Below are 144,179 nucleotides of genomic sequence, written 5' to 3'. Positions count from 1 at the left end.
CCCCATATGCCCCACTGTGCTTCTCTTGCCCCTGGCCCCTGCCTCGCTCCAGCTGAGGACCAATCCTTCCCCCCGTCCCCACCATGCCCAGCTGTTAGGGTGGATAAAAATCAAGGACTTAAAAAAAAAAATCAGATATTTTTGATTTATTTTTATTTAAATTGGATTTTTGAGGACAAAACATATCTAAAGGTAGTTTTAATTAAGATACATTATATCTCATCATGGAATAGGGATTATAAATTCTAATTCTATAGTATGAGACAATATATTAACGTAATGTTTAAGAAAAGTTTTGTAAATGAGTTCTAATAGTTCATGGATTTGGGACCCAGTTTTATGGGGTTCCACAGGCTTCTGTATAGATTACTTAGGTTAATCTTTCTATCTACCCACTGGGACTCAGTGCTCAGTCTAGAGGACACCATCAGAAATGCTTAGTTTTGCAGTTTTATTATGTTGTATTATGCAATAAGCGCCCAATTGCGTAATTTAGATGTTGTAGAAATGTATAAAAAGCCCGCGTTCGCTCACAGCATGCGTCCTCATTACTGAGGCGCCGCATTACCATTGGTCCTCTCCTGCCTCTCAGACTACTATTCTAGAAAATTCTTTGACCTATATAAGCGGCCATGCCAGGTGTGCCCAGCACAGTGTCTACAGTGTTTGTAATCTTTGTCGCGTGTACTCTACTGAAATAGCATAACAAGCCCGTGGTTTTATGTTTTAATTCAATCGTATGATACCCCCTTTTAATTTTAAGGGGTATCGGTTTGTTGTTAATATAAGAAAAGGAGCAGACAAACTGAATTATAATGAATGCAAATACCTCGGACTCCTCAGTTAAGAACTTACATGAAGATAATGCCGCCACCAGTTCCAGTGCATGCAATAAACTGAGTAATGACCAACAGAAACAGACTGTCTCTTAATTCAGGTCAACGTAGTTTCTATTCAAAGCCATCAAACATTCCATCTGATGACCTGGTCTGTGATATTCCAAAAAATAGATTAGAATGCCAGTCTCAATTATCTAGAGGTCCTTATCAGCCTAGATTGAGTATGTTTCCTAGAAGTAAAATAGGGAATAAACAAAAGTTTTCAGTCCAATTGGTATAAAAAGTGGTTAGGTGGTTAGAAGATAGCCCATCAAAGGACGCAGCATTTTGCTTTTACTGCCGTTTCGTCTCCTCTAATGATGCAGCAAACAAAGGTCACACTGATCCAGCATTTATTGATAAGGGATTCAGAAACTGGCATAGGGCTAATGAATGTTTTAAAAAACCACCAACTGTCAAAATCTCATGTGTTGAGGTGTTCTTCATGGTCAAGTTTTAATGAAGGGAAACCTATTGATGTATTGTTGGATGAAGGCAAGCAGGCTTATCTGTCTAAACAAGAAGAACGGTGCCATAACCGAAGTGTAATGGAGCGACTGATTGACATTGTTCTGTGTTTGGCGAAAGATGGGAGACCATTCAGGGGTCACAATGAAAAAGCTGACAGTTTTGAGAGAGGTTTATTTCTAAATCTTGTCAATATGCTCCAAAAATATGATCCTGTAATGGCAAAGCATATGCAACAATCTCCTCGAAACGCTACCTCTCTGAGTAACCGCATCCAAAATGAGTGAATTGTGGCCTTGCACAACGTTGTGCAACAAAAGATTGTGTCTTTACTAAATAGAAAAATGGTCTCAATAATTGCCAACGACACTACTGACTGTGGACACCATGAACGGACGTCCATTGTGGTGCGGTATTTTGACAATGAAAAACATAGTCCAGTTGAATATTTTGTGTCTGTTCAGAGACTATTAACAATTGAGGCTCAGTCTATTTTTGACCAGTTAAATGATGTCCTTGGCATTCTTAAAATTGACTGGACATCAGTGATGTCTGTCTGTTTTGATGGCGCGTCTACTATGTCTGGATGTACTGTGGGAGTTCAAATGAAATGTAAAGAAAGAAACAGTGAAATACTCTACGTACACAGCTATGCGCATTGTTTGAACCTCGTCCTAGAAGATGCATGCACTGCAAGTAAACAAAACAGAACTGTCTGATTTTTTTCATGTTATTCAGACTCTTTATGCCTTCATGGAGGGGAATCCTGTGCGACATGCAGTAATGGAGAAGATTTCACAAGAAGTAGGATGTCAGTTGAAGACTTTGAAGTCTCTGTCAAACACAAGATGGGCATGCAGAGCAGAAGTAGTGGCTGCTGTAAAACAAAACTACTCCATCATTTTACAAGCTTTACACGAGATTATCGAAACAACTCACTTTGCTGATTCTAAAATAAAAGCCGGGGCCTTATCCATGAACTAAATTCATTCAAGTTCATCTTTGCCTTTCACATGATGCACCCTATTCTCCAGATGGTGGTAAAAGTGAGTAAGGCTCTTCAAGCTCCAGATCTCAACTTACTTACTGCAATGACAGGGGTGAAAAGCTAGTGTAACTCTGGCTGCAATGAGAAGTGGCCCAGAATATTTTCAATCTATTTTCAATGACAGTGTGAAAACGTGTGTAGAGAATGATATCGATTCCTCCAGTTAAGAAGAGAAAAACATCCACTTGTATTGACGATGTGTTTGAGTCCCAGCATCACTTTGATACAAAAGAGGAGCAAGAGAGAATAACTTCATTTTACCCACTTCTAGACTCAATGATTACCAGCATTGACCAGCGATTTGAACAGGAGACTTGTAAAATTGTGACTGCAGTGGGAAAACCGCAGAGCTTAGACATTGGCAGGGATGATATGAGAATCATTGCCAACAAATTTGAAGTGTCCTTGGATGAGTTGGAAGCTGAAATCAGATTGCTTCGGGGTTATGACGGACCCGTTCCTAAAGGTAGCACTACGAACACCACCAGAGAGTGGCTTGATTGGCTAAAGAAATCGAATCGGTCTTCCATGTTCGAGGCCTTTTACAAATCTATTCAATGTTTTGCAGTCTTACCTGTTACAAGCTGTTCATGTGAAAGAGCCTTTTCAAAACTAGCACATGTGAAAAACAAACTAAGAAGTACAATGTCCCAACAGTGCCTCGACTCACTCGTGATTTTGTACATTGAACAAGAATTGGCTTCGTCAGTTAATTACAATGATGTGATTGAGGAATTTAAGTCCATAACACCTGGTGAGTGATGTCTCATTCTCTAGGACAGGATGATGAAGAAACCTTAATCTGTTTTGGTCAGTTTGGGTTAGCTCATTATCTGGTTAAAGATACAGTCAATTTTCATGATCTTTATATACGCCTGGTTATCACTACAGCAAAAATTTGCTATTTTGTCTCATTTTTTAAGTTTGTATTTTTTAAGTAAAGTTTAGTTGTTAATTTAAAAAACATTAAGTTTAGTTAAGTTTTAGTTTCTTTAGTTTGTTTGATGAATAAAAATAATGTCCTTTATGATTGAGTATTCAATAAATGTTCGCCTTTAAAAATAAATAAATAAAATTCCCTGGGTGCACACCCTAATGAAATGTGCTGCGCATGCCTATGTGTCTATTCAAGAGTCACAATACTCATACCACAAGGCATTCATCACAGTTCCATTTGTGGTCAAAGTTAGATGAAACTGGATTAGCTCTTTTCATTAGAGGGACAAAAAGGGCGAGGTTATAACTTATTCTCACCAACTTCTGTTAGTGAAAGAAACAAGCTTTTAAGCTTACGCAGGTTTTTCATGTTTTCCCTCATGGTGTCACTAGAGAGCAGACTAGGGCCTTTAAATGTAACTTTCACACAAATAATGTAATACCATCAGCTACTGTTTAATGACCAATACACAAATTCAGAGCTTGAAACCTTTAACAGAGTGAATAAGATCTTATCAAATTTGATAACAGACAATACATCTTATCTCCCACCCCTAGCCTCTCCACCCCCAAATATTAGAGTGAAATGTTTCTCACTTTGGAAATGGAAAGTTATGAAGACTAAGCACTGGAAAAAATATCCATTGTTTTAGTTTGCTGAGAACTCAGTGAAATCCCAAGCCCAGACTAGGGTCTAGTGGTGTATGAGTTACAGCACACACACTGAAGTGTTGTACAGTAATCACTCTGTGTATACTTTGCTAGGGCTAACTAAAAGGACCCTACAAAAAGAAAAGGAGTACTTGTGGCACCTTTAGAGACTAACAAATTTATTTGAGTATAAGCTTTTGTGAGCTACAGCTCACTTCATCGGATGCATTCAGTGATTTTGCGGATACAGACTAACACGGCTGCTACTCTAAAAGGTACCTAGTTTGCATTAGTGTGGTCTGTACAGGGCCACGTAGACAAGCCTTAAATCTCTCAGTGTGTTCAGAGACCAGAATGGATATGAAATGGATGCAACCTAAAAGAATCTTCTGGGTACTGACATACTAAGGAATTTACACCCCACTTCATTTCAGAGTTGTTGTGCCTACAGTGGCTTATCACTGCATGTGGGCACAACTGTGCCCCAGAGCCAGAGTTCCTTGTGACAGCTTGCAAGGGTTGACTCACCACTAAAATACCTCCTTCTGGTCAGGCACTTCATAAGGACAGTCTCCCTACCTGGCATCCCTTGCTGACAGTCACTCCAGCAGTCTCTCTTCCTGGGACTCAGCCCTCCAGTCAGAGCACACTTTAGTTTACCCCTTTCAGGATAACAGGAAGTCCAACATAAATCAGTCTAATGTCCTCACAAGAGAGTCTTCAGCCCAATCTCTGAGCTCTATGGTCCTCATAACCTTCTCTTAGAGTTTTCCACTATCCTTATCCCCCTCTCAGGGACCAGGGCTCTGAGGGCTCCACCCTAAGAGGAATCACAAAATGAAAAGCATACAAAGAAGGCCATTACTGCCTTCCTCAGGCTCAGGCTTGACCTCATATACCTCTGTGTTCCTCTGTTCCTTCACTGAGCACCTCCCCAAGGAACCTCAGTGTTCCCTCCCTGGTAGTCCAAATCCTGCCCTTCTATCAGGGCTCACTAGTAAGACAACCTTCACTCCCAGTAGCTGCTGTCTTGCTTTCCCAGCCTCTTACCAGACTTCTCCCCTCAGGAATGGATTGAAGGGTCAACTCTGTCCCCTAGACTTTCTCCTCACAACATCTGATGTCTCAAAGACTAACTGTAAAATTCCTCAAACTCTACCTGCAGCCCCCTTTTTGAAATTCCTTTCTTTATAATCACTACCCATCTGGGCTTAATCTCTAATTAAACCCGGAGAACTCTCCCTACATCCCAGGTGCTATGAGGTAACCTAATTGGTTTGGGGAGGGATAGCTTAGTGATTTGAGCATTGACCTGCTAAACCCAGGGTTGTGAGTTCAATCCTTGAGGGAGCCATTTAGGGATCTGGGGCAAAAATTGGGAATCAGTCCTGCTTTGAGCAGGGGGTTGGACTAGATGACCTCCTGAGGTCCCTTCCAACCCTATGATTTTATGAAATATGCTACTGTCTACACTAGCAGCCAGTGGGTGGGAAATGCTCCCACCACAATTTTTCTCCAGAACAAAGTCAGACATTTCTCTTAAGTGGAGGTTGCTGAGGGTGTTTCCATGTGAGCGGAAAGGCAGCCTGCTCTTTTCCTAAACTGGTTCCATTTCACCCCACCAGAGTCCCCCACTCCTACTCTGAAGAGCAGGAAAGTGAAAAGGAGGCTGATGGTGAAGTGAGATGTGGGCAGAGCCTGTATAACAGAATTCTACAAAAGTCCCCACATGAGAGAGGGAAGGAGGCCTTTTTTAGTGATACATTTATGCTTTTCAGAATAAAAATGTGCCTCTCTCCATGTAATATCGCACTGACAGAACTCAGAGGGCTCCCAGCAAATGAAAACTGTTCCATTTGTTCCCAGACATCAGCACCACCATAACATTGCTGTGCATTGGAAGAAGATGCTGCTTACTGATTCACAAATGATCATGCTAAGCAGGTAAGGTTTCCATCTCTGAAATACGCCCCCGCCTCCCCCGGCACCTCCCCACCGCAACCTCTACCCACAACCACAAGGCAACACCACAAACCCTCCATCCCCCGCATCTTCAACAGCCACTTCTAGTATCTGGAAAGATAACACATATAGACAAGATTGATAACATTGCACATCTCCTCACTTTCGTGTTACTCAAACCCTCTCTCACACACACACACCCGCGGTTCACTTGCGTGTTGGTGGGCAGACAGCTCCTGCATTTTCAACAGTTTTGATCTCTTATCCCTTAAACTGTGGAAGTGGGAACCCTGCAGCATCTTTAGCTGGACACAGAAACTTTTAACATTAGATAGCCCAGTGTATTGTGATAATAATGCAAATCTTTAGATCCACATAATTTAATCTGCCAGGGTTTTTTATTTTTTTTTATTTTTCTGGCAACTGGCAAATCCATTTAAAAAGAAAATGGCCAGACCAGTCAAATACCAGCCAGGTGGAAACCCTATAAGGTTATATATAACAATCCCTCTCTCTTAGGCAGTATAAGCCTTGTGTTTAAACATGGGTACAATACCAAGTGTACACATAAGGCTCTGGGAAAAGAGAACTGAAGAACAGTGACAACTGAAAGTTCACTCTTCTTTGTCTGGGGTGAAAACTGTGAGAGCTTGTCTACATGGGGATGCCCAGGAAAATTAACTCAAGGTGTGAAGTTTTAAAGCTCTTTAAACCCCTGTGTGGACTCCTTTGCTCAGAAGTAAAATGGCCTTAGATTGCTATAGTGAACTATTCACTTCCCACTGTTTGCTCAGGCACCTCCTGAGATCAAAGCCCTGCCTGCGAAAAATGAGAACATAGTGGAGAATTTAATAAGTACATGAGCTTATTCACTTATCCTGGGAAATCCTTGGCCAAATACAAACAACCGTGGTTCTCTTCTCACTTACATAGCTAGAATCAAGAGCAGCTCCACGGAAGTCAATGGTGTTGCCCCAGTGGAGTAACCCAGGAGAACCTGACCCTACAGTAAAGTTGATCGAAAAACAGGACTCATTTTTTAAAGAGGAGCTTCTCCGCTCATATAATAAGTAATATACATTTACCATTTTCATCCATATTATTCCCATTTACACATGGGAAAACTGATGCACAAAGCCCTATGTTACCCAGGGAGCGAAGAAAACACAGATCTCCTAACACCCAGTCTGATGCCTTATCCATTGGTGCACATTGCTCTTGATGCCAACGCAGAAAGCATGACTGATCAACGTACAGTAGTCTGACACACCTTTAGTTCAAACTTGATTTGCTTGTAATTATGGTCAAATTCTCAAGTCCCTAATTTCAGGGCACAGTCTGACAACTTACTGCACTGCTGTAGTGAGATATTTTTAGATGTCTTTAGCCAAATCCTGTACCACTTACTCTGCTGCAGGATCAGGCCTGTGTTGTGCAGACTGGATATAACTAATCCAAAGCAGTTTCTGGGCAGCTAATATTTGCTTGTTAAATTCTGCTCACTTATGTTTGATGAACTATCAAAGGCAACCACTCATCTATCCTAGATAACGCTCAATACCACTGTAAAGTCCAGTTGTTTAACCTTGACCATTGTTCAGATGTTGACTCATTTTCTTTTAGATTGTCCTCTACAAATAAACCTTGCTGTCAGCTGTGTTTGTCTGTTGTTTTAGGGCCACCCCGGGAAAAATTTACAGGCATATAAAACACTTCTCTTGTTGAAGAAAGTATGTTGGCCTCAGATGAATTATAAGGGTTTTATCTCTGATGTGTAATAGTATATTTTATCATCAATAAAATAAAAAAATACAGCTGCTAAAAACACAATATTTCGTTGATGGGCCAGATTCTCCATTGATATAAGCAAGCACTTTACTATAGAGTTAGCATTGCACCTGCTTACATTGGCAGTGAATTAGCCAATATACAGATTGAACAGGGGAAATCAGTTACTGTTACTATATAAAAGGGTATATAGTTTACATGAGGAAAGCTGTACAATTGTGATTCCTTTTATATAGTTTAAGGGTGCTAGGATCCTGGATATCCACCTAGTCTGTAGTCGGCCTGTCTACCAAGAAAGATAGAATGAGCTCTTCCCTGGAAGGCCAAGTGTGCATGCTGCTACTATGTACTGTACACTGGGACCTAAAATAGCCAAAGAGATTTAGGAGCCTAAGTCATTCAGGCAATTTTGAACATTTTGCCCACAATATGAAATGGGAGACCATTAGAGCAAAACTCCCATCAACTTCAGTGAGAGCAAGGGAACTCCCTAAGGCCCAGATTCAGCAAACCATCTCTATTCAGCTAAGCTCTTAAGCATGTGCTCAATTTCCATTAACATCAATGAGACTTAAGCATGTGCTTCAGTGTTTTGCCAGAATGAGGCTTTCATTTGTGATATACTGAAGCCAGAGCCACTGCAATTTGATACTGTGCTGAAAACACTGTCCCCGTGGTTGCCAGTACAAAGTCAGTGTTTGCCAACAGTACCCACAGTGGAATCTGAGATACCCAGGGTTTCCCCAGTGTTTAGACTAGGATACAGCTTCTGTAAATGAAACCCAGAAAGGGGCATTAGAGTAGTTTCTGTTTCTAAAGGAAATTAGTGATAAAATCAGCCCTGTTTAATAAAAGTAGCAAACAAAACACCTATACTTGGAACAATTTTTTTTATAATAATGATCCACCAGTGCCAGGTATGATGACAGGCTTCACTCTGAAACATCCACCACTGTATTTCACTAAGGAGGAGATGGGTGAAAGTGAGGCAATTTGTCAATAGCCCACACAAGTGAGATGAAACCTGCTACTGTTGAAATCAATGGCAAAATTCCCATTGACTGTAATGGGGCCAGGATGCCACTCATTGTCTTTTGGGATCTCTTGGTTGACATATTTAATTTTTCAAAGTTTTCCCTTTTCCTTTTGGATGCAAGAGTGCTGAATCATAGAATCTCAGGGTTCAAGGGACCTCAGGAGATCAGCTAGTCCAACCCCCTGCTCAAAGCAGGACCCAACCCCAACTAAATCATCCCAGCTAGGGCTTTGTCAAGCCTGACCTTAAAAACTTCTAAGGAAGGAGATTCCACCACCTCCCTAGGTAACGCATTCCAGTGTTTCACCACCCTCCTAGTGAAAAAGGATATCCAACCTAAACCTTCCCCACTGCAGCTTGAGACCATTACTCCTTGTTCTGTCATCTGGTACCACTGAGAACAGTCTAGAGCCATCCTCTTTGGAACCCTCTTTCAGGTAGCTGAAAGCAGCTATCAAATCCCCCCTCATTCTTCTCTTCTACAGACTAAATAATCTCAGTTCTCTCAGTCTCTCCTCATAAGTCATGTGCTCCAGCCCCCTAATAATTTTTGTTGTCCTCTGCTGGGCTCTTTCAATTCTTCCACATCCTTCTTGTAGTGTGGGGCCCAAAACTGGACACACTACTCCAGATGCCTCACCAATGCCTAATAGAGGGGAATGATCACATCCCTCGATCTGCTGGCTAATGCCTCTATATACACAGCCCAAAATCTGGACACACTACTCCAGATGCCTCACCAATCTGGACACAAAAATCTGGACACACTACTCCAGATGCCTCACCAATGCCTAATAGAGGGGAATGATCACATCCCTCGATCTGCTGGCTAATGCCTCTATATACACAGCCCAAAATGCTGTTAGCCTTCTTGGCAACAAGGGCACAACGTTGACTCATATCCAGGTTCTTGTCCACTGTAACCCCTAGGTCCTTTTCTGCAAAACTGCTGCCTAACCACTCAGTCCCTAGTCTGTAGTGGTGCATGGGATTCTTCTGTCCTAAGTGGAGGACTCTGCACTTGTCCTTGTTGAACCTCATCAGATTTTTTTTGGCCCAATCCTCTAATTTGTCTAGGTCCCTCTGTATCGTATCCCTACCCTCCATCATATCTATCACTCCTCCCAGTTTAGTGTCATCTGCAAACTTGCTGAGGGTGCAATCCACACCATCCTCCAGATCATTAATGAATGGTCACCCTGAATTTTTCTGGGAGGGAGGAGCTGTGATTAGTGTTAATCTATACCCAAGTTTGCTTAAGAATATTTACTAAAATATTTACACAACATACTTATAGAATACTAAAATATTTACACACATATTTACACAATAGCCAAGAGGCAGGCTGGCCCTGCTAGCTAATTTATAATCTGCTGGTAAATGCATTAAAAAGCTTACAGAATGCTTTTAACATAAATTATATATTTCTACCATAATTTTTTTTCTAATAAGTGCTAATATTCAAACACATCTAACACATAGTGAAACTTACCTTAAAACACCATGTAAAGTTCCAGCTTTTCTCATGCATTCATGTCCTAAGTAGCACTTTTGGGGCCAGCTAAGTCAGATACGTTAAGCTGTTTCTTAAAGCATGGTCAGGAATAATTTACTAACAGACAGGAGTCTGTAGAACTTAGAAAACTGTCTGCTAGGGCACAGCTTCAAAGTATTACAGATTCTCCACTTGAGCAGAAAGAGATCCACAGTTTGGTAACATTTATTCCTTATTTGGAGGGTCTTTATTCCTCCTGTATATCATGCCAAGGGGCAAGGGCTGAAGCTCGAGACCCGCCACTCAAGCGAAAGCTTCAGCCCCACCACCCAAGGTGCAGTGACTTCACCGCTAGCTCGCCCCCCCTGCATGATCCTCCGTGCTCCGCTTGGAAGGCACGCCCCACAGTTTGTAAACCTCTGCTTTACTCTGGTTTAGATAATATTTTGGCCCTGAACCTGATGCTTTCTCATTTTGATTCTTCTGTCTTCATTTTATTAATTTAATGCCTGTAAAGGATACTGCAATGACAATACACTAAAGCAGTGATCCCCAAACTTTTCAGCGTCACCCCCCGCTCGCCCCTGTCCAGGACTCCGGGGGGGAGGGGCAGAGTGCCATGGACAAGGGTAAGAGGGCTGAGGCTGGGGTGGGGCCGGGGCTGTGGCCAGGAGCCGAGGCCGGGAGCTGGTCCGTGGCCGGACTGGAGCAGAGCTGGAATCAGAGCAGAGCTCGGTGGTTCTCCCTCCGTGCACCCCATGGGGGCTGGCTCAGGCCCCACAGTGGCCCCCAGAACATTCCTCCATGCCCGCCTCAGAGGGGCATGCCCCATAGTTTGGGGACCTCTACTCTAAAGTGACGTTGTCCATGGACAGAGCAAGTATAACATAAGAAGCAGGTCTGCAAACTTCCCCACACGGCCTTGCCAATGTGTTCAAATCCTGACCTGAAGGAACTACTACTGTGGATGAAAATTGACCCATAGGTAAGACACCATGCCTATGTTTGCATTAACTAACTGAGCCTTTATCTTTTGCTCTTGGAAAAGAACATGAGGCAGCCATGACCACCATCCTGTCTTTCCCTGATTGCTGAATGCAAGGGACATTTCTGTTAGATTGAGAGGAGCCATGCAAAGGAAGGTTGCTTCAGTATGAAAAGGCTGAGAATTGCTGCAATCGAATATAAGCAGGGAAAGTTGTGAATAAATAATTGCTGTACTTTCATGGTGAATAGTTCCAGTTTGCCAAAACTAAGATCCTTTCCCTTTTTTTCTAATTTGTCAATGTATCCCTTCCAAATATCAACACGAAGAAAGGTTACAAAAGGGAAATAGTCCAACCTAACTTCTTTCCATGCTATCCCCCAGCCTGGAAGCCAGACCCAGGAATAAAACACTCTCTCTGAGATGAACGCAGACGTTCTCTGCTGATGTAAATGGGAGCAACTCCCTTCGGTGGTACTGCATCCATTTACATCAGCAGAGAATTAGCCCCAAATATCTGAAGAACCAGGGGGATGGAACTGGTGACTCAAAAGTGATGGAAAAATGATCCTCGGGTACAATTTGTGCAGCCAGTTGAGATCCTTCAAGCTGACAGTGCTAGAAAAATGTAACAATCGTTCTGTAACAGCTATTGTGAATAAGATCTGACAAAATAGATAGCATGCCTCTTTGTACTGTACCAAAACAGATCAGTTGTGCTATTTAGGCTAAAACCGGTGCTGTCTTGACCTGGTCAATGTGATGTGCTTTGACATGACCCAGAATGGATAAATGACAAAGAAATCAGAGCTAATATTCTTGTTCTCTTGTTGTTCAAATTGTTCTTTTCTATCATTCTATCCAGGTCAAAGCAGAAATCATAGGAACATAATTAAGCTTAGCATGCTATCCTGGTACCAGCTAAGATCAATTATCTAACAGGTTATCATGCTGGAGTAGGTTTTACAAGATCTTTATAGGTTTCCTTAGTTTGTAGATGCTTTCTGAGTACTTAATTTACCTATGTCACAAAACAAACTGCAGAAAATGACAGACTAAGATTAAATCAGACATATGCGTACTCCACTAGCCCCCTTTCCATTTCCTCCTCGGAGTACCCTTTAGCTGTGAAACATTAGACATGAAAACCCACGTCACTTATTTAAAAATGCTAATTATACTAATCATGGGCATGCTCTACTCTGATAAGGGGAATTAGACAATAGCAGCAAATCTCCCTGGCTACTAGTTCTTTAAGCACTTGTGTGGGTGGACTCTGAGTTTGCTGCTTACATTTTCTATTGCAGATTGCAGCTCAGCTGTTTTATGATTACCATTGTCATTTCTGAAGGTAATTTTATTGGCCAGATGCAGGAAGGAAGCTGCATTAAGCCAGTCTCTAAGAGTAGCATGAAAATAAATACTGTTAACTGATAAACGTTTGAATATCTGGATTGTGGGCAGAAAACCCTTGGACATGCTTTAAAACGGGAGCTTTTTAAAGCACCCACTTTTTTCCCCCGAACAAAAGACCTCTTCTTTGCCCCTGAAAACACGTTTGACTTGACATTCGCTCCTTTAGTATGGTTATTTTTCAACCTGTTTTGTATGGTTAAGCTGCCAAGTGTTTTCTTTACATTTTTTAAATGGTTGTCAGGGTGCTGAAGCAGTAGAAAGTTATTTTAGGTTATTAAGAGTAACATTTGTGGTGCGTTTTCACGAAGTCTGAAACTCTGCTTTGCTTTCTGTCCTCAGAAATCTGCCAGGCACACTTGGTGCTTTCCTTTCACCATATCATATATGAGGGAGAGAATACACCCTCCCATGCTGCAGTGACTTGATGCCAGTGCCACCAGTGTAAGTGGCAGCAAAGCAATTGAAGGTCCCCACATTGAGTTCTCCTTGGTGGGGGTGGGAGTGGTGGAATGGCATGTCTGAGGAATAGCCCAGGTATTTCTTCAACCTGCTGCACTCCCCAAAGGAGCTGTGGCAGCAATAGATTCGAGCTGGGCAGCCCTCAAGGTACTCTAACCTGCTCCAACAGCTGATCTGGCCTCCCCCAGTTCTAGCTTCCTCTGTCAGAGCATGACTGGCCTATGGAAGGTTGTGCAGAGCGGTCGCCTGCATCCCACATAGAGACAGCTACACTGCATCAGTGCTAGCTTCTCTTATGCTTCTTCGTTTGCTGTTAACCAGATTTTGGGAGGAGGCTCCAAGTTTCACTACAGTTATGCCACAGACTGGAGTAACACCAGCAGGAGAGTGGGGTGGGGGAGAGAAAACCTTTTGTAGTGATAAACACCCACTTTTTCATGGTCTGTGTGTATAAAAACATCTTCTCTATTTTCCACAGTATGCATCCGATGAAGTGAGCTGTAGCTCACGAAAGCTTATGCTCAAATAAACTGGTTAGTCTCTAAGGTGCCACAAGTACTCCTTTTCTTTTTTGAAATTATAATTCTCCTCCATGACAGGAATGGTGCTTTGACCAGAGCTGCTGTGGCTCCTATCCTCATTCCGAGTGTTGCAGCCACTCTCCTCAGCTAGCTGCTCGTTTGGATGGAAATAGATGAACAGCATAATAATGGATGACACCAACCAGCACCAAGTTCCTTTCCCTGATGGCACTGCAGAAACTAGCAGACATGGGAGCTGGGTTGTAACTCCGGCTCTGCTAAGAGCTGCATGAGCTTGGGCATGCCACTTGACTGATGGGGTTTACATCAGTAAACCATGGGGTTGGTCCTGCTTTGAGCAGGGGGGTTGGACTAGATGACCTCCTGAGGTCTCTTCCAACCCTAATCTTCTATTATTCTATGTGTGTGTGTGTGTGTGGGGATAATATTTATCTTGCTCACAGGGGTGTTGAGAAACATAGAAGAGGTTGGGTAAGTGTATGCTGCGATTTTATTGACTGGAATGCCTCAGTGAGGCTGCCTTCAACCAGCCATTACCACAAATGTTACTTGAGCCAGTATATTCAGCTACACCTGGAAAATATAGTTGAATGTGCTCACCTCTTGGTCCTGGAAAGAAGTGTTGTGGACAAGTAAATAGCAGATCCCCAACCTGTCATATCTTCTTCCCTAACCCCATCTCCCCACAGTATGAGTTTTGGGACAGGCTGGGCAAACACTTAAGAAAGTGCATCAACTTGAGAAACAACAAATGCCATTGTTGTCAGCTTGTAAGAATGAAGAGAAGTGACACAGCATAGGCAGAGAGTGCACGTTTTAGAAAAGTGTGGGAATTAATAGAACATATAAATATCTCCACAGAGAATGTGTCACTGTTACCTCACAAAGACCATCTGCTTCCGACAGCCCTAATGCACCACTGACATTCTAGGAGCCAGGAACACACGAATCTAGCATGCAGGGAGATGCAAAGCTGACTGAAATATCTCAATATTTTGAGAAAAGGCAAAGATTCTTTGCAACAATTCTTTGACCAACTCTGTTGACCTGTAATCATAATTTAAAATCACAATTCAGCAAAATACTTAAGTACTAACTTCAAGCATGTGAACTGAGTCCCCAGTACATTGTAGGGTACTTTACTGATTTTTAAAAGCATAGCTATTTGGGACAGCACTTAAGTATATGCTTAAGTCTCTTGCTTAACTGTTGTCCTGCATAGGGATAGACTCACATTATGTGTCTTAGCACCTTCCTGGATGTGTGCATCTAAAACAAGTATTATTACTGGGGGGGAGGGATAGCTCAATGGTTTGAGCATTCGCCTGCTAAACCCAGGGTTGTGAGTTCAATCCTTGAGGGGGCCATTTAGGGATCTGGGGCAAACACTGGGGACTTGTCCTGCTTTGAGCAGGGGGTTGGACTAGATGACCTCTTGAGGTCCCTTCCAACTGATATTCTATGGTTCTATTCAAACTATGGTCTTAATAAAGCATTTGACAATCAGTCCAACAACATTGGACTAGATGACCTCCTGAGGTCCCTTCCAACCCTGACATTCTATGATCTACCTTAAAGTGTCTTCTGAAAGGCAGCCAAAGTTTGTCTACACAGGGAAATTTACTGGCATAATTATACCCCTGCAGTTATACTTGTGTAACCCTCCACATGGAGTTATTCTCTTATTCCAGAATTATGCCAGTAAATTTCCCTGTGCAGAGTGTGATTCTGAGAAGGGCAGAATTAAATAGGGGGCTGAAGGTGCTCAAGAAGCCTTTTAATAATGGTATTAGCACTTGTCACAAAGCAATACAGCAATTACACCAACAATTCTTTAGATAGTAGTAGCTGTAATAATGCTTAGTAGATATCTTGTAGTTTATATTTGTAACCAAGTATTAATAGCCACAATCTTAACAAAAACCAGTTCCATAAAAGTGACCCTTCATAAGGGGGGGGGGAGGGTGTCTTTATAATTATTTGCAGTGTTTGTTGTAGCCTTGTTGGTCCCAGGATATTAGAGAGACAAGGTGGGTAAGATAATATCTTGTGTTGGACCAACTTTTGTTGGCAAAAGAGAAGCTTTCAAGCCACACAGAGCTCCTTTTCAGGTCTAATAAGCTTTATAATTGGGTTATTACATCCCCCATGTATATCTTTTTATGAGACTGTCACCAAGCAGACTGTCTCTCCAGCGCCAAAATATACACTGCCACGGTCAGTTTCTTTCATGGAGGCTTATTTTCTTAATGGAAGCAAGTAAACAAACAGAAAAACTGTATTTTAATTCAGTCCTTACTTTCAGGTTTCAGTTCCACCCCTCTTCAAGGCCTTGGCAGCTTCCCAGTTCTGTTCCCTCTCTGGGTCAGTAGCCTCAGGGCTGTTTACCTGAGCACCTAGCCCCCTTGCTCTGGCAGGCCCACAACAGCGTCAGGGCCAACCTGTCTCAATCAAACCCAATTTCTTCCTGCCTACTAGCAGTTCTTTATAGGCCCAGGTATAGCCCAGCCCCCTTGAATGGGCTAGATTAGACTTGCCTGCTCTGATCTAGGGTAGCTGGGCCTAAACTAGTTACAGAGACCAGCTACCCTGAGGCAGATAATTTGGCAGTATAATACGTCTCTGGTACTTATTCTCACGACTGAAAAATCAGCTTGTAATAGGACTATAAAAATATATAGTTTCAAGACTCTGCTGATGGAGGAGAATGTCCCTGCTGTTATGATTGAAACAGCACATATACATTTAAACAGGGAAGCTTTGGATGCTGGAATTACTGCTGTTCTGTATAGGTTCTTATACCATCCTCATCACTGCAAGATCTGAGCACTTCCGGGCCATGCATCTCTCACTTGTGATCCTGCCTCCGCTGAAGTCAATACGAGTTTTGCCCTGGACTTCAGAGGGTGCAGGATGGCTTGAGCCCTTTTACCATAAATAGTACTTGTACCTTGTACACTGCCCAACCCCTGGTTTAGTTATCATTGCCATTTGATAAGCAGGAAAAATAGTGATAACACATTCCAGAATCGTAAATGTGAATAAATAACTCCACTCTTGGATATGCACGGACATTTCCGTAAGTCAGAGGGCATTGTGGTTATGGAGACATTTTTAGGCTGTATGTCTATTTTTCTAAAGGTTTACATGTAAAACGTCGTATCAGGATTTCACAGACTGGAATACAGCAGGTTCAGATGGCATTTAAATGTGGTCCCTGGCAACATTACCGCCAAACGCTCCATGAGAGCATTGTGGAAGCACTGTGTAACTGTTCAGAAATGCTGAAGAAAGAGATCAAAGTCCTGGATGTAAAGGAAGGTTATTTACAAACACAACCACTACTAGTTCTTCCAAGATCAAATGTAAGTCTGACCATTTAGGGTCATAGATTTGCAACATGCACTCCCTGTTACCTCCCAGACCTATACAGATTTAACAAATAACGAATTTGGCAGGTAGCTTTCAGTGTTTAGTAAGCACTCTGGAGACAGACTGGATAGAGAGAGAAGATTCAGCACATTTATTAACTGCATGCTCAGTGCTGACTAAGTCTGCTCAGATTTCTGGAAGACATCTAGGGAGACATCCTCATACCTGCTCCAGCCACTTTATACTGGGTAAAAGGGCATAAAGAGGACTTAATAATCCTAGTTCTGGCTGGGAATGAAGGCAAAGACAAATGAAAGGCAGCCTTCCAAGGACCCCTTATAAGCCCTGATGTAGGGGGTGTGTCAGGGCCCGGAGGGGCATAACAGACAGTGCTTCCGAGATTCCAGGCAGCACTGCAGTCCATAGAGCAGCCTATGGGCCTGTCGAAATTATGCTGGGCGCTGCTTCAGAGCAGGCAAGGATCAGAATGTTGCAAAAGAGGACGTAGCCTGGACTGTGAATTCTGTACTGTGCCTTGGCTAGCTGGAGCACACACCTGACCTGTACTTTGCATTGAGCCTGCACAGAGAATTAACAGAGCATTGTAGCTACACACATTAATAGCACGATAGCTATCCTTACATTCAATATACTGCTTCGTGTTAGCGTCTAACTACAAGTTGTTAAAATGTGAGACTTTGCTTTAAAGTGGGGAAATATATTGTAAGCTTCGTTGAATTCCATTTTTTTTACAGTAATACATACAAAAGCCCTATTTTATATTAATAGGTAGATCAGTACAAATCAAACAAAATGTTGATCAGCGAAAATGTTGTGCTTGTGTAACACTGACAGACCCCAGTTGGTAGCAGGCAGGATCAAACCTGGGACCTGTGGAGCCAAATGAATGAGCCTCTAGGAACGTGGACCTTAGAGATTAATGAGTCTGCTACCGCCTTAGCTAAGTGGTCTCGCTGCCACTAGAGGGTACAGACATCCAGGAGGTGCGTGGGTAACATTTGTCCCCTCTGTGTTTACAGGGACACTGTCAATATAAAGCAGACATACTGCTGGAAACAAGAGAGGCAGGGATGATGTTAAAATACAAATTAAAAAAAAAATTTTTAAATGAAACGTTCTTGGCAGTATTTATATTGTTTTCTTTTTGTACTGCACTCAGCTTGGACAATGAAATTAGACTGGTGGATTTTCCCTTCATTTGATAGCCCTTTTCTAGTCAGTTTTGCTCACTGTAATATTGTCATGCCCTAACAATATGTTGTTGATTAAATTCAAAGCTTCAGTGGAGTTTTTAAATCCTCACTCTTTCCCTGTTAGTTATAACAACTTTTGTAGAAATTGTACAAATTCTGGACACTTCACAAAACATAAAACAAGAGGTCATTTTATGCAGAAATTTAGGATCTCATCCAATGTGACATAAAAGCCAACAGAAAGACTGCCACTAACTTCAACTGGCTTTGCGTCAGGCTCTTAACCTCTAACACCAACAGCTTACCGATAGAGCCATTACAAACCAGAATGAAATAACTTGCCAATTTATCAACAACACAGTATCTCAGCCCAGATGCTCCACAAATGCATTAGGAAAAAATAGTAGGGTTTGCCATGGGACCAGAAGATTACAGCTGTTAATTACTATTTCCCCCCAAACTCATGAAGACACTTCAAATCATATTAAGCTGTCCATTCATGAATTTGGGACGTTAAAACTAGTACAACCAAAAAGTAACATGTTGATATCTATACTATATGCTAGTAATGGACACAACAGGATTTAGCCTCATTCTCATTAAAATATCTTTACTGATTTGCAGACAGCAGATCAAGGTTGTATATGCAGAAGGAAACAGAGCCAGGGCACAATTACAAACACTTGCCAGAGACAGAAAAAAGGAGAGGGATGGCATATAAATTGACTGGGACTCTTGTTCCAGTTCAGAAAGAAAAAAAAAAAATCAATCCGAAATCAGGATGTTCCTGTAAACGTTTATCCAAGAATAACTTGTCATGGGCTTCAACCAAAGCCAGGCAATTTAGAAGAGACAGCAGGAAAATCTTTATAACAACTATTAAAAAAAAAAAGCAGCATCACCAGGAGTATACAAAGCTGGATTTGCAGCTCAAAAGAGTAGGTTGGGTAGACAAAATAATTGGCCTCACTGCAGCCAATAATATACCTGTGCTTGGAGTTACCTGAAGTTCTCTCTAAGAACTCAGGCCATCTCTCTTTAGGGTGATGAAAGGGACAGGCCATGGGCCTAGAAGTCAGACAGACTGAAATCTGTTACCTCAGATACAGTGATAATGTGGCCCATATCACACATATGAGGCAGACTTAAGCAAGTCACTTCACCTCTGTGCTTCAGTTTTCCCAGCAGTTCCACAGAGATTGTAAAGCTTGTTCACTTTTGTGATGTGCTATGAGATCTATGGCTGAAGAATGCTATATACAGTGCCAAGAATTATTTCCGTTGTTGGTGCTCAGCTATGCAATAAGAGGCAAGTTAGCAGACAATTTCTGTTAGTAACAGAAGATAAGTGCCTGATCTTCTGGGGTTATGAGCTCCCTCCTCTCCAGCTGAAGCCAAGGTACTGAGGATGCGTCCCACTTTACAGGATTGGGCCCCTAGGCACAACGCAGTGAGAAAGACATAGGGAATTAACCAAGTTACAGGGTGCAGTAGAAATGAGTATTGTTGGCAAGAAAAAAGCCCAGCAAACAAACTAATTACATGCAGGAATAGCTTTAATAAGTCACATAGCTGTAAAATATTAGTAGCTGCATAACAATACACAAAATTTAATTTTTATTATGAAACAACAAGCATGTCTTTGGTAAGCCAGTCAGTCTCTCCCCAAATACGTACATCTCTGAAAAATCATGTGTTTGTTCCTTAGTAATAAGACACCCTAACTTTGTGAAAGATTTGCTGTGGTCACTATATTTCTGAAAACATTTTTCCTTGAAGTATATACACACTGTAGGCAAAAACAGGATTTTTGTTTCAGGCTAATACATAATCTGAGACTATTTAAAAACCAATATATATTCAGGGATAACAAAGATGATTTCTGCCTCTATTAACACATTCCGGTATTTTGATCTCGTTTGTAAACGTTTTTGTTCAAAACCTGGACTACTGTGTAATGGCTAACACTGGACATTCCATTTGCTTAAAAAGACACATTCAAAAAAATCTCTCTCTTCCAAGTCAATGATTAAAATGACCCAACTGAGTTATCAGAGAGAAACTATGGGCCTTAAATAAACCCTTCAGGACATTTATTCTTCTTGGATTTCTAGCGAATGCCTATGAGCAGACTGTTTTCACTTTACATGAGAATATTCTTTGAGAGAAAGTCCATGCTCTTATTACATCATGCAGTGATGCAAGTCCAGCCATTCAAGGTACACTCACATAACAGAACACTTGCCTTTCAGTTTATCCTTCTTTTTCTGCTGCTTGGATTTCTTCCCATCCACCTGGAGACTGACAGTTCTTCTCTTCTCCAGATTCAAGAGTTCTTGGAAGAGTTCCTGTACATTGTAGTTCATTTTAGCCGATGTCTCCATGAAGGAACACTTCCACTTGCTAGCTAAGGCTTCCCCTTCACTGGCATCCAGTTCCCTCTGGGTCTCATCACTCTTGTTACCAACCAACATTATTGGAATCTTTTGGATATCCCCTTTGATCTGACAAATCTGATCATAGATTGGCTGTAGTTCTTCCATTGACTGCCTGCTGGTGACAGAGTACACCAAGATGAAAGCATGACCTTTGGAGATAGACAACCTCTGCATAGCAGGGAACTGATGGCTGCCAGTGGTGTCTGTAATCTGAAGGGTGCAGATGTTCTTATCACAGCTGATCACCTGTCTGTAAGTGTCCTCAATGGTAGGGATGTAGGTTTCCCTGAAAGTTCCCCTTACAAACCGAAGGACCAAGGAGCTTTTACCAACCCCTGCAGCTCCAAACACAACCACCCTGTAATCATTGCTTTGTTCTGGCATGTTCACTCTGATGTGACCGAACAAGTGAGGAAGGTCTGAATTGCAAATGCCCAGGTTTCTTGAGTTTACATGCCCTTATGCAGAGATGGCCTGCAGAGAGGAAAAACAAAGGAAAAAAAACAGCCCTCATCATTCACAGTACACAAGAGGTTTTGCTATGCTGATAAATACACCCCCTCCTCCCATCCTTCATCTCTCTGCTGCATTACAAAGCCAAACCAAATCCCCTGGGCACACGTCCCATACACAGCATCATATTGAAAGCGAAAACTGTAATTCACCTGTGGCCCCCAGCTCCAACATCTAGAGAAACGAGATTAAAATCAGCCATCAGAGCTGAGATCAGGCAGCTTCTCTCATTAAAGTTCTTCTGTGCCCACGCAACAGAGTCCCGCAGCACTTAACTCCCCTGCAGCTGGTACAGAGGTTCTGCTCAGCAAATGCCTTGGAATCACCTCCTGCTGCTTACACCAATCCCAGCGACAGGCTCCCTCACTTCCCACCTTTTGTCAGATGCTAATCCCGGGGGGGGGGGGGTTGTTTTTCTCTCTCTAGTTTTTGTGCACTCTCCCAAACTGGCTTTTGCAGAGCAACAGGGAGCACAACCTGGCCACCACTAAAGCTGCATCACCTCGAATGATCGATCTAAGCTAATGCAATATTTCAGCTGCTGGTACAAACAGTGAGGCATGCAGGCATGACAGTCACACACTAGGGCCATCTATAACCAGGAGTGGCTGCACCATCAGTCCCCTTCAGAAAAAAGGGGTAAGGTGGATCTTCCTGGATCCTGCTGATTTTTGCATCCAAGCCCCCCTCAATTGGACCATCAGGATTAAAAAAAAAAAATCTGCCCCAGAAAGCCTGGACCCCCATACATCCTGACACAACAGACTCCCAAAGCCCAAATCCAGCACCTGGACTCTGCTGGATCCTGCCACATTTTGGCTCCTACCTTCAAATTCTACTGAATAAATAGAGAACGAGTACAGAGGTACCTTTTACACCAAAAAGAAATTCCAAACTCTGATACACCACAGAGAAACAGTCGGACAGATACCGAGAGGTGGCACCTGGTTCCTGTTAGATCTAGCCAATTTTTGTCCCCAACCATGATAATTCCACTGGTCAAGTATATCAGCAGAACTTCTGTGTGGGTTTTATTCTGGTGGAATCATTTAAAGCTACAGAGGTGAACTGTGATATTAAAAGGGAAAAAATACAGCCTTCACCCCCACCCAGTACCCAGTCAAGCCACCAAGCCTTCATATTTTCCAGTTTAGGCTCTGGTGCTTTGATTTTGTTGCTGTTAAGGAAATAATGCCCTATTTAGTTAGGGGGCGGGGCTGGGTGGAGATGTATATTTCACAACTTGCACCTCTGATCATTTATGGGACATCACCGACTGGAGGATGTTTCTAGCAGTCTGTTTATTTAGAATACATAGACCTAATTTTGTTGCTGTTTCAATGGTATGTTTACAGTGTTCTACAGAGTTGTGTTTTTCCACTGAATGCATCCGATGAAGTGAGCTGTAGCTCACGAAAGCTTATGCTCAAATAAATTGGTTAGTCTCTAAGGTGCCACAAGTCCTCCTTTTCTTTTTGCAGATACAGACTAACACGGCTGCTACTCTGAAACCTGAGAGCTGTGAAATGTGCATCTCCACCACCTTTTTGGCAATGCTGTTGCACTAGGATAGGTAAGGATCCAGATTATGATGGTGATGTAGGGGAAGGTGCATATATACAGTAAGTGTAAGTAGAAAGACTGGAGAGTATGCAGCCAAAAATTATCCAGATTTACAAAGACACTAGTGCCAAAGTGGAGGATTGCAGTTTTCTTGAAGGAGGATATCTTGGGAGGAATAGTAAAAGCTACACGAGCTCTCTGTTTTGATGGTACAATTTCTGCGTATGAAGCCAAAAGTTGTCAGGATGTGGCTGGATCCCCAGATCCAAGTTTCTGCATCAAGGTCTGGACTTCTTAAAGGTACAGAAGAAGCAGTGATATGTTCTCTACTTACATGGTAGATTTGGGGGGATTGGGGCCCAAATTGGCAGGATCCAGGTGGGTTTTGCACCCAGAGCAGTTGCACCAGGATGTGTCCTGGTCTGGGTGTTTTGGTGGCAGGAAAGTAGCTATTTTGGTAATACATTTGGGGGTGTGGCTGCAAATATCAGCAGGACCTAGCCAGCTCCATCTTTCACCCACTTACCTGCCACATTCGAGCCCCAAACATGCACCACTCTCACCCCCTCCACTCCCCAACAGTAAAGCAGACACAACAAGTGCTCCCAGCTCCAGACAGGCAGCTTCCTCTCATGCAAGTCACGCCAGTACTGTTCAGCTATCAAGCTCCATATGCAGGAGAAAGTGGAAGCCCCAGGCCCTCCCAAAGCCAGGAGGCAGCAAGCAACAGCACCACTGCTGGCTTTTTGATGAGTAATAAGATTATTGCAGCACAGCTGAAGACAGCGCAGGGCTTTAGCAACAGCCAATGAAAGCACCCCACTCTCTGCATCCAAGCCTCAACAAAGAATAAAGGTGTATATGAATCTTTACCTCATTCTTTTGCTCTTCCAAAAAGCTGGCTAGTGCAGGGGCAGCTCACACCCACAGGCAGGCTGGTGTAGGGCTGGCACTCAATGGAAATACAAATTCCACTGTTGTACTTGTGCCCGATGGAGAGCAGAGGCTGGGAAGCACCACTGCACCGAGGGAGAGGGCAAGCTTGGCTCCCCCTGTGTAGCAGCCCTAAAGCCAGCCTCCAAATCTGTCCTTGCTGGGAGACCTGCCCTGCCCTGGCAGCTGGGCCACTCTGGCACACCTGCCCCAGCAGCTGCCTGGCTGTATTTCCAAGGTGATGGAGCCGCACAGACTCGCCCCTGCTTGCAGTCACCCTGTATTTCATTCAGTTTTTCTAGGAGTGGAACATCCCATTCATGCTGCTGGAGTGGAATAATAATAGTTAAAGGAGACGAGTCTTCCACTGGAGGGTTATTATCTTGTCTGAGGAAAACAGCCTGGGTTTATTAGAGCACTTTTCCAAAGCCAAACACAGAGTTTAGTGCTAGAAGAAGCAGCTCTGTATAATGCAAATGCTAGCAGGGCTTTCTCTGAGGCAGGCTATTGTCTCTGCTAGGCTCAAGTTGGGTGTTTTGACATTAAAGTGTTTCTCGGCCAGATCCAAAACCAATATTGTTATTCATTTCTTATTTGCACCAAAGTACTTATCCCAGTGGTGGCTAGATCTTTCCCAAATTCTCTTTACACCTTTTACCGTCCCGTGGGTGAAAAAATCAGTTTACTCCCAAGTAAAAATCATTTTAAAAAATGAAGCCAACACTGGAATTGAAGGTATAAGTACTACACTGCTGACTGTGAGTGCTACTGTCCCTTCTATTCCATCCCCTCAAACTGAAATCACCTGCTATTAAGATTGGAGATGCCCTCCTCCTTTAGGGGCAGCGTAAGTAACATTCAGCCAGAAACTTCCTGACATTCTGCACAGATATCTTGTTCAGGACAAGCAGTCCAAGACTATCTCTAGTAGATCAGCAGTTCAAGGAAGCTATGCTGCCTCATTAGAGAGCTCAGGTGTTCTTTCTCCTTATAGTCCCAGCCTCATTGCCTGAGACAGGGTGATTTAACCTTCTGTTATCCAGCAGGACAAGTTTTCCAACCCATCACATGCAGCTGTGCTGATCTTCATTATAAAAAGGCTTTTCTGAGCACTTCTTTATACTAACAAATAACAGTGGGAGAAGATTTTTCTATATTTAGTTGTGCAGTGTGGCACTGCTTCTTTTTTCTTACATCCTGACCTATCGTTATTTATTTGTATTTAAAAAGCAGACAAATTAATTGCCTGTCTTCTTCTTGGCTATTTGCTAAAATCTCTGAGTATGTATTGGATAGGGCTGGTGTACATTTGCTTTAGCTAAAAATAGGATTCCTATGTTAGCATCTATTGTATTGTCCCCAGTGAATGGAGGTTGTTTCCATAGAACTATTCCAATTCAATTTCGTCTTCTTTCCTCATATGTGTAAGAGACAGGAAATTCCTAATTTTGTTTCAGGATAAATTTTCATATGGAGTTTTTCTTATTTAGATTAGCAAAAGGGCCTATCAAAGCGCTAGGTCACAGGTGCCTTGTTACAAGTTCTAAAAAGCCAAGACTACACGTTCTCATTGTTAGTGGAGACAGTTTTTGTCGGAACAATGGAAACTACATCTGTGTAGCTGAGTGTCTGTGCTCCCTGTGACAGTTTGGATGATAGGTCTGTGGCCAATTACCTCTCTTTTATAACTGGCATAGAACATTTGCTTTTAACAACTCTCTGCCAGCAATCCCACATGGGGCTGCAGCAGGGAAAATCCCAAGGGAAGGACAGGAACAAAGAAGAGGTGTCGCTTATTTAAAAAGTGACATGTTCTCTAGCAAGGGCAGCCATTTCATTACCAGAACCAGAGGAGTCAACAGGAGGAGTGGAGGCAGGAGGGACCTGGCCTCCCTGAAGGACCTGGACCAAGCCCCAAGATTCACAAAATGGGGACACAAGATTCCCAAGACTAAGTGGGGATTGTGTTCAGGAGTCTGTTGTTTTGCCTAAGTCTATAACTGGTGCTTTCTAAGAGTAAAGCATGAGCGTGTTTAAGAAGTTCCTTCGCAAAGCCTGTGTTCCTCACTTTAATGGTCATGTGGTTCCCAAAGAGTTAGACTATACACCGGAGTGTACTCGAGGGTAGAATGCTGAAGGGAGCATGCATAAACTATTGCGGGGACTCAGAAGGGCTGAGACACTACTTCAAGGGCAGTTGGCTGCATGGCAGGGGCCTACCACCAAAACATGAGGCCTAGAGAGTATGCTGAGTAACTCAGAGTTAGGAGCAGCAATCAGGGGCCATCCAGGCCTGGGGAGTTTAGGAGGACATGGTTCCAACGGTTAGATCTGACACAACAGACTGGTGACCACCCACAAGGGGAGACCCACCCAGCCTATTACACCCACATTTTCAACCCATTTCTGATCAGAAGTCTGTGGTTTCCATCCTTGTATGAGTAACATTACTAGACTCCAACTTTGGCTGATTCAGTGCCTGCTGCCACCTATTCCAGGGTGTATGCGTACATCTAACCTACCATGGCGCTTGAATGTCCTAAACCTGTCGAGCTGCAGTTTGTTTTTGGAGGGGTTTCCCGGCCGATTAAAGCAGATTGAAGGGAATGCGGGTGATGACAGTGCAGTGGGCACTGCCAAAGCCCATTGTTAATACTTGACTTTTAATTTAGCAGCTTTTCATCCACGCATTTCAAAGCACTTCACAAAGGAAAGCAAGGACCGTACTCCCTGCTACAGTTGGGGAAATTGAGGCACCAGGAGGGGAAGTGACTTGCCTAAAGTCACATAGCAGATCAGTGGCAGAGCCGGGAATGGAACCTAAGTCTCCTCAGTCTCCTCTTCATCCACAGGAGGGTGAAGACCCTTCACTAGGGAAAAAGGGAGCCTAGAATGTCGGTCACAAGAGTCTGAGTACATTACTGTTATGCACGGCAGGGTTGGGATCTGCTGCCATCGAGACAATATATATGCAGCATACACATGGAACTGATTGACTATAATGTCTCCCAAACTGACCCTTGAACTGCCAATGGAAAGCTTTTCTTAACAAATGTCATAACCAGGTATTTATAGGATAGAGTCTGAGGTGTCACTTTAGAGATCAACCAACCAATGTGTTTCCAAAACTCTGCAAGGACATTATTATCGTGCTCCATAAACAACTGTTCATGGCCTGACTTTCCATTTCTCACCTCCCCCAAACTACACAAATGGCCCTTACTTCTCTTAGACATCACACCAGTAGGCATCTGGATTTTTTCCACTTTAAAATATACTAAGTATATATATATATATATATATATATATATATATATATGACACTCCTCTGTCTGCACCTCCAAGCACATCTTGTCTATGTCTAACATCAGCTCTCCAAGGAAGGGACTGTCTTAATATGTGTCTTGTACATACGTGCTTAACAGATGATGGATCCTCTATCAGCAAATGGTGTACAGGATATCAAATAACCTGTGGTTTAAAAAGGGCTAGTTATTACTTATTTACACTCTAGTCTTATCAGTGAGACATTACTGAGCACTGATGAAGTGTGACTAACACAGCTGGTACAAGTACACCTCTTGATGACTTGGGAGAAGGAAACATACTTTGGTTTACCTGATACAGCTGCTCCTTGCAGGCCACAAGGTTCCTAGTTGCAGAAAATGTTGGATATACTCACAAGTCCCTCCACCAGCTGCAGGACTCTGCTAATTAGTTAAGTCTGCAGAATGAGGGTCATTAATGCTGCTCCAGTCCCTTTAAACTGGTGGTGAAATGTTGTAGAGTAGGATGGGCTGCCCTTTTAAAGGCATGAGGAGAGCCTGGGAGCAGTAAACCCTGGCCTAAGGAGAAGCCTAGAAGGCACGTGTTGGGAATCAGTGGGTCCAGCTAAGCAGCAGCAAATGATTGGCTTGGATTCCCAGCTGGAAGACATCAGTGAGCACCCAGCCCCATAAGAAAGAAATACCTCTGTAAGTGTTAGAAGGTTGTAACAGGGCAGGCAGGTTCAGTGACACCCTTGAGATTAAGGAGGGTTATGAGCCATGGGCTACTGAGGTGTAGAGGACCCAGCAGTATCATTCCAGGTCAGGACACTCACTTTTTGGGGAGGGAGGCTTTTATGTAGCAGAAGAATAAAGAGCTTGTATTGAAGGCTAAATGGAGTTAGGTGTGGCTAACTGTTGTGTCCCCCACAGACCTGCCAGCCTATGGGTACCATCCATAGCAGCATAAAGCCCCAGTTCTAGGGAGGCAGGATTCCCCCAATGCAAGACCTGCTAATGATAAGTGTAAGGCTATTCTCTGAGGACTACCTTTCAAGCTCTGACATGAGAGGTGCTGTAATAATTGGGCCTATAAATTTACCCTAATTGTGAGCTCCATTATGAAAAGCAAGTGAAGTTCATAAAATGCCAAAATACCCTAAAAAGATATCTTCTGGTGGGAAAAACTGCAAAAAGAAAACAAAAAAGTAGGTCAGTGCAAACAAAAAGACTATTGATCTAATGGCCAGTTCACCTTGAGTGGTCCCTTGAAATATGTCAGGGGTGGCCAACCTGAGCCTGAGAAGGAGCCAGAATTTACCAATGTACGTTGCCAAAGAGCCACAGTAAGACATCAGCAGCCCCTCATCAGCTCTACCCCTCCGCTCCCAGCACCTCCTACCAGCTGGCAGCCCTGCCAATTGGCGCCTCCCCCTCCCTCCCACACAGCTGTTTCGTGGCATGCAGGAGGCTCTGTGTGGGGAGGGGGAGGAGTGTGGGCATAGCAGGCTCAGAGGAGGGGGTGAAGTGGGGGCAGGGCCTGTGGCAGAGCCAGGGTTTGAGCAGTGAGCACCTCCTGGCACATTGGAAAGTTGGCCCCTGTAGCTCCAGCCCAGAGTCTGTACCTATGCCTTCTACATGCATTTGGAGAATAAAGCCTTAAATATTGCATTTCACAAAATGTTAAATGAAAAATTAATTCACCTTGGCTTTGATCGGAACAAGGGCATAGATCCATAGATTTTAAGGCCAAAAGGGACCATTAGATCATCCAGTCTGACCTCCTATGTATCACAGGCCATAGAATTACATCCACTTACACCAGTATTGGGCTTGGCTGAAGCATATCTTCTAGGAAGGATCCAGTCTTGATCTGATGACTTCAGGAGATGGAGAATCTACCATTTCATTTCCCTTGACTGGAAGTGGATTAGAAACTATATTCTGGACCTCCAAAAAGCATAATGGAAAATGACAAAGTGTCAGTGTGGCAAGAGGCGTCTGGCGGAGCCTTACCAGGATCAATTTTAGGTGTAGGTTAAAAATTTTCTAAAGTGCCTCAGGAACTTATGCACCTAAGGGTATATCGACACTACAAATGCTACAGCTGTAGCATAGACACTTGTTATTGTGTCGAAAGAGGTTTTTCAGTCCTATAGTAAATCCGTCCCCTCGAGAGGCTGTAGCGAGGTTGACAGAAAAATTCTTTTGTCGAGCTAGCAATGTCTACACTGGGGCATAAGTTGGTTTACCTACATCTCTCAGGGTGTGAATTTTTACACCCCAGAGCAACGTACCTAGGCCAACCTACGTGTTAGGTTTAGACCAACCTAAGTCTCATTCTCAGAAGTGACATCGACACTGGCAGGTACTGGCCAGTGATGCCAACACATTTAAAAGTGGTTGATGTTTCCTCAAGGCAACCCCTCCTCTAACGTACAGAGATGCAATTGTTACCAGCACTCACATCAGCCCACTGCAGAATTAGTGCACATTAAGAAACAGTTTTATTGTGTGCTCCCCTTCAGTAAAAAAGCTGATTCTCCCCCCCCGCCCCCCCCGCCGCACAGTTCTGCATGGATCTGTTCCAGCTGCTTGATAGTTTGTCTACCAGTGAACTTGACTAAAAATGTGAGTGTTTCAAAACTCATTAGAGGATTTAGCCATGCAGCTCCCATTCATTCAAGGGATGGTGTATGGCTAAATTCCCTCAGCAGCTTTGGAACATCTCACCCTGAAGTCTTCCTTTATCCCATGTCACAGGCTTTTGGAGGCTGCATTTCTATTCAGGCTCAGTAAATAAAATGGCTAGAATATTTATTACAACAGTGCCTGGGGGCCAATGCAGAATGGCCGTTGTGTTAGATGCTGTACAACCACAGAGTAAGATGTGGTTTCCTGCCCCAGGAGCTTACAATCTAACCAGATATTGGCTAAAGGCTAGGGTTATAACAGTGGGATGGTCTGCAAGTGATATGTTAGTGCCACAACTTTGGTTGTTCCTGTCATTTTAGACATTTAAATCTTTCAGGGGAGCTTTGTTAGGAGGGGATTAGCTAATTGGAAAGACAAAAGGAGGGAGAAGTTTGGAGCCAACAGCACAGGGGAGAGAATATTCAGAGTGAAAGCTGCAGAAAAGCAGGGTGACCAGATGTCCCATTTTTAAAGGGACAGTCCAGTTTTTTAGGACTTTTTCTTATATAGGTGCCTATTACCTACCCCCCGCCCCCGGGTCCCATTTTTTCACAGTTGCTATCTGGTAACCCTACAGAAGAGGGTCTGACAACACCACTAGTGTCCATCAGTCTCTGCTTAAACTGCTTCTACAGCTGCTCTGCTAGCTTTAGTCTCTGGCTGGTTCCACCCTGCAGATTCTTTCCCATAGGTCACAGGCTGGAGGGAGAGAGGTAGGTGCCACACTAGTGGCCCCAGATATTGTAAATAGGTTTCATTTTGGTACAAAGTCACACCCACTGACTCTCACTGATTTAAATGAGAGCAGAATGGGACACATATTTATGCTTTCCACACCAGGGTTCCTTGATGGGCCCAGCATGGTTGCCTATTACACAGAGACTCCCAAACAGCACCTGTTCCCATTTTGTCTAGGAGCTCTTGAAAAAGAGTTCATTTCTAGCCACTGTGGAGGAGGAGGAGGTTTTGCCACCAGCTGTGCCTGACTAATTCAAACAAAAACCAATCCTCTTTGCAGTTGTGGCAAACAGAGCTGACTCAGCCAATGACTCAGAGATGGGAGGAGTGGATACAGCAGACTGCTAGCAGATGTGCCTCAGGTCTCATTATCTGAGCTAGTTATGTAGGAGGAGGGTTATTAGTTATTCTCATTCCTTCCTGCAGCTACTGTTGGGGTTCCCCTCACCATGCAGGTGCTGTTGACTAACTAGCATAACCCTTCTGCCAAGTGGGGTAGGCAGAAAAACAGGACTGGCTCAAACCCCCACAAGTAACTGGGGAAACCTGAACCCTCGGGCATCTTTAAGAGGGACTGCTTCACCACTCACAGGAAGAGTCTGTGTCTAACAAATACACTTCTATTAAAAGAAAACAGCGTTAATTTGGGGAAACACTGTAACAAGGACTTGAAAGTACACAACCTATCAGTAAAATACCTGCACCATAGTATCTTGGGCATTGCAAAGAAGGGTTCCACTTAAGACAGGGAGAGTTCCATGAAGCTGTATCTTGTGGAAGCAACAATGGAGTGCATTGCTGTTGAGGTGCGTGGGCCTTTGCCTAAGACAAAGGTTGCCAATCAATATTGGCTAATAGCTAGGGACTAAATTACAAAATGGCTGAGGCTTACTCAGTAAGGAACTAAGAGGCCATGGCAGCAGTTCTTCACTAGATTTGGGGGAGGTGAGTTACACACAGCTCAGATGAGAAACTTTGAAATCAAAGTGTTTCAGCAGGTTTGTGAGATTCTAGGGATCCACACCACCCTACACACCCACAGTCTGATGTGGTGATGGAAAGATTTAATCAGACTCCAGGGATTCAGCCGGCTACCTTTTTAGAACAGCACCAAAGGGAATGGGACTGACATATCCCAGTCCTTTTGATGATTTATAGAACATTAGTCAGAGTACAAAGTCTACTACAGCAGTCCTCTGGTTTGGACATCAGTTTTGTGTGGGATGGGTTGTTTATGGTGTCACCATTTTAGGCTCCAGAAAGGTCATGAGTGAAGCTGAGATGGTAGGGAAGGGGGGTTATGAATTGGCCTAAATGTCATTGAAACTGGGGGGTGTAACCACCTCCCTTCATTTAAAATAGTTGTAAGAAACCGTTAAGCTCTTTTATCTAACCAGGTAGTTAAAACAATAGCAGCCTCCACCCCGAAGATGGGCACATGTAAATCACCCAAAACAAAGGCATGTGCCAGGCAGAGGGGCTTCACTAGCTCTTGTGAAGGTGTGTCAGTGAGAGAGAGGCAGAAAAAACAGAGAAGCAGCAGAAAACCAAGAACCCAGTCAGCACAAGTGCTGGGAATGTGGCCCTGAAAATGCCTGGAGAGTGAGCTTCTGGGCAAAGTAGTGGCTGGAAAGGGTCTTGGAACTATGACCAACAAAACGGTCTTCTTGTTTGATGCCTGCTGTGTTCAGAGTAACAGGCCTTTACATATATTTGTTGTAATAAACAGGATAGCATCAAAGAAATACCTGACTCAGTCACCAATATCTCCACAAGACCCTACATTTTTGGCTAACCACTTGGGTCAAAAGGGCAACATTTTAGGGCCACATCACCACAGCCATGGTAGGTAGGTGATTAGTCAAACAGCTGGTAGCACAGCCGTCTTGTCCCATCAGACAATTGTGACAGAATTAGCTTCAGCACTTGTATCTTCAGGACAGGTTCTGGGCTTTTTGAATGATCAAAATTCTGTAGTTAGCCTTCCACAGGAGTGGCAGCACCCACCAGAAACAGATGTTTCGCTTCATAGCCAAGCTTTCATTTTATTGTATCAGATAATACTGTATGTACAGGTGTCTATTTATGACTCTTCTACAGATGTGTGATTCATGGTGCACAATGATTTCCTATAAACAGAGTACCAACACTGACAATAGGGGTCCAATTGTGCCTTACTTATATCAGGAACTGCATCTGATACAGAAGTTAGCCATAGAAGGTTGTTTATCTAAGCAGAGATCAGCAGCTGATTTCCACCTGAGACAGTATTCAAGATGTAATATAAGAGTAGCTCTGAGGATTGAAAGCAGTTATTTAGGGTCATACAAGGGTATATAACTAGGAGAAATGGGATGATACTAAGCATGGAACACTCTGCTCTGCATCCAGCATGAATTAGATGACCTAATGAGTCTTTTCTAAAACTGAGTGAAAAATGAGATTTCTATCCCCTGGGAAATTCCAACATTTCCGTATTTATTTTCACCCCAAATTGGGATAGAAAGTTGAAATTTTGAATTATATGGAAATTCTGAAAAAAAGAATAGATTCAGAAATTTGTTTAGACATTTTCAATTGAAACTGAACATTTTGACATTCCCAACATCAAAATGTTTAGTTCTGGTTTATTAACCTGACTTGAAATGCTTTGTTTTGAGACAGTTCAACACTAAACTGCATTCCACATAGTGTGCATTGCCTTGTGGGAGTTGTAGTTTGGGAGCCTGATGCCCCCATTACCCACAATAGGCCAGATTATTTGGCTAGTCTACAATGTAATGCACCCTGAGTCATGTAACTCCCATGATGCACTATTCATTTTAGCCTGAGAAAAATCTACAGTGTGTTGCCGGCACCCAGTGCCAAGAGGCTGAACAACAGCTTGAGTTGGTTCGTTACCCGGTGTGCTGCACCCAATAATCACAACGGGGTGGAGAAGCAGAAAAGTTTATTTGCAGCTGCAAAAAGGTACAGGGAGAATAAAATCTCAAATCCTGCACAACAGAGCAGGAAGTTACACAGGCTTTTATACATCCTTTTTCCCAGCATACTTATCCAATAGCAAGCTGCCCCAAGTATCCATATAGCTAGCCAATCCAGTTCCCAGCTAGTTCCCTGATTCTCTGTATCATTTGTTAAACTATACATAAAGCTGCTTTATTCAGCATTGTTCTTCCATATCTCCCCTGTTTGGCCTTGTTTAGTTTCAGGCAGTCTGACTCTGCAACATACTGTTGCAGATTCTCAGCATAACTGCTGTGTGTGCCTCCAGGCGGGGGGGCCAAGGACACTTGGGCCTAGTACGCAGAGCTGCTGCGAGTGCCTCCAGGCAGGAGGGGAGGCCAAGGACACCTGGGCCTAGTGCGAGGGGGCTTCATCGACACTCGTGGTCTTCCATCCCCTCGAGTTACCTAGTGGCCATGCCCCAGTGTCCCCAACAACTCCCCCCTTTGAGAACACTCAACAGCCTTGGCTCTGAGTTTTCTCACTTGGGCTACTTATTTCTTTACAATATGACTTTGCATAAGCACTTTGTGACAGCCTGAAGAGAAGGATTTATTAACTTCTGCAAAAGGGCCCTGACACATGAGACTGCACAGCATAATACCAGTAATACAAGCAATACAGGAAAGAGAATTTTCAATAGCAGGCTAAATAAACCACCAAGCCAAGACGACAAACCCCAGCCTGAAAACAAGGTTTGCAACCAATTGTTCTCTGGGGCAGTATAGGCAACCTGTGCTCCGGCTTGGGCATGGGCTTCAGCCTGTACCACCTTTTCATAGATTTCATAACTGCTATCATTTACATATACACAACATCGGGGCCCGACGAGGGCACAAACCCCTGCTTGGGATGCCAAGAGATAGTCCAAAGCCAGCCTGTTTTGGAGGGAAAACGTCCTGAGCTGCTGTACCTCTTTATTTAAAGTTTTTACTGCTGACCCTAAATCACTAACCAAGTTTTTTAACTTTAAGGCCACCTTCTTAAGTACCATCTGCAGCCTTACAGTATAGCAGCCTATGCATGCCATGGCTGGCCCAGTAAACAGTGGTGCTATTCCCAGTACAGAGCACCCTACCAGCTTCTCGGTTGTGAGGGGATTCTTCATATTGCCCTCTAATGCCGTAGTCAGTCGCCGCAGGGTCTTTTCTCGTGACTCAACAGAGGTGTCTCGGGCATTTCTAATCTTTCCTTTGGGCAGTGTGGCAGTTATGGAAAGATGAGGAACTCCATGAGCTATATAACAGCTACCTGTCCAGTTGGCTGGCAGCACCTTGTAAGCCTTTCGGCCACATACAAAATAGTGACCCTGTAGGGCCCAATAAGGACTGTTTCTTAAGGGGATTTCTGGGATATTTAAGGCTGCTTTGGCTGCTTTTTTAAACAATTTATATGCCCCTAAGGGGGCATCCCATCCTCCTGATTGGGTACAAGTGGGGGCATTTCTAATTGTGCTGTTCAAATTACACTCGCCATAGGGACCACTACAAACCCACCATTGGCTTGCTACATTGGAGATATTAACTGGACGGCAAGTTACATTTCCAACCCCCTTTTTTGTGGTAAGATTATTTGTAAGTGTTTCCCTAAAAGGGGAGGAACCATTACACCCACACTGTTGGCCTCCCCTGTTGGTTTTTATTTAATACCCATCAGCCCACTGTGTAATAACACAGGAGCTCTTTCCCACAGGATGCCCATAGTGATCAGATTGGTTTCGGGTAAAACATAACACTCCCTTAGTGAGTACTGCAACTGAATACTCCTGGTCCTGATAGGTGGCTTGCTGTAAAGAGGTCTTGTTCCAGAACGGTGAGTCCGTTCTTTCCTGCTCTTTGGTGGTGGCTAATTCTGCTAGGGTCAAGGGGCATTCCCGTTTTCGGGGATAGTGGAGTTGGAGCACATACCCAGCAATCAGTCTGGTTTGTTAAATTAGCAACATGGTGCACAAGCAAAACAAAGGAGTTATGCTCCCGATATGCACAGTTTGGAAATACCAATACAGAGAATAACAATTTTACCCAATTAATTATTACCAGAGTCTTCCCAACCCAGGGTCTCCAGTACCTGGGTGGGCCCATTTTAGCATTAAGGTGCCCGCTATTTGTGACTCTTAAACAGTAGCTTTAGCCCGAGATCGTCACTAGATGAGGAGTCAGCAGGTTGGATGGTCCACTGTTCTGCTGACGAGGGGGCAGGTACTGCCTTCAGATGAGAGTGATGGATCCAGTTCTTGTGTCCCTCGATCTTTGCCGCTGCATGGGAGATCAGCAGGACGGTATAGGATCCTTTCCACTTTTCCTGGAGAGGCTCGTCTTTCCAGGTACGAACAAGCACAGAGTCACCGGGCTGTAAGGAGTGGACGGGAGAGTCCAAGGGGAGAGGCTGGGAATCCTTGGTATACCTGTGAAGAGACAAGAGAACAGCAGACAGGGAACACATATACTGAGACAAAAAGCCATTACCCAACTCCCATTCCCCTGACAGAACCGGGGTGCCATTCATAGGCCATGCCTTTCTGAACATAATTTCAAAGGGACTGAGCCCTAATCTACCCTTTGGGAGAACGCGGATACGGAGTAGGACGAGGGGCAAAGCATCAGGCCATCGCAGTGAGGCTTCTTGGCACTTTTGAGAGATGCCGTTTAAGGGTCTGATTGGTACGCTCCACTACCCCACTGGCTTGCGGTCTCCAGGGCGTATGGAGTTTCCAGGGGATTTGTAAGGCCTGTGAGATGCTTTGAATGATTTTTGACGTGAAGTGTGTCCCATTGTTAGATTCCATCCACAGGGGGAGTCCAAAGCGAGGAATGATCTTCTTAACAAACTTGAGGGCCACTGTTCTGGCAGTGCAGTTCCAGCATGGGAAGGCTTCTGGCCATCCGCTGAACCGATCCACTATGACAAGGAGATATTTGAACCCTTGGGTCCGGGGAAACTCAGTAAAGTCTATTTGCCACACTTGTCCGGGGCCCGGAGTGGGTTCTAGGGCAGCTGGTGGCACAGGATGTCCCGGTCGGGGGTTATTCTTTTGGCAGACTAAGCAGTTCACTTGTACCTGGGCAGCCAGGGGTCGGAGTCCGGAAGTGATAAAGTATTTTCCCATTAGCTGGATAAGTGCTTCCCTGCCAGCATGAGTGGTTTGATGTAGTTTCTGAAGCACTGGCCGGATTAGGCCCTTTGGTAAGAGGACCTTCCCTTCTGGGGAATGGAGCCATCCCTCCTTTCACAACAGCATAACCCGCCCTCTTTTGCCCATTTATTACAGTACTGCTACCATCAGTGTACCACTTATAATCTGCATTTGCGAGGGGTACATCCTTTAAATCCAGACGGCTGGAGTACTGGACATCTATGATCTCTAAACAGTCATGTTTCTGTTCCTCTGTTTCTGGCAAGAGGGTGGCTGGGTTAAGGGAGGGGCAAGGCTGTAGGGTGACTTCAGAGTTCTCTAACAGCTTAGCCTGGTACCGAGCAATCCGAGCCTGGATGAGCCAAAGCCCTCCCTTTGCATCCAATAAGGCTCGGACCATATGGGGAGTATAGATTTGCATAACCCCTCCCAATGTTAGCTTCTCAGCTTCCTCAAGCAATAGGGCAGTAGCTGCGACCGCCCATAAACATGCCGGTCAACCCTTTGCAACCTGATCCAATTGCTTAGAAAAATAAGCCACAGGACGCTTCCATGCTCCTAACAGCAGTGTGAGCACTCCTAGGACCACCCCCCTTCGTTCATGTACATACAACTGAAATGGCTTAGAGAGATCCGGCAGGTCCAGAGCTGGGGCTTCCATTAATTTTCTTTTCAGGATTTTAAATGCCCTATCAGCCTCTGGGGTCCAATAGAAGGGGTCATGATCTGCTCCTTTTACACAGTCGTACAGGGGTTTAGCCCACAGTCCAAACTCTGGGATCCATATCCTGCAAAAGCCTGCCATACCCGGAAATGCCCTGAGCCGCTTACAATTATTTGGAGAGGAACTTGACAGATAGATTCCTTTTTTTTTTTTTTTTTTCGCTTGAACGCTGACGCTCCCCTTGCCTTAGCTGTATCCTGATCCCTCTCCACCTCAGACAACAGGGTTCTCAGGAGGATATTACAGTCGTCTCAATCGGCTTGTGACTACTGAGGCACCCCTTAAAGACTGAAATAAACCTGCTTGCGTTCGTTGAGAATTCCCCAGCCTATGTTTTAAAAGCTGCTAAGTCTATTGGATTGAATGGCACATGGGTGTAAACTTGCATAGTGGTAGCCTGACGTCCATCTGCCCCTGGGCAAGCCACAACCGTCTCGGTAAGCAAAGCATAGAGTACCACCGAGGGGGCAATCTCTGTAACCCGAGGCATCCTACCCTTATAAGGTGGGGGTGTGGGGGCCGAAGGGGACACCGGCTCTGCCATTACAGTGGGGGTGGGGGTCTGGGGACTAACATTAGCTACTACCGAACCAGTCGGAGTCAGATTACAGTGCTGTAAAATATCTGGTCGAGTACATAAAGTCAGAAACAAATGCGCATACATATGTTCATTCCATTTACCATTCACTGACAAAACAAAACTAATTGGAGGATCGTGTTGTAATTAATTGACCCTCCTGGTGGCCACCACTCCTGGTCCTCTAGTTGATATTGAGGCCAGTCAACTGTACAGAATCGTTTTAATTGGCTCTTAGTCATCGGATCCGCACCAAATACCTTCCAGTTTGCTAGAATGCACTCTAGGGGCGTACACCGTGCCCTAACCTCTGAGCTCTGTCCCTGTCCCATACCTACAGGGTAACTCTGGGCGTCCCCAGGTTCCAACAGAGCATATAATCTGGATTTTAAAAGGTTCCTACCTTATCCAAGGGACCGGTTCTTCACCGTGGCCTGCAGCTGCTCCTCCCCCATGTCTAAGGGACCGGTTCTTCACCGCCATCCACAACAGCTTCTCCACTATATGAGTGCGTTGCACCGTTGTGCCCTCTGGGGTCGATCAAATCGCGTCTCCTCTGAGGCCCCCAATGAACTCACCGGTGCGCGCTGGGCGTCGGTTCTCGCCGCAATCCTTGACCTCCAGGAGGGGTCCGGGCAAGGCTAACTTGCAGCCTCGTCGCCCACCCAGGGACGCCAAAAGCTGTTGCCGGCACCCAGTGCCGAGAGGCTGAACAACAGCTTGAGTTGGTTCGTTACCCGGTGTGCTGCACCCAATAATCACAACGGGGTGGAGAAGCAGAAAAGTTTATTTGCAGCTGCAAAAAGGTACAGGGAGAATAAAATCTCAAATCCTGCACAACAGAGCAGGAAGTTACACAGGCTTTTATACATCCTTTTTCTCAGCATACTTATCCAATAGCAAGCTGCCCCAAGTATCCATATAGCTAGCCAATCCAGTTCCCAGCTAGTTCCCTGATTCTCTGTATCATTTGTTAAACTATACATAAAGCTGCTTTATTCAGCATTGTTCTTCCATATCTCCCCTGTTTGGCCTTGTTTAGTTTCAGGCAGTCTGACTCTGCAACATACTGTTGCAGATTCTCAGCATAACTGCTGTGTGTGCCTCCAGGCGGGGGGGCCAAGGACACTTGGGCCTAGTACGCAGAGCTGCTGCGAGTGCCTCCAGGCAGGAGGGGGGGCCAAGGACACCTGGGCCTAGTGCGAGGGGGCTTCATCGACACTCGTGGTCTTCCATCCCCTCGAGTTACCTAGTGGCCATGCCCCAGTGTCCCCAACAACATGCAACTCCCATGATGCACTATTCATTTTAGCCTGAGAAAAATCTACAGTGCATTAGGGGAGATGTAGTGCTCCAGGGAGTCCAATCCATAGGAGAGAATGGGGGCCCAAATTACAGCTCTCTTAAGGCAATGCGTTGATAGTGGAATACAGTTTGATGTTTTGTTGAACTGATTAAAAATAAAATCTTTTGGCTAGTTCAAAAAAATTCCAATTTGGGTTGAACAGACCTGAAATTAAATATTTTCTGACAATTTTCGAGACAGAAAAATGGAAAATCATCAGCAAAAAAGTCAAAAATTTCCTGTGCAAAACTTTGATGTTGTGGAATATGTTGTGCATTTTCATTTGGAACACATTCATATGGAAAATTCCCAACTGGCTCTCATCGTTTCTGCTCTAATTTCTAAAATTCCAGGGCAGGAAATTTAAAATGAGCATATGGAGGGAACAGATTTGGGAGGAATGCTCTGCCTCACAGGAGAAAGCCAGCCAAGAGAGAGCAGACCAAGCTGTGACCAAGCAGTATCAGGGGGCAGTTAGCAAAAGATATCGGGTTTATGAAACTTGGGCTTGCAGATCAAAAGTTATATATCTAGCACTTAAACAAGGCAAAATGGCCCACAGGTGGTACATAAGAAAAGGTTACTGAAGAGGGGAATTATTTACCGATAACCAGGTGAAAGCCTCCTTTTCCCACCCACATTCCTCAGAGATTACAGGCAACCCAGCAGTGGGCTGGCTTTCCTGTCAGATGAAAAAAAGTGTAATTTACAGCTGAGACAGGCCTGGCACTTGTGTACCTGGAGGGGGGGCGCTGCTGCCCAGAGGCAGGGTGCTGGCACAATTTTTATAGTGCGGGGGCTGATGAGGGAAATCACATATTTGGCGTCTGTTATAACTACTTCAAGATGGGGGGGGGTACAGCAGCACCCCAGGAACCCTTAGTTCCAGCCCCACTTCCCAGAGGCACAAGGGGCCTTCCCAGAGGCACAAGGGACCCACCCACTAGGAGCCTGACCACCAGAGAAGAGGACGGGGTGCTGGAACAATGTGTATAGTAGGGGTGCTGAGAGCCACTGAACAAACTGTACCCCCTATATATGATGGAAACCACTTCAAGCCACGGGGTGCGGCAGGCCCCCCAGCACTGCTAGTTCGAGCACCTATGGAAGATTATTCTTTAAACACCTGGCAACCCCTTTACAGCTGGTTTGGGCAAGGGTTAAGCATGCAGCACAGAACTGGAAAAGAGACTTGTGCAGGAAAGAGGGAGGAACCAGGGTATTCCAGAACTTGGATAATGGTCGCTGCCTGTCTCTGAGGGGGAAAATAACCTGTTGGGGGAAGGGCTCCTCCTCTTAGAAACAGCCAAAAGGAGGTAAAATATTGCTATAGCCACCAACTCAGTTCCTGTAAAAATATACAGAAATAGAAGGCATTCATGCTGAACATCAAACTTCTAGAGGGATTTGGCCATGGTCGGCTCTTACTCCAAACAGCCAGGGGTCACTACTGCTGGAAAATATAAACCAAGGCTCTCCCTTTTTGCACTGGGTTGATGGGTGAAATTTGGCAGCCATCTTGTACATAGCCTTTTCCTACAGGCACCTCGGCATTTCCAGCTAAGCTCCCTCTGTTCCTTGTAATGTCTTCTCCAATACTTTACCCATGCAAGCTTCAATGGCCCCTCCCACCCCAAACCCACTTCCTAGTTTCTCCAGCAATGACCTACAACCTCATCAAATCTACGTTAATACAAATAAAAGCAAGCCCAAGATCAAAGGGAATCAAGAGGATGCTTAAGGGGTAACCTTCTTTTGTCCTGTGTCTAGCAGTGTCATGGCTAACCTAAGTTGTAAGCTCCCTTAGGGGAGACCTGATTCTGTGCTCTCACCAGGGGAGAATTTGAGTAACTCCATTAAGGGCAATGGGAACTGCATATTTCTGAAATACTAGCCTCTTACATAGACTGGGGCGGGGGGGGGGGGGCTGTCATGTGCAGTGCCTGTGCTAGAGGAATCCTTCCCCAGCTTGAACCAGAGCTTTTGTGGCCCCTTTATGCAGCTCTGGCCCTCTTCTCCAGCATAAAAAGGCCAGACCAGGGGTGATAATCTTACCTATGTGTGGAGAACAAGAGAGCTGTGGAGTATTTTTTTTTTTTTAAATAAATAGCATATGCCCCTCAGGTTACCTGTGCGATATTTTCTGCTGGCTGAATAGCTAGAGTTAAATCAAAGGTTTCAGAGTAGCAGCTATGTTAGTCTGTATTCGCAAAAAGAATAGGAGTACTTGTGGCATCTTAGAGACAAATAAATTTATTAGCGCATAAGCTTTCGTGAGCTACAGCTCACTTCATCGATGAAGCGAGCTATAGCTCACGAAAGCTTATGCTCTAATAAATTTGTTAGTTTCTAAGATGTCACAAGTACTCCTTTTCTTTTTAGTTAAATCAAAGGGGCTGTTAAAGGAACCAAGCAGGAAAGGCAAAACAATGATGCAGATAAGAGTCCTTAAGGAAACAATAGGGAAGCGGTTTATTGGGGAATACCCCCTACCTGACTCTATCCAGGTTGAGAACAGTTTACTCTTCCCAAGGCTAACCCTAATGCCAAAAGGAATCTGAAACCGTGGACATACTGGCCCCAGGAATGAGCAGGGACAGCCTGGGAGTGTCCGTTTCAGGCAGTGCAAGGTGACACAGAGACAGAGGTATGCTGAGAGCATGCTAGCCTGCAAGAGATGAAATGTACCAAAGCGTGACTAAGTAGAAAAATATGTATATAGATTGCTCTTGTTTTTACCCTTGGTTGGCTATGCTATGTACCTGGGGGTGAAAGAACGTTTGTTTTTAAGACACTTTGTTTTGTTGCAAACTTATGGTCACAGGCTCCTGAAGGGAACCCCTTAGGGTTGCCAAACCCAGTTGGGCCTCTCAGGTTGCCACAATTTTTTTTAAAGGGGGGCCTATGGGCCAGAGATTGAGACTTAGAGTTTCTGAACCTTGTAGCCCCACCCAGAGTAAGGTGCTAGCAGCCAGGCCTGTAACCTGAGGGATGCACTCAAGAGGGACAAACGGGGGCTTGGGGGGTTGTCTAGGGCGCAGCTTGTGTGGTAACCATGGCACAATGGATTTCCAGTCCTAACTTTAGGCTCCTACTTAGTAAACTCCTGGTCTCTGTTAAGCACATAGACACCCACTACATTATTTATGCTGCTGCTAATAAAAGGGTACTAAAACTTTAAAGCCAGCTCTGTCACATTCTGGAAGCAGAAGTACTGTAATATGGTACAGTCTCAGACACTGATAAAGACTAGGGCTGATTCTGAGTTCAGCTGTGCAGCTTGTCTCCAGTCCACCTGATTAGATCCTTGGCAACACACACAGGTGGGACTAAGATCAGAATCTAGCCAAAAGTCTGAGGAACCACAACAGGAATTTTCAGAGGGGCCTTAGATAGTTAGATGCCTAATTCCCTTGGGCTACCTTGAAAATCCCAGCCCCCCAACATAATTAATAAATAAAAATCAGAGAGGAAAAGAGTATGTTATATCAAGTCAACAATCAATAATAAAACCCAGGTTATTGTTCTGTGTGGAAAAAAAAAGGATGGGAATTAGTTCTGGCAAACTGTACCTCTTTTACAATAGCAAAACTTACATACTACAATCATGCTGAATGAATCACAGCTATCTGGAGATTGTGTATTGTTCAGGACATTTTCCTCCTATTATTAGTCATCTCTCAAAAAGAAATTGTTCTCAGCTCACTGGGAGTTAACGTGACAGTATTACACGCAGCATAACCACACAATCCGTAGGAGGATTAGACTGTGAACAAATAAAATACCTCACGCATTGGAAATGTCGGGGTGGGGGCACTGCTTTTGTAACAAGGTTCCCTGCAGAGTTGCACAATGAAATGTAAGTGGAGTTAATAGCATTAGAGAGAGGCTGGCTCCCTATTTATTCCATTCAGATCTGTGCTGGAACATCAGCTGAGATCCTTTTTCGTTTCCCAGGGTGCAGCTCACAGCATTAACAAAGGTGTATTTCAAACTAGAAGCTCACTGAGGCTGGGATAGTCTGGTGCTTTAGTCAAACACAAGTTACTGGGATCAATACAGGGGTGACTGGATGAAATTCTATGGCTTGGGTTAGGCAGGAGGTCTGACAAGATGACCATAAAATAGGAAATCCATCCCCAATTCAGTTCCAGCCCATAGTTCAGAGTGACTGGAAGCAGTAACCATCTCTATTGGCTATTCAGTATCCTAAGTGAAGGGAGCTAGTTGCCTCAGCAAATCTCATTATGACTATCACTAACTAGCACTTTGGCTAGCATCTGCACAGAGAAACCAAGGATTAAGTAGAGCTGGAGAATGAACTCTTCTCTCATCCTGCCAGAAGATCCTTTCAGCTCAGGGGGAGAGAGGCATGCTGGCAGGAGAGAGTAGGGAAGCTTGCGTGGATACTGCACACACAATAATTATTCTGCAAATAAACAGCATCTTTCACTATGGAAAAGTGGAAGGGAATGAGCATGTCATTTCATGGTAGTGATTAATTGTTTCTTCCCCATGCTGAGACCCTGTGTTAACTCACATTAAGCAGCAGCAATTTTCCCTTCTAGTTAAGAGAAAACAAATTGCCAGCCTGACCTTGTTCACATACAAAAGATGAGTCTGTATGGAGTAGACTGCATGTCAACTTGTACATCATGCTTGGGGCTCTATGGGAGGTTCAGCAGGCACATTTGCATCCAACCACGGAAAAGAGCACTTTGTTCTCTCATAGGAGCTATGCATTCACATACATCCGACGAAGTGGGTTTTAGCCCACAAAAGCTTATGCCCAAATAAATGTGTTAGTCTCTAAGGTTCCACAAGGACTCCTAGTTTTTTATACATTCACCTGACATTCATTCCGTGGGAGTAGACATTACCTCTCATTCCAGGAAGCTTAGAAACCAAACCACCAAATAGCTAGTAGTGTGTGATCTTAGAGCCTGAAGAGGAGGGGAAATCTGGCTAGAGTGCCCAAGTTCAGACTGGTTTCAGAGTAGCAGCCGTGTTATAAAATTTGTTAGTCTCTAAGGTGCCACAAATACTCCTTTACTTTTTGCAAGTTCAGAAATAAGGCACAATTTTATTTATTTATTTTTAAAACAGTGATAGTAATTAACCACTGAAACAACTTACCAAGAGTCCAGTGGATTCTCCTTCCCTAGCGATTTTTAAATAAATAAAGATTGGATTTTTTTAAAAAAATGCACGGTCTAATTCAAACAGGAATTCAGGGAAGTCTTATGACCTGCATTATACAAAGAGAGGAGACTAGATGATCACAGTAGTCCCTTTTTAGCCTTATAATCTATACTCCACAAGGCCTACTGGCCATATTGACATCATGAGGAACAGGCAGGGAAAGGCCCTAGCTCTATTCTTGATCTGAACACTAAAAGGGAAGAGACGCGCTCTCTCTCTCACACACACACAGTTACAAAATAAACTGATCTGCACATGGATCTCCAGACATTTGTAAATTATAGAGGTAAACAAAGATTTATGGGAGAAACTTACCTCCATATTCCAGCAGATGGCAGCAAATAACTGCCACAAATTGGTGAATCACTCAAACTACAGTTGGGAGGGTGGGCAGGGGGGAGAGGGAGGGAGAGAGATGTGTGCAACTAGCTCCAGGCTGTGAATTTTAAGAACCCAATGTTTTTGAAGTATAAACACCCCTGGAAGCTCGGCTTTAGGGAACACAGTCCATGTTAAAGGGGACTCAAATCAAGTTGGAAGCTAACAAACCCAATCCTACAAACACTTTCACATGCACAGAGGCCTACAGACGTCAATGGAGCTACTCACATACCTAAAGTTAAGCAGGTGCATAAGTGTTTGCAAGATCAAGGCAGACAATACAAATTACCAAAGGCATGATGGTCCCTTTGGTTCCCTGTCTAGCCTACTGTAGCCCGGCAGTGTATCTCTGAGGCAGACTCACACAGGCACAGTGTCCTGGACACTTTACTGACATAAGCAAGTCTTATTTTTTCTAGGTGGATTATAGTATGAATATATTCTAAACAAAAAAGGATAAAAACTTTCACAACACCCAAAAGACTATTGTTGATTCTGTAATTCTTACTTAGTTTGACACAAAAGTTATGCTTTAAAATGGCAATATGTAATAAAGGTGTAGATTATTTTTTTAAAAAATCAGAGAAGCATTTATATTCTGACGTACCTAAATATAGAATAAGCTATTTGTAATGTAAACGAAAAAACAGAAATGGTCCTGAACTAGGCATTAGGACTAAGGAATCAATCTGAATTTTGGATTTAATGCCAAGAACACCTACAGCAGAGGAAAAAGAGTTCTAGGCTCACAGTTCATTTAATAAGATTTTCATATGGTTAAGATATTTGCGAATCTATAGATTCCTAAACATGTGGGGTTCACTAGCTGAGCAAATTCCTGACAGTCATAATGAGATTTGCTGAGGCAACTAGCTCCCTTCACTTAGGATACTGAATAGCAAATAGAGATTATATTATAGAATATTCAACACCTATCCCAGAAAATAAGTAGTAAAAAAGGATCCACGTACCTAACACTCCTGCTCTGCCCACCCACAAAAAAATAAAGCTACCACATTAAAGAAAGTTAACAAATGTTAGCCAACTTGTCTTCTCCTGCAATAAAACCAGCAGGAAGAGGCTTTGGGCTGGAAATCTCTGCAGAAGTCCCCTCAAAGATCCTTCCATGGTTAGGGGTTTGTCCACCATCATGGAAAAATCTGCAGGGCCCCCACCCCGAAAGCTGGCTGTTTCCACCGAGTATCTCGAGGCACCAACAGCTGATGTCCAAATCCCTGAGTATGTGGGGGGACCCTAAGATGTAGTATCTTTGGCAGGTGTTTCTATGGGCCGAGGGGTGGAATAATGGACAAGGGACTATCCAATGCCCCTGCTCAGAGAAGACCAATTATAAACACTGATCATTTATAAAGTGAGCTGTTTAAGATGTAGCTCCTCATGGAAATTGTTGAGGAGCCCTGTATCTTGTATTTCAGTTCAGGTTTGTCTTAAAGATGATGGCATAGCAGTTACTCCTAGGCCTCCTTGCGAGCAGGTTACAAACTTCTGTTGGCCGGCCAGCCTAGTGGTTTGAGCTGAACTGAAGTTTCTCCCCACTTCTCATCCTAAATCACGCGCACACACACAAAAAAAAGTTTGGAGACTTTTACTTTGATTTAGAAAGGAAAGAGGAAGACTTGGTGATTGATGAGACACTACCAGGTCAAATTTGGCTCAAAATTTTAAAAGTGGTGTAAAGATCTTTTTTCAAACCCCAAAACCAATCTGAAGGTCACATTTTCTTTACAATGGATGCTTTAAAAAAATAATAATAATCATAATTCCCCATTAATGTTGTAAACCTGAGCACTGTTACGCTAGTGTGGAAGAGACATGGGTCTAGTGCAGTAGTTTTCAACCTGTGGTCCGCTGACCCCTGGGGATCCGCAGACTGTGTCTAAGATCTCCAATGGGGTCCACACTTCCATTAGGAATTTTTTAGAGGTCTGCAAATGAACAAAAGGTCGAAAACCATTGGTCTAGTGCATGAAAAACAAAGTGAAACTGACTACATAAAAAAACGGGTAATAAAACTTTGCCATCCCATAGTTGTTGTTTTTCTGCTGACCATTTCAAAGCAATCCACAAAGCTGGGTAAATTTACTTCCCTGTGCCTCAATTTCTAACCCAATAAAACAGAGCTAAGTGACATGCCCAGGGTCACAGAACAAGTCAGTAGTACAGTCAGGAAAAAAACCCCAGGCTTCTTAGTTGTTCTGTCCATTAGAGACCTTGCTTTCCCAGTTAATGAATCCAACTAGTTTATTTTCATTGTCCATGCTGGGAGAAATGCAGAAACTAAACAAACAGAATTAGATTTTTAAAGGCCTTCCCATTTTAATAATCCAAAGTGTTATTTGTAATGTAGGTTGGGACATTTACTTTAAAAAAAAAATAAAAAGAGTAACTTTACAGTGTTCCTTTAAAAGAAAAATATCTTTATATAGAATCAGAGAAGTTAGAGAAGTAAAATACCTATTGGATGATCCAGTCAGTCATTCCCTAAAGCATATTTTTTAGTGGTTTATTACCCGTATCTAAAAATGTCAGTAGCACCTAAATCCCATTGAAAGCCAAGGGGCATTTGCAATTTTTACTTTTCAGATCTGTTTTTTCATTTGCTGCTGTGTGCTGAGAGCTCTAAATCCAGCCAATAGCAATATGAATTTCCCTTGGAGAAACAGATGGTTGCTAGACATTTCACCAGCTCTAGGATTCTCTCAAAGGGCCCGCTACTGGTACAGTTCTGCTGGATATGCAAAAGGCAGTAACCACCACTTTACTTCAATATGCAACAGATTAAGAACAGCTCCACAGCCCAGTTTACTGTTAGTTGCTGATCTTTGCCAAATTTCTCATGTGAAGGCGTATACAGGAACAGAAGAGCGAAGACGTAAAGGTTCCACATCCCATAGATGCCTGTGAAGAAGGCACCATTCATGTACCCTGTGAAGTCCCCCCATTTCCAGTGCCCTTCAGCCACCTGTCAGTGAGAAAGCAGAGATTCAATAGGCCAGGAAGGTAAGGAAGAGTCTCAAATATGTTGAATGAGCACCTAGATATAATCAAAGTATCTCAATGGGAGTGTGTGCGCGTGCATGCGTCTGTCTGTCTGAAATGAAAAGCCCACAAGTTGCTCTGTGGATGGATAATGGACCGAATGTTTGGCTTACCAGCCAGAACCGAACACACACACACACACACACACACAGAATGAGATGGTAATAAAATACAGGACAATGGACAGAGCAGGTGGCGGAATTGCTCAAGTAAATTCCTGTAAAATCTATTAGGTAAACAGAAACCCACTGTCACATTTTTAGAATTAAAATATAACCAGGCAGCTCACACTGGTGCATTGTTTTCTTTAAACATTTCAAAGGGCTCTATATTAAGACATCACATATCTCTACATCAACACTGCAGCCCATGAGAAGGCACTTCTACACACAAAACCAGAACATAGGGCTTATAGTTAACCAAGAATCATAACCATTTCTTCCTGAAGGTGTGTCCCCTTTTCTACTCACTGACCCAATGTGCTGCCTTATAATTTCTAGAGCAGAAATCCCTCCAACACTGGAAGATTTAGTTTTTCAAGGGCATTGTTCAGCAGAGAAAAGGGGATTAGTCCCAGAGGAAGAATCTGGGATAAGCCTCAAGAGGCTGTGTAGTGTTTGAGACACTGATGAAAATCCATGGCACTGAATGGCCTTTCTGACTATGGCCCTTCTCACTCCAGACTGAGCTTAGATGAACCTGAGATGTCACAACACAACGCAGGAATGCTTTCATGCAAGATTACCTTTCAGCACACTCACCTGCCGGACAATGAAGAAGATGATAGTCATGGCAGCACAGATCAAGGTGATGACCATCAAGTACTTGAACCTGATATTCAACTCCTGGGTACACAGGCAGCATTAACACACACACACACACAAATAAGACTTGTACACGTCCTCCAGGAGTGACAGCCAATGTTCTTCATTCCCTTACACATCTGAATTCCGCCCAGATGCATGGAGAAGGGGTTTCAGTGTTTGTGATTGTCACTGCTTTCCATTACATTCCTTTTGTGAAATGGTACGGGATAGAGTGAGGCTGATTTACTAAGTGAACGTGCGGGAGGCAGCACTTCAACTTAAATCAAAAGGTTTCGTTAAAACGGCAGCAAATTTGACAGCCCCAAGCTTCCATGCTCAGCTGGTTACACTCTCACCATGCTTACAGTGTGAGACTGGACAAAATTTTGACTTACATAGTCAGGGACAAACGAGGCACTTTAGGAATAAGAGTGAAATTTTCAAGTGTGCCTAAGTGACTTAGGAACCAGACTTAAGACACCTAAATCACTGAGTTGCTTTTGAAAATTGTAGCTCAAATTATGATGTATTTCTAAATGGGGAATTAGACTTACCCAACATTTGCCCCCTTTTTTAATAAAGACTTTCCACCATATCTTCCTATAACCAAAGAATGGCAAGATGCAGAATCCTCTATGACATCCACTATGGACCTTGCTATAGTCATTGACTTTCCCTGCACAGCACTGAGATACCCCAGAGAGGGGCAACAGAGAAAACCTAGCACTAGATTACAATTGGACAGAAGGTAGTATTTGGCTCGTTGTCCATACACTGTACCCTGGCTCCGTTAATTCTTCCTCTTTAGTTAACAAAGAGCTTGGTCAGACCTTCTGTACCTGTGCTAGGCGTGCTCTTAACACAATCTTTCAGTTAAATCAGTAGGCCTTTTCGTTTGGACTAATTCAGATTTTTTGGCTCACTTTTGCATCAACATTTGTTGTTATAGGTTATTGTGACATTTTATAAACTTTCATTCAGTTGAGCTCCCAATCCGGGTAAATTTGGAGCCCAATTACCACATGTGCTGCATATGATTTTTATTGACGTAAATATTCCAGGTGAGAGAATCACCTAAGATCAAGATTCCACCTGTGATAATATCTACTAGGAAATGTTCAATAAGGGCTTAAATATTTTTGGAAAATAATCCATCATTAATAATACCACAATGGACATTTTGAGCATGTTCAGAAATCTAGAGGGGAGATTCCTTTTCCCCCCTGCAGCAGGAACCAATTGGGAGCAGACCTGCAATCAAGTCAGTGGAGCTATATTGATGTATACCAGCTTAGGATCTGGTCCAGACTTCAGTCTCCCTAGTAAAAGTTATTATCAGAACCGAACCCAACCACGCACCCACCCACCATCTACAGGTAGTTGACAGTATCGATTTGACAAGGGTTTTCCAACCTGATACTGAATCCTGCAAGTCATCTTCATGGGTGGGAGACTTAATTGCTTTCCATGGAAGTTCTGAAACACTTTAAACACCAGGAAGCACAGAAACAAGAAGTAGAGGCAGAGACAGATGCCTGCTACTGCAATGAATGCCATTAGCTGAGCATACCAGGTAAAGGAAATGACTACTTGACAGAGTGGTATTTACAGAAACAATCATCCAGGTAATTAGTCTGCTTTCAGCTATCCTAATTCAGGCTTCTAGTGTGTATTCAATGGAAGCTTCACACTGCAGCTTCCGTCTGAGTGAGGGTGTACGCTTCACGGTTCCTTCCCCAGATCAGTCCCAGAGCTGATGCTTTGTTGTTCCCCCTAAGCACTTGACATGGTGTTAACGAGGGATAAAATATTAAAACTTCTGCAGGCTAAAAAGGCTAAGCTGGAATTGTCACTTCTGCTTCACTGGCATGAAAAGACAGGGCTTAGCTGAGAAGTAATCACCAACCAATCTTAGGCGACTCGTGCAAGAGGACTGGGATGCTGGAGAAGTGGAACTAATCATGTTACCTTATCTCAGACTGGAATAAAAATTAAGGCAGCTGAAAGAACTTCCAGCATGACCAGGCAACTTTAAACAGAAAAATCATATAAATGCTGTAGGATCATGCTCTGGATCAGCAATGAAATGAACTGCCCTGGAGGAAAAAACAAAACAAACAAACAAAAAACCTTACAGTCAGATCAGGAGAGGGAACAGCATAACCGGTGCAATTTAGACAGGATTTGCTCTAGAATCACTGTAATACCCAAACCCTAATTCCAGATGTGCCATTTTTCAGACTTCCTACAGCTTGAAGCAGGTGCTAATTTTTCTAGTTACTTCCCTTATATTACATCAGTCTCAGAATTCATCCTTACAGCAAAATCTACATGCTGCACTAATATTTGACAGAGTGTCACCCTACAGAACCATAACACTGTTCACTCAGGAGGACACTCTAGGTCATCCACAATATTAAAATAATTAGAAACCAACTATCAGTCCCATTTTATCCAAGATAGGATGCTTTTCACCAGTTAAATAAGAACTTGGAGAAAAATAAATTGTTACTTAAATATTTCTAGTTTCTGCCACAAGAAACACTTGGTACTAATAGATGGAAGGATACAGCCAGCTTCATGCCAACATCTGTAGTCCAGATACCATAGAATGGATTTTTCAGTTGTACCCCTCTGAAAACAGGAGAGAATCCACGATAGTCATAGATCACATCAGTATAAAGTTGAAAATAGAGCAAGATGCAAGTTCTTAAGCATTATTCTTTGCAGCGTGGAAAAACCTGAGTAATGTTATTTTCAACTAAGTGGGGAGAGAGATAGAAAGTGGGAAGGAGGGACATACTTGTCCATGTTTCCAAATATTATCCATTTTCGGAACAGCAGAGTATTTTAAATCAGAGCATGATCACGTTAGCACTACAGAGGCCAGTTGGAAGATAGTGTCTCATTTACCTCTTATAAATGACAAAGATGAAGAGGCAGAAGGAGCCAACAGCTATTGGTCCAACCCACTTCCAGTACCCAGAGAGCCACGTTTGGTCATTTTGATCCTAAGCAAACAAGGATGGGGAAAAAATAATCAAAGTTATTTAAAAGTTATCAAAGTTATCAAAGTCCATGCCAGGTAGAGCCAAGAAGCAAAGTTAGAGGCATAAACTTCATTACAAAAACATGGAGAAATTGCACAGGGCAGACTATTCTGTGGGTTTTTTTTATTATTATTATTTGAAACAAACAGAATAATGACTCTGAAATGACATGTAGCACAATGGCAGGTTCTAGGATACTGCACAACACGCAGGAACAGGCCTGGTTAAACTCACCCTGCTGTGCGTTGCTGTGTTTGGATCCAAGTGCTGGATCCAATCCCACATGCTTCTAAACCCATTGAGACTGAGCAGTGACCACATGCTGTCTCTAACCTCTCAGGTCAATCAAATCAGAAGATTCGGATTCCCTGACAGGTGCCCCTTCTTGGAAGCGGGACCCTCAGTCCAGCTGCCATAGGCCCCAGAGGTCCACCCTCATGGGTACTCTGATTTAGTTTAACCCTTCAGGAAAATGTGAGAGTTACAGCAAGGAACGGAGGCTTTGCACAGTAACTCCTTCACACACGCACACACACTCCTACCTTATTCACAGAGAAAGCATAAGAGATTTACAGATCCATGAAAAAATAATAAGCCTTTGCAAAAATCCCTCTCTTCAGTACCGTCACCAGACAGAGGCCTTTGGGTTTTGGCCAGTCCTTTCTAGGGATCCCTTTTGCTGCTTAGCCTTCAGGTTCTGGTCTCTCCCCTCCATTGAAAATGCCAGTCCAAGAGCCACTCTTTTAGAAGTTGCAGACCCCTTTGTCAGGTGACCACCATCTTTCACTTCAAGTCCTTTGTTTGGTGATCCTTTTCTTGGCTCCTAGCTCTCATGGAAGGATGGGGTTGTCTGGGCAGTACGCAACCCATCATCCAAGGGTGCTTGTGTTCGAGTACGAGACCCTCCAGGTTAATGACCCTTGGACAATTGGTATTGTTTGCCCTCTGTCAACACCTCTTGGAATGTCAGTCCAAAATGGAGGCAAAAAGACCTCAGGGAAGGCACAGTACAGTCTTACAACCAAAACGGGGCTCCCAAAACAAAATGGAGTTTGTAGTTTGATATAGATACATACAGGCATAAACTGAGTTGTCACATAGGGCTCTTCTGTTGCATTTTCCTTCCATTTCCTCTATTTATTTGTTGTCCCTTTGTAAAATAGTCTCTTACCATGTATTTATAGAGTGCCTAGCACCATGGAGCCACAATCCCAACTGGGGCTCCTGAACACCAGTGTAATATAATAAACAATAATCATCACTCAACATCCAGGTGGTCCTTTATATTGCCAAAAGTGAGCCTTTACCAGGCACCAAATTGCAACTCAATCCAAATGGCTGGGGGGAAAAGACCCAGCACCACTATATTTAAAAAGATACTTTTTTACAAAATGGGAAATAATAAAAAAAGGCAAGCCTTTAGATTTTCCAGATCTGTTATACACATTGGCATCTCCATCTCTTGCTTTATTAACCCTGTCCAAGTATGGCTAGTTACCAGATTGTGCTGGAACCACCTTTATGTACTTCTATATGTGTCAGCTTCAAATCCTGCCCAAATGGAAGGCAAGTTTTGGAATAATTTCACCCTGGATGTTGCAAGAAGCACATGTGCGTGAATTTGACTGACAGCAAAGCTGGTTTTAGTGCAAGTCTTCACAATTTATCTATATAAAAGACTCATTACTCTATAGTCACACCTACCTTCTCACACTCTCCACAAAAGATTATCCAAAATGTCAGAAACATGGCATAGAAGATTCCTTGTCGAATATCTTCAAAGAGCAACATCCAAGTCCAGTCAAATCTAATGGAAAACCACTCTACTGGGATGTTTATGAATGTCATGGAGATTCCAAGAGCAAAGATGACTTTGGAGAAGCAGAAACAGAGTTAACAGAATCCTTTTGGATTTCAAAGAAAAAAATCCCAGCTACGCTTGAGGAGGCAGGTGTGGATATACAGTAGCATGTCTGAGCAGCATCTTCACATTTCTGCACCAGTCACAAACTCCATTGTCACCCAATTCTTAGATTTTTTTGTTAAGAAGTCACTTGTCTCCATAGTTTTTCTATCATAAAACTTTCCAAACCAGGCTTTCCAAATCAAGTCTTAAGCTATTTTTAATATAACCTCATATATGTGTAGATCCTTTTACTAAAGCTCACCGCCAGATCTGTATCAAGTGAGATGAATCAACTGGTTACCAAGAGGCTTGTCAACAAGGCCATTAGTTTAGTGACTATGAAACAGGGCTAGGAGTAAGTTAGGTCTGAAGGCCAACAGAGTTCGAAAGAGTCATGAAAAGGTAGAGTCTGGAATTTTGGGAGAAGGGAAGATATTTGCACTTTGCTGCCAAAGCCTATCCTTGTTAACACTTCCCCCCGCCTTCATGGCGGCACTGGTATCTGTTTTCTTGTCTTCTGACAAATACCACGACTAAAGGCTCACATGGTGACTGGCAAGTAAGGCATCGCTATTAAAAATATCTGTGCCTAGGAGTAAGAGTCTAAACGAAAATAAAATGCTACTTTATGTAGAGGACTGAGAGGTAGTCAAATCCCAATGGGGTAAATCTCGCTTCCCCTCTAGTTATACAGGCTTTGACTGGGGAGCAGTGTTTAGACTGAAGTCCATTGTGTTCATCAGAGAGAATTACTCTGCTACTCACTTTTCAAGCAGGACAGGAGCACGCGTCAGCATTGTGATCCATCTCCAATACCAAACCGGGATGATGAGTGTGAAGAAGGTTTTCATTGCAAACCACATCTTGGTAAAATATTTATTCTGATGGAAACCCTGAAGGAAGACAAGTTTAAGTGTGGAAACTGTACAATATCTCACACTTTTCCCTACCTGCAGTCTATATAGCAGACTGTCTCTGTGCAGTTTCCTTTGCAGGCCCTGGGAAAGAGCTATTTATATTTATATGTTTTAAAGCAAACAGTGCTTGTAAAATACCCTATTTAATACCCCCAGCTACAAGCCAGGGAGTAGCAGAGCAAACTTCACCACACAGCCCTGGCAGTGAGCCTCAGCTCTAATCTTGAGGAAAGCTTTTAATTCCTGCCCTCTCTATCTTTTTCTTTTGTATGGCTTGGCTAGGTAGCATCAACTACAAATTTATATCTAAGTTTGATAGCCAGAACATTGCCACAGCAGTGAGCTGGTGAATGTCCGTCAGGCCCCTGGCAAAAGAACGAAGGCGACACTCACATGTGATGTGCTCCATCGTTTGTGCCTGGTGACCACAGACACATACAGGTGTTTGCCTCATTTTTCATTTAAAGAGGGTTTGTCCACATCTCCCAGGAGATGTCCTCATGTGATTCAATCTGCACCAGTCTTTCCGACAAATCAAAACCTGATAGTTTCTCAGCAGGGTCAGTGATGAGCGGTTTGTTTTGAGCGGTCAAAATGCTCCATGTTATTCTCCATTGAGCCTCAGCATCGAAGTTTGGCTGTAAGGGTCTTGATACTGTTCCATAGAGGGTTGCAGGATTTTAATCTCATCTTTGGGAGTTCTGCAGGTCATCATGTAGCACGATCCCCGCAGTTGCATTGACATGGTTAAAAAAGCGAGATGTCTGAGTAGCTCTTCTAATCTGTGAAGGCTGGATTTGTGATAGGGCTGGGAGCCAGTCAACTGGAGTCATTTGAGCATCCATGACACTATGCGTATAGCATTATTAAGTTGAGCGTCAAGGAGTTTAGTGTGACTGCTAGGGGACCACACTGGCACACAATGTTCAGCTGCAGAATATACCAAGGCAATTGTTGCAGTTTGTAAGCTCTGACTGGAGCCCTGTGATGTTCCAGCCAGTTTTCTGAGACGCGCGACATGAGACCTGACCTTATTCGAGGTGTTGCTGAAAGGTCAAAACTCCAGTCCAGTGTAATGCCAAGACACTTTGGATTAGCCTCATGGCTGACGCTCTCACCTCAGAATGGCACAACAAGTTGGTATTTGTCATTTCATTGTTCAGACGAAAAGCAGTCACTGGGGGGCGGGGGTGGAGGGGTTAGGCCTAAGTTTCCAGCATTGGAAATAACCAGCCATTGATCTCAGGTTAGGGTGCAGCTGATGGTATGGAGGCTTGTATGCTGAACAGCTAGGGCAATATCATCTACATGAACTTCCTTGACTCCGTCGCTGGTATATCTGCGGCGTATAGATTAAACAGTATCCAGGTCAGAACAGTTAACAGTTCTTGGTCTACAGATCTAGCCATTAAGGTGTACCTTAAAGTGGTTGTCCCCCGTCATTGCTGCCAAGAGGTGGATCATTTGCCGGCAGTTGAATGACGTGAGAGATCTTGAGGAGGAGGCCCTGTCTCCAGACAGTGTCATATGCCAAGGATAGATCAACAAGGGCGATCCCTATCTTCAACTTAAATTGGAATACTTCCTCAACGTGGCCAGTAAGCGAAGCTATGTGGTCACAGCAGTTCCTCTTCAGGCAAAATCTTGCCTGCTCCGCTGGGAGGATGTCTTTGATAATGTCAGACAGATGGTGAAGCAGCACCTGTTCCATGAGCTTGCTGACGGCTGAGAAGAGAGAAATGGGGTGGTAGCTGGCTGCCTCCTCTGGGGTTTCCCAGGCTTCAGTAGGGCAGCCACAATTGCCAGCTTGTTGGCTCTTCTCCAGTTCTATATACAGCAGTAAAAAGCACTGCCAGTCATTCCCGTCCCCATCTCCCCAGATTCTTGAGAAACTCTGGAGGAATGCCATCAACCCCTGCAGCTTTCTGGAGTTCAGAGTGAACTCTAACATGTTTTAAACAAAAACTCTTCTGGTTCTGTGTGCCACAAAGATGGTGGCTAAACAGCTCAATGAATTAGGAATATGAACTAGGGTATTTTATTTCTATATCATCAATTTCATTTTGTGCAGATTGGCGATGACTAGAAGTTGCCCTGAGAGGAACAGATGAAATAAAATGGATTGTTCCAGTCCACTTGTGGTAGCGGTTAAGATATTTGATGTCATTTACTGAAGGCAGGCGATAAAAATATCAACCACATTTACCATCAGGCAAACATCCTTTATTTCTCCAATGCCCACATTAATTCCCTGACTTTCGTTTACAGAGTTGAATGCTGATGAGGTAGAATAAGTGAGCCACAGTTCCAATTTCCATGAAAGACGGCATATCACAGTCAGAGTTGGCCTTCATGTGCTCTAGTCTGGTGGAACGGCATAAAGAGGGAAAATACAAGAGTCAGCATTGTTCACACTTAATTGGACCTTACCATGGTTTCGTTCTGTTCACCAAAACAATCAGTTACTGCTTTAAAACGTGGAGATGCACAGTACAAAGTCCTTATCATATCCTGAGTATTCCTTTTCAGGGAAAGCAGGACTGTGGAATAAAACAGGCAATTACATTACCATATTGCCTTTCACTTGTGAGGTGGGACAGTTGGTTAAGCAGATACCTGTAGCTGAAACATATTATTGAGTTATTTATTTTTAAAAATTACTATAGTAGTTACTGTAAATGGCACTGTTGCAAAAAACAAAACAGGAATAACTAAGACAAATGAACTTTCTTTAGTCTCACCTCGTTTGTGCTCCAATCACATCAGAATATTTTGCATAATGCATAGCCCTTGCACAGCTATAATATCTCCAAAGGATCTCCAAGCATATTACAAACATTAGTGGATTAACTCTCCCAACTCCACAGGGATGACAGGCATTATTTCCTTTTCCCGCCCTGCTCCTTTTAATAAAAACAGGAGAAACTGAGCAACAAGTGGTTTGCCCAAGGTCATGCCGGGAGCATGTTAGAGTGGGGACAGAACCTAGATCTCCTGACTCACTGTCTTACTCACAAGGCAATCTTTCTGCTCCAAAGTTGCACTCACTACTAGGTCTAGTCTGCTTTCCTCTAGTTAATGCTTTGATCACAGGGCAATGTCCAGATAGGGCAATCAAACACTCATTCAGGACACATGGATGCAGCAGCTAAATCCTGTGAAGCATGAGAACACTGAAGTAGTAGTGGGCCCCGACTAAATTTTGTCCCATAACCTACTTATGAAGATACAAAGGAGCATTTTAGCTTTCATGTCTGTACTGCATGTACCATTTCTGTCCATTCAGCGACTATGTCATCATGATAAGCCAATGACACGTCAAATGTAATCTCTGCATTGTCTTCTGCAAGGGTAACCAACCAAAATAATTATAACGCAAACTGTAGGCAATGTTGGCTCAGGGAAGGAGGATAGACAGACATCCTTGAATTCTCTCAGGTGGTGATTTAGGGAGGGATTTTCAAAGGCACTCAGCAGTGGTCTAATTCTGCCCCACTGAAGTCAAGGGGAATAAAGATCGGCCAACACGGATTGCTTTTGAAAATCCACCCTTAGCCCATCCTGGATATTTACGGCCTTACTTGAGAACAGGTCAAAGAGCCCGCTGCTCAATCATTATGGTACCCTTCTCTAGACATAATAGAGCTCACTTGTAGCATTACATCGAATTCTGTTCTCCAAAGCTGAGATTTTTCAAAGGGCCCCTTGTGCAATCCACTTTGAGTTGGTTTATGCCCCTATAATGAAAGGAGGGGTGCTCTGTAACAATTATTGATCTGTTTCCAAAATGTGATTTATGTGCTGTGTGAGTTGAAGAGAAGGCAACAGACAGTTTCTGCACCCTCACCCACAGATAGACACAGTCATGACACCAGCGATTGCAAGCCTCTGGGACTGAATGAGTTTAACTACCCAAACAATGGAGCAGCCATCATGGGGACACTGTGACTGGACCCTAGATGGACTGGCTGGACAACTGGGCAGAAGAAAGACTTAATTATCTTCACCCTATAACGAAGACCTGGTCTTCATGGGGGAAACTGCCTGGCAGACATATAGCAGTATAATTATATCACTATAGCTGTGCCCGTATAGCTTCCAACATGGACACTATTCTAGAATAAAAATAACTTTATTCCAGTGTAATTTCCACACTTACGCAAGTCCAAAGACACCATTGAGCAATATGGTCATTGAGCCGATACACACACAGGGATCGTGGGGGCTTTCAGAAAACCCAGTTTTCCCTGGGACTGATGAGAGAGACTCGGAGAGAATGGGACAAGGCTGTGTCTCAGGAGCTTGTTGGCTTTCTCAGAGCATGTGCGTTGGTTCATGACTTATCCTCAGTGGGTGAGGTTGTGTGTCTCAACCAAGGAGGTCAGACCAGATGGTCATGGTCCCTTGTGGCCTGAAAATCTATGCAAAGCTAGTCCTGTGGGAAATCTGTTGACAGCCCCAAGCTGCACAGAAGAGCTGCAGTGACAGCTTGAAGCTGGTCAGAGAAGTGAGGTGAGTTACCCGTAGTCAAACAGGAGGTCTGTAGCAAAGCCAGGAATTGAACTCGCTCACCCTAAGTCCTAGTGCAGGGCCTTAATCATAAGCCCAACCTTCCTCTATTAATAAAGTCCGTTCACACTAGAATTAGAGTCATTATTTCCATCTCTGCAGAACCAAACTGTACACTACATGCTGCTTGCCTCTGAACAAGAGCGCTTCACGCTCAGAGAGCTCTTCAGATGAAAAGTGCAAGTCATATTAGCAGCACAGATTCATGTTGTCTCAGTCTCCTGGTGAGCTGGATATTACATTCATTTTACCAATGTATCCATTTGTACCCATTTTTACAGATTAGAATAATCGCTTAGACAAGATCATCCCTTTTTGGTCCCTGACATGTAAAATGGAAGAGCAGTAGCTGCCACACGGACTGTGCAATTTTGAGGCTAATTGTCTGGAGCTGCCCCTTGCTAGCATGGCACGATCGAGAAACGAGGGCATGTCAGTGTTACCCTGATCACCCAGCTTTGAACAATCCCACTTTCTGATATACTTGCACTAGAGGCTAAGATATCCATTGTAACATTTTATATGCATACAACACCGTCAGCCTGAAGGAACCCAAAACACGACATAGAGCATCCCTGAACCAATGCTACTGATGGAGGGGAGAGCGTGGGACAGCTGAGCTGACCCACACAACACTACAGAACACAGAGGAGTTTAAACTGTAAACTCCTCAGGGCAGAGACCGTTTCATGCCATATGTTTGTATAGGTACTAGCAAAATGAGGCTTCTAGGTGCTACTGTAATGCAATTAATACTAACCAAGCACATCAAGCAGTAATAGCTCTCCCAGGCTGCCTACTTTTCTCCTCTACAATCATTTCGAAATTCTGAACTGTGCCAGGAGCGCTTCTGTTCAGGACTGTTCAAGCTTTATTGTCACTTGAAGCAGGAAAAAATAATTGCTTAAAATATTTCTAAAATCCATTTAAAAATGCTAAGCCTGCCACAGGTAGATATTTTGATCAAGCAGCATGGGGACAGTTAGTAAATGATTTACTGATGGCATTATCCATCTCGAACATGATGTCCAGCTGCATGGTGACAGTCATGAACTGGAGCCAGGGGTTCATCTCCCTGTTGGGGAGGGGAAAGCGAAAGGCAAACACAATATCACCAATGTCTATTGGTCTGCTCATTTCCTCATCAAGATCTCAGATCTTCTCACTCTGGCTGGGTCCCCAGGGCATTAGCCATTTGGTTTGGTGGTGGGGTTTTTGTACATCTATGCATTTTATTGACACATAAGGCACAAGTGTAGAGGCACTCAGAGCTGAAAATGTAACACAAACCACATTCATCAAATTTGCAAATCCATGGCACAATGACTAACTGCTTTTTGGGCACATATTCACCACCGACCCCTCCTCAGGTGTGCACGTGGGACCAGCTCTGTGCCAGTGAATCTCTTCCAGCAGGTCTTTAAAAAGAGGATGTTCCCTAGTAACCCTTCTGCTTATGCAGGAGCAAGTATAAGTGAAAAGCAACATCTACTTGTGCCAGAGGGACACTCTCTCTAAGCTCCCCTCTGAAGATATTGCTCCAGGCATGAGGTCCTCAGCTGGGATCCTGGCTGCAGTAACCTGTAGAACAAGCCTGTTCACCCTCTGGATGGAGACTCTGATGACTGGAACACATCTGTCCAGTTATCATATAATTACACATACTGGTACTACCAGTGGCACCCAGTTCTACATCCTTCTGTTTCTTGCTCTGGTAACGAGGCCTCGTGTACACTCGAGTTCTTTGCCAAACGTTTCCCACCATTGCTACCACTGGTTCAGCTTTGGCAATGGAAGATAGCAACTATGGGAGCAAAAGTGTAGACAGGACTCTGCGTGGCTACATCTTCCTGTTTGTCTAGAGTTGCTTGGTGCAGGGCTAGACAACTTGGGAGAGCCTGGTCTGCATGAACACTCCCATTCCATCTACCATTCACGTTCACAAGAGCGGAAATTCTTGGCAAAAATTCTAAGATGAAAAAGGCCTTATTGGGCCTGATTTTGACCTCACATTGGTGTAGATCAGGAGCCACTCCCATGAAGTCAAGGAAATTAAAACAGGTATAAACTAGATCAGAATCCGGTCCAGGTACATTTATGATGAGACATCTAGAATATGCATTATTTGTGGCTCCCAGACACCAAGAGCAATAGACAAGGCTCACTCTAGAAGACACGACAGGCAGAGGCAGCACTACGCCTCAGGGGGTCCTTCACAGGAACATCTCCCCCCCCACAATAAACAAACAAAAAGCAAATAGGGGGCCCACTTTGAGCTGCTCAGGGCCCTAAGCAAATTGCTTAGTCTGCTTATGCCTAACGCCAGCTCTGATTACAGGGTCCCCATTCAGCAAGGTAGTTAGGCACATGGGTAATTCCACGGACATTGTGGTATCAGGGCCCAACCCTTCCTTTTCATTAAGGATAATGCAGCAGTAATGAAGCCAGAGTAGAAATGATTTTACACGTCTTGGTTTTACACTTACCACAAGCTGTTTTGACAGGGTTTAGCTGGCTAGTAAGACCTGGCCAAGCTGTGCTAAAACCACCAGTCTAGTTCAGATTGCTGCTTTAATAAATAGGTTTAACACTGAGTCCATCCCCACTAGTAGTTAAACCAGGATGAAAACAGGGTTTAGCTGCTTCAGGCGATATGGTTTTACTAGCTGGAAGGCCATCACCAGGACTCTGCATGAGTAGGAGGGGAAGTGGGGTCACCCTTTGTGATAGCTATGAGCTACTGACAGATTAAAGCCAGAGTAGAAATACTGGCCAGAATAAATGATAAAACTTTAAATCCTGCCTCGTAAAATCAGCGAAGCATGAGCTGGTTTCAAACTTTCTTGCCAGAGGATTGGCAAGGTTCCTCATCAACAGAACCTGCCATTGATCAACTTAGTCCTCCAGTTACCAGTGGAGATCATGGATTTGTTGTTGCTTTGGTCCTCTAAGCATCCACCCATGCAGCGATTCCCCTCCCCCCCCTCCAAAAATACTATATATAAGGGCATCAGCAACCTGCAATTGGCAGGCTAGATAGGAGTGAGGGCTGAATGTATAATGTCCATGTCACTTCAGCTAGATCCTCTCCTTTTATACCATTACCTCTCCTTTCTTAGAGCTAAAAAGGGACTACTGCATTCCTAGCATCATATTGTTCCCAATAAAGGAGGTTGCACAAGCCGCACGTAATGAACATGAAACTAAGGAAGCTCTGAAATCCTGTTGAGCAACATTCTAGTTGCAAAACTTTCCAGTAACTGTTGCAAACCTGGCATGGAGTAAAAAGATTTCACCTCAAATCCATCATCTGTGGAAACCAAACATCACACTGCTATTCTCCGCCTTGCCCCTGGTTCCTTATAAAGGCCTGAGACAGAATATTGGTGTCTGCTGTATTTAATATTAATGGCTACCTCAAGAGGCATTAACTCAATAGTCTGGAAACCTTTATTAGGGCAGAGAGAGGGACAAAGTGTTGTGCAGGAGGTCAGACTAGATGATCATAATGGTCCCTTCTGACCTAAATATCTATGAATCTATGAAAGCCAACAGAATAACTTGCAACATCCAACTGGTCTCCAACATCCAACAGGTCAACAGAATAACTTGCAACATCCAACTGGTCTCCAACATCCAACTGGTCTCGTGCTCATTGCAGTGAGGGAGGGAGGGGAATACCAGCTTGGGGGCTCTTATTAGGAAGGAAGTTATTTTTTTTAAAGGGACATATGCCCTGATTCACCATGGTCTCACCCCAAGCTCTGAGCATGCAAATACTCCATGCCATGAAGCAATGACACGAGCCATAGAGCCCCACAACAGCATTTCCCCCTGCTGCCAGTGAAGCAGCTCAGCTAGGACCAGGCTCTGTGTTTGGCCGCATTCTATCAACTGGCCCAGCATGGAGCTGACACGTTCTGTTTTGTAAACACTCACTGCTCAATAGCTTGTTCGGGTTTTCATCACTCAACAAGCAGTTTATGAATCAAAAATCAAATGTCCCCATTTTTATGATCATCTATGAAGACACAACAAATGGCAGTCATTTAAAGGACTACACACTAAGTGGACAGTGCCATAAGTAAATGATGTTACCTCCACTCTTTGACAGTACACTGTCAGCTCCTCCAATGCAATTAAAGTCTGCCCAGCTGTCAGTCACTGCCACTCCCTGCAGTAGATATGATGGGGCCAATTTACCAGGTCATTAAAATAATGCAGGGTGACACCACTTACTACATGTGTTCCCCTTCAATGCCAAATAGCACATCTGGCCAGGAAGGATGATCATGTGGTGAAAGAATGGGACTAGGAGAGCCAGGTGCCATTATCTCCTTTGCAACAGAATCCCTGTGTGATCTTGGGCAAGTCAATCAGATTGGTTAAGGAAGCAATTTTTCTCTGCTGCTGTGAGAATCTGCTTAGCAGCTTCCCTGACCTGGGAAAGGAGCTCTTCAAAAAGCCCAGAGGGGAAAAACATAGTCACAAAACACAGAGAACCCCAAGTGTCACTCTACCAAAATGCCTCCTCAGTCTCTTCCGTTCTCCTCCCACACTGTCAAGAGCCCACCTCAGGAAGCAGACTTCCTTTTCTGTAACTTGTACTGAGCTTCCTCTTGGCGGAGTTCCTGAAATGAAATCTGAGAGAGGCTTCAAAGAGAAAAAAAACCACCATCACAGCACAATTACAGATAAAAACAAGATTCTTCTGCTGGAGCAGTTCCCAGAAGTTTTTGTTATTATTATTTGTTTAACTGAAGATTAGGTTACTTCCTGCAACTGCTCAAGATTAGTTAAATATTTTAGTTCCAGAGTTTTTATTCAGTTTTCCCTTCCTCTCCAAGCAGATACTGAAACTAGGCAGTACCATCTTTTTCCCCTCTGACCCTTCTTTCCTGGTAGCCACTAGAATCCACAAAGAGGTCTGGGGAAGATGCATGTTCATGGAAGCAATTCAGCAACACATAACTGAACAGGACAGAGGGAAGGAGAAAGTTTGCACCTTTAACACTTATCCATCAGACCTCCCACTAGAAAAGCGATGACTTGGGAAATCAGAAAGATCTCTCCAACAATGCACAGCTGTGTAGTGTTCATGTTTTCTATAACTGCCCCAGCCATACTTGACCCCCTTTGCCAGCAAAACTGAAGGCTTGAAAAGTGCTGTGGGGATGGGAAGGAGACAGGCTCAGCACTGGCTGCTGAGGCAAAACTGGATCTGCCTCCCCTCTTCTGAGAGCTGTGATTTAGATTGGTGCTTGGCTGCTTTGAAAGGAGCAGGAACGCAAAAGTAAATCACATGACCCTATCTTCCCCCTCCTCGCCTTTCAATTCATGCAGCAGCTATTTATGGCAGTCTCATAGAGCCTCTTCAGCTGTGGGGAGAGCCAGAACTGCCCATTCAGCAGGTGCTTCTTTTAGTTCTTGAGTCCCAGAACCATAGGCTAGCTCTACACTACAAACTCTTGCTGGCACTGAGGTTGGTCAGGGGTATGATGCGGTGTGATCCCCGGCCAACGTAGCTGTGCGGGCAAAAGCCCCAGTGTAGATGCAGTTGGGCTGGTAAACACTATATCCACACTAAGAGTGCTTTGCAAGCTCAGCATACTGGGATAGCTGTACAGGCAATGTGCTCTTAGTGCATATCTGGCGATAGAAGTTGGAGATGGAAGGGCTATCAGATCCACAGGCTGGGGCTAGTGTAGGATTGTCCCCTACAATATATACTTCAGGCAATTTTAAAGTGACATTGAATCTGGAAGAACATGCAAGCAAACCTACAGGCAACTGTAAGAACACAAGGCCAGGGGACCCATAAGGGGCATTTAGATTTCTGTACTGTATTTAGCCTATCAAGGCTCCCATTTGTTATAGGAGTACTCTGTATGCATATTAGAGCTAGGGGATTTCAGAAACATGGCCTGTTTCATACTGGAAGAATCCTTGAGCTTTCCAAAGGTTTTGTGAAAATTATGAGAGCACGAGCCAGGGCCCAGAGTAGCCTGGTGGTCAGGACACTCTCCTGGGATGGTGGAAATCCAGGCTCAGATCCCTGCTCTTCCTAATTCAGAGCAGGGATTTGAACTTGGTTCTCCCATATCCCAAGTGGGATACAGAGTCCGTCTCTCTCAGTGAATGCTTACGTTATTTATACCAAGTGGAACAGCTCCAGCAGGAAAGGCAGAGACCCCCAGCCCAGAACGGCAGCAGCCTGGGGAGCAGGGCATTCACAGGGAGAATGGCAGAGTAGGGACACACATTTGACTCTCCCATGTCAGAGGTGAATGCTCTCATCCCCAGGTTACTGGCTATTCTGGGGGTCTCATTCTCTGGTTTTGACCAGAAATTTCTGGGCCTGAGAAACCTTCCTGATAACCGTTTAATCCAAATGGATACGCTCCCACCAAAACTGTTTGTTTCGACAAAACATTTCCAACGAAGAACCCTTTTATTGAAAAGTTCCTGAATACATATGGTACCAGTAGATGCACTCAAGAATATGCTGAATAGTTTCTGGGTTTTGTAGGCCCGATAAAACTTCTTGTGCACTGCAAATAGCTTCCTCTAGATTTTAAACTGATGTAAAATGCAGTCAGTTTCATGCCCCATACCTATCCTCTACCAATTTTTGTGGTTTTACAGTCACCTTTTCCTACTCAAAAAAGGGTTTCTCTGTCCTGCTGCTGTGTGTAAGAACCACACAAACAACAGGGGAAATAGACTATATGGGGGGGTGGAGGGTGGAAATAAACAAGCTGAAACAAACAAAAAAAACCACACACAGTATTCTTAGATGTTCCATATCAGACTAAGTAAAACAATTGTCCAGACATGACTGTAATTAAATTGATACTCTCTCTTTAACCATCCCTGCTTTTCTGGACCACCTCTGCAGTGTCAATAACCTGTCTGAATGTGCGTGCCCTAATCTTCAGAGAAGGGAAGCAAATGCAAACTGCATCAGTTTCTATCTAATGCAACCTAGCCAGCAGTTTAAATCAGCTTCACAATCAGCCATAAGAGACTTTTTAGTTGGTCTTTGTTTTTAAATGTTAATTGCAAACATCTGTTAGATAAATGCCATGGCCTGTAATAAGCCAAGTGTCTAAAACTTTGTTCTATAGTTAGCATGGTCTCCCATTAAGCCACTCATTGTCATGCAACATGCTCTCCGCAGTCTTTTTTAGCTGGATAAATGGATATTTCTCAGTCTTTTCGCATCTGGGTCACTCTTGTTAAATATATGCTCCCAGTTTATTTTTCATAATCAAATAGTCTTTATTTTTTAATGGTTTGATGCCTCGTTTCGGTATTCTACCTAATCCATTATCCCGGTTTTCCATTTAATCCTAATGCATAAAGTCATGCGGCCCCTTTTATTGCACTATAAATACAACAGAAACATTTTCTCGTCAAGAAAGTGTTCCCCACTGTTGGCAGTGGATAGAGTGAAGAGCGATTGTTAAGAGTGTTATTTTATGGGCACTAGCTTAATACTGTTTCATCAACAAAGTGCAGAAGTTACAAAGGAGGTTTGATTAAAGGTTGCCAAAAAGCATCACTGTAATTTCACATTCCATCACAGGCAGGGGTGCAGAGGGGGAGCTGGGCCTCACCCTGCCTTTTTTGAGCACCCAGGATTCCCACTGAAGACAAGGGAAGTCTGGGTGCATCAGAAATGCAGGGTTGGGTTCCTATAATGAATGTGGGCCAGATGTAGGGTACCCCAGATGCCTGCAACTCATTGTAGTGGTGCATTAGTGTACAGCTAGTTTTGTAAATTAAGTCCCACTACGAATGTGGTGAACTGCACCTAGAATTGTGACAAAACTCAAGGTCTGTGGGATCAAGACAGATAAGTAAAATGTACAAAGCCTGCTTGGAAGCATAATGGCTACTGCTCATGGCGTAAGTGCAAACAAGACTCCCCCTCCTTTCCAGGTGCTTCCAGAAGCTCAAGTCTCACAGCACAGTTCATGCCTCCTGCTATCTTGCCGGTATTGAAGAAACTATGGCCTCATGTCTGAAGCTACGTTAACATTTAAAATGCTACAGTGGCACAACTGCAGAGCCACCCCTGAACTGCTCCAGCACTACAGGGTAGCCCCTCACTACACCGACAGGAAGGGTTCTCCAGTTGCTGCAGTTAATCCACATCCCCGAGTGGTGGTAGCAAGATTGACAGAAGACAATTTCCAGTGACCCAGCTGCACTGGGGGTTAGGTTGACTTAACTACATCTCAGAGGTGTGGATTTTTTCACACCCTTGAGAGATGTAGCTATGCCGATGGAAGTTTCCAGCATAAACCAGTCCTAGCAGACACTATGCCATGAAGTACCCTAAGAAATTTCAATACAGAAGTTTGTACCCTGGTGCTAGTCATTCCTATATAGCCTGTTAATTAGGATAGTGTTAAAACTACTTTACCTTCGTCTGTTGAATAAAGGTGGCAGCATGTACGTAGAAAGCTCTGCAGATTTGCTTGCTTTTTTAAAGTGATCATAGAGCAGCACTCTTGCTCATGCTCTGTGCTGTTTGATGGCATAGGAAGGGTTCAGAACAGCGAATGTGAGACTGAAATCATGTAACGTGAGCATGGTGCCTCTCTGTGTTTAGAAATGCTCTCCCTGCGGCACAATCACTGTAACAGCCAAGTACCTCCTGCAAGTAAAACTGCCAAGGGCACCTCATGCTTCATTTCCTGCTGTCAAGGAGCAGGCTTGGGAGTGTTTGGGGACACTAGTATGAAAGGGAGGGTACTATTGCAAGAAAGCCTAATCAGGGAGGTAGGTTTTGGTTTTAGCTCTGAACACTTTCCGACCAAGGGAACTCACTCTTTTTGACAGTTTCCCGTAAGTTCAACAGTCCGTTCAAATTGTTTCACTGAATACATTAGCTTTCCCTTCACAGAACACCCCTTGGCAGATGTACATGCCAAACTAGTTACGAAAGTCGGTTTGAAGTACAAGGAAACAGAAGGGGGGTTCCAGTTAGCTGTAGGGTCCAATGCCAAATACGTGTGATATTGAGACCAGCCCCACTTCAGTTCCCATTGACTTCAAAAAGCACTGGATCTGGCCTGGTGTAAGTAAGACCTAAGTTACTTTGATAACGTAACTGCTTCTAAAGTGAGGGATTAAAGAGAGAAGGAGCTCAGCTACTGAAGTACTGCTTTTCAGCATCTCATCACATTTGAAGTGACAAGTTGCTTATGTTAGCCATCTTGCCGCATAACGAGTTATGAAAAAGAATTCCAGCTTCCAAAAAATCAGTTTGCCTTTTCATAAGAAATACAATTATTAGAAAGCCAAAAAGATATCACCAAGAACTAAGTGGCTTGGTGGGAAATTCAGGTCTCCAGTAAAGCACAGTTCTGCCCCACTGGTCTATCCACTGTAGTTCAGCAGACAAACCATAAAAAGACACTCAAAAAAGGCTACAATTTCTTCTCACTCAATGAACCAACAACAAACCCACAATATTGTATATTTTATTTAAATTAACAAAACTACATTTTTTCCAGGTTGCTTAAAGCATTTTCCAAAAAGGGAACATACAACGAACAATTTACTAAGACCCAGGGGCTATTTCTGGTGTGCAAGTGGCAGTTAGTAGTTTAGTAAATATAAAGAGATATCTACACCACAGCAGACTTGTTAGTGTTGGACACACGAGATTTGGTTTTGAAGCTGCAATGAGTCTTTTGTAAATCAATCTTTACAACATGCAATGTTACACTATACTATAAAAGAAATCAGGATGAATTTATTCTAGGTACATAGATATTAGATAAAAAACTAAAGTTAAAGTAGGTTAAGGTTGCAGAGTCAAGCTCTCAAAAGTTGTGAAATGCCAGAATTGAGAATGGAAGTGCTCTGCCCCCTTGGGAATATGTGTGTTATGTTACAGTCTTTAATTATATGCTTATCTATATTTTCTCCAGAGGACCCCTGTCTCATTATGTGAGCATATATTTATTCAATATCTTCTTTTATTCTCCTCAGTGTGGGTCCAGGCTGTATTTGACAAAACCCATCCAAACTCTGCACTGGATACAAAATTAATAATTTCCTCCTAGGGCTCTCAGAGTGCTTCAAACATTAATACATTCACACACACACACCCCTCTCACAGAGGTGGCATTTACCCATTTACGGATGGGGAACTGAGGCACAGAAATTATGGAGAAAATTGTCAAAGTTCCATTAATTTTTGGTACCGAATTTGAGAAGCCCAGAGCCTTGTTTTTAGGAGATTTCGCATTTTCATAGCACTTTACAATCTATGCTCAAAGCAGAGCACCACTCGATTTCAGTTGGAGCACTTAGCACTTCTGAAAATTCGGTCCTAGGTATCTCAAGGTGAGCAGCCAGAAACTGAAACACACACATTTAGTGATGGGGATGCTACAGACAGCAGTGTCCTTCACTACACATCCCTGACTTATCCCCACAGCAGGTCCATCGTCTGCACTGGATAAGGCAGAGGGGGCCTATGGGGAGCAGGAAATAGTGCGAGATCATTAATTAAAAAATACATCATAATGTATATGTCCAAGAGAGTCATATTAAGGTTACACAGGCAAGCTTAATTCTGGCATTTCCTAACTGAGTGCTTGACTTTGCAACCTTAGCAATACTGTAGTTTGTGTGTGATTTACCAGGCTTTTTTTTTAAAAAAAAAAAAAAGCCAACTGAAAATGATTGTGCCCTCCTCTGTCCATGGCAACTGGGAGCTGCAGGGTGACCATATTTCCCAAAGAGAAAATGGGACACCCCAGCCATTTGTCCAAAGTGATCCCCCTCTCCCCATGCAAGGCTGTCACTTGTCACTGGAACCCTGCCAGGGCCCCACTGCCTGTCAGCTCCAGAGTCCTTCAGCCCCTTGGGCTGAAGCAGAGAATGTCTCAGAGGTCTCTGGAAGTCACGGATTCTGTGACTTCCATGACCTCAGTGACAAACAGACTTATTATGCATGAATCAGCAGATTTGGAACCTTTCGATTCACAGCACAAACCTCTATTACTTGAGCAATGGATAGCAGTCGACTGTCATCCTCAGCATGGACCAAGCTCTACAGAGGGATGAGACACAAACTTTGCCAGGAGTTTCAAAAGATATTTGCGGACAGCAGAAATAAGAGACTCAGGAATCCATTCTAAGCTCTGGAATAGCATGCACTCGAGTGGGCACAGACCCTTCTGCCCATCTCTCTCAGCCTCTCCCCTTCTGCCCCAGTCCCCTCCAACCCATGCCTGTCTTAGTTTTCCTCTCTTGCTCACCTCAGCTCTAGCTCTTCCTCCTACTCTCCCACACACCCCCAATCCACATGGATCCTAGTCCACTCCCTCTCCCTCCAGGTCTGGATCATCCCCTCTGCATTTGAAATCAGGCTGTTTCCTCCTCCACACTGCCTGGGCATTAGCAGGGAGAACACAGGACTTAATACGGTGTGCAGCACTACGGCATCCTGCAGCAGCCAAGAGCAGCAATTGCAGGGAAAGTCCTGCTCAACCGTGCAGTCTTCTGCAGGACATTGCCAGAACTAAACTCCCCAGAGAGTCTAAGAACTGGTTAGGAAGTTTGGCCAAGTTACTAGACACTGAAAAACACTGGTTCTCACATGTTCAGTGCCGATTTGGCAGCTAAGTTCTCCAGACATTCCACCTCTGCTGAGTATGTTCCATGCTAGTGCTGCAGGCATCGAGTAGGAGTTGCCCTGCAACTGCTCCTCCCAGCTGCTGCAGGATCCTGTGCCCAGTGCCACAGCAACAGAGGAGGGAGACAGTCTCTCCTGTGTCCTCAGTGCTCCCTCTCCTGACACCCAGGCATCATGGATGAGAAAGAGCCATCACTGGAATGCAGAGGAATGAGAAATGGAGGAAGGAGGGGTGGGGAGAGAAGGGGGTTCAGGAGCCCAATGGGTGTGGGGCAGATAGGAGGATACAAAAAAGTTGCAGGACACAAGGGCAGAAAGGTCTATAACCACTGGAGTATACTCCCCTCCAGGACTTGGAAAAGAATCCAGGAGTCCAGAGTTTCTACATTCCTCTGTCAGCAAATAGCTGTGAAACCTACTAGTAAAGTGTGCATCTCTCCCGTCTTTAGTGCCTAGTTCACACATCAGGTAACAGCCTACTACTGCTACCAGTCACTGTTAGCTTAAGTGGCAGAGGTCTGTGCTACAGATCTAAAGGTTTGAACCCTGCTAGTGACCCAACTGGGGGGAAGGGGGAGAGGGCGTCAATATGGTTAGATACAGAATATAATTTTGTGTTTTCTGTGTGTTTATGAGGAAATTGCACACCAAAGAAAACAAAATACTAAATACCTCCTCTTAAGTGAGCACTGTCCATTTTGTGCATTAATGAGGCAGGAGTCCTGTGTAAAAACCCCAGTAATTAAAGACTATCATCCTGCATACACACAAGTATTCAAATTAAGGTTCCGCAGGCAACATTAATCCTGGCTTTTAACTCTTGAAGGTTTCACTTTGCACCCTTAGTGTTCATTTAGCGTGTCTACGTAAAATATAGACTACATATCCTGCCCTCCCCCAGAGATAATATACCATATTAAAGAGAGTTTACAGAGGTTCTATTTTAGTGCCACTGCTCAGTGAACACACTATAAATACTGGGCTTTTGTAGAGTTACTTCTGATGTGTCCTCAAGGAGGCTGTTGTCTCAATCTGTGTATTGTACTTCATTGTGTTTGTCCAAAGTGAGGTGTTCCAGGAGTTACTCCTGAGCCTCCTTGCGAGCCAGCTTATAAATCTCGGTTGGCCCGTCCACATGGGTGATGGTGGTGGTGAGCTGAAGCTCCTCCCCACTACTTACTCCCAGGTCACCTGAAATACAAAGCTACATTTCAGCTTGATGCACAAAGGAGGACCTGGGAACTAGAGAGTGACTGCCAGGTTAAATTTCCCTAGAGTTTGGGTTTTGGAAAGAATAAGCTTTTCTAAAACTGAGGACTACGAAGGGTTTCCATGTAGTCAGATTCATTTGAAGAGAAGAATGTTCCCTTGCAGCGGTTTCAGTCCAAAACAAACACACACTGTTACATGAGCTAATGATGAAGAGCCACTGTGTTACTGAAAGATATTCCAAGGAAACCAACTGTAAACTCAGTAAACAAACTATTTAGTTCCATTCCTCAGTCTTGTCTTTCACTTCCTCCACCACAGCTACACAATGCTGTCCCCAGGCTATTTCAAGTTAGTATTCATATGCAATTAAGAGCCACACCAAAGCCCAGTTTACCATTTGATTGATCTTCACCATAATTCTTGTGTGATGGAGCATATAGGAACATAAGAGCAAAGACGTAAAGGTTCCACATCCCGTAGATGCCAGTGAAGAAGGCACTGTTCACTTGTATTGTGAAGTCCCCCCATTTCCAATGGCCTTCAGTCACCTGTCCACGAGAAAGCAGAGATTCAATAGGGACAGATAGATAAAGAGAATTCTCCTATAATGAGCAAACACCTACAAAGCAAATATGTTTCTAAGAGCAGCTACATAGAAATCTGAAATTAAGACAGAATGAAGTACATGGACAATTCATGTCCAGACAAACACATCAAAGTAAAGCCTATACTAAAAAGTCTCTTCCCCTGCCACCAGTCTATAAGGAATGGCACATGCAACAACATTCATATTAGAAACTTTATTCATCTTTGGTTTTTTAAAAACTAACAAAATTTAATCTCAGAACATTCAAGTTAGATCATTCCAGTCATTCAAGACTTTAGTGAGAGGATAATCATATTCAAGCAGTACCTGGGAGACTAGCTATATCTGAAAACTTTAGAGGGTCTATAAATAAACCTTTTATAGAAGAAAACAGCATGAATAATGCAAAGATCTAATGGCATCCAACATGTCTCACTGCTTCTGTCTCACGGCAGAGACCTATGCCTGATAGCACTAGTTCCAGATATAAAGAGAAAGACAGGAGACTCTATGGAGAGTTAAGAAAACAGTAATTTAATATTAATCTTTTGAAAACAATGAAATGCATGAGCTGTGCACCTTAAGACTGCCTTCCATTTTAAAGCCAAATGAACAAGCCATTTGGGGCCATACCCTACCATTGACTTTAAATCAGAATTCCCCATAGAAAACAAGGGTGCTCTGCTTTAAAGAAAGAAAGACAGTGGCAGAACAGAGTCTTTAAACAAACAAAAATACCAAACTTGATGCAAGTAACCAGACAAAATGATTTGACAGATTTGAGGTAGACCTTCAAACCAACTGCTTCAATTGAACAGATTTTTAGATCAGAGTTATCTTACCATGCCAATCAAACTACGGCATTGTTTTCATATGCAAAGGGAACACAGAGACTAGATTCTCTAACATAGTATGTCTGAGGGTACTTCTGTGCATGACTCAACAGTAGTAGTAAAACTGGCAAGAAAATAAAATCCCTTTGTGTGAAAAAATTTCACCTTTTTGAAAAAGTTTTCATCACAAGCAGAGATGAAACATCCAAAATTTTTTTCACAGGAAAGGATTTCAAGAAAAACTCCATTTTGCTTCTCCCAAAACCGAATCTTTCAGCTGCCCATCATCAGTTTTGCTTTCTGCCTGCAGTGAAGCTGACCCGCTCCTCCCAATTCCTGCAGCCAAAGAACTGGGGCTCTCAGTCCCCCTCCACCCCAGTGCCTAGCTGGGGAGATGTCTTTTCAATTTCACCTACAGAAAAGAAGCCCCCCCCAAGCAAAACTGAAATTGTCCTACAACTGACATTTTCCTTGGGAAAAGAGCATTACTCTTTAGAAAATTCAGACGAAAAAGTTTCAGAACAGCTCTACTTTCAAAGTAGAAAGGAGTTTGACTATTTTATAACTTGTAAGGGTGTATCCATTGTATTTCTTCAACTAAAGCCTGCATGTTTATGTACAATTGCGATTGCCGCCTTACACCTGAGGCCAATAAAACATCTTAACAATGGAAAGTCATCTTGGGAGGCTGTAGTCCTGGGAACTGGTCAGGAGAGTGAAGGGGTTTATTCTCAGAAGAATATTGTGGGGTAGACCTTCAAGAGGGTGCATGGTGTTTTACCTGTGCAACTTAAAACATAGCCGAATACCCTATAGTTTTATTATACTTATATATCTAGATCTATAGGCTAAATCCACGTTCAGAGGGAAGAGAGCACACTCTCGCTTTCTTTCCTCTCCTCCCCCTCCCCAAAAAACCAAACAGTTAGAGCATTTAAGACTACAAAATCAAGCACTCAAAAGTTAAACACCAGAATTAAAAAAAAATCACAGACACACACACCCCAGACAAGTTCATGGAGGACAGGTCCATCAACGGCTATTAGACAGGATGGGCAGAGATGGTGTTCCTAGACTGTTGGCTAGAAGCTAGGAATGGGCAATATGGGGGTGGATCACTTGATTACCTGTTCTGTTCATTCCCTCTGGGGCATCTGGCATTGGCCACTGTCAGAAGACAGGGTACTGGACCAGATGGACCACTGGTCTGACCCAGTATGGCTGTTCTTCCAATTAAGGTTTCCTATGCAACCTCAATTCAGCCCCCTTGTGAACATGTATTATGAAACAGTCTGTAATTGCATCCTCACATATTAGAGAGATTTTCAAAGAAAAAGGTCACCAGAATTTTTTTTTTTTAAACATGGAAACCCGGCCCCACCACACCACCACCACCTTCATATTGCAAATGGTTAAACTATTTTGCCTCAAATCTGGGGGCGGCGGGGAAGCTGTCCTGAGGCAGGTGTCAGAGTAGCAGCCGTGTTAGTCTGTATTTGCAAAAAGAAAAGGAGTACTTGTGGCACCTTAGAGACTAACACATTTATTTGAGCATAAACTTTCGTGAGCTACAGCTCACTTCATCGGATGCATTCAGTGGAAAATACAGTGGGGAGATTTATATACACAGAACATGAAACAATGGGTGTTACCATACACACTGTAACGAGAGTGATCAGGTAAGGTGAGCTATTACCAGCAGGAGAGCGGGGGTGGGGGTGGGACTTTTGTAGTGATAATCAAGGTGGGCCATTTCCAGCAGTTGACAACAACGTCTGAGGAACAGTGGGGGCGGGGCAGCGGGCGCAAAGTGGGGGAATAAATATGGGGAAATAGTTTTACTTTGTGTAATGACCCATCCACTCCCACTCTTTATTCAAGCCTAAGTTAAATGTATCCAGTTTGCAAATTAATTCCAATTCAGCAGTCTCTCATTGGAGTCTGTTTTTGAAGTTTTTTTGTTGAAGAATTGCCACTTTTAGGTCTGTAATCGAGTGACCAGAGAGATTGAAGTGTTCTCCAACTGGTTTTTGAATGTTATAATTCTGGATGTCTGATTTGTGTCCATTTATTCTTTTACTTGGAGACTGTCCAGTTTGGCCAACGAACATGGCAGAGGGGCATTGTTGGCACATGATGGCATATATCACATTGGTAGATGTGCAGGTGAACGAGACTCTGATAGTGTGGCTGATGTGATTAGGCCCTATGATGGTGTCCCCTGAATAGATATGTGGACACAGTTGGCAACGGGCTTTGTTGCAAGGATAGGTTCCTGGGTTAGTGGTTCTGTTGTGTGGTGTGTGGCTGCTGGTGAGTATTTGCTTCAGGTTGGGGGGCTGTCTGTAAGCAAGGACTGGCCTGTCTCCCAAGATCTGTGAGAGTGATGGGTCGTCCTTCAGGATAGGTTGTAGATCCTTGATGATGCGTTGGAGAGGTTTTAGTTGGGGGCTGAAGGTGACAGCTAGTGGCATTCTGTTATTTTCTTTGTTGGGCCTGTCCTGTAATAGGTAACTTCTGGGTACTCTTCTGGCTCTGTTCCTCAGACGTTCTTGTCAACTGCTGGAAATGACCCACCTTGATTATCACTACAAAAGGTTCCCCCCCACCCTGCTCTCCTGTTGGTAATAGCTCACCTTACCTGATCACTCTTGTTATAGTGTGTGTGGTAACACCCATTGTTTCATGTTCTCTGTGTATATAAATCTCCCCACTGTATTTTCCACTGAATGCATCCGATGAAGTGAGCTGTAGCTCACGAAAGGTGATGCTCAAATAAATGTGTTAGTCTCTAAGGTGCCACAAGTACTCCTTTTCTTTTTGTCCTGAGGCAGACACTCAGTATGAAAAATTTCAACCCAAACAGTTAACTTTTTGGCAAACTTAAACAACTGACAACAGGGTCTTATAATGGGAAAGATCAGGCAGCCTTAATAATAAGCAGACGCTACCAGCCCAGCTTACAATCTATGCATTCCCGTGTCCTCTGTACTAGGATATAACCAATATGTTGGCTACTTAGGAATTTGGATACTGCACTCTCTCATACCCAGTTTGGTTTCAGCACACTCACCTGACTGACAATGAAGAAGATGATAGTCATTGCTGCACAGGCCAGAGTGATGAGCATCAAGAACTTGAACCTAAAAATCAGCCCCTATTTAGAGAGAGGACACTGGTCATCGTAACGGAACAGACAATCCCATTTCAATTTTTGGCTTCTACAAGATGGAAGTTGGAAAAAAGATTAGTCCAAAACCACAAAACCCACAACCACCCACTCGCTCCTTTGTCCTACACTGGTGACAGCCAGTATTCTCTGTTCCCCACACGTCTGCATTCCTGCCAGTTACATTGTGTGGGGTGTAGAGGTCTTGACTGCTACTGCTTTCCATTACATTTGCTCCTGTGAAATTAAACGGATTTACTTAGAGCTAATGTGAAGGAAACACTTGAGTTTAAGCAACAAGGTTTCATTAAATTAACAGCACGTTTGATAGTCTGTGGCTTCCTTGATAAATCAGATATGCTTTCTTTCTAGAACATATATCTGTGATGAGGGTTTGTTAGGTTATACCAGGAGTGATCTACTTTACAAATGTTTTCTGTTTCTGTAAGTGTAACGAGTTCATGTGAGGAGAGTGCAAACTTTCCTTATCTAATTTTCTTTGGCTGAGAATTTAAGGCGACTAAATGAATATTGGATTGTAGATTAAAGACATCAAACAAATGACATAAATTTACATGGTTTGGGGGGGCTTATCACAGACCTTGTTTGCTTTTTTAAATCTGTTTTGAATTTAACAAAGACAGATTTTAGTTATGTTAGTTTTGAATCACACTGACTCGGGCACCTTGGGGGAGTGAGGACATTTTACAAGTTAGTTTGTGCACAGCTGCTATTGTGCAGCAGGTGGGCTGAGGTGGCAAGACTGAAGGCCTCAGGGCAAGGACTATCTTTTTGTTAAGCGTTTGCACAGTGCCTAGAGCAGTGGAGCCCTAAGCTCTATTGCAACACAAATTCATAATACCGGTGCCATGCTTTTAACTCAAGGAAAAAGATGAAAGAAGAGCTAAGACTTCGGGGAAATGTCTGCAAAAATCCAGATTTTCTTATTGGAACAAGTAATGTACCTTTTAATGAGTCACAAACAACCTGATTAGACACAGAATTTGACTCATCAGACCATTGTCTACCCAAGTTTTATGGACACAAATCTTTATCACCAAGACAACAACAGGCATTCTTGGCTTGACTGCAACTCTATCTTGGCTCCTTCTTCTGCTCCGCAACAGCAATTAAAGAGGAATGAGTACAGCTCTGACCAGAGGCCAGCATGGCCTAAGGAGAGGATGGCAAACCAGGAACTCTGGATTTTTAATCCTGTTCCGATGCAGACTCTCTTGAGTGGTTTGGGCAAGTCACATGAGCACCCTGCATCATTTTCCTCATCTGTAATAATAGTGCTTTACATCAGTAGATCTCAAAAGGTTTTACCACCTGGCCACACCACTCTGAAGAGAAACACAGAGTGGATTGGGAGTAAATGCCTACGAGTACATTGGGCAGATTAGTGTTTGTCAAGTACTTTGAAGACTGAAAGCATTAGGTGGGGGCTAAACATCAGAACGAAGAAAAGTTGACTGCCTTTTTGTGAACTGACATTAGGATGGTTTTGGCAGCATGAGAAAGCTGGTAAAATACGAAGTTTTCTAAATGATGGAAAAAAAGCTAATGAGGGTGGATACAGTTTTTCTGGTAGATTATCAGTAGCCTTTTTGGAATACTAAAGCAATGAGCGCATGAACATGCACAAGGGTTTAATCCAACAAGGGTTTTCTAACCTCATAATGAAGCCTGCGAGCCTTGCTCATTGCTGGGAGGCTGGATTGTTTCCCACTAATGTTTCTGAACACTTGAAACACCATGAAACACAAGAACAGGAAGTAGAGGCAAAGGCAGATTCCTGCAACTATAATAAATGCCATCTGAGCAGTAACGTTAAAGGAAACAGCTACTTGACAAAGCAGGAGATTGAAGAAAATATTATCCAGGTAATTAGAACTTTACAAAAGTAAACTAATTATTGCAATAATCCTAATTCAGGCTTCTAGTGTGTATTAAATAGAAGCTTCTGTCTCAGTGCTTCACGGTCCCTTCCCCAGCTCAGTCCCAGAGCCAACGCTCCGGTTGTTCCCCAAGCATTTAACATGGTGTTAACGAGGGATAAAATATTAAAACTCCTGCAGGCTAAAAAGGCTAAGCTGGAACTGTCACTTCTGCTCCGCTGGTATAAAGAGATGAGGCTTAGCAGAGAAGACGAGAAGTAATAACCAACCAACATGCGATCTAGGAGACTCCTGTAAGAGGACTGGGATGCTGAGGAAGTGAAACTAATCACATTACCTTATCTTAGCCTGGTAATAAAAATTAAATGCAGCTAAAAGCACTTCCAGCCTGACCAGGCAAATTTAAAAAGCAATTTGTATAAATGCTGTAGGACCACGCTTCCAAGTGTCAGCAATTAAATGAACTGCCCCAGAGAAAAACAGCTCTAGTTCAGACCAGGAGAAGAAACAGCACGAAGGGTGCAGTTTAGACAGGGTTCAGAGAGAACAGGATTTTTTCTAGAATCACTAACTCAAGATGTGCCATTTCCTAGACTTTCTGCAGTTTGAGGCAGATGCTAATTTTTCTAATAATTTCCATTATCTCAATACTAATCTCAGAATTCATTCTTGCAGCAAAATCTACAGGCTGCACTAGTATTTTATAGCAGTGTCCCCCTATAGAGCCATAAAGTTGTTCATTCAAAGGCAACTCTGGATCTTCTACTATATTCGAGTCAGAAACCAATTTCCTAGTCCCATCTTACCAAAGTGAACAGGCTTTTCATCAGGTTCCATAAGTACTTTGAGAAAGTGAAATTTTTAGTTACTAAAATGTATTTCTCACTCCAAAAACCTAACACAAAATAAATGCTACTGCATAAAAACAGAAGGATACAGCCAGCTCCGTGCCAACATCTGTGGTCCAGATACTGTAGAATGGATTTTTCAGTTGTACCCCTCTAAAAATAGGAGAGAATTCAGGGCAATCAGAATTCACGTGCAAAGAGTCAAAGATACAGTAAAATACACATTTCTATACAGCTAACTTAACAGTTTGGAAAAATGAGTAATGTTATTTTGCAGTTTGGGAGTATGTATGGAGGTGGGTGGGGAAACTTCAGTTTACATTCCAGTGGATGCATAATCTTACAAAAACTGTTCCAACACAACTTCACGGTACTATAAAAGCCAAAGGAAAAGCCTTCTTGTCTCTTTGCAAGAAAAATGGTGAAGCAAATGGTTGGACAGTTGCGGTCAGCATTGGGGGGGGAGGGGGTGTGTGTCCAAAAGTGACTTGTATCAGCTATGCAAGTCATAGCATTTTTAAAATATGCATTGTTTATGGTGTCAAGCACACTGGCTGAGAAGGAATTCTTGTCACTTGCACAGTATTAAACCTCCTTTTCAATTATGCAGAATTATAACGATTCCACATTGCTTCAAAAAAGCGTTCGTTGGAAATGGATAGGGTACAGCTAATAAAAATCTTCCCCATGTAAGTGTTAAGGCAGGAAAAAGGGATGAAACTTTCATATACAACAATATAAGAGACTGGGCTAACTTTTATGTCTTGATGACATGTACCAATGAAGCGATACTGTAAGGAATTGTATTTTAGCCCACAATGGGTACAGAGCTGGATAAGAGCCTCATTTAAAAAAAAAAAAAAAAGACAGGACTAGGTCTACTGCATTTTCATCCAGAAGCTCACTCACTGTTCCAATGCAGCTTTCTGAGATTACTCAATATACCCTTTGACCTACAAGTCAAAAAAAATTTTTTTTGTCCTGTGACAGGTAATATTTCCATGCTTTGTGAATTTATGTGTAGGCAGGCAAAGAGCTATCTTTTATCTCTTTCTCTCACTTTCAGTCATTTTCCAGTAAGAAGTCTACTTTTAAGTAATGCAATCTAATCTAGAAGGGAAAACTTAAATTGGGGAAATTGCTACTGGGATGTCTAAGAAATTGAACTCTGGGCCTGGAGGAAATTGAGTTATAAGAGGGCTAATGACTTGAATACCTAGTCTGAGGAAAAGGGACTTGCCATTCCTTTCCCCAAGGAGCACAGAAAGGTGGCTGGTGAATACCAGTGTTGGCATGAGGAGACCCAAATGACCTGAAGAGTGCGAAGCCTTTGTACCAACTTTTCAATCCTTGTCTCAATAAAGCTATTAGAAAAAGGCAAACCAACATGGACTCAGTGTAAAAATCGATTGTATCCCCCTGTAAAATTGTATGCCCCTGTAAAAAGAGGGCAGCACCTGAGATCAGAGCACAATTGTATTATCACTACAGAGTGTAAGAGAAAAAAAAAGTCTCCCTTACCTCTCGCACATGTCAAAGATGAAAAGGCAGAAGGCACCAACAGCTATGGGCCCAACCTGTTTCCAGTACCCAGAAAAACGATTTCGTTCATTTTGATCCTAATGAATCAAGCCATGATAAAAAAAAGTTAATTTATGGAAGGGGGGAAAAAAAGTGACTGAATTATGCACGCACAGTGAGGCTGATAGCAAAGGACATTCCTAAGTCAAGAAAGAGGTTACTTACTAGGTGCTGTTTTGTGTCAGCTCTGTGCATATCCATGGTGGGATATGGCATCTCAGATTTCGAGCTGCATAACTTCACGGGGAAGCCATGTTCATTGGAGGATACATGAAAGAGCTTGTGAGAGCGAGACATCATTGCCCTATCCCAGAGGTGGGCAAACAATGGCCCAGGGGCCGGATCCAGCCCGTCAGGGCTTTGGATCCAGCCCGCAAGATTATCACCCCCATGGTGCCGTGGTCCCCACGTCCCTGCTGGAAGCTGCCGGCACCACGTCCCTGAGGCCCCTTGGGAGGTGGGGTAGAGGGCTCTGTGCACTGCCCTCACCTCCAGGCACCGTCCCCCACAGCTCCTATTGGTTGGGAACAGGAAACTGTAGCCATTGGGAGTTTCGGGGGAGGTATACACAGGGGAGCGCAGTGCGCGGAGCCCTCTGCCCCCCACCCCCACCACAGCAGCCGCAGGGATGTGGTGCCAGCCGCTTCTGGGAGTGGCCCGGGGCCAGGGCAGGCATGGAGACTGTCTTAGCCCTGCTGCATGCCACTGCCACCCCAGAATCATTCCAAGTAAGCGGCACCCCGCAGCCCAACCCCCTGCCCTGAGCCCCCTTGTACACCCCAACCCCTGCCGCACCCCTCCTGCATCCCTGCCCTAAGCCCCCTGCCCCGAGCCCCTTCCTGCACACCGCACCCCAACCCCCTGCCCTATATTCATGGCCCTGCATGCAATTTCCCCACCCCGATGGGGCCCTCGGGCCAAAACCTTTGCCCACCCCTGCCCTGCCCTACCCTAATATGGGAATGCAGTCCCGCCCCCCAAACAACTGCCTCTGTTCCTTCTCCCAAACCACACAGTCCTGATGTCATACAGACTTCTGAGTAGAGGGGAAGGTGGGCAAGTAGTGAGAATGCACAGAGGTGACTCCCAAAGAAGAATTACTGATAAGTAACCTCTCAGCTTTGAGGGCATCTGTACATTTCTATTTGTGGGAAATTAACAAGCAGCATGTCCATCCGGAGGAAAGCAGGTGAGGAGTTCTGCTTAAACTTAGGACTTGTCTATGTGGTACATTAACAGGCAGTAGGGATCTTTAAGTGCCCATTAGAAGCGTCCACATGGGCCAGTTAGTTTGTGACATGCTGGTGTGATTTAGAATTTACACCCCACTGGTGTGGGCTAAAGCACCATGTAGCCAAGCCCATAGACTAACACTGTTCTGCCAGTCTGGGCACTGGAGCACTATGCGATTTCCAAGGAAGAGATCTGATGAAAAATGTGCACAACACTCCAAATTGTTGCTTTGCAAACATTTAGTTTCCACCAGGGAGCTTGTCTAAAGCAACCACTGATGCTGCATTTGCTCTTGGGGAGAGGGTTTTTAAAGCAGGAGATGCTCGTTTCCTAGCTAAGATGTATACATCTAAACCAGCGTGAAAGTCTGGTTGGTAACAGTTTCTCCCTAGCATTTATTCACATATGCTACAAACAACTTATCGGATTTCTAAAGGGAACAAGATACTCTTTACTCTATAGTCACACCCACCATCATATGCTCTCCACAAAAGATTATCCAAAATGACAGAAGCATGGCATAGAAGATTCCTTGTCGAATATCTCCAAAGAGCAACATCCAAGTCCAGTCAAATCCAATGGAAAACCACTCTACTGGGATGTTTATGAACGTCATGGAAATCCCAAGAGCAAAGATTACCCTGGAGAAGCAGACAGAACAGAATCCCTTTCTATTTCAAAGAAAGGACCAGGAGGACTAGGCCAAAGGAGCTCAAACTTCATGAAGAAGTAGAGGTTTCCTCCTTTTTGCCACGATACTTTCCTGTTGGCCCACCCACATAGCAGTATTGTTATCCTGTCTCCACAGAGACACCCTTAAGGAAGGGTGACTCAGTAACTGGCAAGAAATGTATCTATTTCAAACAAAGCTCATGCTTAGGAGTTAAAATGGAAAACCAGTTGCTGTTTTCAAAGGACTGGTTGGGCAGTCAAATTCTTATGGTGCTAATCCTACACATGCACCCACAGGCAGAGGGGACCCTGATGCAGCAGCCTAGGGCATTTCTGCCACATTAGGAGATCAGAATTTGGGGAGCTGACGCAGAGGGTACAGACACTGTCTGCTACACAGCCCTGCAGGGACTTCCCGTGCATCACCAAAAAGTTTTGGGAGGCAAATTCTGTGGCTCCATGATTGCTGTGAGAGAATGGCAGAAGGGTCTAGTCACTCACACACAGGAGGAATGTATCAGCTATACAGACTATTGCAGAACAAAGACTGCAACAGAGGTTGAAGAGCAGCTCTGCTGCCACATTGGCTTGGCAAAGAGTGGGGAAGGAAGGAAATTGGATCCACAGGGATTGCAATCTAGCACATGGCCAGTTTACCCAGGCTTTGCATGAGGCATACATTTTGGCCTAAATCTTATGTGTTTTCTGGATCACAGTGAGCTACTTGTCTACTCACTTTTCCAGCAGGACAGGAGCGCGTGTCATCATCGTGATCCGTCTCCAATACCAAACCATGATGATGAAGATGCTGGGCGTGAGGAAGGTTTTCATTGCAAACCATACCTTTGTAAAACCTCCATTTTGATGGATACCCTGAGGATACAAGTTTAAACGTGGGAGCTGTACAATATTTCACTTTCCTTATTTACAGACAAGATCAGATTTGCATTATCCTGTTATAGTCACAGGGCCTGACAGAAATTCCAATAGTCTGAACTACAGCCATTTAACATTAAAGAGTATTGCTTGTGAAATGCACAGCTGAAGTGTTTGACAAAATGGAGAGAGCTGTACACCGCTGTTTAATGTGTCCTGACCATTCAGTCCAAGTAGAATTTTTAGGACTCCTGATAACTAATGCAAATATTGCACTACTTCTGTTTTTATCAATTTCTGGTTATTTGGAAATCTGCTATTTTAGTACTGGTGTTTAATAGGTATATTTTTTTCATACAATTTAATCAATAAAAGTTGCCATGCATTTAAACAAAATTAATTTATTCAAACATGAAAATTAGTCAACTTAATATTAAATGAGGAATGGGGAGGGATGAGGACATACATGATGGTAACCCCAATAAATACTGGGAGCTAATAGGCAAATTGATCATTGCTCCAGAAATAGTTCCGATCAACAGCCAAAACAGTGAGAGCAGAGAGACCAGCTCTACTGCATTAAATGGTGGTAAACAGGAGAACCATTTTTAGGCTCTCGGCACCTTGATGGACAAAATTATCCAAGACTGAAATGGGGGATAGACAAAGACACTTGACACATTTGTTGAAATCAAAGGTGACAGGATTAAAAGAATTTCCTCTTCAAGTGCTATTATTCTAGGTCTCCTATTTCCTCTCATCCCTTATTTCAAGTTCTATGCCTAGAGTGGCCATGTAATAGGAGGCATATTTTTCCAGTTTAATTAAACTCTGATCCAAAGCCAGACTGTATGCAATAGAGAAATGTTAGTCGGGCATAGTAAAACTGCGGGCTTCTGGAGTCAATCAAGAAAGAGATTAGAATAGCAGTGAATTATCCTACAAGCGAAGTCAGCATGGTGGGAAAGGGGAGGGATAATAGCTAGAAGAGAATAGTCAAAGAAGAGATCCATTGGGAAAAGGGGCTGCACTGACAGTGGGAGTTATACAAGTTGACTGACCTTAGAAAATACGTCACTATGCTCTTACTAGGGAATAGAGCAATTGTGGTTTTGTACAGAACAGAGAAATGGGAAGGAGTTTTGCCATCAGTTATGGGTTACTTTACCACAGTAAAATCATAAGCCCAATAAAGGTTGGATTCTACAGGTATCCTCCCACCTTTGACACAGCAGTGAGTCTACATTAAACACCTACTCTAGAGGAGACGGGAGCCCAGAGCAAAGATAGAAATGAAACATGCACACTTACCACCAGGCGAACATCCTTTATTTCCCCAATTCCCACATTAATTAGTTTCCTTTCATTCACAGGGAGTCGAATGTTGAGGAGGTAGAATTTGTGAGCCACAGTTCCAATTTCCATGAAAGGGAGCACATCACAGTCATAGTATCGGCCTTCATGCTCTATGGTCTAGTGGAATAGCAGAGAGGGAAAATGCAAAGGGGTCAGCTTTGTTCACTTTTATTTGGACTTCTAAGATGATAAATCGATAGTTGTAAAGCAGTAACTAGTCCTTCCAGGGGCTCTAATTTGGAGATGTACAGCATAGACTTCTTGTTTCATCACATCCCAACCTTTCCCCTTTTAGGGAACTGGGAAGTAAGTACTAATAAATATAAAAAGAAAGCAAATCCACATGGAGAAGCAGTTCATTATGTATCAACCAGTTTTCTCTGAAAATATAAATTGATTAACATATTTTAGCCCTTTTCTTCCTGAACAGTAACAATTTGCTTCAATACTATAACTATTGCCCGTTTTAATCCGTGGCCAAAAAGAAGTTCATAGGTGTCACTATGCTATATGCTATGGTTACTCAGAACTTCCTGTGGTAGCAAGGGTAGGTTACAAATCCTCTTGGTCTAGCTTTTCTTAACAGAGTTAAAGGAGACTCTCTGTTAGCAGAACAGGGCTTGATGCATGGTTGAACAGTTCCAATTCCATCCAGTAGAGCCTATAGGTGCACATTCAACTAGCCAGTTAATTGCAGCATTAGTCAGTAATATCGGTACTGTTAAATTATTCCGCTTGTTTCACAGAGCAGATCACTACAATCCAATCAAGTGTACTTAGGCATGTTCATTTTAAAAGTTATTTTATTGTGTAGAAGTTTTAGAATGTAAGTCATGCATTTTTAATGTTCAATTTTCATACAGAAAGACTTACAAATAAATACAGGTAGTGAATATAATAAGTAATAGAAATTGTATTTAGACCCCTAGACCTAAAGTCTGTAATTGATATTGATTGTATTAAGCATTTAGACAAAAAATGTAAGCAGGAAGTAGTTATGCAGCATCTAATATTCAAATATCAGATGCTAAGAAGGGATAAGAGGTCTGTAATCAATTAACCAGCATGGTTTGTCAAACTGCCAGCAAAACCCTATTAATAGATCCATTGTTGCTTAATATTTATCAGGGTAGATTGATTTAAAAAAAAACAAAACCAAAAAAAACCTATGCTTCCCACTTGGTCACTTAAATCATGCTTAAAATAATTGATTTTCATTAACCTCTCCATTTGTACTTCAGTTAATTTTCTAAAGAAAGGTACATTTTCATTGGTTGATAACCATTAAAATGTGTTTATTTAAAATTAGATAGAGCCTTTACATTAGACTGGTACTTTTTTGCTACCTAGGAGGATACATTATAACTATATATATTTGTTTAAACAATTATATAGGTTGATATTTTCAGATTTTTAGTATGTTAGAAAATGATGAATGATATATTCCTTATTTACTGGCCGATTAAAGTTTTACTCAATGTACTTTTAATAAAACAACCTTAAAGTTTCGGATACATAATCTCTTATAAGATGTTTCACATTTTCAACTAAATGATTTATTAAAGGAACAGAGGGATTAACTGCAGCAAATTAATTAAAACTTTCAGGTGAGCCTGGAAAAATTTCAAATATGCTTAAGTGAAAGTGACTTGAGCTTAATTTCCTACTCACCTGAGGGCTGCTCTATACTAGAAAGTTAGGCCAACCTAGATACATTGTTTATGGGTGTGTAAAAGTCACACCTGAGAGAGACATAGTTAAGATACCTAAGCCACACAGTGTAGACAGCGCTAGATGGAAGAATTCTTCAGATGACCTAGCTACTACCTCTCAGAGAGGTGGATTTACTTTAGCAACAGAACCCTCCCTTCTGTCACTGTAGTGTTTCCACTGCCACAGTACAGTGTTTCTAGCGTAGACATACCTACCCTTGGTCTCATTTTCAAGAGACTGTTTCCAAAGTTTTTCCAACTTAAACTAGGAGATCTGATCCCCTTCCTTCTTATTCACAGCCTGGAAGAAAGAGAGACAAGTTTTCCTATTTTAACTCCCACTTGATTTTTCAACCTTGCATGAATTAGTTCAAATGAAGAAAATACTCCGTGCCTGCAGAAGAGGCTATTGCTGTCAAAAGCTGGTTTAGAACTTCAACAAACTATGGTTCCAAGTGCTTGGCTAGTGATATAAATCAATTAAGTGGTGTGACTTTCTTTTAAAAGATCAGCTGCAAACATTCACTGCTCGAATGGTTCATCTCCAGCCCCTCAATTTATTATGGTTGGCATGATTGATGGGTGAATATTTAGATATCTAGGTCATAGTAATCTGATCTTCAGCAGTTAGGCATCTACCCTGGTTGAGAATATTGGCAGGAAAATTAGGTGGAGTAAGTCCTTGATCCATCCGCTTCTTTACTGCCTGCACTCTCTTTTTTCAATGTCTAAGTACTTTCCAAATTTCAACAGCATCAGCAATACAGCAGCACTCTTTCTTCAGTTTGCCCAAGGCTATGGAAATAAATGGAATATACTGAATTCTACCACTTACATTTTCCCTTAAGTTTGATGTTGCCTACTTTGGCTGTGATAGTTCCATCTATTTTGTCATGCTTTTCTTCACAAATTGTCATCAGAATGGGCCAGTTCTTAACAAACAGCTTCAGACAGTCAACCAAGGAATTCCATCATGCATCTTGGGGGAGAACAAGTTTGGATCCTCCTGCTCTCTTCAGTGAAGCTGAGGCAAAGTGGTTGTTATGGAAGTATCTTGTAATTTCAACATGATTTTCCTTTATTCCTAGATTTGTACTTTGCTAAAAGATGCCTTAAATGAGCATTGCACCCATATGTCAAGTTTCAGGTTCCCTTCATTATCTTCTAGAATGCTTATCTTTTCTATGTTTGCAGCATTGACTGTGACAAAGCTACACACTTGAATTTTTGTTCAGTTTGTTACAACTTAATGAGAAACTAGATGGGCTCATTGAATGGTCCTGATGAAATGATGGTGTCTCCTGGAATCAGAGGCCTGGTCCCAATGCCTGTGATGACTTTGCCTTGCACCCAGTAACGCAGCCCGAGTCCACCACAGGATCATGTCCTTATTACAGTACATGACCTATTTGTGCCACATTTGTAAAAAACTACCTCAAAAGTTAGAATTGGAGAAAAGATCCTTCTTCATATAGAAAAGCAGACTTTAACTCAGAGTTTTAGATAGAGGCTCCATCAGGGATTCAGCATATTTATTATTTAAATGTTTTAAGAGCTTATCATAGTTTAGCCTTAAAACATATTTTGTATTAAAGTCACATTTCATTTTAAAACAGATTTAAAAAAAATTAGCAAAACAAGATCAGTTTGATTTTTAAATAAATAAGACCCTGGTATTTAATCACTTTTACTTAAATACAGTTATTTTATGCATTATTCCAGCTTGTATATGCAAGATGGCCATTAAATATAAACTCAGTACAATCCCTCAACAATCTCATAATCTCTGCCCCGCAGTCATTCTTTACCCTTCTCCTTAACCTCTCGCTCTCCTCTGGCTCTTTCCTCTCAATACAAGCATACTTTAGGCTCTCCCATCCTCAAAAGATATCCTTGACCTCTCTTGCCTCTCCAGCTACTGCCTCATCCACCCCCTTCATCCGCAAGCTCATCGATCAGATGTGCTGTCTACAAGCCCTGCTGGGAGTCTCTTCCAATTCCATTCTAGACCCTCTCCAATACAGCTTCCACCACTTGCACTCCACTGAAACAGTTCTCATTTCTCTAATGACCTCTTCCTACCCAAATTAGGATGGATTCTCTATCCTCAGTCTCCTTGACCCGTTGGCCACTTTCAAGAGGAGGAGCATGGTTGACTATGCTGAAGTTCTTGTCCTGGCTTTTGTGACTCTGTCCTTTCCAGGTTCTCCCTCCCTCTGATCAGCCTTCCGCATGTCATTTGAAAGATCCTTTTCCAACTTCAGGAGGAAGTAGGACAGGTCCCACAAGGCTTTGTCCAGGTCTTCTCCCTCTACACCTTGCCTCTTGGCAATCTCACTCATTCACAAATACAAGTTCCACCATCATTTCCCTGCTGATGCTCTCTCTATTTTAGAGAGTAAAATCTTAGCCGGTCTTTCAGACATTTCCTCATGGACTTCCAGCTGTCAGCTTAAGCTCAACATGACCAACACAGAGGTAAGCACTCTAGATAGACACAGATCCTCACATCCAGGCTAAGTTTGATCAGTTCTTCCTGCATAATATCTTGAAGATACAGTCTCTCCATCTGCACATCTAAGATTCTTGTCCAGATCTTCAACACCCTCTTCCCTACATTTGTCAAGGCCAATCTTGCCCCACTTATATCCATTCAAAACATTGCTGCAAAGGTCATTTTCCTGACCCCTTATTTTGTCCAAATCACCCAGTATTTGTATCCCTCACTGGCTCCTCCTCTTCCATACATCAAACGCAAGAGTACTTGTCTTCACTTTCAAAGCCTACCCCCACATTCACTTCATGCTGAGATATTGACTTCCCTAGTCAATTCTGCCAATGGCCAGCTTTTGATACCCATGTGTTCAGTTTTCAAATGAGCACCTTCATGATTCCTCCCCACACTGCTTCTTACTCCCGGAAATAGTTCCCTGCAAACACCTACAAAGCTACCTCATTGATCGCTTTCAAATACTTAGTTAACGCTCTCCTTTGCCATCAAACCTACTCATACCCATAACCCCCAGCACCACCACCCAACTTGACAATAGACAGTCAGCTGGTACACTGACACCACTGCTCATTATGCTAATACTATCATTATTTCCTGGAGCTCCCCCATTCATCTGTTATATCTACCAATTGTTTCTTGTATTACATGGCTGCGAACTCTGAGGCAGGGATTATCTTTTTGTTCTGTATCTGTACAGCAGCCAGCACAGCGGGCCCCTGGTCCCTAACAGGACTCTCATGCACGAATATAACCACCACCATGGATGTGATTTGCTACAGGAAATGCCATTTCCGACTCCTCACCAGGAGCACAAAGAACTGGAATCACAGTTATCTTCCCCCAAATACTAGAATTACAAAAAGGAGAGTTACCTTTCCTTCTTCTTCCCACCTCCCGCATTACTCAACCTCAGGTACCCACTCAAGCAACCCACCAAGTCACAATTGTTAGCCCAGTGTTCACAACTCCTTAACACCTTATTGTAGTAGGGATTCCCCCCCCCAAAAAATTTTCCTTCCAGAACATGCAGTGATTAAAAAAAAAAAAATTCTTAAAGTAGACCTATAATGCTTTTAAAAAAATAAAATCAATTTAGACCCCAGGATTAATGACTACTTGGGATCCCAGTTTCATTCCTTAGAGAGAACACACTCTTGCCTTGGAGTCTTTGAAGTCAGTTTTATTGGCAGCATTCCCCTCTGCAACTCACATCCACTTACTGTACACCCAACAGAAACCTGGTAATGCTGAAAGCTGCAACTAAACACAATTCTAACAAAGAGCTCATAGAAACTAGCAATACCTACTTTTGGAGAGGCAAAAGAACATTTTAGCTTTCGGGTCTCTATCGCATGTGCCATTTCTTTCCATTCACTGAACATGTCATCACGATAGGCCAAGGACACATCAAGTGTAACTTCTGCATTGTCTTCTGAAAGAGTAACAACCAAGCTTATTATGAAAGGAACAGTATGTAACAAAAAAAGGTGCGAGAATAAATATTTTAGAACATAAGGATAAACTGATTTACATATGGTGATGGAAATCCCCCCATTCAACTCATATGGATATTTACCTTCTATAGCGGGGTCTCAAACACACATGCGGCCCGCGGAGTTATTTCCTGCGGCCCGCCATAGGTGCAGACTCCACCGGCAGCCAAGCTCCCCTCACCCCCTGCCCCCACCCCGAGCGTGCTGCATCCCCGCTCCTCTGCCTATCTCTCCACACTTCCTGCTGCTAAACAGCTGTTTGGCAGCGCTTAGGACTTTCCAGGAGTGGGGGGTGGGGGGAAGGAGCAGGAATGTGGCATGCTCGGGGGAGAAGGCGGAGAAGAGGTGGGGCCAGGGTGGGGATTTGGGGGAGGGGTGAAGTGGGGGTGGGGCAGCTTTAACCAAAGTAAATCTAAAAGTAAATGCGTGTTTTGTCATTTGAGTGAGGTGCATTACTGAGTGTTTATATTTTATTAAAACCCCCTCTTTGCATTAGTTTTAAAAAAGTTAATACATTGACTTTTAATAGCATACTATACTCCTCTTCATTTTTGACCATACTTTTGTATTGTTGTATGAAAAGGTTTCAGTGATGCGGCCCTCGGACCAACATACTAGTCCTCATGTGGCCCTTGTGGTGATTTGAGTTGGAGATCCCTGCTCTATAGGATGTTTATCTATTCTCCAGTAAGAATCCTAGAAGTCCAGGGTGACCGATCTTTATTGGTCACGAGTGTTGGGTATTCTTTTCTATGCTTGCTAACTTGTAGTCTTATGTAACCCGGCTCCTAGGGCACATGCACATGATCTGGCATCCTATGTCAAGGCTCTGCTGCCTCATGACTCACTTCACCATGGCTGCAATTGAATTTATATTATAGCTACCAATGAAAGCAGAACTCTCACTCAGTAACGGGCCCTACCCCACTTCACGTACTTATATTAAGTATAGTAAGATAGAACATGTTAAAAAACCTTAATGGACATTCTCTTCTGCTTTTCTCCCACTCATTCTTTTCCTGTCCATTTTCACCATTTCTCATGTCTTTCTCAGAAGAGTGTCTTTCTTCACCTCACATTTTGAAGCAGATGCAGAAAATGGTGGACAGGCCTGGAGCAGTAGTTGTTCAAAGTACAGGTTGCCACAAACAGCATCTGCTTTGAAATTCCCTAAAAGTGGAAGGTGGCATGGTTGCGAACGGACCAGAATCTCACCATGTGATAAGTCGCCACATACATTCCATCTAGTCTATTCAACTGAAGAGGTTTAGAAAGGCCATTTATATACAAACTATGAACAGATATGTTTTACAAAAGGGATCTTGAAACAAAATCCACCTAATCCCACCGTACTTATACAGTTCACATGGGTGCAGATTGACAAGGAACTCTGTACCCAACATATTCTTTTGAATCTCTGGCCCAAACCATGCATGCTGTGCTCTTTTGAGCAACTGGCCTTTACAGTTTACAAGGGATGATATTTCAAATCTACAATAGAATAAGAACAGATTCTTGAAGCTCTGCTTGGCCTACGCATGTGTCATCGTTTTCAGAGTTATGTTTTTGTTGGGATTATGTAATGGTACACTCATACAGAATGCTGGGAAGGGGTGTGGATGGGTTTGTGGTTTAGACTTGCTATTTATAGTGTGTTTGGAGGTGGCTCTCTCAAACTTTAATGTGGACGCCAACATGGTTTTTCTGAGCTGTTTTTGTCGCATGTGTGATCTGTGTCTTCCAAATCGATCATAAGTTCTGATATCCCAGAACTATCTTTGCAATAGTTAGTTAGGCTTCCTTGAAATATGAATACATGAGCTCAGGTCCACTGTTTTAGCATTTCAGCAAATAATGGCTAAATAGTCCAGTCAAACTTGGTCCCAAAAGCCCACCCACACACCCCAATTTTACAAACCATAAAATGGGAATATTCAGGACTTCAATTCCAGTGGGAACAGTTTTTAAAAACCACTTCATTTTTGCAAACTAAAACACTGCTGCATTATCACCGGTCATGAAAACCAGAAAGCAAAAAATTAAACTAGTATATTTTTGTACAAGCCAAGAGAAATGCAAAGAAGAAATATATTTGATTTTTCAAATGTTCAGAGTTTTATTAAGCAGTAGTATGGGATTATTCCACCCATCAGAGATGCAACCTGACTGAAGTGTCCCTTCAAATTGACAAGAACAGAAAGGTTCTTACGTACCAATACAGTATAAAGAGACTTGGATTCCCCACCTGGGTGCATGGGGGAGGTAGGGGTCAAAAATTATTTGATATATATACACACACAATTTCTGCTAAATACTTTAAACCATGAAAGGTTTGTAACTCCTACTTGTATTGGCTATACTAAACCCCTTAGACAGTTAACTGTTCTTCATACTTTTTGTTCAGCTGGGTAACATTGCTGATGTTGCAGATTTAAAAAAAAAACAAAAAAAAAACAGGGACCATGTATATAGTTAACATACTATAGTAAGGTGTGGAAATTGGAGCAAAAAGCAGACACCCCACTATGTTTGGCCGCAAGACAAGGGAGTGGTTTTAAAACTGGATGTCAGACACAGATCATCGGAGGAACGAACAAAGAGACTCCCCATCAACATATTACTCGCTTCTTGTAATGCCCAATACACAGTATGTGCCTTCTTTACAGAAGTAAGGCACAACATTTGTCCTGAGGAACTTATACTTTAAGTTAAGTTAGAGAGGTGAACTGAGAATGGGGCATGGGAAAAGGGTACAACATACAAATAAAGTAGTCAAAATTGTGCTTCTTGAGCTAGTTGGTATAAATTGGCTGCCTATGAGGAATTTAGCATGGCAAAAAATTGGGTCTTCAAGGAGGGATTTAAATATAGAGGGTAGGGACCTTGCAGATGAAGTCACAAGAAATATTAAGACCTCTAAACAAAAGTCTCTGCCAAATGGCCCCCTCATATTCCATTAAGGGCTCATCTTCCAGTGGTCTTTTATCTTCTCTACTCCTGGCTTTTGGGTGCCTCCACTTCAGATCATATGGAGTGCTCTTTGAGCTCAGACAGCTGCAGGATGGGAACAGAGCCCATTCAAGATAGCGCCAGGTACTTTTGGGGATGAGAGTAAGGATTCCATCCCCCAAAACATAATCAGAACCAGGATAACAGGCAACACCTTCAAGGCTTTGGAGAGGAAGCCACACATCCTTCCTATAAAGGGAATTAAAGAGTCATGTATGGGCAGGGAAAGGTAGAGAGGAGTGTGAAGAGGGGGTAGTATCTTCTCCATACTTAAGGTATAGAGAAAGCAGGAGAGATTTCCGATTCAGGGAGAAAGAGAGAGTAGATGAGGAAGCGCAGCACCTCGCCTGTCTCTGAGTGCCCATAAATATATTTAGCTTGTCAAAATATCAATGTTCAGGGAATTAGTTACTTAGTTCCTCCATGTTGCATAGAATTCTCCAGTTTTCAGAACCATGTACAGCTGCAAAAACTCTGCGGTGGATGGGGTTACACACAAACATGGTATCCACCACCTCCTTTGGTGTCAAAACATGAGACTGGCCAGGCACCTATAACAGGCTACCGTATATAGTTAAGATTCAGATTAAGCATGTGTAGTTGTGAGGGTTTCCCTTCCACTTCCCCCCACTGCATGCTCAGACTAGATGAACCTTCCATAGATGCACAGGACACTTGTGCACAGAAAAGGTGGTTATGCAATTCCATTGTAAATGTAACAAGATGCTGCATGGATAACGGAGCCATGGCTGGAGAAAATTCCAGATTTCACATCCTCATAGCACCTCAGTTGTCAATACCAAGATGTGGTGAATAATAATCTGACCTGCCCCACTGGATTATTTTGAAACTCTCTAAATGAGAAAATAAACTTGTTTATACAGTAGGCAGTGTGCCAAGGATGACTGTCTCCTGGTACCCACGTTCTCCTAAGGCTTCCAGCCAGTCACAGACTTCTCCATGACAGTTTCATGGACATCCATAAGATAACTGAGGTCACAATTACAAGAGCCCTAAAGAAAGACGATTTAGCTCTCTTTGCATTCCCCACGTCACATCTCAATGTGTCTGGATTTTGAGGCTAGAGATTCAACTGCTAGGAGCTTTCACCCGACTCCCTTTAAACTGTTATTGGGGGGGGGGTGTGAGTGTGTGTGTGTGAGTGTGTGTGTGTGTGAGAGAGAGAGACTCTAAAAATAGGGAAGTCATTTCACAGAATGACAGGTCTGTGCCAGCCGCATACTAATAGAGCAATCTGGAAAGACTTGCAACTAGAAAAAATTGTCAGTTTTGGCATTAGCAGACGGCTAGCAAAGGATAGAAGTACAAGCCAGCCAGCCTACGAAGAGCAACGGGCCAGCTCACACAAATCTCAGTAGGAGCATGCAGGGCTAGACGAACTATGGTGTGATTACCATCACCACTTTTTTTTTCCCTGAAGGAGATTTTTTTCCTTCCTGCTGACAGTACTGGAAACTTAAGTCATTCACATCTATTAGGATTTTTTAAGATTCACTTAAAATGTGTCTCCCCACCTTCACTTTTTTTATATTTATTTGGCTGAAAGTGTTTTCACAAAACACAAAACAGTTAGGGAATGTTGTAGGTAAAGTCACGCCATTGATTTACTACGTAATAAAATGCTGCCAGCACCTCCTGCTTATAAAGCACATTTCGTATAATCAATTTCAAGTGTTTTCCTCATTTTATACATGTTGAAACTGAGGCAGATATGTCAAGTGACTTGGCCAAGTTTGTAGCAAGAGTCGGGAATAAAACCAAGTCCAAGTTCACTAACTGTGAATAAAAGTAAATCCGTTCTCTGCATAAGAGGTTAAATATAACGTAGTCTGAGGAGGAGTGCTAATGTTCATTATTACTGATCTGGAAGACTGGACCATTGTGCACTGATGATGTACAACAGGCGAAGCTTGATAAACAAGGAAGTCCTACATCCTAGAAGGTACAGCAGACAAATACTGTGTCCAGTGATACAGCACATTATCTCTCTTCCACTAAGCATTCAGCTATAACCAATGTGGTGATGGCGGCAAGATGTTCAGACAGTTATTTCTATTACTTAAGACTAGAGAGGACTGAGGATTGGAAATTTAAGTTGAAGGACTTAAGTTATGAGAACAACAACTGATAGAATCTAATGCAAACCTATTAAGCAAGTGAAAGAGGATTTAAGCTGTTGTTGGATGTGTACCCAAATTGGAATATTACCTCCTGAATGCAAAGTTACTGCCGAAGGATCAAAGGCCAGAATGCATACAAGTTTGGACGAGCATAAGTGCAGGCAATGGCCTGCTAGGTGCTGGGCTAAGTTGAGGCATGTGTACTGTAGGTCAGTCAAGAAACAGTTGGTTTGAAACCAGGTGCTTTATGGTGGAATGAGCACTGATGAGCTGAGTGGCATTTTACCCAGTCCCAAAAAGTTTCCAGTGTTCTCTAACTCAATGACAGGAATAAGATCTAATTGCACAGTAATAGAGTAACACTTTAGGTTTCAAAAGAAGCCTTTTGTGCCGACTCTAAACAAGCGATTTCTTGTGGTCAGAAACCAGATCACCACAATGCTCCCCCCCCCCAGTTCTACTTCACTTTCAAGGTTGCTGCCAGCCAGCTAAATGTCAGATTACTGCATACAAACATTCCCTCAGCGAGTGCTATCCATCGTCCTGGTAACTAAGCTCTTTCAACAGCTGTGTTATTGATGGAGACTGGCCAATGTTATCCACACAGAGCATTTGTTTCATACAGTTTATGTGAATGAAACTTACTGCACTGAGATAAGACTGGAATTCTATTTGCAGTCATTACCTGCTTGACCAATTAAATGAAATATGCATGGCACATTTCAATAGCCAAATACAGACCATTTTAACCACTTCAGCAGTTCAGACTTCTTTGGCAGATTTCTCCATGCTCCCCATCTTTTGCAGAACAGTCAAACTGACCAAGAGGATTTGTTGTTTTCAATACTTGAGTAAACATTGCATTAAATAGGAATAGCCTGTTTAGATCCAGAAATTAGCCATTTTTAGAGAAAAGCCAAGCTCAGGCAGCTTTCAATGTGAGTTGAAAGACATAGAAAAAGGCAGTTTGCTCTTAAGTATCTGGATCCTTATCAAAGACCTAATCACATTCTAAAGATGTGCATGAAGGTGGTCTTCCTTTCTTCTGAAGGGCGTAATACCATTCAGCATTCCTGAAGGTATATTTTAGGGCTATCCAATTTGTGTTGCTTTGAGAAAAAACATCCTACAGAGTCCACTTGGGGCCACAGTGCCATGACTAGCATTTCATTCTACCAAAGGAAAGCCCCTGTTTAGTCAATGACCAAGTTCTAAAGTTATTAGACTGACATACATCCCCAACTTGTGGCATTCTAAACAGTCAGTGATGCATAATGAGCAAGCAGAGTAATACTAATTAAACTGTGGTAGAACTATGACAGTCTCCCATTATCCTTGCCCTATGGCTCAAATGGCAACATTTAGAACTCTAACTGGTCAGAGGAAAAACCTACATCAAAAATAACATGAGTCACTGCAACCTTGTCACTGGAGCCCCGCTCCCCCTCTCCCCCAGGCAAATATTGTATACATACTCCCTCCCAGAATCCTAATATCAGATTCCTCAAAATAATCCAACTCAGCTAGAAAATTCGAGTACAGAGAAGTATTGCAAATACACTTTTGTTCAGCTCAAACAGCTTGCAGACCCCTAATGAACAGAGGTCCTGGCTTTTGCAGTGAAAAGTGAAAACCAGTTTAAGCAAGCATCAGAAAGTTACAGGGTCGCTGTTGAGTACAGATGAACATCCCTCTTATCCTTTCTCTGGTTTTCTGACTGTGCCTATGTAGATTTCAGTAGCCTTGAAAAGCTAATTTATAAATGCAAGGGATATGTGCTCACTAGAAGAAAAAAAAAGAAGTGTAGATTTAATATGGTTGATTTTAGCTTTGTTAGGAGTACTACTGATTAATTTGTAACAACACTACATAATAATTTGGGACATGGATCTTAGGGGACTGACTTCCAAACAGTAGCATAATGGAGATCAACCATGCATTTTACCATTGCAAAGTCTTTCAGAATGAGCTCTTGAAGGAGGGGCCAGCGCATGTTCTCATCCAAAAACGTAAGGCTACTACACCCAGTAACAGCAAGGAGAGGACAGATTCATGTTCACTCAACAAGAGCAAGACTAAAACAGGAATGATCTCAAGGTAATGTTCGAACATATGAAAGAGTCAACTCCATATTTGTGCTCTCAAACTGAGGGAGTAAAGAAAAAGGCCATTTCTGATGGCAGATCAGAGTTATGCTTCATCATTCTTTGTTGGGAGGGAGAGGAAGAAGGAGGAGGAGGAGGAGAGTTCCTTATGCTAACTTTCCTTCCTTTATGGAGCTGTCCCCTCCCCACAATTTCTTTTTCAATGAGAAGGAGCCTCCCTAGCTCACACAAAATTTTAACAACTGACTATTCTTTCCACCAGCCATTCCAGCATTAGCACACTGCTTTATAGCCCATCCAGTAAAATGCTGCACGTCAGATTAAAATAGCACTATCTGGTTAGCATCACTAACCTAGCATAGTTTCTGGAACTTTTTTAATTTTCTCCCATGCAGAGGGAGATCATGGATCCCAGCTAGTGACCTTTGTTTTATGGTTCAAGTCCTAGTTCCACTAAGTCAGTGGATTGTTGCCATTGGACTTCAGTGGGAGCGGTATTAAAGCACAAAATGGTTTGTTACATAGTAGCATCTGACAAAGGGGGATTTGGAGAAGACACTGCTCTTACCATGGTCACTCCCTTTTGTATGGTTGGGGGATATTTTGATTTTTCCATGATTTTATACACAGTAAATAATCCATAAATTGACAGAGCCTCGGGACGTTAAAATCCTCCTTAAGATGATGGTTTGAAAAGGGAACAGCATTTATATGTTCTCAGTTCGTTCTCAGTTCCCATGTAGCTCAACTTTGTCTACATAGACAATTAAAATACATTTTAAGAGAAATTAAAAACAAAAAACCCCCACACACTATGGTCAAAGTTTTCTTGTACTGATCAAACATTTGGGGGGATACGGTGAGTGACATACTTATCTCATTGTTTTTCTTGAACGCAATGTCCAGCTGCAGAATAACAAGTATGAACTGGAACCAGGGACTCATCTCCTTGGTGGGGAGGGGGATGTGAACAGCAAACACAATGTCATTGGCTTCTATTTGTCTGCTCATTGCCTCGTCAAGATCTCGGATCCTCTCACACTGGTTGGGTCCCCAGGGCATTAGCCATTTGGTTTTGTGGTGGTTTTTCCGGACATCTACACATTTTATTGACAGGTAGGGCACAGCCGAAGTGGGACTTGGAGCTGAAATTGAAACAAGCCACATTTTTAGAATCTTTAACGTTACATGACTAACAGTTAATAAAACCAGATTATCCCCTCAACCCCACAGAAAAGTACAGGAGACCAGTTACAAGAGAGCAGTCATTGCTATTAGCCTTTTAAAAATACTTTAGGAATCCTTTCAACATATGCAAGAAGCAACACAGTAGTTACGTAAAGAAGTTTCTAGGTGAGAAAGTTTTAGCCTTGTTCCACTGACTAGGCATGCCAGTGGCATTTTGCATCACATGATGGAGTAGCCACTGTGACCAAGAGGGCCACTTTTAAAGGAGGCCAACCGGAAGTGAGGTGCAGAATGTAGTACGTCTATCCACTGGATCAGGCAGTGTTGTCCAAATTATGGCCCTTCTGAGTGACTAAAGGAAATGTGGTCTGAAAAGACATTTCTATAAACTGTGCGCTGTGATTTTACTAGATCAGTTGCTACATGGCATAGTGGAAGAACGTACAGATGTGAATGTGCCACCTATGCATTTCAACTTCTTTAAAGAGAAAGAGGCAATTACAGATTTTCAAAACTTAGCCTCTTTTCTTGTGTTTGTAATTATTTATTTGAGAGATAAAAAAAACTAGCCAGAGGGTCATATTAGACATTAGACAACAATATATCTAATTTGTGGGTTCACTCATGTTACGTCACTTGCACATCTAGATACTTGTCCAAGGAGATTTCTAACATAAGAAGGGAGGCCAGGATGAGGCATTATAATAAACAAAAAGCCACATACATCTCAGCTTACTTTATCTAGCTAGAAAACATATCGCTCCGAGTTCTTAAATACAAAGCCCTTCCTTGCCTTTAGCCTTATTTCTGCAGAGAGAAATTTGAATGCAAGTTGTTTTTAAATTGCATCAGCATGATTTAGCCAGCTGAATGCATAGAGCTTGAGACGAGACACCATTTGGCTCCATCCACCCCAGTTGGTCAAGCCATGTTAACACATTTTAAACTGAATTAGTTTCAAAACAGCGCTCATGGTAACATTACTACCTCTGGATTAACTAATGACTTCCATTCATGGCAACAGGTCTCTAGGAGACACCATCACTCACAGGAAATTTTGATAGATAGGCTTTACAAACCAGGAGTAAGAGGCTTTATTGCGCTTTTTGTAGCTTGCTAGAAATGTCACCTTAAAAATCTCTGGGCTGTGAGGCTCCCAGTCTTTGCAGTCACTAATTCAAGTTTCTGCAGTTGTGCCATACTTGCATCCTGTGCAGCTGGGGCCAGAGATATCACAATGCCTTTTCACAAGAGTTAGCAACTCGGATGCCTTTTCAGTGGGTGCTACAGAGTTGTAGCAACAACAGATGAGGCTTCCCCTCAACTTTGACTCTGCCCATCAAGTGAAACCTTGGGGAACAGCAGCAAAGTGGTAGAGGAAAGAGTCTGCAGGACTGCCAAGGTTGACACATTGGGTTCAGATAAACGCATGACCTCATGCTCATGATGTGCATTTAGGGGGAGAGAATGCTCTTCCCAGAGAGTTACCAGAGTAAGTGGCCTGTGCATTAGAGTTCTGCAAAATGTGGCGGTAGAGCTGGCATGAATGCTCTCAGTCTGCAGAGCTACACTATACCATTATGCAACCTTCAGACTGTAGTAGCCACCCATCAACCTCTATCTGCTGGATATTCTCCTATATGCTGCGGGATGAGGTGGGCCGGGGGGTGGGGGGGAAGAGATCTACACATCTTCAAATTAGGCATCCAGATATGTTCCTACAGTGTGGAAAAACTCCCTGCACAATTGTGCTTTTTGGTAAGAACTCCCTGCCCAACCCAAGGCAGCAACACTGCATTAGATTTGCGGCATGCAAGACCTTACATCGAATCACAGCACTGGAAGGAACCTCGAGAAGTCATCTAGGCCAGTCCCCTGCACTCAAGGCAGGGCTCAGCATTATCTAGACCGGGGTGGGCAAACTTTTTGGCCTGAGGGCCACATCGGGGTTCCAAAACTGTATGGAGGGCCAGGTAAGGAAGGCTGTACCTCCCCAAACAGCCTGGCCCCCACCCCCTTGTTAGGATATAGATATTCAGGCCTGTCTGTAAAGGCCTATACTCTAAGAATTTAGGTGTATTCTTATCACTTGGCTAGTGATAGAGGTATAAAAGAAAGAATCAAAACCACTGTCTGCCAGTGTAAGGGCCTTCTCTTACTGTGACAGTTTGTGGCCCTGTGCTTAGGCTCAGGCCTTTGGCTAAGCAGCAGAGGCAGCCATAAGCTGGGAAGCGAACGGTCACATCCTCGCATTCCAAACTAGTCACATTGAAATAAGGTGCTATTGGGCTGTTAGGCACTATCAGGACAGGATTGTATTCCTATCACCTCCAGAGAAAGGGAAGTGCCTAGAAAATGTAAAAGGAAACTTAGTTTGATAGCATCCTGTCTGGCAAGAACTCACTTATCAATAGCTGGGATGTGAAATCCTCACTTCTGTATTGTTTTGTCATTATAGTTCCCACTTTGCTGTTGTTTGTCTGTATAATCTCTGTCTGGTTCTGTGATTGTTCCTGTCTGCTGTATAATTAATTTTGCTGGGTGTAAACTAATTGAGGTGGTAGGATATAATTGGTTACATAATCATGTTACAATATGTTAGGATTGGTTAGTTAAATTTCAGGAAAATGATTGGTTAAGGTATAGCTAAGCAGAACTCAAGTTTTACTATATAATCTGTAGTCAATGAGGAAGTGACTGGGTGTGGGTGGGGGGGGTGGGCATGGGGGTGTGTGAGATGGGAACAGGGAATGGGGGTAAGAAAATTGGAATCATGTTTTGCTAAAGGGGGAGATGGGAACAGGGAATGGGAGTAAGGAAGTTGGAATCATGTTTGGCTAAGGGTAGGAATGGGAACAGGGACACAGGTGTAAGGCTTTGTGGTGTCAGAGCTGGGAAGGAGGATACTAAGGAAGGAAACTGGAATCATGCTTGCTGGAAGTTCACCCCAATAAACATCGAATTGTTTGCACCTTTGGACTTCGGGTATTGTTGCTCTCTGTTCATGTGAGAAGGACCAGGGAAGTAAGTGGGTGAAGGAATAAGCCCCCTAACACCCCTATCTGCCCCCTCCCATTTTCCACCCCCTGACTGCCCCCCTCAGAACTACCGACCCATCCAACCCCCTCTGCTCCTTGTCCCCTAACCGCCCCCTCCTGGGGTCCCCTGCCCCTAACCACCCTCCCCAGGACCCCGCCCAACGCTCCCCCCACTCCCTGTCCCCTTACCATGCTGCTCAGAGCACCAGGACTGGCAGCCACGCCATCAGACCGGAGCCAGCCACACAGCTGCACAGCCCGGCAGGAGCTCGCAGCCCCACTGCCCAGAGCGCTGGTGGCACAGCAAGTGAGGCTGCAGGGGTGGAGGTGTGGGGGGACGACATGACAGCAGGGGAAGAGGCCGGGGGCTAGCCTCCCCGGCCAGGAGCTCAAGGGCTGGGCAGGATGGTCCCGCGGGCTGGATGTGGCCAGCAGGCTGTAGTTTGCCCACCTCTGACAGATGTTTGTCTAACCTGCTTTTAAAAATCTCCATGATGGAGATTCCACAACCTCCCTTGACAATTTATTCCAGTGCTTAAGATGTTTTCTAGACCCTTAATCATTTTTGTTGCTTTTCTCTGGACTTTCTCCAATTTGTCCACATCTTTCCTGACATGTAGTGTGTCCATTTCTGGGCACTACACTCCAGCTGAGGCCTACACAGCATGGATTAGAGCGGAAGAATTATTTTCCATGTCTTGCTTACAACACTCCTGCGAATACATCCCAGAATGATGTTTGCCTTTTTTTTGTTTGCGCACAAGTTTTATACTGTTGACTCATCTTTAGCTTGTGATCCACTATGACCCAGCTCCCTTTCTGCAGTACTCCTTCCTAGACAGTCATTTCCCCATTTTGTATGTGTGCAACTTATTGTTCTTTCCTAAGTGCAGTACTTTGCATTTGTCCTTAATGAATTTTATTCTATTTACATCTCAGATCATTTCTCCCGTTTGCCCAGATCATTTTGAATTTTAATCCTATCCTCCAAAGCACTTGCAAACTCCTCCCAGCTTGGTATCATTTGCAAACTTTATAAAAGTACTCTCTATACCATTTCTAAATCATTGATGAAGATATTAAACAGAACTGGATCCAGAACTGATCCCTGTGAAACCCTCCTATATGCCTCTCCAGCTTGACTGTAAACCACTAATAACTATTCTTTGGGAATGGTTTTCCAACCAGTTACGCACCTACCTTATAACAGCTCCATATAGGGCTGTATTTCCCTAGTTTGTTTACGCCCAGGAATGTAGGGGTCAGAAGAATATAGCCTCTCTCTCTCACGTTTGTGAAGAGGTGTGGCAGCAGATTAGTTGAATGGAGACAAGAATGCACAGAAATTGCCTCTTCGAGTTTGATTGGCATGAGAGACAGAGCCCTACCAAATGAAGATCAGCATATTGCCAATAAAAATACTGTTTCTTTAAAGACTTCTATGAGGAGAAGTTTCTCAAAATGTACAGTCCCCATGTTCAGTTAGCATATTAATAAATTACCCAAGAGGCTTATATTCCAACAAATATTTATCCTTCATGGCCCAGTTTCTGCTTAATCTTGCCGCAAAGTTAAAAAGTGCTCAAGTAGGTAAGCAGACATAGGAGTGTGACTTCACAGTGGGATCAAAATAAGATTAGCTGGTGGAAAAGGAATAAATGGATTCAGCTCCAGGTACTTTCAACAATAACAGAGATGAACTGAATATTATTGGTCGCAGCAATTTATTTTGCACACATTCCCTTTCAATATGTCCCAATGAGCAAGTCCCCGTGTAAAGCTCATATCAGTAACTGATAAATAACCGTATCATGCAGATGAGACAATGACCTACTCTGATTAACTGAATCAAAACATGTTGCTCGGGTAAAAGTGTATTTCTCTTGCTGCTGGATCATGACTTAAAAAGCAAAAAAAAAAAAAAAAAAAGCAAGTTGGACAGTACAATGAGTGTCTAAAGCTACTGTCCCATCTGGAAGACAACCATGAATTTAACAGTTTCTAGCACTGAAATTCAGTGCTGCTGCATTCATCATCCTCTCTCCCCCTGCCCTAGCCCCCAGAACAGATCTGATTTCCCTATGTGTGAGTGAGTAAGTCACAGACCCGTTACACTACACAGCTATAACCAGTTCAGAGGACACACAATTACAACTTGGATAAAGAGCTCAAGTGTAGATGGGACCTAACCCTGTTATGCAGGCAGGGCTATATTCAGTCTACACTACAAGATTTATCTGTGTTACAATCAGATTATTTTATGTAATTAGCGTAGAGAAGGTTTATTTGGACAAAACAAGGAAACCCAATTACGTTGGATTGCCATTGTATTCATACCCAATGGCCTTGTCTACATTATGCTGTTTTTCCATGAAAATTTCCCACCATTGCTATCAGCTTAGTGGTCGCAATGGTAGAGAACACTATTGTAGACAGACCAGCAGTTACCAGCCACTTTGTGGTCTAAAACTTATTCAGAGACCGTTTAGACAACAGTGACTAAGGGCGTGTCTACACTTGCCATTTAAAGCGTAAAAAGTCCTTTTTGCACAAACACCACGGGAGCATCTACACTTGCTAATGACTTTTTGCAGAGAAACTCAGAAGTTTCACTGCAAAAAGAAAACCACCGCCACGAGAGGCGTACCGCTCTTACCGGTGATGCTTTTGTAGTGAGATACAAGTGAAGACACATTCTTCCTGTTTATACAGCTTTTAGCCTCCGGGGGATCTCCCACAATGCCTAGGGGACCAGCAGCTCGGACGCCAGGTAAACAGACATCCACCCCTCCCCCTGTAAAGCCCCGGGAACTCTGAAACTCCCCTTCTTATTTTCTTGGCAAGTGCTCACTTATCTGGCCAGGCGACAATGCCTGCTCCATGGAGCAAACGATCCCCTGCTTGGAGCAATACTGAGCTACTGGAGCTTATCAGTGTTTGGGGGAATAGGAGGCTGTGCAGTGACCCAGAATGCCTGGCAATCACACCCCCCTCCTCCCACAAGACCCATCATCAAACTGGAGAGAGCTGCACTGTGGGATAGCTGCCCTAGAGCGCTGCTCTCATCGGGGATGGAAGTGCTGCTAATGTAAACACCCTGACGCCTCCAGAATTAAGCGAGTACACAAACCAGCGCTTTACTTTCACCAGTTCCCTATCACAGCGCAAAAATTCTGCAAGTGTAGACATCGCCTAAGACATCTGATCACTAGTGGTCTCACCATTGCCTAGGTTCTGCAGCCCAGGTGAAACCTAATACCACCCACTGGCTCCTCACACAAAGCAGAAGTTGGTGCAGTAAGGTTCTCTGAAGTTCCTTGCTCTTCCAGGTGGACTGGTAACAGCTGAGGAGAAATGTTTTGTATGGAGATTTATTTTATTGTGTTAAGTCAGAACACCACCAGGACACTTGGGATTCATGGCAGTTTTAGCAGCTCTCTTTGAATGCTTCAAAAATATGCTGTTCTGTGCCCTTGCTGCTCATCTTTTGAGGACATGTGGAGAAGTAAAGAGAAATTTATAAGACATCTAGATTCTGAAGCTGTCTGGCAGCACTTCAGAGATCAGCAAGTTTTACTCCATGGCACAAACTATGTTTTATCCCAGTGGAATGACTAGTGTCTAATCTAGACTACTACCCACTTCAAAGCAATGGCGGGCCAGAGATGTGACTGAAAGCAAGCACTTGGGGTCCTAGTCTCCTCTCACTTAAACTAGTTTTGCACAAGTGAACCTCCATGGTCTTTAATAATTACTCCTGATTTACACCAATGTGAGAAAAGAGTTACTCCCTTAGACTTAAAAGGTAAATAAAACAGATGAAACCCCAACAAATCTTTCAGTACTGGATGTAGGAATCAAAGAATTTGATGGTGTTCGGGGGTTTTTAAAGTTCTTCTTCTCTCTTAGAAAAAGTTTTTGTTTTAACATCGCTTCTACTATGCAAACAGTGATAATTCTTGTGTGAAAGTAGTTCTGCCATGTTTCTAATGTCACCTGGGAAATAAATATTTTAAAACTACACATATGCATCAGAGAACTCACAAACCCTGGAGCTAAGTGGAACTGGAATTATTCTGATTCTGAATCAGGCAATCATGATTTTGAGAGGGTTCTAACTATGACAGAGTTCTCCCATTCCTAGCTGAGTGTTCATATTCCTGCAGTCTTGTGTGATACACAGTAGGACTTATTTTCCAGAGTGGGAAGTGGCAGTACAAAAATTGAACCAGGAAAAAAGAAGTTTTGTGCTTTTCACAGCATTTGGGCATTTCATGAAGCATGCAATCACTTCCAGATTGGTGCTTCTAAAGACAAACAAACATTCTCTACATACAAAGCAGAAAACGTGTCAGGGAAACTACCCCATCTGTGGCATTTAAAAAGGAGAAGAGAGGACCAGCTAACATTAAACGAAAACATTCTTGCTGCTTCTGCTTAAACCAAAGTCTAAAAAGCCAGGGCTCTGGTATCAATTGGTTATGGAAATTGTGGCATCACAAAAATGTTGTATTATGTTGTTAAATGAAAACAATCTTTTTCCTCTTTACAACCAACTGCCATTAGTATAAAAAAAAAATCAAAAATACCCCCCAAAAGAATCTTAGAATATATGACACACTGTCTCTAGATACACGACATTTAGAGTACAATCAGGTTATTATGACCAGAAGGGAAAGCGTTTGCATTGGCCCCAATCCAGGAAAGCATCTGAAACATGTTGAACTTTACATTTGATTTCAGTGGGATGTAAGGACCGTCTTAAATAGTGATTACCTAAATTAGGGTCAGAGGTTCGGAGATGCAAAACATCTCAATTTAATAAATGTTTGCCCTAGTACACAAAGAGTAATAATAAGTGTGGTACGCATTTATCTGGTCTCCCACCAGTTCACTTTTAATGGTCATTACAATTAGCAACTGAGCTACAACTCTCAGTAGAGTGAGGCAATCAAGACATTCCTTAAATGTTATATTCCTTTCCCCACCACCACCATCGCTACCCCCCATTAAAAACCCACAGCCAATATTTTAAAAAAGGAAGTGACATCAGCCTGCATTCTGGTTCATCCAGTAGAGCTCTCTGGCATTTTCTCAAATATCACAACACTTGGTAAGTGCTGGAAGTCATAATAGGTCTAAAATATTATGACAAGTGTTTACAGTATAAGGCTATGTCTAGATGTGCATTATACCAAATAAACTAAAAAGAGAGTCACTACAAACCAGAACACACTCCACGATTCTTCATAGCAACCAATTCAATATAGTTTGAGCTCTCAATAACGTCCACTAGATCATTCCTACCACAGTGCTAGTTTAACAACTGATATCCAGCTTTCTGAAGCATTACAAGTGATATAGCATTAATATAAGATACTCCGTATTGCATTTATTTCAATTATCCAGTTTTTTTGAAATCAGAGCTAGAGCTGGTCAGAGAAGTATTTTCTGAAAAAAAATGTTCTTTTGATTTTTGTTTCATTGAAACACCAGAACGTTTTGAAAAGTGAAAAATTTTCCACATACAAAAAATTAAAAAAAAATTCCCCAAACTAAACTTTTTGTGTACCAAAACAAACAGCTTTCCTCAGAATCATTACAGATGATGTCAACAAGTGCCCTGCTGATATGAAAATATAAATGGAAACTTCATCTAAAATTACTTGAAAGGGAAAGGATTCAAAACACCCCTTCCAACCATTTACAAATTTTCACTCTATCACCTAGAGAGGGGAGAAAGAAAAATAGCATGCAGAATGCCAGTGATCCATGTCAAAACATCTACAGGAAGAAAACGACATAGTAAGTGTGGTCATTTTAAATATGAAAGAAGGGGGCTAGAGTCAATGCAGACTCTAAGCTCCTACAGAATTCTGTTTTCATGCTGTCACCACTAGCTCTCAACAACCAGTAAAGAACTTGCTGGTAATGCTTTTTGGTATGTTGATTTACTCACAAAGTAATAAAACCCACATGCAGATTGCAGCAGTTCCAGTCATACAGCAAGGTGTAGGAATTCACAGGACAAAATCCTGGTCAGTCTGATTTTTATAATTAGTTGGAACACACACGCCAGCAAGCTCAAACACAGATAAAATGGCTCAAGAATCAGACAGACATCACATATATACAGATTTTATTAAAGCTAATGTTTAAAAATCAAATTTACACAGGTTAAGAGGGAAGGTACTGTACATCTGGGGTCAGACTTATACACAGGTCTACTCGAACAATTTTTAAAAAGTGAGTACTGCCCCTTTGGTCTATTTGGCTGAGCTGATTTGTAAAATGAGAGTTTAGATTTATGACAAAGTTATTATAACTGACAAGAACAAGGCCTGGTCTACACTAGAAAAATCAGATCACAACTATAAATCGCTCAGGGGTGTGAAAAGACCACATTGATCTGGCTAGTTAAGCAGACATAAGTCCCACGCAGACAGTGCTAGGTCAAGGAAGACTTCTTCCATCAACCTAGCTAGTGCCTCTTGGAGAGACTGATTACCTATGCCAACAGGAGACCCTTGTAGGTAGTACTTACACTTACGCCCTACAGTGGTGCAGCTGTGCTGCTGTAGTGCTTTAAGTGTAGACAAGCCCCAAAGTGCTCATTAGGGCAAGAAATGTGGGTTATTCCAAGAGCAGGCTGGACAGTTGAAGCTCAAAGGGAAGTTTTCTGGGGCGGGGGGCTACTACCGTCACCATTTTATTTCAAAACATTATCTGCAAGTACTTGGATGAACCGAGAAACAGAGCAACATAGCCAATACATGCAGTACTGTAACCAGGGTGGGGCAAACGGGGCAGCCACCCAGGGCGCAAAGTCATGGGGGCAGAAAAATGCTGGGGTGTAGAACTTCCTTTTGTAGCAAAATCCCTCCAGAGGTAAGAAGCAGGATTGAAGACAATATGGAGATGAGGCATCAGCCTTTTATAGTCTCTTGCCATGTGGTCTCTTTCTTTCTTTGACCCAAAGACAAGCTGTCCATCACATGGCATGGAAAAACCTCAGAGTTCTGTCCATAGGCATGTCTCTGAATGCCTTGCTGAGTCACAAAGTGTGTGTGCAAAAAGAAAAGGAGTACTTGTGGCACCTTAGAGACTAACAAATTTATTTGAGCGTAAGCTTTTGTGAGCTACAGCTCACTTCATCGGGTGCATCCGATGAAGTGAGCTGTAGCTCACGAAAGCTTACGCTCAAATAAATTTGTTAGTCTCTAAGGTGCCACAAGTACTCCTTTTCTTTTTGCGGATACAGACTAACAGGGCTTCTACTCTGAAAGGTGTGTCTGCCTTCTTTCAATGGGTCAATTGTGTAGCTGATGGTTCTTAATGGGCCATCAAGCAGGCTAGGCAGAGCTGACGCCAACTTGTCTGGTGTGTCTCCCAGAAGCATAGCATAAGTTTGAACTACAGACAGTATAGAGCTAATACTTATAACCTTAAATACAAAAATGATACATGCACACAGATAACATAATCATAACCAGCAAACTAGAACCTTGTCTTAGACACCTTATTTGACCCCCTTTATACAAGATTTGGTGCCACTACAGGACCTTGGTTGCAATGATGATCGATACGGTTCCTGTTCATGTCAATAACGTCACATGGGGAAAAAACCCAGCAGGGGGTGCAAATATGCTTGCTGTCCCTGGGCACTAAAATGTCTAGTTACAGCTCTGAATGGGTTTCATCTGGGAAGGTTATTAAAGGCAGTTAGCTACAGAACAGATCACACAACTTTTGATCTTTTTGTCACAAAGATCCCTTTTGTTGTCTCTGCCCTCCACTATAAAAACCATACAGACCTGACTAAGTCGTGTCCAGATGGCCCTTTATGCCATTGTAGCACCATCAAGGCAGTGGATCTCCTCAGACATATACTGCCCCTCTCCAATAGTCCCTAAACTGCATTCCATCTAGTCACTGCTTCCACAGGCCCCACTAGGGAGCCATGAGAAGCAAAGTATAGGCTACCACAGCCCCAGCAAAAACAAATCCCTGATAATTCTATGGTTAAAGCCTGTGTCTTTGTTTTTTTCCCATCCCCCACCACCCCATTAAATATGCACCTTCGCAGTAGTGTTTAATTCCTTTAGCCCCACAAGACAGTAATCTAGCACTGATGACTAACAAAAAACCAGCAGCTTTGCATGAAGAGTTTGAATTCTAGTTTTGTTTTTTTAAATAAAAAGAAAAAAAAAACTCTCCTGGAGCTTTTATACACATTGTAAGGTCTTTGATTTAAAGCAGGCATTTCTGAATTAAGAAGGATCATGATTTCTTCTTTAATGTTTCCTGCTTTGATGCAACTCATTATGGCTTTAAATATATGTTTTCATTGCTGGCTGATTATAATTTTAGATACTTGGCCTGCAACCTCAGATATCTCCCCAGCCAAAGTTATAGCTCTGAGAAAGAAAAGACAATCTCTATATATTTCTTGTCAGGAACTGTACACCAAACAAGCATTGCCACTTGGCTTACTTTACTTGTTTGGCTCAGATCCCATTAAATTGGAGAAAGCGTTAAACCAAGTGGAGAAAACGGTTTGTGAAACTGCAGCCAAGTCAACTAACAGTATTACAAAGTGCTATGCAAAACAACTCTACCATAAAGAGATTTCAGTTAAATATTGGTGGCAAAGCATGCTGTTTTTAACCATGCTGTTTACATGCTTGCATTTGGTTCAGTTGTACATGTGCCTTGGTATATTTCAGTAGAAAGGTCATTAAAAATGACATTTCTGAGCATAATACAGTGTGGTATTGCTAGCCTGAGATCTACAATTGCTGTTGTAATGAAAAACAAATGCAGTAATTACTATTTAGATAATTTACTAGAGGTAACCAAGTACAAGGACTATTAATCTGGAAGTGTCATAGAATGGGCAGCTTTTCAGAAATTCTTTAGTGTAGGTCAGTAGTTCTCAACCAGGGGTACCACATACCCCCAAGGGTATACAGAGGTCTTCTAGGGGGTCATGAACTCATCTAGATACTTGACTAGTTTTACAACAGGCTACATAAAAAGCACTAGCTAAATCAGTACAAACTGAAATTTCATATGATTAGTTATTTATACTGCTCTATACTCTACACTGAAATACAAGTACAATATTTATATTCCGATTGATTTATTTTATAATTATATGGTAAAAATGAGACAGTAAGCAATTTTTCAGTAATAGTGTGCTTTGACACTTTTATATTTTTAGGTCTGATTGTTAATATAAGAAAAGGAGCAGACAAACTGAATTATAATGAATGCGCTGATAGTAGTGCAAATACCTCGGACTCCTCAGTTAAGAACTTACATGAAGATAATGCCGCCACCAGTTCCAGTGCATGCAATAAACTGAGTAATGACCAACAGAAACAGACTGTCTCTTAGGCCATGTCTACACTATGAAAGTACTCCGATTTTACAGACATCAATTTTTGGGGACAGTCAAGTGCATGCGTCCACACTAAGCACATTAATTCGGTGGTGTGTGTCCACAGTACCGTGGCAAGCATCGACATTCCGAGCAGTGCACTGTGGGTAGCTATCCCATAGTTCCCGCTGCCCATTGGAATTCTGGGCTGAGCTCCCAATGCCTGATGCAGCCAAAAATTTGTTGCCGGTGATTTGGGTAAATGTCGTCAGTCAACCCTCCCTCCCTCCGGGAAAGCAACAGCAGACAATCATTTCATGCCCTTTTCCCTGGATTGCCCAAGCAGACGCCATAGCACAGCAAGCATGGAGCCCGTTCAGCTCACTGCAGCAGTTATGACCACTGTAAACACCTCGTGCATTATTGTACAGAACCAGCACCTGAAAAAACAGGCAAGGAGGTGACGGAAGCATGATGATGAGGACATGAACTCCGTTTTCTCTAAAACCACAGTCCCCAGCAATTTGGAGATCATGGTGTTAATGGGGCAGGCTCATGCTGTGAAACGTTGATTCTGGGCCCGGGAAACAAGCACAGACTGGTGGGACCGCACAGTGTTGCGGGTCTGGGATGACTCCCAGTGGCTGCGAAACTTTCGCATGTGTAATGACACTTTCATGGAACTTTGTGACTTGCTTTCCCCTGCCCTGAAGCGCAAGAATGCCAAGATGAGAGCAGCCCTCACAGTTCACAAGCGAGTGGCAATAGCCCTGTGGAAGCTTGCAACACCAGACAGCTACCAGTCAGCTGGTAATCAATTCAGAGTGGGCAAATCTACTGTGGGGGTTGCTGTGATGCACGTAGCCAAACACAATCATTGAGCTGCTGCTATCAAAGCTAGTGACTCTGGGAAATGTGCAGGTCATAGTGGATGGCTTTGCTGCAATGGGATTCCCTAACTGTGGTGGAGCTATAGATGGAATGCATATCCCTATCTTGGGACAGGACCACCAGGGCAGCCAGTACATAAACTGCAAGGGGTACTTTTCAATGGTGCTGCAAGCACTGGTGGATCCCAAGGGACATTTCACCAACATCAACGTGGGATGGCCAGGAAAGGTTCATGACGCTTGAGTCATCGGAACTCTGGTCTGTTTAAATGGCTGCAGAAAGGGATTTACTTCCCAGACTAGAAAATAACTGTTGGGGATGTTAAAATGCCTATAGTTATTCTTGGGGACCCAGCCTACCCCTTAAAGCCCTGGCTCATGAAGCTGTACACAGACACCCTGGACAGTAGTAAGGAGCTGTTCAACTATAGGCTGAGCAAGTGCAGAATGGTGGTAGAGTGTGCATCTGGATGTTTAAAGGGTCACTGGTGCAGTTTACTGACTCACTCAGACCTAAGCGAAACCAATATTCCCATTGTTATTGCTGCTTACTGTGTGCTCCACAATCTCTATGTGAGTAAGGGGAAAGATGTTTATGGCGGGGTGGGAGGCGGAGGCAAATTGCCTGGCTGGTGGTTACGCGCAGCCAGACACCAGGGCGGTTAGAAGAGCACAGGAGGGCGCGGTGCGCATCAGAGAAGCTTTGAAAACCAGTTTCATGACTGGACAGGGTACTGTGTGACACTTGTTTGTTTCTCCTTGATGAAAACCCGCCCCCTTGGTTGCCTCTAAATTCCCTGTAAGCCACCCGCCCTCCCCCCTTTGATCACATCTTGCTTGCAAAGGAAATAAAGTCACTATCATCTAAAAAACATGTATTCTTTATTAATGGATTATAAAAATAGGGAGATAACTCACAAGGTAGCCCAGGTGGGGTGTGGGAGGAGGGAAGGAAAAGGCCACTTTAAAACTTCTTGAATGACAGCCTTCTGTTGCTTGGACTGCCCACTGGGGTGGAGTGGTTGGGTGCCCAGAGCCTCCCCCCCACGTTCTTGGGCAACTTGGGAAGGAGGGAGGGCAGTTAAATAGGGGCTGCAGCAGCAGTCTGTGATCCTGCTGCCATTCATGAACCTCCATCAGATGGCGGAGCATGTCCGTTTGATCCTGCAGTAGCCCCAGCGTTGCCTCATGCCTCCTCTGATCTTCCTGCGGCCATTTCTCCTCACATTCATCGGCCCCTTTCCTGTACTCTGCTATTGTGTCCCTCCACACGTTCTGCTGAGCTTGGTCAGTGCTGGACGACTGCATGAGCTCAGAACATCTCATCGCACGTGTGTTTTTTTTGCCGCCTTATCTGAGATAGGCTTTGGGACAGAGGAGGGAGGCTTGAAACATTTGCAGCTGCTGGAGGAAAAAAGGGAGGGAAGATACATTTTACAGAACAATAGCTATACTCTTTCACGGTGAACAACACTATTCACAATACATAGAACATGTGATATTGGTACAAGGTTGCATTTTGCATCTTATATTGAGTGCCTGTGGTTTTGATATTAGAGATCACACATTCAGTGCCAGGCAACAGAATTCGGCTTGCAGGTGGCCATGGAAAGTCATAGTCCTTTGGCTTCTGAAACCTTCATAACAGCAGCGTCCTCCTCTCCCATACAAAGCAAAGCACGTTGAGTTGGCCATTTAGTGCCGTGGTTTTCCTGTTAACATGCAGAAGCCAAACTAACCCCCGTCAGCCCCCTCCCCCCCCACAATCCAATTCTCTGGGGATGATTGTTTTACCCCTCCCCCCCACCACATGGCAGCTAGCCAAACACGAACAGCTCAGTGCCAATGCCCCCCACCCACTGCGTGGCTAACTGCAGGGAGGATTTCTTTTCAGCCGCAGGCAAACAGCCCAGTAGGAACAGCAACCTCTGAATGTCCCCTTAATTAAATTCCCCTATTTCAACCAACCAGGTTACCATGAACAATATCACTCTCCTGAGGATAACAGAGTGATAAAGAACAGATGTTGTTTGAATGCCAGCAAACACCAGGACAATATGCTGCCAGGCTTTGTCATGCAATGATACCAGATTACTTGCTACTAGCATGGCGTGGTAAAGTGTTCTACCATGGAGGATGGAATAAGGCTGCTCTCCCCAGAAACCTTCTGGGAAGGCTTTTAGAGTACCTCCATGAAGCTCTCCTGGAGATGTCCCTGGAGGATTTCCGCTCCATCCCCAGACACATTAACACAGACTTTTCCAGTAGCTGTACTGGCCACGAATGCATCCCAAGACCTCAGGGCTACTTAATCATTAAAAAACGCTTGCTTTTATATCATGTATTATATTTAAAAAAAAAAGGTGCACTCACCAGAGGTCCTTTCTCCAGCTTCATTGGGTTGGGAGGGTATTTCAGCCAGGGTTATAAAAAGATCCTGGCTGTTGGAGAGAACGGTGTGCTGTGTGCTCTCCTCAAGCTCATCCTCCTCCCCATCCACAAAATCCTCAGGCATGGCGGAGAGTACCCCATCATCGGAGTCCACGGACAGGGATAGGGTAGTGGTGGCAGCCCCCCCCCCGAATTGCATGCAGCTCAGCGTAGAAGTGGTATGTCTGTGGCTCTGTCCCAGAGCATCTGTTTGATTCTTTGGTTTCTGAGCTCCTTAAGTTTCACATGGCATTGTGTTGTGTCCCTGCTGTAGCCTCTGTCCCTCATGCCCTCAGAGATTTTTTGAAATGTTTTGGCATTTCGTCTTTTGGAATGTAGTTCTGATAGCACAGATTCCTCTCCCCATACAGTGATCAGATCCAGTACCTCCCGTTTGGTCCATGCTGGAGCTCTTTTTCGATTCTGGGACTACATGGTCACCCCTGTGCTGATGAGCTCTGCATGGCCAAACAGGAAATGAGATTCAAAAGTTCCCGGGGCTTTTCCTGTACACCTGGCAAGTGCATCCATGTTAAGAGTGCTGTCCAGAGCAGTCACAATGGTGCACTATGGGACAGCTCCTGGAGACCAATACCTTTGAATTGTGTCCACACTAACCCTAAATTGAAACGGCAATGTCTATTTCAGCGCTAATCCCCTCGTTGGGGGAAGAGTACAGAAAAATCGGTTTTAAGAGCCCTTTATGTAAAAAAATAAAAAGGCTTCATTGTGTGGACGGGTACAGGGTTAATTCGATTTAACGCTGCTAAATTCAACATAAACTCGTAGTGTAGACCAGGCCTAAGCAAGTAGTTTTAGTGAGGAGTAACTTTGAGGGTAGACAAGACCCCCCCAAAAAAAACACACCAGACTCCTGAAAATGGTACAGTAGTCTGGAAAGTTGAGAGCCACTGGTGTAGGCAAGGTTTAACAGAAAATACCTTTAACACAGGGGTCCCCAAACTTTTTTGGTCTCCCCCCAGGAGCCAGGGGCCACAGTCGGGGCTGGAGTTGTGGCTGGGGCCATAGCCAGGAGCACATGGGGCGGGGCCAGAGTGTAGCCTGAAGGCAGAGCAGGGCTGGGCAGCACTTCCTCCCTAACCCCTGTGTGGGCTGTCCTGGGCCCCACTGGGCCTCCCCTCCCCCCCGAAAAGTTTGTAACATTCCCCCACCCCAGACGGCAGGGCCCCACAGTCTGAGGACCACTGCTCTACTACCACCACTAAACACCTCCAGAATTTGCCACATTGGAAGCCCAACTGGGAAACTGGCACCTGCAAGTGTAAGCAGACATTGTGCTGAACACACTTGCTCCGAGCCATCTAATTAACATAGTGCTGAAAACAGCTTCTGGAGCCAGAAAGCCAGCTATGCTAGAGTTCCCACTGTTGCTAACGTTGGTTGACCTGAACGGTATCAGTAGAATTTTTGGATGAAAAATCCTTCCTCTAGCCAAGTCGAGACAGCAACTCATAGCACTCATTTCTTGGGTGGTGAGGCTGAATCTCCAAGGCGTGAGTGTGCATGCAATATTGGTGATGCATTAGGAGTAACTAATGGTCACCTCCAAGTCTCCTTACCACCAAGGTTTATCCAGATTTCCCCCCCCATCCCCCATTTTGTGATGGTGTAACAGAGACTGCTTGGCAAAGGATCCCCCTGCTCTTTGTCAATAGCTTTCACCTCAGACCTGACAGACTCATTACACTACTAAACACACATCTTGCAGGGCATTTATCCTTAAGGGATATCATGAGGTGTCTACAGAAAGCTTGTAACTTACCAAGACTCAAATCATTACAAGAGGTATGTAGAGGTCACATTTAAAGGAACAATGTATTTATATTGGAAGTTTGCTTTATGGACTGGAGTAGAGCTTAAATCACCAAGAAGTAATGGGCCTCAGGGATGGCCCATCCAGGCAGGAGGGAGTTCTCACTCCTCCCTAATCAGCCAGTGAGGTAAAGCAAGGCTCAACTGACCAAGCTTGCTCCCTCCCAGAACTATTAATGGAAAACCACCAAAGACATCACCAATCAATCAAAACCTATTTGTGGTGGGGAGAGGGGCTAAGAAGGGGTCATTACTGCAGACAGAGCTTCACCCTGGCTGTGAACAGAAACAAAAAGAAAGACTTTCCAGTATCAGAGTACAGGAAAGGGCACTCTGGCTCCATTCACTGAGGAAACCTCTTGGGAAGAGCAAGTGAGCTCTCATGAACATTTTGGATCAAGGTTACCGAGAAGCCAGCCTTCTTGGCAATAGAGTAAGGGGATTTTTTTTTAAATTAATCCTGCCCCCTCCGCCAGTTCAGTTGAATAGATAGGAAAGGAAACTATCGATAAGTGTGTTTATGATTTGGTTTTGTATTGTATGGTAACCACTTGCTTTTCCATCACTCTCTCATTTCTAGTTAAATCTTTATTCTCTCAAATAAACCTACTTTGTTTTTACTCACAAGTGGCGTGTGGTTTACAGGAGTGTTATTTCCAGGAAAAACTTGTAAACTGGAGTATGTTGCATCTTTGGGTGCAAAGGATCTGGGATTGGCTAGTATCAGGAGCTGGACATCACAGGGGAACAATCAAAGGGATTCAGGGATTAGGCTTCACCCATTGTTAACCTGCAAGGTGAAGGAAGGGCTGGCATAGCCCAGTGGAGACAGCTTGAGTGACTAAAGGGCGAGAACTGCAGTGCTCAGGAGCTGACACCCACAAGATGACTCCCTCTCACTAGAAGCAGGAGGTAACAAGGTAACTAACTCACAGTCCTGGATACCCAGAGAACACTCACAGGTGGGCAGGCATAGAAGATGAACACAAGAGGCAACTCAGTAGCCTGTCTATTGCAGCTCATTGCTCTTCAAAGAAGTCCTGATTCAAGCAATGAATATTTGCCATTTCTCACACTATGTTCAAAGAGACAAGGGGGAGGAGGTAATATAGTATGAAATACAGTATTTTAATCAGACCGACTTACGTTCATGAGAGAGACAAGCTTTCAAGCTACAGATGACCTGAAGAAGACCTCTGTGTAGCTCAAAAGTTTGTTCCTCTCACCAACAGAATTTGGTCTAATAAGAGACATTACTTCACCCACCTGATCTCTCAGATATCCTGGAGCCAACATGGCTACAACACTGTTCAAAGCTTGTTCATATCCATATTGTAACAAGTTTGTCTGGAAGGTATTTGCTGACAAACTCTGGTCATCTCTGTCGGACTAAGTAGGGGGTCAGATTGTTCTACCTCTGCAACAAGCAACTGCAAAGATTCCTTACTCACAAAAAAACCCCAAAAGCCTTGGGAAAGAATATTCCAGTTTACATGGCGTTAGCCAGACTATGCAGCAGCCTGCACAACAGCCTGCCAGGGAAGCACTATACCCTTTGATATTTTTAGTCGATAATCTAGTTAGGGTAAAACAGATCTCTCAGGCAACATTTCTCCCTCTTGCTAAATCTAGTAACTCTCCTTATGAAGAGGTTTTCTTGAATTTTCAGCTAAGTTTCCCTTGCTGTTATTGCATTACTCCTCACTATACACTGTGGTACCACCCTCATAATTTCCTACACGATTTTTCCAACTTTTAATATTAGAAGTAATTCCGTAGCTAATGATACATGGGTCTTCCACTCAAGTCATATCTATGAAACAAGCCATCATTTATTAGGATTAGGGGTATTTCAATTTAAGTAATTCATAAAAAGAAAAGGAGTACTTGTGGCACCTTAGAGACTAACCAATTTATTTGAGCATGAGCTTTCGTGAGCTACAGCTCACTTCATCAGATGTTCCTCTGAAATAAGTAATTCATGTAACTTCAGGTTTCAGAGTAGCAGCCGTGTTAGTCTGTATTCGCAAAAAGAAAAGGAGGACTTGTGGCACCTTAGAGACTAACCAATTTATTTGAGCATGAGCTTTCGTGAGCTACAGCTCACTTCATCGGATGCAACCAAAGACGTAAGCTAGAACTTAAGTATTATTTATCATAGATCCATGAGTTCTAGGAAGCCAGAAGACTGAAGCTGGTAGTGCTGCACTGTTCTCAGGACCTTTTTAAAAACCTACAACCCTGAATTCTTGATAGTGAGATCGCCATTATTTTATTTAAATTGCTAGCTATTATTGCCAGTTTGTACATACCTCAGCCATTTTTTTTTTTAAATCCTAATGCTGCATTCCTGTTTTTTGGGACTCTAATAGTCTCTCCTCCAGAGCACCCAGATTCAACCCTTACCCAAAAACCTAGTACCACGTGTCTATCTGCCAAAAATACTTTCTTATATTGTTAGGGCTTGTCTACATGGGAAAAAAGCCCGTAACAGCCAGCTCAGAATAGCTATTGTGCACTAGCTCCACCTGTGAACAATCTTACTCTGCAGAGAAGGTATGTCTGCATTGCAATCGGGAAGTGTGATTGCAGCACATGATATATGAGCTAGCTTTGATCTAACCAGATCAAAGCTAGTTCAACTAACAACTGCAGCAGTGAAGCACCCGCTTGAGTATGTACCCAACGTACCCAACGTCCCAAGGGGATGCAACTAACCCAAACAGCTGCAGCTCCACTGCTATTGTTAATGGAGGTAGCTTTGATCCAGTGTGACCACAGCTAGCTCAAGTATGTTTATACTGAACATGCTGCACATGCAGTCACAACAGCTGATTACACTGCAGACATGCCCTACCAGTGCCTTTTTGTGGTTTAGGAAAGATTAACCTATAACACAAAGAGGCACTCTTAAATGCAGAATAAGAGTGTATTTTAACTCCCCATGTGGACAATCATAACTATATCACACTAACTTCCCACCCTAGTCATTTCACACTAACTTCCCCATGTAGACAAGCCCCCACTGCAAGATCTCAAGTTCACTTGTGCCAGTATTTGATCTGAAACAACCCCACCAGGCTGCAAAAGCTTATGTAGGTTGTTGCAGAGTGTTTGATGCCAGGTCCTTAATAAAAGAAATGTCCCAATGACCTCCAATAGTTAGTATACTAAACTGTCAGCTCAGTTTTTTTAGGTTTCAGAGTAACAGCCGTGTTAGTCTGTATTCGCAAAAAGAAAAGGAGTACTTGTGGCACCTTAGAGACTAACCAATTTATTTGAGCATGAACTTTCGTGAGCTACAGCTCACTTCATCGGATGCATGCCGTGGAAACTGCAGCAGACTTTATTTATACACAGAGAATATGAACCAATACCTCCTCCCACCCCACTGTCCTGCTGGTAATAGCTTATCTAAAGTGATCATCAGGTGGGCCATTTTCAGCACAAATCCAGGTTTTCTCACCCTCCACCCACCCACACAAATTCACTCTCCTGCTGGTGATAGCCCATCCGAAGTGACAACTCTTTACACAATGTGCATGATAATAAAGTTGGGCCATTTCCTGCACAAATCCAGGTTCTCTCACCCCCCTCCCAAAAACCACACACACAAACTCACTATCCTGCTGGTAATAGCTCATCCAAAGTGACCATTCTCCCTACAATGTGCATAATTAAGGTGGGCCATTTCCAGCACAAATCCAGGTTCTCACATCCCCCCCACCCCCATACACACACAAACTCACTCTCCTGCTGGTAATAGCTCATCCAAACTGACCACTCTCCAAGTTTAAATCCAAGTTAGACCAGAACATCTGGGGGGGGGTAGGAAAAAACAAGAGGAAATAGGCTACCTTGCATAATGACTTAGCCACTCCCAGTCTTTATTTAAGCCTAAATTAATAGTATCCAATTTGCAAATGAATTCCAATTCAGCAGTTTCTCGCTGGAGTCTGGATTTGAAGTTTTTTTGTTTTAAGATAGCGACCTTCATGTCTGTGATTGCGTGACCAGAGAGATTGAAGTGTTCGCCGACTGGTTTATGAATGTTATAATTCTTGACATCTGATTTGTGTCCATTTATTCTTTTACGTAGAGACTGTCCAGTTTGACCAATGTACATGGCAGAGGGGCATTGCTGGCACATGGCATATATCACATTGGTGGATGTGCAGGTATACGAGCCTCTGATAGTGTGGCTGATGTTATTAGGCCCTGTGATGGTGTCCCCTGAATAGATATGTGGGCACAATTGGCAACGGGCTTTGTTGCAAGGATAAGTTCCTGGGTTAGTGGTTCTGTTGTGTGGTATGTGGTTGTTGGTGAGTATTTGCTTCAGGTTGCGGGGCTGTCTGTAGGCAAGGACTGGCCTGTCTCCCAAGATTTGAGAGAGTGTTGGGTCATCCTTTAGGATAGGTTGTAGATCCTTAATAATGCGTTGGAGGGGTTTTAGTTGGGGGCTGAAGGTGACGGCTAGTGGCGTTCTGTTATTTTCTTTGTTAGGCCTGTCCTGTAGTAGGTAACTTCTGGGAACTCTTCTGGCTCTATCAATCTGTTTCTTTACTTCAGCAGGTGGGTATTGTAGTTGTAAGAAAGCTTGACAGAGATCTTGTAGGTGTTTGTCTCTGTCTGAGGGGTTGGAGCAAATGCGGTTGTATCGCAGAGCTTGGCTGTAGACGATGGATCGTGTGGTGTGGTCAGGGTGAAAGCTGGAGGCATGCAGGTAGGAATAGCGGTCAGTAGGTTTCTGGTATAGGGTGGTGTTTATGTGACCATTGTTTATTAGCACTGTAGTGTCCAGGAAGTGGATCTCTTGTGTGGACTGGACCAGGCTGAGGTTGATGGTGGGATGGAAATTGTTGAAATCATGGTGGAATTCCTCAAGGGCTTCTGTTCCATGGGTCCAGATGATGAAGATGTCATCAATATAGCGCAAGTAGAGTAGGGGCTTTAGGGGACGAGAGCTGAGGAAGCGTTGTTCTAAGTCAGCCATAAAAATGTTGGCATACTGTGGGGCCATGTGGGTACCCATAGCAGTGCCGCTGATCTGAAGGTATACATTGTCCCCAAATGTGAAATAGCTATGGGTAAGCACAAAGTCAAAGTTCAGCCACCAGGTTAGCCGTGACATTATTGGGAATAGTGTTCCTGACGGCTTGTAGTCCATCTTTGTGTGGAATGTTGGTGTAGAGGGCTTCTACATCCATAGTGGCCAGGATGGTGTTATCAGGAAGATCACCGATGGATTGAAGTTTCCTTAGGAAGTCAGTGGTGTCTCGAAGGTAGTTGGGAGTGCTGGTAGCGTAGGGCCTGAGGAGGGAGTCTACATAGCCAGACAATCCTGCTGTCAGGCTGCCAATGCCTGAGATGATGGGGCGCCCAGGATTTCCAGGTTTATGGATCTTGGGTAGTAGATAGAATATCCCAGGTCGGGGTTCCAGGGGTGTGTCTGTGCGGATTTGATCTTGTGCTTTTTCAGGAAGTTTCTTGAGCAAATGCTGTAGTTGCTTTTGGTAACTCTCAGTGGGATCATAGGGTAATGGCTTGTAGAAACTCGTGTTGGAGAGCTGCCGAGCAGCCTCTTGTTCATATTCCGACCTATTCATGATGACAACAGCACCTCCTTTGTCAGCCTTTTTGATTATGATGTCAGAGTTGTTTCTGAGGCTGTGGATGGCATTGTGTTATGCACGGCTGAGGTTATGGGGCAAGTGATGCTGCTTTTCCACAATTTCAGCCCGTGCATGTCGGCGGAAGCACTCTATGTAGAAGTCCAGTCTGCTGTTTCGACCTTCAGGAGGAGTCCACCTAGAATCCCTCTTTCTGTAGTGTTGGTAGGAAGGTCTCTGTGGTTTAGTATGTTGTTCAGAGGTATTTTGGAAATATTCCTTGAGTCGGAGACGTCGAAAATAGGATTCTAGGTCACCACAGAACTGTATCATGTTCGTGGGGGTGGAGGGGCAGAAGGAAAGGCCCAGAGATAGAACAGCTGCTTCTGCTGGGCTGAGATTATAGTTGGATAGGTCTCCTGCTGGTATTTTTTCATGCTTTGTGTGTATAAAAAGAGATCTTCTACACTTTCCACAGTAAAAAGAAAAGGAGTACTTGTGGCACCTTAGAGACTAACCAATTTATTTGAGCATGAGCTTTCGTGAGCTACAGCTCACTTCATCGGATGCATACCATGGAAACTGCAGAAGACATTGTTTCATGGTCTGTGTGTATATAATGTCTTCTGCAGTTTCCATGGTATGCATCCGATGAAGTGAGCTGTAGCTCACGAAAGCTCATGCTCAAATAAATTGGTTAGTCTCTAAGGTGCCACAAGTACTCCTTTTCTTTTTGCGAATACAGACTAACACGGCTGTTACTCTGAAACCTGTCATTAAAAGTACTGGTGAGTAGTAATAACTTTAATATGTTCAATTAGTTGATCAATTCTAACTCTACAAGTAGCTTAGCTGATGTGGCTCTCGAAATATTTTGGTCAAAGACAAAGAAACCCAAACAAACCAAAATGACTGCTCTTCTATGAAAGGTTGCTGTCCCCTGGTCTGGAGGAACCACAGGGTCTTTGCTTACTGTTGCAGCAGCGACAGTCACAAGAGGTCTCTGGGCAACTGAATCAGATGTAAAGAGGGTGACTGACACCATGGGTTTTAGGGAATGTTCCATTAACAGGAGTTTAACCTGTTCTTCCTCCGTTTTTTAGATCTGCTTTTAAATCCTAAACAGATCTTACACTTGGAGGGGATAAAAGTCTCTCCCAAGCAGTGGAGGCACCTTGATCATCCAGCACTGTGGGAATAAGACCTATAACAGGGTTTAAACCCATGGGTCTTGGGCATAACCTGTTACTCAAGGCTGTGGGTTGAGGCCCAAGAAAAAACAAACAAAGGCCCTTATCAGGCATATGAATGAAGAGGAGGAGGATATCCCTCCCCTCAACTAAACCTCCTCCCCTAAAAACTACAAACTGTGCTAAACAGAAAACAAAATTAGTAAAAATAAAAATTAAAAAAAAGAAAATGTGAGACAGGTAGCAAGCCACATGGCTAGCTAACAGACACAGTGACACCCCCACTCAAACCACAGATGGTTGAGAAGGAACTGGAGTGGCAGCATCCCCACCCCTCAATACAAGGGAATGAGAATATCTAGGGTGCAGTTGCAGACCATGGACACTGCTGACAAAAAAATAAAATAAATAAATCTCCAATCAAGAATACAAAGAATACACTTCCTGCAGTCGAGCATGCACAGGACACTACTCAAAGAAGAAATTAAAGCTGTTCCAGTCATGAGGGGCCACTGGATTAGTCTACCTTCTGCACCATAGTTCTTGCCTTCACCTTTAAGGCTATGTATAAGCCTGCCCAGTCTACATCTGTGCTCTCATCCTTTCATTCTGTTACCTGCACTCTTCTCCTAAGGAGGACCTTCAAGTGAAAAGGGAATGGGCCAGAAACCAGGCTTGGGCTCTTTTTTGTTTCTTTATACATTATATAGAAGGCCTGAAGGCAGTGAAGGAATATGTTGAACTCCTCATGAGTTCATTTTACAACATAAAGCAGGAAAATAAATATATAGCATGAGCCTGAAGTTAATTGTTGGTTTTGGATTTGTTTTAAGATATACACTCAATATTCAGGTCTTGTCCAAGCTAGACAGACTTGAATTAGAGGACATCTCAAGGATGCGAAAATTAAGGAGTGGAGAAGAGAAAGGATTTTTCGAGTGGTTTTGAAAACACTCAACTTGCACCAGTTTAACTAAATTGATTTTAAAATATTTGGCTAAAAGGATGCAAATCCCTGTGTGGCTTGTAAACCAAATTTGGGCCCAAGTTAACATAAGCCAGTTGCAAATCAATTTAAGTGTGTCACAGAAGGGTTCTCCTCCATGGGAAATTCCCAAACAAACAATTCAATTTCAAAACAAAAGTAGAAATTTCTAAGTTGCCCACAGAAGGGAAATTCCAGGAGAACAAAAACAAATACTTAATGTTCTATTTAGAAAATTTCAAAACTAAAATTCTACCTCACTGGCCGACGTGGAGATAGGAGCTCTGGGGCATGGTTTCCAGACTGGTGGGATTCTAGTAGTCCAGGGAGCCAGCTGACTCAGGAGCTGAAGCGCCTGGCAGCCCTGAGAGTCCCAGCTCCATGACAGCCTGGTGAGCCTGCAGTTTTCCCACCGGAAATTCATCAAAATTGACATATTTGCATGGAACACTTCAATTTAGATGAATCTGCATTTTCCAATGAAAAAAAGTCCCACTGGAAAACATCTGATCAGCTGTAGCCTGGGCACAAAGCCATCACCACTTTCAAACTTCGACTGAAGTGAAATAAGGTGTTAACAAAAATGACTGATGAATTGTGGAGAAGATGAAGCTTCAGCAAAAAGCTTCCTCACCTCCAACTCTCCAATTAAGAATTGAGGGAACAATGTACCTCCTCCAAGAGCCTCAGCCAGTTCTCCAAGACCAGGAAAGGCTATATTTAACACTCACTTTATTTCTAAAATGTTAAAAAAAAAAAAAAACGACAAGCAGAAAATTAGGACACCCCAGAAAACATGCTTCTTAGGGCTTTATACATCATAAAGTAAAATAAGGCACAAACCACATTTTCTGAAAATTATTTGAGAGTAAAATTTAAATGGCCCTTTCATTATCTTTGTTCCACTTTAAAAACAATTTGTTATGCCTCCCTTTGAACTTGAAAAGTCTCCTCCTTGAAATCATTACTACTACAAAGTCTCCACAAAGCAGATCAGTATTAGGGCTTGCCTACACCTACCGGAGAATCAACACTGTGGCAAGATGTATTAACAGTCAATTTAGCGGGTCTAATGAAGACCTGCTAAAATCAACCGCCAATCGCTCTCCCGTTGACTCCCGAACTCCACCTGATCGAGAAGAGTAAGGGGAGTCAACAGAAGAGAGTCTCCCGTTGACATTGCATAGTATGGACCCTGTAGTAAATAGATCTAAGTTATGTTGATTTGAGTTATGCCATTCATGTAACCCAAACTGTGTAGCTTAGATCGACTTTTCCCTTTAGTGTAGGCAAGGCCTCAGAGTCCTCAATTCAGCTCTGAAGGTCCTGGGTTCAAATCCTGGTGTTAGCTAAGGGGGCTAGTCTACACGGGCAATGCTAAAACGCTGTGGCAGCAGCACGTTAACATGGCTTGTGTGGTTGCAGCGGAGGGGGAGAGCTCTCCTAGCACTCAAAAAACAAAAAACACACACTCATACAGAGTAGCTACCGACATAGCTACCAGTGCTGGTGCATGGTTTACACTGGTGCTTTACAGTGCTGAAACTTGCTGTGCTCAGGGGGGTGTTTTTTTCACACCCCGATCAAGAAAGTTGCAGCACTGTAAATGGCCAGTGTAGACAAGCCCTAAGATGGTGGCTGTCACAATAACTTCTCTGCTGTAGCAAGTGCAGAGAATTAACTACTGATAAATAAATCAAACAATCTTCCCCACTGACATTCACCAAGCACCCTGTTTCTTCTCCAACAAGAAGCAGACAGCCACACGCTCCCTGAATACCCACCTGTCCCATGAAGTGTTCCAAGAGACCGCACTCCCACCCTGTTTGTCCAGTGCTCTGCTATATTCAGGGCACTGTTTAGTTTAAGTATGTCAAGTTCTTTTGGACAAAAAGATGAATTGCATTTTGCAGTACTAGGTACATCTATAGCAGTATATAGATTAACTGTAGTTTAGAGGAGAGATAATCTAAGGGGCCCTTGTTTTGAAACATTTCTTATACAGGGGGGTTCAGCCCAAAATTTAGAACGGTCACATCTATCCCATTCTACTTGGAATGATATTTGTGAGATGTATATTCTGTACTTTCTTTTCTGAAGCACCTACAGCATTTCAAATTAACTACTAACCCTTGATCTCACACTATAAACAAGCCCTTTAGAAAAATCTCAATTGCATTGTGTCTACATTGATTAAAGCTTGAAGCCTCGTGACCTCATGTGGCATTAACTTCTCCCATGCACCAAGAGCATTCTGCTTTTCTACTCAATTACCCCCTTCTGTGCAGAGCCACCACTACCCACTGAGCATGTACAATGGACTTCTGCTTCATTACACTAACCAGCAGCAGGATTGGAATAAACAAGCTAATTTATCAGGTCCAAGCTAGCTTTCACTATTCTGAAAAAAGTTTGTTGGTGGTGGATTTTTAAGTTATTCACAGCAATATCAACGTGAGGTAAAAAATCATAACCTCAGATAGCCAAGGCGTTGCTACTGGCATAAACGTATATTATATTGATCAGACTCCTGGGGTGATTTTTCAGTACAGGTACAATTTCCCAAGACTAAGTGAAAATCCCCTTCTAATCACCAACAGCAGCACTTCTTTGGACAGAAGTTATTGTACAAGAGATCCCCATTCCCTGTATATATAAAAAGTATTATTTATTTTTGCATTATGGTAGGGCCTAGAGACTCCTCTCCTCCTCCCACAACAGATCTTGGGGCTTCTTTGTGCTGGGGACAGTTTATTTAAAAAAAAAAAAGGAAATATCATCCCTATTCTGAAGGGACTACAGTCTAAAAGAAAATAAAGAGTGGGGTGGGAAGGGAAACGGAAGAGGCCCTGATGAGCCGTCTTGCCCAAGACTGCATAGCAAATCAGTGGTACATCAAGTAACAGAGCCCAGATGCCCTGACTCCAAAACCAGTGCCACATCCATTGGACAACAGTGCCTCTAATTGTAATTAGAGGAGTACATTTTTGCCACTTTTCACTCCTATTAGAGCCACAAAGTTAAGTGAATAGATTCATTCCACTCTAGCTCAAAGATCAGAATTGTTAATTAAGTTTGATCTGTTTTCATGCTTTAACCATCCAAGACCGGTACAACTATATGGCCCCAGAAGTTAAGGCTATGCAGAAAAAGGTACACTCCTGTGCTGGAGACGTGAGTGTCATAGCCAGGTTTTGACAGCAACTCTGTGCAGCAACGGTAACTCTGTAATTACAACTGTAACTTGTTTTCCATAATGACAGGTTTCAGAGTAGCAGCCGTGTTAGTCTGTAACCTGGAATCCCGACCAGGGATATTCTGCTACCCAAGATCCATAAGCCTGGAAATCCTGGATGCCCCATCATCTCAGGCACCCTGAGAGCAGGATTGTCTGGCTATGCAGACTCCCTCCGCAGGCCCTACGCTACCAGCTATCTTCGAGACACCACTGACTTCTTGAGGAAGCTACAATCCATCGGTGATCTTCCTGAAAACACCATCCTAGCCACTATGGATGTAGAAGCCCTCTATACCAACATTCCACACAAAGATGGACTACAAGCAGTCAGGAATGGTATCCCCGATAATGTCACGGCAACCCTGGTGGCTGAACTTTGTCCTCACCCATAATTATTTCACATTTGGGGACAACAGATTCCTTCAAATCAGCGGCACTGCCATGGGTACTTGCATGGCCCTACAGTATGCCAACGTTTTTATGTCTGACTTAGGGGACAAGAGCTGAGGAAGCGTTGTTCTAATGCCCCTACTCTACATGCACTACATTGATGACATCATCTGGACCCATGGAAAAGAAGGCCTTGAGGAATTCCACCATGATTTCAACAATTTCCATCCAACCATCAACCTCAGCCTGGACCAATCCACACAAGCGGTCCATTTCCTGGACACTACGGTGCTAATAAGCGATGGCCACATAAACACCACCCTATAGAGGAAACCTACTGACCGCTATACTTCCCTACATGCCTCCATCTTCCATCCAGGAAACACCACACGATCCATTGTTTACAGCCAAACTCTACGATACAACTGCATTTGCTCCAACCCCTCAGACAGAGACAAACACCTACAAGATCTCTATCAAGTGTTCTTACAACTACAATATCCACCTGCTGAAGTGAAGAAACAGATTGATAGAGCCAGAAGAGTACCCAGAAGTTACCTACTACAGGACAGGCCCAACAAAGAAAATAACAGAACGCCACTAGCTGTCACCTTCAGCCCCCAACTAAAACCTCTCCAACACATTATCAAGGATCTACAACCTATCCTGAAGGATGACCCATCATTCACAAATCTTGGGAGACAGGCCAGTCCTTGCCTACAGACAGCCCCCCAACCTGAAGCAAATACTCACCAGCAACCACACAACAGAACCGCTGACCCAGGAACCTATCCTTGCAACAAAGCCCGTTGCCAACTGTGCCCACATATCTATTCAGGGGACACCATCATAGGGCCTAATCACATCAGCCACACTATCAGAGGCTCGTTCACCTGCACAGCTACTAATGTGATATATGTCATCATGTATCAATGGACACAAATCAGACGTCAAGAATTATAACATTCAAAAACCAGTTGGAGAACACTTCAATCTCTTTGGTCACTCGATTACAAACCTAAAAGTGGCAATTCAACAACAAAAACTTAAAAAAAACAGACTTCAACAAGAGAGTGCTGAATTGGAATTAATTTGTAAACTGGATACAATTAACTTAGGCTTGAATAAAGACTGGCAGTGGATGGGTCATTACACAAAGTAAAACTATTTCCCCAGGTTTATTTCCCCCCACTGTTCCTCAGATGTTCTTGTCAACTGCTGGAAATGGCCCACCTTGATTATCACTACAAAAGGTTCCCCCACCCTGGGCTCTCCTGCTGGTAATAGCTCACCTTAAGTGATCACTCTCGTTACAGTGTGTATAACACACTGTAACACCCATTGTTTCATGTTCTCTATGTACATAAATCTCCCCGCTGTATTTTCCACTAAATGCATCCGATGAAGTTAGCTGTAGCTCACGAAAGCTTATGCTCAAATAAATGTTAGTCTAAGGTGCCACAAGTCCTCCTTTTCTTTTTGTTTCCATTGTAAACCTAAGTTGGAGCTTTCTGCTAGATATTTCTTCATCTCTTGCCAGTACCCAAGAGACACTTGACAAGATACAAGATTGATCCGTGCCCTAATGACTCTACTAGTTGAACATCAATATAGTAAGATACATCAGTCTCCCAGCATGGACCATCTAACTGCAACACGAGATCTGCTTACAAGATTCTCTCTCAGAACCATCACAACCTATGATAGGTTCATCATTAAGACACTGTCCATTGGATGTAGAGAACACACTTATTGTTGGCTTTATACATTATATGACTAATTGGTATGGTTCAGTTCCAAACAGGACCAGATATGCACTGTCCCAAGAAAAGTAACAAGAATATATCATTCAAAAATTTGTAAAAAGTGATCAGGAGTGGGGGGGAATAAATTAGGGGCGTACACTCCTGTTACTGGTGTGGAAGGGAGTCCATGCAAACAGGAAAGAAAGAAAGAAAAGAAGAAGAAGAAAAAAAAAAGAGTGGCATGAGCAGAGGGAAAACAGCTCCACACTATCATTGCCCTGGAACATTGCCACGTGGGGACTAGATGCAGTTATGCAAAAACTCAGATGTACAACTGCAGCCATAGATGGTAAGAGGGAGAAGTTGTCTAGACAATCAGCCATTCTGCACAGCATGTTCTTAAGTGTTTAGAGGTTTTTTGGGGTATCCTAAGTTACTGCTCACAGATCAGTAACAGCAACTACTCCCAATGTGTTTGCAAACCAAACAAAGGATATAGACCAGTGGCTTAGGAGCCTTTTGTACGGTTTCTGACAGAAGGCGTTTCAGAGGGCCTTTCACAGGAAATACAGAAGGGCCAAGATCTTTGGGAAAGGATATTGCTGCCAGTCCCAAACCCCAGAGCAAGCAATATGGTAGAGTGGCAGCACAAGAAGAGCCTGGGTGTACTTACATCTGGTGGTGCATTGAAGAGGGAGCAGGCATGTACCTCACTGCTCCATTTCCATGGTTTCACAAGGTACTGAATTCTTACTGTGCTCCTCATATAAACTAAATTAACAAAACCAAAATATGAAACTTTTCACATCTGTGGAAACAGGGTTTAGCTTTTAAAGCACCTGGAAAAGAATCACCTGTGCAGGAAGCATTTCATGAATTGGAATGTGGATTCACAATGAAATTTAAGCAGTGTGTGTTCAGACACTGCATTTAAGTACACCAGATTGTCGTCATTTTACAGACAACAACAAGCAATTTGAGTTCTATAGGTGGACAAACATGCACCCAACTTAAAAATACTAGAATTAAAATTTCCAATTACAAAGCAAGTTGAATCTTCATCCAAGCTCTCATTTATCAGTTTTCAGGTCAAATCAAACAAGTGTTTCCTGCTAGACCCAGTCAAGCTAGTAAATCCCTGAAAATGGAGATCTGTAACTGCAGTGGTGATCCACCTAACATTTCCTTGCTGCTTCTCTCCTCCAATACATGGATACTGACATTAATTATGCACTTTTGAAATCAACAGCTTAGATTCTCCCAGACATGTGGTTGGCTGTATGAGTATTTTACACATGCCTGAACTAGTGCTAAGGAAACACTGGAATGCATCCACGCACGCCTTTCCCTCTTCAGAGGCATTCCTGAGTTAACAGGAGAGACTTGTAATTTAACTGCAAGAGGACAAATGCTATTTGCCAGGGAAAGACTTCCTGTTTAGTCTGGGAAAGGGGAGAGAGAGAGCAAGAACAAACACAACATCACTTGCTAAATCTTCAGATAAAATTTAGAAATAAAGTTTGTTATACTTAAAACCAGATGCAATTAAGAGGGAAAACCGTGCAGTTGTTTTACTTTACATAAACTATGAAGCACAGAATTTCTGTCACCCAGACCTTTCAGGTTAATTGTATCTTGAAAGATATGTAGTTACAAGAGGATCTAAAATATTATCTTCTGGAGTTTACTGCCTCTCCTCGAGCCTCGAAGGACAGAAGTTTGTGTCTGGGAATTGTCAACTTCTGGCACGTTTGCCCATTCAGCTACAGTAACAGCTCTTAAAAGAAGAATTGAGTAGACCTACACTAAATAGACATGACCTTTCATTTCTGTTTTTTCCATCAGCTCCCAGAATCCCTGCCAAGATTTCAGGCTGAAGGAATCTTTCAATACACAAGAGAGTATCAGTATTCGTGTCCACAGTACAGCAGGGACCTATTCAGCACAACTTGTCCATAGTTTTGGAGTGTCACACAATAAAAGAAAATCTGGAATATAAAAATGTTTTGTGCTGGAATTCACAACCATTTTACTTTGGGGGGTCTTCCCATGTACCCACGCAAACAAGCATGGTGTTCTCTCAGGAGCAATGTTCAGTCCTAAAAATTTAATCAAATCAGAGCAAAAGAAAACGAAACCCTAGAAAACTCAGGGGTAAGTAACAGAAGCAGATACTTAGATAATGAACTGGAATTGTTGATAACTGCTCAACCATTTATCTAAATGGCTCATTATCTAACTGGTTAAGACCTGCAAGTAATTGTTTTGATTGGAGCACATGGACTTTTCAGAGTTTGCTCAGCCTTGACCAAGTACAACCAAGCAGTGATGCTCGGTATTTTTAAAATGAGTCTCTCTCCTCCCAGAAAGAAAAGGAGTACTTGTAGCACCTTAGAGACTAAACCAATTTATTTGAGCATAAGCTTTCGTGAGCTACAGCTCACTTCATAAGCTTATGCTCAAATAAATTGGTTAGTCTCTAAGGTGCCACAAGTACTCCTTTTCTTTTTGCGAATACAGACTAACACGGCTGTTACTCTGAAATCTCTCCTCCCAGCAACTTTATACACTAGAATGAAAACCTCAATTTCTCTTGTATAAAAATAGTTACCTGCAAAACCAAAGGCTGTAAGGCATGCTTTCAAGCCTCAGCAATACTCCCACTCTTTGGCCTCCTTTTTAACTACAAGGAAGAAGAGTTCTTAACTCAAGTTAACAAAAATCCTAGTGACAAGACAGTTTGTAGTCTTCACATGAATTAATAAATTAATAACTATGGGGAAGCCTAGATCTTAGGACAACTTCCGAATAACTCTTGCACGTCCTATGCTCTTCATTGCAGCCATACATTGGTCTTCACATGGTCTTCTACAGGACTGGGGGAGGAGGGGGAACAAAAACAAAAAAACACTGAAGCACAGGTCAAATCATACTGACATATAGATATGGAATTACAGCAGATGCTAAGCCACGGGGGAGCCAGGACAATGGGAGGCTATCCCTACTCCAAATATTTAAAATAGAGCAATCCAGTCTCAGTTAAGCAGGAGTACCGAGTCTAAGATTACATATCTACACAAGATTATCACAATCATATTGTAATGCACAGGTATGGTCTAAGCCCCCCTGCATAATATGCTGCCACAGCACCAGCAATGCAAATGGAATTCTTTAAGGACACAACTAATGTTCTATCTAAGACCACAAATAAATACAATTTATTGTAAAATATTCACTCAGACTCCAAGAAATAGAAAAATTATGAGTTTTCCGTTTTTGTTTTTAAAAGAAGTTTACTGCATATATAATTTCCCATCCACCCCAGGGGTGTGTGTGTGTGTGAGAGAGAGAGAGAAAAACTGTCACCAATTCTCCATATTGACTATGGTGAAGATTGCTTGAGATTAGCAACAGGTTATTTTTCTGGGTTCTATTTTTTAATTTGATTTTTTTTTTTTGAGACTCCTCAATCCTGAACTGGCCCTTCAGTAGAAGACCCAGAAGTCTCAGAAGACCAATTTTAATAACTACTCAAACCCAATGGTTGTTTGAGATGCTGGGGGAGGGGGCATATCCACATTTTGCTGGATAACACCATACCTGAAAGGAGGGTGGGGGGAGAAAGAGAGAAGCAAAGCTTCTGTGAAGAAAGAACATTCCCAATTAGACCAATGCTGGAGTTCAATGCTCACTGCCTTGGAAGATGCGTATGGTCAGATTTATGCTTGTGCAGAAACCGGAGCAAAAGATGGAAGAGGAAGTTGTGGCTTATACTGACCCTGGAGCTGCCTAGAGCCAGTTTGGCCCCAGCTGCTAATTAGTGCAACTCAAGACTTCCATGGCTTGGTGGCAGTTATGGGGACAGATCACCCTGGCCACACTGCTCCCAAATCCTGAACACCCCCTGTGCCAACAGAGTAAGCACAGTGTCAGCAGGCAGGGCTTAGACCCGGGAGGGGGAGGTGTTCACCATCCTCTGCAGTATGGGGCATGGATCACTTGCAGGTTTAAACTAGTGTAAATGGTGGATTCTCTGTAACTTGAAGTCTTTAAACCACAAATTTCAGTAACTCAGCCAGAGGTTAGGAGTCTATTACAGGAGTGGATGAGTAAGGTTCTATGGCCTGTGATGTGCAGGAGGTTGGACTAGCCGATCATGATGGCCCCTTCCAGCCTTAAAGATTATGAGGGCTTCCTGGCACCAATGAAATCAAGTTCTGACAACCCTAGTTTCTCATACTCAAATCACTGCTGCTGACCTTAGTGGTTGACTGGCTTCACAAAATGTCCCTGTTTGTTAACACTGGCTAGGCCACTGACTAGGCCATAACACTTGCATGCCCACCCTTCACTTTTGCTGTGTAAACAGCGGTCTCCTGATTTACAGGACAGTCTTCTCTTCATGTCCCACAATTTCAGTTACAATTACATGTGTACAATATTTAGGAGAGTGAACTACACATAGATCAATGAACTATTACTACAAAGCTTACTCCTTACTTCAGTCAGACATACAATTCCATGTGAATAGGAAGCAGAGCTTTTATCAGTAAACAGCATGTCTTCAGCCTTATTACATTTTAGGTATTGATACCAGTTAGTGTCCAAAACTATATACACAGCCAGCACTGGCAGGATCCAGAGGTTCACAACATGCAGTTTTGTTGCAGTTGCTAAATCAGAGTAATCTGCTAACATAGAACGTCACTTAGCCATTGTTCTGAAACATGACCTAATTTCCTGATAAGTGAGAGGTGTTTTAGCTTTGTAGCTGTGCTCCAGTTGTATATGTATCTAGACCTGGATAGACTAAAAATAAATCAAGGATTTTCTTTTTATGCTAGTCTTAATCAAAGCAGACCAAAGTCACCATTTGCATCTTCAGCTCCCATCCCTACCTGTATTGTAGTAATTTCATGTAAAAGACCAAGGTTCTGATGTGTGACGTTACCATTCCTGTCAAAACCATGAAGAGTTTATTGACTAATCTATGGCCGTTGTTCATCTTTTTAAGTCTCAGGCCACTTTGTAAAACAAAAATCCTGCCATGGACCCACTTTTCCCCAAGCGCCACTCAGAGAATTTCCATTGTATGAACTAAGTAGGTGGTTTGTGTGGATCACTGATGTTCCACGGACCACTGGGCCACTGTTGGGGGAGGAAGAGCTCAGATGATTTCTTGCTGAATACTGAAGTAACATTTTAGTGCAGGTGGTCCAGTGTAAACTTTGCACCATGAGCACATCAACATGCCAGATCTGGAGGACCACACCCAGTTTACATATACACATTTACTTTCAAAAAAATTTGCACATACAGTATTTGCTTATACTTGCAATTGTTGATCGAGTATTAGAAACTGAGTTCACCAGCAAGCTATCCAGACAATGACTAAACTGGATGGGGAGGAAAGAGAACCCTTTGGATACATGTAAAGAGTTAAAGGTTGTAAACCCCACAAAGGGAAGAAATTGTTGGGGGTGGTCCAACTTCACTTATATTTGCAGCTTCCTTGATAAAAGGATTAAAAGCTCACTAACGATAAATACCTTGGGCTTCCCCCCCCTCCCCACACAGAAGATTCACTGGTTTAACTAAAGATATTATGTGGCACTGAGGTAGTTTTAACTGGTGTAGCTTTGTTTTTAGAGCAGTCCCTGACAAATTGCATCCTCAGTTATGAGAAGGTCAAAGGTGGCACACAAAAATCCTAAAGGGCATTGCACAATGAACATCACCACTTTGCCATCTCATTTCAGCAGGATTTCTTTTTCAACAAAGTAGCTGTGTCCACAACTTGGAAGTGGCATGGTAGATACAAAAGTGAAAACTGAACTTGTAGAATCCAAGTCATTTTGGCTCTAAATGAGCATTCTTGTGTTTTTCACACCTGTTCTAAACTAAAATGAGGAATACTGCTGTCCAGTCACCCTATTTTCAAATGAAAATTGGGAATAAGGATGTTAATGGATTAATGTATTTTTAAGACACACACACAAAAAAAAGGACCATTAGGAGCATCAAAAGTCAGACCTTCTTGCATGACACAGGCCATAGAATTTCACAGAATGATTGAGGCATCTAGCCCAATAACATGCTTAAAGCAGAGCAGAACTTTTAAGGGGTATGCAAGTCTGGATCTTTAGCCCTTTCTCTGTAACGTTACCCTTTTATGATTCGACTACACAGGACTGAAATACCCAGATCTGCCACAGACATCCTGTGTGATTGACCTTGCCTAGATTAGTAAGGGTCTATGCCTCACTTCTACACAAGCTGTAAAAATCCTCACAGGGTGCTGCAGGTTACATTTGTAGGACACTTGCATTTGAGAATCCTCAAGGTGTTCTTGCATACCATGACACAATGGATCTGCTCTTAGGGGTGCAGCTAGATCACTGGTTCACAGGCTATAAAAGCAAATCAGACAGAGTGGTAAAGGTCAGGTATGGTAATAGCCCTGCTTTATTCCTAAAGTAAAAGATGTACAGATTTTAATTATGGCTGGTCAAAAATCCAACAGCAAACCACTCATGAGCAAATTGTGTCTGTTAGATAATCTTAGCCAGTGCCATCACTCACATCAGATAGCTAAGTAACCGTACACAGAGATGTGGTGGACAAATACTTGTCTAGTTTGTGGGATAGTTTCCACCTAATAGAAAGGGACAAAAGAGGAAAGATTTTAGGGGATTCTATAGTTTACCTAGTTTGGGGCAAAGTCTTTCCTAGGAGATGCTGCTCCTGCTACCACCTCCTCCATTTATCAAGACACAGAGATAATATTTGTCTGGATGCTGTAGTGGCTGTGCAAGGAACTGACACCTGAGATAGTAAAACCACCCACAAAACTGCTTTCTGGCACTATTCCAATGCACAATTCATGTCTCCAGGACTGTCCAAACTCTGGGATCTCCCTCAGCAATTCTCCCCCTCCCCCCGCACCCCACCCCCCAACAAAATCACAGCCACCACAGACAGAATAAGCTAGACAATCGGCACTGAGACTATGGGGGGCGGGGGAAGAGAGGGAAAGAGCATTACAAGTTATGTCAGCACTTCCATAAAGATTTTGCAGTGAACAAAGTGAACTTTGTCCCCTTCAAGAAAAAAAAATTCTGTGGCTCTAAAGTTTTACCTAGAAGAGTTTGCACGGGTGCGGGAAAGCTTGGTGCTGCTGAAAAGTATGGACCAGCTGCCTACCACCAGAAAGGGAATTTTGGGAAGTGGCTAAGCTCTGGGAGGCTGCAGTCACAGGCACTTCATTAACAAAGGGAGCAAGAAAAAGATCCAGTTTATGGGACTTCTGTGGAGCCCCATCACAGCAGCCTCCCTGGTTCTAGGGATTTGAATGTGAGGAAGCACTGGCCAAGACAGCATCTCTTACCGGCAGGCTAATACACATTCGGGGAAGGGAGTGTTTCCAAGCCCAAAAGCAACAACAAACAACAAAAAAAAGGCAGAAAAACACCCCCCCCCCCCAAGTCTCAAGCATCTTGAAGCAGGATCAGAGGAGGCTCCCCCCTCCCCCTTTCTGAGCTAGGGGAAGGGGATGGGTGAGGAAAACCCTTTAAAGCACAAAGCCTGGAGCAGAACTTACTGCCATGCCCACCCAAAAGTCTCCTACTCACTCCAGCTTTGCTGAAAGCTCACATCACCACCACCACCCCCATTATGTTAGGAACGCCTCCCCCAAAGCCCCACACAGGCTGAAATACAACCAAAAACATGCGATTGCTGGAGAATAAAGTAAACAGTGATCCAAATACAAAACACCGCATATTAGAGACAAAAACGTTCTTTTCTTCTGCTAGAGCAGCTCTCATTGATTTTTTTTTTTTTTTGGCTGATTGAAGGAGATTAGATTTCCTCCTGCAGGCGGGTCAAAGAGAGAAAAGGGTTGAAGGTAAGGGGGAAAAAAAAAAAACAACAAAACTTTGTAACCCAACACTTCCATGCACGATCAGTCGCCATGCTTAAGATTTTCTCCCCCTTCCTCGTTCTTTGAGCAGACACTGAAACTAGGCCAAAAAAACTTTTCCCTGCCCCTTCTTTTCTTGTAGCCACTAGAGTGAAATGTGCACAAAGAGACCCGTGGAGCTATGTTTTCTTAACTACAATAGCAGGACTAATTAGATCATAGAAGCAAGGCAGTGATACAGTAACAAGTAGCTAAACAACAAGACAGAGCGAAGGAGAAAGTTTGCACCTTGAACACTTACCAATCAGACCTCCCACTAGAAAGGCGATGACTTGGAAAATCAGTAAGATCCCTCCAACAATGCACAGCTTTTTAGTGCTCATGTTTTCTATAATTGCCCCAGCCATTTTTTAAAAGATTTCCACGCGCCCCCACCCCTTCTCTCTCGCTGCAAAACTTAAGGCTCTGAAAGTGCTGCAGGGATGGAAAGAAGACAGACTCAGCACAGATTGCCCAGGCACGCCCGGATCTGGCTCCCCCTCTGCTGAGAGCTGTGATTGTGGCCGGCTCTCGGCTGCATGTGGCTGCTTTAAAGGAGCAGGAAAGCGAATCACATGATACCTACCTCCTCCTCTCCACTCCCCCCCTTTCCCTCCCTGATCCATTCAGCAGCAGCAGACATTGGTGTCAGTCTCATGCAGCAGTGGCAGCTTCTTCAGCTGCGGGAACAGCCAGAGCTGCCCAGTCAAGGGTTGCTTGTTTTGGTTTTTGAATAGCACAAACACAGAAGTTGGAGGTAGAAGGGCTAGTCCAGTCCAGGAGTGTCCCCTTGAGAGTGTTCTCTAGGGCCTTCCCCAGTGCAGTTTTAAGGGTGAGGTTTGTACTAGCCTAGTAGGGTTTTTTCATAATGCATAACAAACACTAAGTGCTTTCAGTGCTTAGCATTATCCATTGTTTTAATAACATTATGTTCTATTTTAGCACCTTTCAAAAGGAGGATTTCAAAGCACAATGTATGGTAAATAAAGGATGCCCCAGTGGATAAGGACTTTAACACATCACTGAAAGGACTTAATATGCTGTTGAAACAGTCACCCTGGGGCAAGATGCAGACTTCCTTTAAGGGTAAACATTAACACCATAAATGAACAGACTTAAGAATTTTAATTTTATTAAAATGATGTTAAAAAGAAAATGATTCAGAGTTTAAGCATAGAAGTTTCTGTTTATCAGGGAATAACGTACAGATTACCAAGGGGCACGACGTTTGGTTTAGGATCGGATGGTATAAGGAATAGATAATCTGCAATATCCCCAATTGGGGGTAAAAGGTTAGCGGGTCAAAGTACAGACATTGAGATAGGAGGGTATTTTGTTCATATAATGGCTGTGTATCCATCTGTAGCCCAGTGGGCCATCTTACCTGTATTATATTCATTGCTTTGTTATTCTGTTTTATTATATTTAGTAGTAATACAAGGAAGCTACAGGCTTTTACCCTGTAAAATTTGGCTTTAGCAGATGGCATGAGGCTTGAGGCCTATAACCTTTGGAATAGATAAATTTAAGTAACTCGTAAGTTATAGGGAAGTAGCATGCAAGAGGGGGAATTTTGTCCAGAATACCGACGTCAGCCACCCACAGAACATAGCTGACACCAGCATCCAGAAGGTTCCGGACAGAACGTCTGACCACAAAGGCACCATGACAACAAATTGACATGTATGCTAATAGAGTAACATCATACATATACTAACCTGTAGAAAACAGACACCTTAAGGGGAGGAAATACAAATAAGGACCTCTACTGAACATGCATTGGACATGGTAATGTCAGCGTAACCTACTATAAAAGTAATATCCCAGGGGTAGCAAAGGGAGAGATGTAGACCTTGGGAGGGGCCAGAATGATGGCCACGAGGAAGATGAGGATGGTGACAGCGATGAGAAAGATAATGGTTAACATTCCAAGGTGTAAGTATGTACTTTCTTTATTATCTCTATCTGCTTTGTTGAGTTTAAGTGTGTGTATAACTTTACTAAATTATTAATAAATCATTTATCTTTATATATATATGTAAAGTTCCTATAGTGTGAGTGTTCCACCTGTGCACATTGGGGTTCCCAAATTATATGTTAATTTTACAATAATCTAACTGGGCCTGATCTTGGGACAAGAACCTGTTAATCCTCAAATTACAATTGTATACACCCAATTTTGGGTCAGGCTACTCATCTGATACAGCAGGAAGAGTTTAGATGAGTCATAATGTGAATTAAGTTGAAATTTAGTCAGGATGCCAAAAATCATACACCTAAACAAAACAAGTTCTTTAGTGTCCACAAGCAGTAAGGACAGTTGCCGCTCCAAATAAAGACAGCAGTAAGTTTTCTATGATATTCAGTTTCTTCCCAGTTATGCCACCATCAAATAAAGGCTCTCTCTCTTTAGTGTTCAGGTCCTTCAGATGCTACAAGGCTATGTCTCCTCCTCCAATTAATGATACTTTAGCCAAAGTACTTTCCTTACTTCAATTCCTCCAACCATTTTATTATTTTTGTTGCTATCCTTTGAATTTCCTCCAAATTACATACAAAGTTTGGAGGTGCCCAAAACTGAATGTAGCATTCTAGCTGCAATCTCACCAGTGCCACAGAGAGGGCTTATCACTAGCTGGTCTGTGACAGTACGTTTGCTCACATGTTGCCATATCACAATCTAGAATTAATTCACTCTGTTCACCGCTGCCCTCATTAGTGGTTTCTGGCATTACTGGTTTTCAGTTATTTATGGGATTCCAGAGGGACCACTGTTAACCCTGATCTTGATACTTCTGAGATCTTTAATAAACAGAACATTACCATTTACAGATTAAACTAGATTGGGAGCTGTTGAAAACATCTTTGAGAACATAAACAATACAAAAGGAACAGAAGAGATAGGAATATAGGCAAGGCATATCACAATGGGAGCCAGTTGGGCAAATATGCAAACAGCAAGCTGTAAGAATAATATCCTGAAACATTATATATAGTCAATGAAATGGAGGTAGCTGGGAAGCAGTAATAGCACAAGATACCAACAGAGTTGATAGTAAAATTAGATAAGCGTTTGCACTGCAATATGGCTGCAGAAAAAAAACCCCACACACGTGTATTCACTTTTCTTTGGGACAAAGATCTCATCTATGTGAATCTGAACAATGAAGCCATTGGTCATTCAATAATACAGATAATTAACACCTCAGAACCAGAAAGACAAGAAGTTAGAAAGAATTCAGAGAAGGGCAATAAACCAGAGTAAGGGTCTGGAGGGACTGACTTGTGAGGAAAGATTACAGTAAACTACAAAGAGCCTGGCCAGTTTAGGCTGATTAATTCTTGGCCAATTATTATGAGGTGATGTGGGGGCACATGTTAACTTTATATAAGTAGAAATCAAGGTGGGGGAGAAGAATTGTTTTGGGCGGTCTAACCAGGGGTAATTTTTCATGTACTTCTTCCTTAACAGAGGTTTAGAAATCGTCCATTCACATGTAAGAATGTGTCCTCCCTTTCAGATGTAGTTGCAGGATCAAGGCTTAAATAACTTCAGTTAAATCCCATCCTTTGTACTATTTTCTTTAACTAATAAGGCAATCTGCTTTCCAACCAACATATTCCCTCATTAAGGGAGCACTGGCAAATTGCACCTAATGAACTTAGAACTCAACTTCCTTAATTCCAGGTTCATTATATGCAAGATGGTACTGATGCAGATTATTCAGACGTCTTATGTTAGCAAGGACAAGTGAAAAAAATAGAAGAGTGACACTGGAGACCAGCCAACAGTGTAGTGAGGAACTTTGGATTCACTAAGCATTAGATTGCCTTCTGTGGTACGGATTGTGTGTCAGGCTAACAACCTGTCCATGCAAAAATGCTTTCTATTATGGAAACAAGCCAGAGAGACAAGACGCGTCTGTCCTGGATTTGCAAATACAATCATCAACTGTGGAGAACCACGATCTGCTGGATGTAAGACAAGATAGTACTGGCCAACCAGCAAATCCAGCTGATGCTTGGATGATGGAAAATCAAAGCCACAAGTTCTTCATCTGAAACAAGGTAACTTCACAGCTGAGGTTAAGACAAGAATTGGGAGTTGGAATGTTAGATCACTTTGAAGCACAGATAGAATGACACAAGTTATCAGATAAATGAAAATTTTTGGCCTAAGTATACTTGGGTTGATTGAAATCAGGTGGACTGAACAAGGCAAATTATTGTCTGAAGGTGTGATGGCTTTATATTCTGGAAGAGAGGATGACAACTACTGGGAAAGTAGAGCCTTATTATTTTGCAAGAAAGCTGCTAAAGCACTGAAGGAATGGGAATCTGTAGAGTCAGGAATATTGACTTCTTGCTTTGTGATGAACCGTGCAACTCAGTGTTATGTACCAACAGGCAATAGTAATGAACAGACTATTTCTATGCAAGGTTGCAGAGCATCCTTGGAAGATCAGTAAATATGACATTGTTTCCTTGTGGGAGATCTAAATGTACAGCTCGGTGATGATAATACTGGATATGAAAGCATTATGGGCAGACATGGCATCCCAGGACAAACTGACAATGGAGAACACTTTGTTGAACTCTGCAACCTGTGCAATCTTTGCCCTGTGGGGTACACTATTTTCACCCAAAGACAGACATAAACTGACGTGCAGATCAAATGATGGTTTCACCCACAAACAGCTTGACCATATTGCTGTTAGTAGGTGCTGGAGAAGATCGCTGTTGAACTCTAGAGTGTATATTAATGCTGATGTCAGAAATGATCACCATCTTGTTATTGAGTCAATCAAAATAAAACTAAAGAAGGCAACATCATGCAAGGCAGAAGGTATGTGTATGATACTAGACATTTAGCAGATCCACCAGGGGAGGTGTATTTCAAGCTGCAGCTTAACAATAGATAGATCTGAAGAGTTAAAAGAAGCTGATGGAAGACACAAAAGAACAACAGCAGTTTTTCAAAGAAGTAAGTGTGGATGGAGCCAGGACTACAATGGGGATGGAAGGTCTAAGGGCTAGTCTACACTGGCGGTGCTTTAATGTGCTTTGTGTGGTCACGGCGCAGCACTAGGAGAGAGCTCTCCCAGCACTCTAAAAAAACACTTCCACGAGGGGCGTAGCTCCCAGTGCTGGGGCACGATCTACACTGGTGCTTTACAGCGCTGAAACTTGCTGTGCTCTGGAGGGTGTTTTTTCACATCCCCAAGCGAGAAAGTTGAAGCACCATAAATTGCCAGTGTAGACAAACCCTAAGAAAGAATGGCTCCAACTAAATACATGAAAAGAGGAACGAATTAAAGAAAATAATTCAACAAGAACAAGACGGCAGTAAGAGCTATACTGCCACAAGAATATGTGGACAAAGACAAGGAAGTTAAAAGATCATCCAGAAGAGAATGGATGGAAAATTAAGCCAGAGAAGTTGAAGAGATGTACAAGAGAGGGGATTCTAAAAAGATTTTGCTAGTATCTAAAAAAATCACAACACAACTCTTGAACCTTGTAGTGGCATTGTGAAGGCTCAAGATGGTACAATTTTAACTTCAGAGGAAGGACAGAGAGCCCTGTTGACTGGAACATTTCCAGGTTATGCTTAACCAGCCAGAACCATACACTCTGATATCTGCAAAATAGCAGACTTACCTGTATCACTAGAAGTAATCGCCTCTGAGGCAGTAACTGAGACCATAAACCACCTAAAGAGTGGTAAAGCACCAAACTGTGATAAGATAGATGCTGAAAAGTTAAAAGATGGAGAGGAAGTGATTACTCCTCCTGAAGGTCGAAACAGCAGACTGGACTTCTACATAGAGTGCTTCCACCAACGTGCACGGGCTGAAATTGTGGAAAAGCAGCATCATTTGCCCCATAACCTCAGCCGTGCAGAACACAATGCCAGAACACAGCCTCAGAAACAACTCTGAAATCATCATCAAAAAGGCTGACAAAGGAGGTGCTGTCGTCATCATGAATAGGTCAATCATGAATAGGTCGGAATATGAACAAGAGGCTACTCGGCAGCTCTCCAACACCACTTTCTACAAGCCATTACCCTCTTATCCCACTGAGGGTTACCAAAAGAAACCACACCATTTGCTCAAGAAACTCCCTGAAAAAGCACAATAACAAATCCGCACAGACACACCCCTGGAACCCTGACCTGGGGTATTCTATCTGCTACCCAAGATCCATAAACCTGGAAATCATGGGCACCCCATCATCTCAGGCATTGGCACCCTGACAGCAGGATTGTCTGGCTATGTAGACTCCCTCCTCAGGCCCTACGCTACCAGCACTCCCAGCTATAT

The 144,179-nt window shown here is 43.1% G+C and overlaps 2 protein-coding genes and 1 pseudogene across 4 annotated transcripts; all 3 read right to left on the bottom strand.

Moving 5' to 3' along the window:
- Positions 1 to 19,822: 19,822 nt before the first annotated feature.
- On the bottom strand, positions 19,823 to 23,757 carry DIRAS3 (DIRAS family GTPase 3). 2 transcript variants are annotated; one of them, XM_073358238.1, is made up of 2 exons: positions 23,638 to 23,757; positions 19,823 to 21,162 (listed from the first exon to the last, which is right to left on the bottom strand). In XM_073358238.1, the coding sequence occupies exon 2, from the start codon at positions 21,070 to 21,072 to the stop codon at positions 20,476 to 20,478; it is 597 nt and encodes a 198-aa protein (XP_073214339.1). In that variant the 5' UTR covers positions 21,073 to 21,162; positions 23,638 to 23,757; the 3' UTR covers positions 19,823 to 20,475. The 2 variants fall into 2 exon arrangements, with proteins under 2 accessions (XP_073214339.1, XP_073214340.1); XM_073358239.1 differs by lacking the exon at positions 23,638 to 23,757 and adding an exon at positions 21,354 to 21,400.
- A 23,739-nt stretch (positions 23,758 to 47,496) lies between these two features.
- Positions 47,497 to 64,195, bottom strand: LOC140916582 (protein wntless homolog; annotated as a pseudogene).
- Positions 64,196 to 69,752: 5,557 nt separating this feature from the next.
- On the bottom strand, positions 69,753 to 138,389 carry WLS (Wnt ligand secretion mediator). 2 transcript variants are annotated; one of them, XM_073357379.1, is made up of 13 exons: positions 138,116 to 138,389; positions 98,845 to 99,117; positions 90,532 to 90,656; positions 84,956 to 85,117; positions 83,505 to 83,641; positions 82,569 to 82,737; positions 81,029 to 81,100; positions 80,804 to 80,901; positions 79,372 to 79,435; positions 78,210 to 78,353; positions 76,438 to 76,521; positions 72,340 to 72,493; positions 69,753 to 71,924 (listed from the first exon to the last, which is right to left on the bottom strand). In XM_073357379.1, the coding sequence occupies exons 1-13, from the start codon at positions 138,219 to 138,221 to the stop codon at positions 71,815 to 71,817; spliced, it is 1,698 nt and encodes a 565-aa protein (XP_073213480.1). In that variant the 5' UTR covers positions 138,222 to 138,389; the 3' UTR covers positions 69,753 to 71,814. The 2 variants fall into 2 exon arrangements, with proteins under 2 accessions (XP_073213480.1, XP_073213481.1); XM_073357380.1 differs by lacking the exon at positions 81,029 to 81,100.
- Between the last annotated feature and the right edge of the window lie 5,790 nt (positions 138,390 to 144,179).

This window comes from Lepidochelys kempii, chromosome 8 (genome assembly GCF_965140265.1).
Source record: "Lepidochelys kempii isolate rLepKem1 chromosome 8, rLepKem1.hap2, whole genome shotgun sequence".
In the NCBI taxonomy this organism is placed as follows: Eukaryota; Metazoa; Chordata; order Testudines; family Cheloniidae; genus Lepidochelys; species Lepidochelys kempii.
The sequence above is the reverse complement of the archived record's forward strand: the minus strand, read 5'-3'. Positions and strand labels throughout refer to the sequence as shown.

Excerpts from the sequence above, each read along its gene's own strand:
- DIRAS3 (XM_073358238.1), bottom strand. The coding sequence starts at position 21,072 with ATGCCAGAACAAAGCAATGATTACAGGGTGGTTGTGTTTGGAGCTGCA.
- WLS (XM_073357379.1), bottom strand. The coding sequence starts at position 138,221 with ATGGCTGGGGCAATTATAGAAAACATGAGCACTAAAAAGCTGTGCATT. Across the intron at positions 85,118-90,531 it reads GTTCTTTTGCCTCTCCAAAA|ACCATAGAGCATGAAGGCCG; the intron begins GTAGGTATTGCT and ends CTATTCCACTAG. Across the intron at positions 71,925-72,339 it reads TGGTGAAGATCAATCAAATG|GTGACCTGGGAGTAAGTAGT; the intron begins GTAAACTGGGCT and ends TTTGTATTTCAG.